We start from the raw sequence: 144,179 nt of genomic DNA on the forward strand, positions 1-144,179 counted from the left end.
ATCAAATTAGAAGCAGAAGATTTTTTTTACCCTGATACAGAATAACTACCAAAAGTTTGTATAATATATCATATTAGCCAGGCATTGTCATATGTGCTGTTGTCCCATCTACTAAGGAGGCTGAAGCAAGAGAATCTTCCTCCAGGCTTGAGCCTGGTAGTTCAAGTCCAGCCTGTGCAACATAGCAAGACCCCCATCTCTAAAAAATAAAATGAAATTACGTAATCAGGAAAAACAGGAAAACATTCACTTTTACTCAATATTTTATTAAATATCATAAGCCAGTACAAAGAGTCAAGAGAAAAACTAATAGATACAAAGATTGGAAAGGAAGGAACAAAAACTATCATTTTTCATAGATGTTATGTATACATAGAAAACCCAAAAGAATCTGTAGAAAAAATATTGGAATTATGAGTTTGGCAAAGTGGTTGGGCAAAAGATGAATTCATAAAAATCAATTCATTTATATACACCAGCCACAAAGAGCAAACGGCCTCTAAATATCCATTTGCAATTGCAACAACAAAAAAATGTACTTCAGAGCAATCTCACAAAAAATATGCAAGACCTTTATGGATAAACTATAAAACATTACTGAAAGATGTAAAAGAAGAACTTGATAGAGAAAGATTCCATGTTCATGAAAAGGAAGACTCAATGCTCTAAATATGTCAGTACTCCCCAAACTGATCCACAGTTTTAATACAGCACAATTCAAATCCCAACAGTGTTTTTGGTGGAAATTCGCAAACTAATTTTAAAAGGTGTTCAGAATAGCAATGTGCCAAGAATTACAACACTTCTGATGAAGAGGAATAAGGTAGATGTACTTGTCTACTAAATATTAAAATATTTTAAAACTCTAATAATTAAGATAGTATTGTCTTGGTGCAGGAAGACAAATTGACCAGTGGAACAGAACAGAGCTCAGGACTCAGACATCTGATGTATGGTAGAGGTTGTATTGTAGTTCTGTGGGGAAAAGAAAAGATGAGATGGTCAATAAACATGTGAAGATAACTGGCTATCTCTAAACGAAGTTGGATTCCCACTTCATTAGTCCTCTAGGGCTGTCATAACAAAATACCACAGACTGAGCAGCTTAAACAACAGATGTTTATTTTCTCACAGTTCTGGAGGCTGGAAGTCCAAGATCAAGGTGCTAGCAGGGCGGGGTTCTCGTAAAGCCTCCCTCCTTGACTCACGGATGGCTGCTTTTTTTCCTGTGTTTTCACCTGGCCTTTTCTCTATACACATGCATCCCTGGTGTGTGTGCATCTCTCTCTTCTTAAAAGGCCAAAGTCCTGTTGGATCAGGGTCCCACCCTAATAACCTCCTTTAACATTAATTACCTCCTTAAAGGCCCTATCTCCAAATATAATCACATTGAAGGTTAAAGCTTCAATATTAAAATTTTGGGGGGACATGATTCTGTCTATAAACCTACAATAGACAAGTAGAAATAAAAATCTATTCCAGATTGATCAAAGATTACATGTGAGAGACCAAACTTTAAAACTTACTACAAGTGGATGTAAGACATGAAAAAACAGTTTTTGTACATTGGACATCAGGCAGCTCAAGAAAGCAATCCCTGAGAAAATGGAAATTTACAAAGTAAGCCCTAGAATTGCTCCCAAATTAATACTTAGAGGGAGCTTCCAGTCTGCAGTGCAGGAATGAGGATCTCAAACAGCCTGCAGGCTCCCATTGTTAAGGGGACAGGGCTATGGATTCAGGGAAGCCAAGGCAGCTAGAATTTGTAGGACTGAGTAGCAGAAAAATTGTTTCACAGAGAAGAGATCTGCACAGACAGAGCTCCAGATACCTGCAGAAGGTTCCCCTTGAATCTTCAGTTAATTATTGATCAGTGAATGTATATGCTGAGAACCAGAGAAAGAATCACCAGAAAGGAGCAGGTGCAATAATCCCCAGAGATCACACAAAGGGCTATTGCAGTCAGAATGGAAAAACCTGTATTAGACAGGGCCATAGAGTACTCAGAAAGGCATTGCTTCACTAATGGGGCCAAATTAGCTCTAGACTAAACGCTGCTCTGTTCCCACCTGAATGACCTTAAAAGCAAGCATTGAAAATATCAAATTGTTTTCAAGTAGCTTAACTGCATCTCAGAACAAAGTTCAAGAATATGTAAAGCAATGAAGAAATGTCCTGCAAGGAACAATATGAAATTCACAATGTCTGACATCCAATCAAAATTGCCAGGCATGCAAAGAAGAAGAATATGATCTATAATGAGGAGAAAAATCAGTCAATAAAAACAGACCCAATGAAATGGATTACAGAATTAGTGGACAAGGATGTTAAAGCAGCTATAAAAAGTATACTTCACATGCTCTGGAAGATAGAGGGCAACATGAGCATTTTAAGAAGAGATATGAAAGAAATTTAAAAAAAAATTTAATTTTAAAAATTTGGGTCTTTTTAGACCCAAATAAAATTGCTAGAGATGAAAAATACAGTAATTAACAAGAGCTGATGCTGTGGAAGAAAAGGCTAGTAAATTTGAAGACATAGCAGTGGAAACCATTCAAAATGAAACACACAGAGAGGAAAAAAGACAAAACAAACCAAAAAGCACAGTGCATCATTGAGTATGTGACAATGTGTAACTGGAGTTTCTGAAAGAGAAAAGAGGAGGGAAGCGGGGGGCATAAAAAGAATGGAAAAAATAATGGCTGAAAATATTCTAAATTTCATGAAATTTCTTGAAATTTTATTCCAAATTTAATTAACAAAGATCTAGTGGATTATTTCTTTCTTTTTCTTTTTTTGAGACAGAGTCTCACTCTGTCATCCAGGCTGGAATGCAGTGGCACGATCTCGGCTCACTGCATCCTCCACCTCCTGGGTTCAAAAGATTTTCGTGACTCAGCCTCCCGAGTAGCAGGGATTATTGGCATGTGCCACCACGCCCAGCTAATTTTCGTATTTTTTAGTAGAGATAGGGTTTCACCATGCTGACCAATCTGGTCTTGAACTCCTGACTTCAAGGGATCCTCCCACTTCAGCCTCCAAAAGTGCTGGGATTATAGGCGTGAGCCACCGGCACCCAGCCAGATTATTTCCTGAAGCCATTCAAGACAGTCATTAGAAACTACAAAAACAAGGAATCTGATTTTTTATGTACCCACAAAAAGACAGTAGTTTGTGATTAACTCAGAAAAAGAGAGCGAGAGAGAGAGAGGTATACAAAAGATGGGAAGTGGCAGGTATCTCCTACTTCTTCAGAACAGACTTCGGGTGAGTTAATTCCAACTCACTGATGATTTTAGATCTTGAACTTCTCCGAGAGATCATCTCATCTAATTTCCTTGGCTTATACATTCAAGAACTGAGAATCAAGATATTAAATGACTTGTCCAAGGTCACATAAAATGTTAGTTACAGAATTGTCACTAGCACTTAAGTTCCTTGATTTCCAGTACTCTAGACTCTAGTACTCTAGAAGCACTATAGGGTTTCCAGCCAATCAGAGGACAAAAAAATCCCTCTCTCTCTCTCTCCTATTTTTTTTTTTTTTACCCTGGGCCAACCATAGGGTACCCCCAATATACAAGTAAAATTCTCTGATCACATTACTCATTTCAGAGAATAGCCATGAAAATGTGAATTTGCTTAGAGGATGGATAGCCTGGTTTTAACTGGCTATGAGGTTTGGTTGAGGATCAATGAGACAAAAGTACCTAGCAGTGGCTCTGGGGACCTGGGACATTATCACAGGACTGTGAGGGCAAAACTATTTTCTCAATAATGCTAAGATGCTATTTGCCTTTTAATGCTCCCTCTTTTGTAAATACACAGTGGAATGTTCCAGAGTCTACATGATGTGTGATATCATAGCAGATTGAACGTACAAGCAGCTATGAGACTATTGCCATCTTCTATTGTCAGGCATTAGAAAATTTGCAAAAATGAAAAACAATGCCATTCTTCTATTTTTTTTGTTTTGGAAAAATAATTTTTTCATAAAATATGTTAACATGTAATGGGTTTGTTATTGCTATTTTAAAATATATGAGAAATAAATATGTTAAAAGTTCCCTCAGTCTCCTAATTTAATAAATAGTGATAGGTATAGTCCATATAAATAAAAGTTTCTTGGAGTCCTTGATAATTTTTAACAGTGAAAAGGGATCCTGGCCAGTCGCGGTGGCTCACGCTTGTAATCCCAGCTCTTTGGGAGGCCAAGGCAGACGGATCACGAGGTCAGGAGTTCAAGACCAGCCTGACCAATATGGCAAAACCCCGTCTCTACTAAAAATACAAAAAACTAGTTGAGTGTGGTTGTGCGTACTTGTAGTCCCAGTTACTCGGGAGGCTGAGGCAGGAGAATCGCTTGAACCCAGGAGGCGGAGGTTCCAGTGAGCTGAGATCGTGCCACTGCACTCCAGCCTGGGCAACACAGCGAGACTCCATCTCAAAAAAAAAAAAGGATCCTAAAACAAAGAAGTTTGAGAATGGCTATTATACCGGGTTTCCAAAATCATGCTGAAGAATTTATCTTTCACTCTCAGGCTCGTTACTGAAGAGTTTTGAGCAGGGAAGTGTCATAATCAGAGTCGGGCTTTAGTGAAGACTTGCCTGGCAATTTATGGATGGATAGGCAATGAAGAAGGAAATGAAGGTAAAACAATCAGAAGGCTATAAAAGTGCAATTGAGAATTGGGGAGATAATGGACTAGATATGAGAAGGAGGCAAAACATGTAGCAGTGGAACTTATGGGAGAAACAGTGATGAGATTCAAAGGTCACTGGAGAGAAAAATGACCAATATGTTACCTAGGTGACCAAAAGAGTGGCAGTACCATTAACAAAAATAAAAAATCAAGCGGATGAGTTTTAAGTTTTGAGCTGTTAATGCTGAAGTAAAATTGTGACTATGACCTGCAGAGAGTTGGAAGTGTGGGACTAGAATTTAAGAAAGGTTAGTTTATGTTGGACAGATGGAGTTAGATGGTGTTTGAGGTTTGGGGAGCTGAAAAATTCCCCAAAGAGATGGAGGGGGTGTGGGCTGGAGAAAGAGAAGGGGAACAAGAGACCCCATAGAGGTCAGTAGGGGAGGTGCCAATCCTAAAGGTACAATTAGCACTACGATTTTGCAATGCCTCTGAAGCCAGGAAGAGTGCTTCTAGAAGGAGAAAGAAGAGTTAATGGTACCCAGAAGCCCATAGGGGTAGGAGCTAAAATAATTTCCGTGATGTCTCAGGAATCTTCAAATATAATTTTATTGGAGTAGTGTATGTGAGTCAGATTTCAGAGGGCTAAGGAATGAGTGTGGATTGGGAAACTCCAAAAAGAAGTTTGACCATAAGAAAATAGAGCAAGAGAAAATGGTAACCAACCCAGAGAATGGATAAACTCTGAGGATGAAAACATGCAGGGAAAGAAAAAAAAAATCCTAGAAAAACTTACTGTTTGGAGTCAGAAAGAGGAAGCCTGAAAAAGGGGAAGGATTGGTTTGTGCCCAGGAAAACTAGATTGGCTAGAATGGGCGTTGGGGGGGGGGGGGGGGGGGCGCGGAAATAACAGGTAATGATGTCCAAGGCAGCAGAAGGTGTCTAGGAACACCTTGGAAATATCAGGATCAGATATGCCCGGATTCCATTCCTGCCAAAAATAAAACATGAAAAGCTTATATGCATAGAAAACTCCTGGAGGTTTTATAATAGTAAACTTTCACAAGTGGTTTCCTCTGAAAAGTAGGACTCATGGAGATTTCTTTTTTGTATTTATTCTTCTGTATAATTGGAGTTTGAAATTTTTAAGATCATGAATATGTGTTTATTTATAATTTAAAATATTCAAATTTTTAACAACCTGTGTCAAGTTCAAAATTTTAAACAATTTGATCTTGATGAATTGGAAGGAAAAATTGAAGAAGGTATCTCTTACTATATATGTACACTTCAGAATTTCTTCATGTGCATAAACTTCTTTTATAATTTAAAAAATTATAAGAGAATATATTGTCATAAGGAAGAAAAATAAATAGTTGGCACTGTGTTCTATAACATTCACCTTTTAGTTCTGGGCAGGAAGATATAAAGTTCCTGCCCTCAGAGAGTAAAGAGACAGGACATGATGCAAAATAGCTTCTAAATCCCAGCCCAGTGTACAGAGTAAAAACATCGAGGGACAAATTAAAAGAATTAACTCTAAAACTACATCTAAAGCCTTTAAGGTGCCTGTCATATGGGAGGCACTCAATAAATATTAGTTATTATGATTTGTCAAGTTATATTCATATTTAGTATATTATAAAATATAAATGTAGTAGCCTTAGGCCTCTAATAATTCCATTAATATTTACAGAACACAATGCCTGCACATGTGCCAGAGATGAGAAAATGAATGAGATATTATCCTTTCCTTAAAAGCTAATTGGCAAACAAAATATAAAAAGATATATAATAATGCAGGTCAGTGTATGCTGTGTTCCAAATATGTGATCCAGACAAAAGTGGTTCTGCAATTTGAAGACGAGAAAAATCACAGAGGACAGGAGCAATTAGGAAAAGCTTGCAGAGATAAGACATGAATGGACCTTGGAGAATATGAAAGGAGAGAAAAGGGCATCCTGGGGGGAAAATGCAATGAACAGAGACTAGAAACAAAAAAGATGCGTGGTCTAAATATAATTTGTTATCCTAGATAGGATCCTGAAACAGCGAAAGGACTGTAGTATGAAAACTGATGTTTAGTCAAAAGTAATATACCGACATTGTTTTCTTAACTTTCACAAATGTAGCATGATAATGTAAGATGTTAACTTTAGGGGAAACTGGATAAAGAGTAGACATATAGGAACTCTCTGTACCAACTTCATATTTTTTTCTGTACATCTAAAAATTATTCCAAATTAAAGTTTATCTTTAAAACTGTGCATGGTAAGTTCATGAACTAGTGAGTAAACAAATACAGCCAAAGCTCAGAATTTAGTTAGAAAGATAATGATAAATTAAGACGAACAGGTGGGTAAGTCCTAGATTGCAGAAGACTTTGAATGCCTGGCTAAAGATTTCTGATTTAATTCTGCAGTTCATGTAGTGTTATTGAAAGTAGCAGAACAATGAGGTGTTTGAAGGAGAAAGGAGCCTTCAAATAGGTGGCCCAGGAAATCTTATGTCACCATCATCATTGACTTTCATTTGTCCAACATCATGTTTTCTAAAAGCCACCACAAATGGCACACTAACATATTCTCATTCATATTTTCCTCAGTTATTAAAATGCTAATGTTTAGTAAAAATACCATGTGATGGGAGAGAAGCAAACAATGTAGCCCTCCCCTCATGAATAATGAAGCCCTACGTAATGATGACTTGGTCTCACTCAACATCCATAGTGCTAGAAGCAGACCTTTCTCTATGAAAAGTTAGTGTTGTCATGAGCTTCCATTTCTTTTACTGTCAGCCAAAAACAGTTCCCTGAAGCATATTGCTTCACTGTAGGAAAATCATTTCAAAGACCCTCCAAGTTGTGAAAATGTAAGGCAAACAGACAATCTTTGCCTGTGAGAGTTTGTGTGTAGGTGTAGGTGTCCAAAATGAGCATGTGTCTGTTGCTTAACAACATCTGGCTTTCTCCTTTGCATGCAACAGGGAGATTCATTGTTGGGGTATGCCGAGGTAGTCCAGTGGCAGGAAGAGATGCTAAGACAGACCAAAGAAGGATTTATGGAGAAGACTTATGTGCTCCAGCATGACAAGAGGCTGGGATTGAGTTCTTTTCTAGCTTTGGCCCACCTGGCTTGGTGCTAAGCATTGAAGGGAAAAAATTGATGAGTGTGTGAATGTGACCTAAAATAGATGTGGTCTCAGAGCTCCAGAGGGACACTGGCAGGGTGATGGGAAGAAGAGAGCTGAATCAGTAGGAGCATCACAGCAGCCACAAACAAATGTCCTGATATCAGAATGTGCGGGACCCATCTTTAACCTCATGTGACAGAGACCAAGCCAAGGTGTTAGTGGATTGTTCATACTTCCCAGATTTCTCTCTCGTCCTGGCTTTTTGCAGGACTGATCGCCTTTGAACTGAGTAAGTTCCTAGTGTTCTTACCCAAGCAGGCTGGCTGAGGGAGGCCTTAGGAAATAAGTGGACTTCCTATCACTAAGGGCAGGTAATAAATTGAATAAATAAATATGAGGCAATTGTGTTTGTATTCCAAGCTAGCAAAGTGGATCATTCCAGATACACTATTGATGTGAATTTCTACAAAGTGAGTCATTTCCCCTATGGTCTTTTTTAACATTTCTTAAATGTATTCCCACAACACCTGCAGTTCAGTGCACTGTTTTTGAGAATGTAAGAAGCAGAGTGCACAACCTACCTATGAGAAAAATGGACCCAGAGGACAGGAATGAGAGCTTCGTGAAGAGGAAACCTGCATGTACTAGTCTGATTCTTTTTTCCGCTTGTTTAGGACACACTACCATGCTGCCTGTTTGAAGCCATCTCACAGGATATTTGCAAGAGCCACTGGGATGTTAGTTCCATGAAAGGAAGAGTTCTGTGTTGCTTATTGACCTATACCAGGGCCTGGTAGATGCTCAGTAAATATTTACTGAACAAACCGATGAATCTAGTGAACTAAGGGACATCAGAATATCTAAATACTGCAAAGTAGGATTGAAGACTGATGATGGTTAATGTCTGTCCACCAAAAACACTATTAGGGAGGGAGAAATTTTCTGGGAGAAGATTGTCAAGAGGAAAGAATACATTAATACAAATACACAGGGGAGAAAGCTTCTGTAATGGAGGGCTCCAGTCTAAGTCCCTTTAAGCTAAATTGAGCCAAGAGCATTGCCTTACTGATGAGTATTCCTTTGTAGAGGAAATAGAGATCTTTGAGAAGTGGAAGTAAATCTCAATTTTCTGGGCCTAATGCCAGATATTCTAGCACATTAAAGATGACAGACAAAGGAGATGACACCTTAAGATTTATTCCAGATTGTATATTTTCCTCCATTTGTGGGTTAGATTGTATATTTTTCTCCTTTTGTGGGTTGAGAAAGTAATAGAGAATGTGGGGAAAGAAGTTTTCTGCTGTTCTCTCTATAATTTTAGGAGCTACAGTATCTGGGAAGCTTGAGGTCTAACTAATCCTGTGATATCTAGACTAAGTGAGAAGAAATGGGTGGATCTCCAGGTAAAGGAAGATAGTAAGATGTATCTTGTCCACGAGTTCTTGTGGCTAAGTATGCACTAATAGTTGATTATCCCAAAGAGTTACTGAAAGGGCCAGGGTAGCTCTATTTACTGGGAAAGAGGGACATTTTATATTTGATTTGAAATGTTTGTTATACTGTCAGGAAACTCTATTGTTACAGATTTTCTGGGACTCTATACTACATTTCCCCCTTTATTCTAATGTTGAGAGTGACCTAGTAAGTCAACTGTATCTTGCCATTTATAATTTGGGAAGAGTTTAGAAAAGACACAGGTCTACAACGTTTTTATCTCATTCAGAAAAAATTGGAGGCACCCAGGCGCAGTGACTCACACCTGTAATCCCAGCACTTTGGGAAGTCAAAGAGGGTGAATCACCTGAGGTCAGGAGTTTGAGACCAGCCTGGCCAACATGGCGAAACTTCATCTCTACTAAAAATACAAAAATGAGCTAGGTGTGGTGGCACATGCCTGTATTCCCAGCTACTTGGGAGGCTGAGGCAGGAAAATTGCTTGAATCCAGGAGACAGAGGTTGCAGTGAGCCGAGATCGCACCACTGCACTCCAGCCTGGGCAAGAGAGTGAGACTCCATCTCAAAAAAAAAAAAAAAAAAAAAGGAGAAGAAAAGAAAAAATTCGAGGCTTTTCTGCAACAACAGGCATTTCTTTTCTCTTTTTTTCTTTTTGTTGAGACAGGGTCTTGCTCTGTCACCCAAGCTAGAGTATAGTGACGTGATCATAGCTCACTATAGTCTCAAACTCCTGGACTCAAGCAATCTTCTTGCCTCAGCCTCCCAAACTGGTGGGATTATAGGTGTCAGCCACCACTCCTGGTCAACTATAGGAATTTCAAAGCATAGGAGTTTGAAAGACTGAAATAGCTATGGGCTTCAAAAATCATATGTGGGAAAACAAACACAGTTAGAAAATTTATTTATTCAGGGCTGGGTTCTCACTACTGTAAAAAAGTAGAGGTAAAATTTAACAGGTAATAATGTTCTACAATTTCTGTGCATTTCCTTTTTAATGAAAGTACTATTTAGGTGTCTGCAAAGCAATTTTGCTAATAGAATAACAGGTAGTGAGATCATTTTATACAATTAGCATAACTGACATTAGGAAAATGTAGATGGCGCCAAGTGCAGTGGCTCACACCTGTTATCCTAGCACTTTAGGACTGTTTGAGGCCAGGAGTTTAATGCCAGCCTGGCTAACACAGTAAGACTCCGCCTCTACAAAAATAAAGTAAAAAATTAGCTGGGCATGGTGGCACACGCCTGTAGCCCTAGCTACTCAGGAGGCTGAGGCAGGAGGATCACTTAAGCCCAGGTGTTCAAGGTTACAATGAGCTGTGATCATGCCACTTCACTCTAGTCTGGGTGACAGAGTGAGACCTTAAAGAAAAGAACACAGAGAAAGAGAGAGAGAAAGAGAAAAGGAAAGAGCGGAGGAAGGAAGGAAAGGAAGAAAGGAAGGAAGGAAGGAAGCAAGGAAGGGAGGGAGGGAAAGTAAGAATGACCCATAGTCATCTTATGCATGTCTTGCTCCAGATGTAGAATCAGTCATTTCTCCAAAACGTTTTAGTTTTTTTAAATGGGGAATGCTATTTAGAGGTCACAATCTGAGTGTGAAAGATGTTCATTGCTATTGCATTGGTAATTGTTTTTAAAACTTTTTCTTCAGAAGAGCCAGGGAATATGTATTTTTAGACAAAGTACATCATGAGTTCATACTGATATTCTCAATTCAAAATTAAGGTTAAAGTAGTTTTAATTAAATTGTTTAAATTTGTATTTCTATTGCTTTTCTCTTATGTGGTAAAGCTTGGTTGATGACAATGTTAAAGTAATTACTTTTTGTTACCCGGTCATATGTTGCTAATGATATGGATACATTCTGAGAAATGCATTGTTAGGTGATTTCATTGTTGTGTGAACATCATAGACTGTACTTACACAAACCCAGATGGTATAGCCTACTACACACTTAGGCTATATGCTGTAGCCTATTGTTCCTAGGCTATAAATCTATACAGCATGTTACTGTACTGAATACTGGAAAAGGTCCAGTAAAAATACAATAGGAAAGGTGTTCACCTCACTGGCGTCCTGGACATGGGTTGTCTCCAGGAGCACTCAGGCCAGTGGACAGTGAGGGCGCAAGTTACAGTTTGGATATAAAACCATTTTTCTAGCCCACCTTAGAGAAGACTTTTGACACACTAATCGGAATGGTTCCAATAGTCTACTTTGCAAGACATTTCAGATTCAAAGAATTTCCTTTGTAAAAACAACAAGGGAGGCATCACAGTTTTCCATTTACATCAACAACTTCAAGTTCTTACTATGGAAAATTCAGAGACTGAAGTGGTTCTCCTTGCTGTAGCTCCTTCAATCCTATCACCAACAGGCACCTAAGGTTGTTTGAGCTGGCCAAGGACTATATGAATGGAACAGGAAGATATAGAGTTGTCAAACACATGATCTTTCCTGTTGGTGATGCTTATAAGAAGAAAGGACTCATTCCTGCCCATCACCAGGTCATCATAGCCGAACTTGCCACCAAGAATTCCAAGTGAGTGGAAGTTGATACATGGGAAAGTCTTCAGAAAAAGTGGAAAGAGACTATTACTTTGCTAACACACCATCAGGAGAAACTGGAGGCTACTAACTGTGATCACAAGCAGAACTCACCTACACTAGAAAGGCCTGGATGGAAGAGGAAGAGAACTGAACAAAGACAAGATTCTACTAAAAAAAAAATCCCTAGAGCCAAAACCAAAAGGTGCATCAAAGGTCAAGCTGCTGTGTGGGGCAGATTTACTGGAGTGCTTTGGTGTTCCTAATTTGTGGAAAGGTGAAAACATCACCCAAACTGTGGCTGACTATGGGCTCTTATGTATTACTTGGGCTGCAAATGATGCTCACAAATTCATCTATGACTCTAATGTGCTATGGAAACACCACAGCAACATTCATGTGGTGAATGAATGGATCACTAATGATATCTCATCCACAAAAATCCAGAGAGCCCTTAGAAGGGGCCAGAGCGTTCACTACTTGCTACCAGATCTTTTTCAAGAATACATCGAAAAGCATAATTTGTACAGCTCTGAGAGTGAAGACAGGAATGCTAGGGTCATGTTGGCCCCTTTGTAGAGAAATATTGCAGAAGCTAAGGCATAGAAATCCTACAGCATGATGTTTTGCACTTCCCTTTTGAGTATTTGAAACAATCTGGGTGTTAGTGATGGGAAATAAATTGTGATCCTGTTGCTTAAACTAAAGCTTAAAAGTTTAGTAAAAATCAGTGGTAAGGTAAAATCAGCGTCTTTTTTTAAAAATTTTTATCAGAAGGTGCTAAGATGAATGTTTTCTGTATTTTTTTTTTTTTCAGACAGAGTTTCACTCTGTTACCCAAGCTGGAGTACAGTGGCATGACCTTGTCTCACTGCAACCTCCGCCTCCCAGGTTCAAGCAATTCTCATGCCTCAGCTTCCTGAGTAGCTGGGACTACAGGCATGCACCACCATGCCTGGCTAATTTTTTGTATTTTTAGTAGAGATGGGGTTTCACCAGGTTGGCCAGGCTGGTCTTGAACTCCTGACCTCAGATGATCTGCCCACGTGAGCCTCCCAAAGTGCTGGGATTACAGGGCATGAGCCACCACACCCAACCTGTTTGGTCTTTTTTAAAAATATATGTATATATAAATCTTTTTAATCTTTCAAACAAGAGATTAGCAGCACACTAAATCCAGAAGAATTTTCTGTGAAACTAACTACAAATAAGAAGTCAAAAAGAACATCCTAGGTCTACCACATAAAAGAAGCAAAGTGTGAAGCGCAAAAGTTCATTTAAAATTCTAACTCTGGGCTTTTTGGGTTCTAAGATTGCTGAATAGGAACAGCTCCAGTCTACAGCTCCAAGCGTGAGCAATGCAGAAGATGGATGATTTCTGCATTTCCAACTGAGGTACTGGGTTCATCTCACTGGGGCTTGTTGGACAGTGGGTGCAGCCCATGAAGTGTGAGCGGAAGCAGGGCGGGGCATCGCCTCACCCGGGAAGTGCAAGGGATCTGGGAATTCCCTTTCCTAGCCAAGGGAAGTTGTGACAGACTGTACCTGGAAAATTGAGACACTCCCACCCTAATACTGTGCTTTTCCAATGGTCTTAGCAAACGGTGCACCAGGAGATTATATCCCGTACCTGGCTTGGCAGGTCCCACGCCCATGGAGCCTCGCTCACTGCTAGCACAGCAGTCTGAGATTGAACTGCAAGACAGCAGCAAGGCTAGGGGAGGGGCGTCCTCCATTGCTGAGGCTTGAGTAGGTAAACAAAGTGGCCGCCAGGAAGCTCGAACAGGACGGAGCCCACCACAGCTCAAGGAGGCCTGCCTGCCTCTGTAGATTCCACCTCTGAGGGCAGGGCATAGCTGAACAAAGGCAGCAGAAACTTTTGCAGACTTAAACATCCCTGTCTGACAGCTTTGAAGAGAGTAGTGGTTCTCCCGGCATGGAGTTTGAGATCTGAGAACGGACAGACTGCCTCCTCAAGTGGGTCCCTGACCCCCGAGTAGCCTAACTGGGAGACACCTCCAGTAGGATCCGACTGACACCTCATACAGCCGGGTGCCCCTCTGAGACGAAGCATCCAAAGGAAGGATCAGGCAGCAACATTTGCTGTTCTGCAATATTTTCTGTTCTGCAGCCTCCGCTGGTGATACTCAGGCAAACAGGGTCTAGAGTGGACCTCCAGCAAACTCCAACAGACCTGCAGCTGAGGGTCCTGACTGTTAGAAGGAAAACTAACAAACAGAAAGGACATCCACACCAAAATCCCATCTGTATGTCACAATCATCAAAGACCAAAGGTAGATAAAACCACAAAGATGGGGAGAAACCAGAGCAGAAAAGCTGAAAATTCCAAAAATCAGAGCACCTCTTCTCTTCCAAGGGAACACAGCTCCTCACCAGCAATGGAACAAAGCTGGACAGAGAATGACTTTGACGAGTTGAGAGAAGAAGGCTTCAGACGATCAGTAATAACAAACTTCTCCAAGATAAAGGAGGATGTTTGAACCCATCACAAAGAAGCTAACAACCTTGATAAAAGATTAGATGAATGGCTAACTAGAATAAACAGCATAGAGAAGACCTGAAATGACCTGATGGAGCTGAAAACCATGGCACAAGAACTACATGACACATGCACAAGCTTCAGTAGCCGATTCGATCAAGTGGAAGAAAGGGTATCAGTGATTGAAGATCAAATGAATGAAATGAAGTGAGAAGAGAAGTTTAGAGAAAAAAAAGTAAAAAGACATGGACAAAGCCTCCAAGAAATATGGGACTATGTGAAAAGACCAAATCTACGTCTGATTGGTGTACCTGAAAGTGACAGGGAGAATGGAACCAAGTTGGAAAACACTCTGCAGGATATTATCCAGGAGAACTTCCCCAACCTAGCAAGGCAGGCCAACATTCAAATTCAGGAAATACAGAGAATGCCACAAAGATACTCCCTGAGAAGAGCAACTCCAAGACACATAATTGTCAGAGTCACCAAAGATGAAATGAAGGAAAAATGTTAAGGGCAGCCAGAGAGAAAGGTTGGGTTACCCACAAAGGGAATCCCATCAGACTAACAACGGATCTCTCGGCAGAAACTCTACAAGCCAGAAGAGAGTGGGGGCCAATATTCAACAACCCAGAATTTCATATCCAGCCAAACTAAGCTTCATAAGTGAAGGAGAAATAAAATACTTTACAGACAAGCAAATGCTGACAGATTTTGTCACCACCAGGCCTGCCTTACAAGAGCTCCTGAAGGAAGCACTAAACACGGAAAGGAACAACCAGTACCAGCCACTGCAAAAACATGCCAAATTGTAAAGACCATCGATGCTAGGAAGAAACTGCACCAACTAACGGGCAAAATAACCAGCAAACATCATAATGACGGGATCAAATTCACACATAACAATATTAACCTTAAATGTAAATGGACTAAATGCTCCAATTAAAAGACACAGACTGGCAAATTGGATAAAGCGTCAAGACCCATCAGTGTATTGTATTCAGGAGACCCATCTCATGTGCAGAGACACACATAGGCTCAAAACAAAGGGATGAAGGCAGATCTACCAAGCAAATGGAAAACAAAAAAAAGCAGGGGTTGCAATCCTACTCTGTGATAAAACAGACTTTAAACCAACAAAGAGAAAAAGAGACAAAGAAGGCCATTACATAATGGTAAAGGGATCAATTCAACAAGAAGAGCTAACTATCCTAAATATATATGCACCCAATACAGGAGCACCCAGATTCACAAAGCAAGTACTGAGTGACCTACAAAGAGACTTAGACTCCCACACAATAATAATGGGAGACTTTAACACCCCACTGTCAACATTAGACAGATCAACAAGACAGAAAGTTAACAAGGATACCTAGGAATTGAACTCAGCTCTGCACCAAGTGGACCTAATAGACATCTACAGAACTCTCCACCCCAAATCAACAGAATATACATTCTTTTCAGCACCACACCACACCTATTCCAAAATTGACCACATAGATGGAAGTAAAGCACTCCTCAGCAAATGTAAAAGAACAGAAATTATAACAAACTGTCTCTCAGACCACAATGCAATCAAATTAGAACTCAGGATTAAGAAACTCACTCAAAACCGCTCAACTACATGGAAACTGAACAACCTGCTCCTGAATGACTACTGGGTAAATAATGAAATGAAGGCGGAAATAAAGATGTTCTTTGAAACCAATGAGAACAAAGACACAACATACCAGAATCTCTGGGACACATTTAAAGCAATGTGTAGAGGGAAATTTATAGCACTAAATGCCCACAAGAGAAAGCAGGAAAGATCTAAAATTGACACCCTAACATCACAATTAAGAGAACTACAGAAGCAAGAGCAAACACATTCAAAAGCTGGTAGAAGACAAGAAATAACTAAGATCAGAGCAGAACTGAAGGAGATAGAGACACAAGAAACCCTTCAAAACATCAATGAATCCAGGAACTGGATTTTTTGAAAAGATCAACAAAATTGATAGACTGCTAGCAAGACTAATAAAGAACAAAAGAGAGAAGAATCAAATAGATGCAATAAAAAATGATAAAGGGGATATCACCACCAATCCCAGAGAAATACAAACTACCATCAGAGAATACTATAAACACCTCTACGCAAATAAACTAGAAATCTAGAAGAAATAGATAAATTCCTGGACACATACGTCCTCCCAAGACTAAACCAGGAAGACATTGAATCCCTGAACAGACCAATAACAGGTTCTGAAATTGAGGCAATAATTAATAGCCTACCAACCAAAAAAAGTCCAGGACCAGATGGATTCACAGCCGATTTCTACCAGAGGTACAAACAGGAGCTAGTACCATTCCTTCTGAAACTATTCCAATCAATAGAAAAAGAGGGAATCCTCCCTAATTCATTTGATGAGGCCAGCATCATCCTGATACCAAAGCCTGGCAGAGACACAACAAAAAAAGAGAATTTTAGACCAATATCCCTGATGAACATTGATGCAAAAATTCTGGCAAACCAAATCCAGCAGCAGATCAAAAAGTTTATCCACCACGATCAAGTTGGCTTCATCCCTGGGATGCAAGGCTGGTTCAACATACACAAATCAATAAATGTAATCCAGCATATAAACAGAACCAAAGACAAAAACCACACGATTATCTCAACAGATGCAGAAAAGGCCTTCGACAAAATTCAACAGCCCTTCATGCTAAAAACTCTGAATAAACTAGGTATTGATGGGACGTATCTCAAAATAATAAGAGCTATTTATGATGAACCCACAGCCAATATCATACTGAATGGGCAAAAACTGGAAGCATTCCCTTTGAAAACTGGCACAAGACAGGGATGTCCTCTCTCACCACTCCTATTCAACATAGTATTGGAAGTTCTGGCCAGGGCAATCAAGCAGGATAAAGAAATACAGGATATTCAGTTAGGAAAAGAAGTCAAATTGTCCCTATTTGCAGATGTCATGATTGTATATTTAGAAAACTCCATCGTCTCAGTCCAAAATCTCCTTAAGCTGATAAGTAACTTCAGCGAAGTCTCAGGATACAAAATCAATGTGCAAAAATCACAAGCATTCCTCTACACCAATAAAAGACAAAGAGAGAGCCAAATCATGAGTGAACTCCCATTCACAATTGCTTCAAAGAGAATAAAATACCTAGGAATCCAACTTACAAGGGATGTGAAGGACCTCTTCAAGGAGAACTACAAACCACTGCTCAATGAAATAAAAGAGGACACAAACAAATGGAAGAACATTCCATGCTCATGGATTGGAAGAATCAATATCGTGAAAATGGCCATACTGCCCAAGATAATTTATGCAGCCAAAAAACACATGAAAAAATGCTCATCATCACTGGCCATCAGAGAAATGCAAATCAAAACCACAATGAGATACCATCTCACACCAGTTAGAATGGCGATCATTAAAAAGTCAGGAAACAACAGGTGCTGGAGAGGATGTGGAGAAATAGGAATGCTTTCACACTGTTGGTGGGACCGTAAACTAGTTCAACCATTTTGGAAGACAGTGTGGCAATTCCTCAAGGATGTAGAACTAGAAATACCATTTGACCCAGCCATCCCATTACTGGGTATACACCCAAAGGATTATAAATCATGCTGCTATAAAGACACATGTTTATTGCATGTATGTTTACTGCGGCACTATTCACAATAGCAAAGACCTGGAACCAACCCAAATGTCCATCAGTGATAGACTGGATTAAGAAAATGTGGCACATATACACCATGGAATACTATGCAGCCATAAAAAAGGATGAGCTCATGTCCTTTGTAGGGACATGGGTGAAGCTGGAAACCATCATTGTGAGCAACTATTGCAAGGACAGAAAACCAAATACCGCATGTTCTCACTCATAGGTGGGAACTGAACAATGAGAACACTTGGACACAGGGTGGGGAACATCACACACCAGGGCCTGTCGTGGGGTAGGGTTAGCAGGGAGGAATAGCATTAGGAGATATACCTAATGTAAATGATGAGTTAATGGGTGCAACACACCAACATAGCAGATATATACATACGTAACAAAACTGCACATTGTGCACATGTACCCTATAACTTAAAGTATAATAATAAAAAAAATAAAATTCTAACTTTGGTTATGAAGTGAATTGACATTTTATGTGTGCCTCTTTGTGGGTAATCTGCAGCCAGGGTAGACAAAAGAAGGATTTCTTAACGTGGTGATCTTGTAAAATGCACCATTGATAAATCATCTCCAGTTACACCAAATAAAGATTGTGCATAGGCCTGGCAGAAACATTGTACCAATAGTTAGTTCTCTGTGGCAGACATCAGAATTGCCAACTGAACTTTAGCAAGACCTATCTCCCTGGAGCTCCACCTTTGGAGGTAGGGAGTGAGGTCCAAGCCCTCATATGTTTAGAAACATACACAGGTATTTCTGATGCCCACCAGAGGTAGAGAGCTGCTGCCTTATGCTTTATACACATTCCCTTAGCTTTGTTGTGGATCATGATCTCGCTGTGTCACTCAGGCTGGAGTGCAGCGGCATGATCTTGGCTTACTGCAACCTCTGCCTCCCAGGTTCAAGCAATTCTCGTGTCTCAGCCTCCCAAGTAGTTGGGATTACAGAGGCAAGCCACCACACTGGGCTAATTTTTATATTTTTAGTAGAGATGGGGTTTCGCCATGTCGGCCAGGCTGGTCTCGAGCTCCTGACCTCAAGTGATCCACCCACTTCGGCCTCCCAAAGTGCTGGGATTACAGGCATGAGCCACCATGCCTGGCCATCATCTTCCCTCTATTTTCAGGAGCAACTTCAGAGATGACAGATTGCTACCTTGAATTGAGAGAACCACAGAGAATGAGGGGTCTCATTCAAGGAGTTAATAAGTCTGAATGTTCTTAGCCTTTATTGATAGCTTAATCAGCAGACCTGAGTGGACTTCTCTCACACTGTTATGCCTTCCTACTTAGAAGTACCCGTGGCCTGCTCAGCTGTGACTCTGCTGACCTCAGGACCTCACTGGTCAAGGTATGTAGGGACCCTTGCAGGAGACTTGGTAATGGTGAAATGATCCTATCGTTACATTATCTATGGAGCAACAACTTTGTACAGAGAACCAGCTGCTTGGCTTTTTCTCCCAGTGCCCAGGATGCTGCTGATGCGGCCGTGTAATAGCATAATTTTGGGTGTCCTCAAGGACAGAACTTCCCCTTGGAATGGAAGTTAGAACAATGTACTTCACAGGGGAATAAATATTAATGACAGCTATGATTTTCTTTAAGGAAGAAGAAAATATGCCATTGTTGGTTCCCTCTCGCATCATTTCCATAATTTGCTTTTGTACTGTGAATTTAGAGGAAATGAGTGATGCTGGTGTTTTGTTTTGCTTGTTTGTTTGATGCTGGGGTTTTATGTGTTGTACACTTTTTACCCCTTACATTGTGTCATTTAAATGCAACAAACCTGCAGTAAAAGTCCTTTATTGGCATCTTCATTCAGATGAAAAATAAAATAAAATAGGAAAGATTTTTAAATGGTACACTTGCATAGGGCATTTACCATGAATAGAGCTTGCAGGACTGGAAATTGCTCTGTGTGAGTAGATGAGTGAGTGGTGGGTGAATGGGAAGGCCTAGGACATTACTATACACTACTGTAGACTTTATAAACACTGCACACTTAGGCTACACTAAATTTATATAATAAAAGTTATCTTCAATAATAAATTAACCTTAGCTTACTGTAACTTTTCGATTTTATAAACTTTAAAATTTTTTAACTTTTGGAGTATTTTGTAATCACTTAGCTTAAAATACAAACACATTGTACAATTGTACGAAAATATTTTCTTTATATTATTATTCCATAAACTTTTTATATTTTTAAATTAAAAAAAAATTTTTTTTTTGCTTTTTAAATTTTTTTTTGTCAAAAATTAAGACACAGACACACACATTAACCTAGGCCTGCACAGGATAAGCATCAGTATCACTGCTTCCCACTGTCACATCTTGCCCCACTGGAAGATGACATGCATGGAGCTGTCACCTCCTACTATAACAATACCTTCTTCTGGAATACCTCCTGAAGGACCTGCCTGAGATTGCTTTACAGTTAACTTTTTTTTTTAATAAGTAGAACTACACCCTAAAATAATGATAAAAAATACAGTATAGCAAACACATAAACCAGTAACATAGTCATTTGTTATCAAGTATTATGTACTGTACATAATTGTATGTGCTATACTTTTATGCAACTGGCAGTACAGCCAGTTTGTTAACACCAGCATCACCGCAAACAGGAGTAATGCATCATGCTATGACATTATGATGGCAATGTCACTAGGTGACAGGAATTCCTCAGCTCCATTATAATCTTATGTGAGACCACCATCATACAGGCAGTCCATCATTGACCAAAACATCACTATGTGTTGCATCATTGTATATTTTTATGATAATTTCAAATTAAAAATGCCAAATATTATTAATAATGATATGACTACTGAAAGTTTTCTTTTCTAGTTATTTTTGCCCTTCAATTATATTCCACGAAGGATTTACAGATTGTTGCTTTTTTTTTTTTTTTTTTGAGACAGAGTCTCGCTCTGTCGCCCAGGCTGGAGTGCAGTGGCACGATCTTGGCTCACTGCAACCTCCACCTCTCCAGGTTTAAGCAATTCTCTGCCTCAGCCTCCGGAGTAGTTGGGATTACAGGTGTGTGCCACCATGCCCGGCTAATTTTTTTGTATTTTTAGTAGAGACGGGGTTTCACCATCTTGGCCAGGCTGGTCTTGAACTCCTGAGCTCATGATCTACCTGCCTCAGCCTCCCAAAGTGCTGAGATTACAGGCGTGAGCCACCACTCCCGGCATTTTTTTTTTTTTTTTTTGAGATGGAGTCTCACTCTGTCACCAGGCTGGAGTGCAGTGATGCAGTCTCAGCTCACTGCAACCTCTGCCTCCTGGGTTCAAGTGATTCTCCTGCTTCAGCCTCCCAAGTAGCTGGGACTACAGGTGTGTGCTACCACACCCAGCTAATTTTTTTGTATTTTTAGTAGAAATGAGGTTTCACCATGTTAGCCAGGATGGTCTCGATCTCCTGACCTTGTGATCTGCCTGCATTTTTTAAGTCATTTGAAATAATTCCTTTCTGTATCACAAGCTTGATTAACAGGTTGATTTGTTTTTTATTTTAGTTTCTATTGATTCTTTTACAAAATGACTTTCACTTTATAAGTAAATAGAATATTTCCAGGGTTCAAAGTCAAATCCACAAAACATGGTATATTCAGAGAAATCTAGCTTCCATCCTGTTTTTTCTACCTTTCTTTCCCTCTGCCCTCTATGTAACTTTAAAACATTTTTTGTTTATCCTTCCATTATTGTTTTTTATGATCAAACATGTATATATTCATATCCCTCACCTTTTAAAAATAAATGACAACATACAATACATATTTTTTCTCTACTCAACTTTTTTCACTTAACAATATATCCTGGCAATTACTCTCTGTAGCATATAGAAAACAGACCTAACACTTTGTTATAGCTCCAAAGTACTCCATCGTGTTAATTCAGCTAGACCTCTAGGAATGGACAGTTGTGTTGTTTCCAGTCTTTGACAAAGCCAAGGTTTTTGAGAATGGAAGAATGACTAGTAGTGTTTAATGAATCTGAGCCATGCAATAGAATAAAGACAGAAAAGTATTTATTAGATTTGGCAATACAAAGGTCAATAAAATTTTAACCAGGGATGTATATACACAACCTACCCAGCAGTATGCAGTGGCCCTGCCTCAGCAAGAACAGTTTCAATGGCATGGAGCAGACAGAAGTTGGATTTTAGTGGGTTATGGGATGAATGTGACTTATGAAAATGAAGACAGTGGGGGCCTAAACTACTTTTTCTGGAAGTGTGAATGAGAAGAGAAAAAGAACATGGCTAAAACTAGATACATATTTAGGAGCAAGAGGGGTTTTATTTTTGTGGCTCTGTTTTGTGTATTTATAAGCGTGTGCATATGTGTATATTTTTAGGATGTTTACTGTTTGGGGAAAGGAGCCAATGGAGAGAAAGAGTTGAGACTACAGGAAAAGAAAGGTTGTTGCTAGTGAAGAAATTGTGCGATTCCTCATTTTTTGAAGAGAAGACTCCTGAGGTTATTGAGAGTATGATTGAAAAATATAAAGCTGTCCACCCCCTAACATCACTCTCTGATACATTACCCTGTTTTATTGTCCTCATAGCTTAGATTTCACATCTTATATTGTGTTCCAGTGTTCACTGTTGCTCTCCTCAATTAAAATATCATTGCCAACTTAAAGTGGAAGCTTCTTGCTCACTGCAATCATCCAGTGCCTAGAACTGTGCCCAGCATGCAGCAGGTACTCATTAAACATTAGCCAACTAAGTTAATATTGTTCTTTCACTGTCACCAGGACTTTCTATAGTAACGTTCCCATGTTTTTACTTATTATTTTATCTCCTGTGATTTTACACAAAGCATTCCAACTTAGCCATGGCTTTTGGGGACAATACAATCCATTTGAAATGGATACAATTTGAGCTTAAGCACCTTAAGAAGAAAACACAAACTTGGTTGGCTGTGGTGGCTCACCTACATCTGAATCCCTCTGGGTTCTACCCAGGACTCCGGGAAGCCAAGGCTGGAGGATCATTTGAGGCCAGGAGTTCAAGACCAGGAAGATCCTATCTCCATTAAAAAAAAAAAAATAGCTGGTTGTGGTGGCATGCATCTTCAGTCCTAGAACTACTAGGGAGGCTGAGATGGGAGGATGGCTCGAACTCAGGAGTTCAAGCCTGTAGTGAGCTGTGATTGCACTACTTCACTCCAGCTTGGGAGACAGAGTAAGACCTCAAAACAAACAAACAAAAAACAACTTCAGGAAGTCTTATTTAGGCAAAATGGAGTCTCCCTTTGTTAGCTGGGGAAAAAAGAGATCACCTTGTCTCAAATGGAAAGGCACAACATTAGCCTGTCGTTTGAAAGATGAGGTAACTTAGGGTATAAACTGATACAGAGTGGAATAATCTTTCGGGAAACCAGAAGAAGGGCATTTTCTCATGAGAGAGTGAACTTTTATGATCCACAATTATTGCAAATAAATTGCAGCCTGTGGCTGTTCCACTATGGTAGTATCTGGGACTTTTTAATTTAGAGGTAAAATATTAGCAAGCAAATTTGGCCACAGATCTAAGGCCAAATCTTCCAGTCCACTTTTTAGATAATAAAGATAATATTTAGACTTTTATCTCTCTGACTTCTGATTTTTGTTTGTTTGTTTTGTTTTTTTGGGACAGAGTCTGCCACCTAGGCTGGAGTGCCCTGGTGCAATCATAGCTCACTGTGGCCTTTAACTCTCGGGCTGAAGCGATCCTCCCGCCTTAGCCTCCCAAAGCGCTGGAATTACAGGTATAAGCCACCGCGCTGGGCCTGATTTCGGTCCTTATTTGCCTTCATACTTAGGAGAGCAAGCAGGTGTCATTTATTGACCATCCTCTAAAAACCCTCAATAGACAGTGTTCAAATATGTATAATTCAGCTGCATAGCCAATCCTTTCAGACTGATCATTATGGATCTTTTTTAATTAAAAAAATTCTTCTTCATAACTACTACAGTTGGATAACATTAAAGGAAGTCATACAAGGCAAGATTTTTCAAAGAAACATCTAAGGTACATGTTGCAACTCTAACTGATACATACCTTTTTTTCCTGTGCTTCTTTCCATATATCCTAAATACTGTCTTGGAGGCAAGACCCCTTAAGTAGGTTCATGCTCACAGAACCTTGAGGCTTTCTTCTTAATTTCCAGCTCAGCTCCTAAAATCTTTCTTCTTATTGCCTTCTTTCAAGCCAAAAGGAAAGCATTTTTTGTTGTTGTCAATGCTGTGCTTTTAAGTACCTGTTTATATTCTAAAGAAAAGGGGAAAAGACCTATTTAGGAAGTCTCGGCCTTGAGAGTGAAAAGCCATTGACTCTTCCATATAACCAGGAGGAGACAACATTCCACTTTACCCTTTTCTCAGGGTTAAATTTGGGAAGAAAAATTACTGTAAGGTTTTTTTTTCTACCTCAGTAAAATTATACCTTAGAAAAGCTAATGGTCTTAGCAACAGCTTGAGATCACAATTGCTTCAGATATAAAATTAAGAAGCTATTTCTGAATATATCTGAATCTTTCTAGATCAGAATATTTTAAAATAAAACCTTTTAAATGTCTAGAACAGAAATTCACAATATTTTATGACTCTTCTAACTTATTACCAAGAAACAACTTGTACATTCTCTGCAGAAAGAATAAAACTCAATAGAATAAAGACAGGAGGATTATTAAAACAACAAGTATTTCAAAAGATTACCTACCTATGTGTTAATAAGTCTCAACCAGTAAAGTCAGAAATAAGTGACAAACATAGTAAGACAAAAAAAAAAAAAGCCTTCAGTAGCAGGGACTCCCATTTGCCTATCCAATATTCAGTGGTGTGCTGGTAAAAGTTTAACAACTGCCTCTCCACAAAAGGGGGCAGGGCCTTAATTTTCAGTGTTTGACAATTTTTGCAACGTAAATACTCCCACCATGGCCAATTTCAGGCTACCAATGTGTTTCATGATAAGCTTGCAAAGAATCTGAAAATGTCACCTTCAGCTCTCACAGCCAGTACAAGTCATTTGGAGCACACCACTGCATTCATCTTTTACTTTCTTTCTCACTTTGTCATTTTGTTGCCTGGATTAAAAATAATTTGCTTAGATTAAAAACCAAAAATGATATTTCCTAGCCATCCTTGCAAATAGGAAAAGCCACATGAGAGTTCTCACCAAGGATGCATAGGCAGATGTTGTAGTAGTGATGACAGCCTATCACCCATGGTGGTGGTAGGTGGTGTCTTCCTTAAAAGGACTTCAGGCTTGGTCCATCCCTCTTGTCCTTGCCTGTTTATTTTTCCTGTCGAGAATAAAGAGGTGACTGGAGCTGCAGTGGCCATTTTATAATCAACAATGAGGGAGAGGCAAAGGGAATCACAGAGACCTTGGCCTAACACCTCTGAGTCGATTACTTGGGGTTTTTAAAATTTACCTGACACACATTCAAACCCCTGGTTTGTGCCAGATATGGCCCTGAGCTACCCTACTGAACTATGCCTGAAATTCCTTTTTCTGGTCTCTTTCTACAAGAGATGAAGTAAATCCTATCTTGCTTAAGCCACTGTTATTTAGGTTTTGTATTAAATGTAGCCAAAGCCAATCTTTCAGCATGGAAAACCTTGCCAATGGATGAAGGCCTAGTGAAGGGAAATTACTTTTGAAAGCAAAACCGTTAAATAATTTGTTTCTGGAAATCATGTGATCATTAAAACTTTAAAAAAGGGACTAACCCACTAACTGAGTCTACCTAAAATACTTCACTTAAGTACAACACTATGAATGTCCAGTGAAAAGAATATTGGCTACATTTGCTGAACACATATATATGCCAGATACCTCATTAAGTACTTTAGAGGCATTAGCATACTCGCTGTGTGACCTTGGGAAGTCACGTAACATGTTGGTGTTTCAGTTTTCTCATCTATAAAATGGAAATAGCATAGTATCTATCTCATAGGATTGATTTGAAGAATAAAGGAGTTTATAACATATATGTAAGGTGCTCAAAACAATGTCTGGCAAATAGTAAACATAAGTGTTAGCTATTATTATCACTAGTATTATTGTTCCTCACAAACTCTATTCAATAAACACTGATACTATCCACAGATAAGGAAGATGGCATCTACCTTGTATGGAGATTTGAGACTGAAAGAGATGATGCCTCTCAGGTGTTTAGTATTGTGACAGGTAAATGCTCTGTCAACTCTAGCCATTATAAGTTTGATATTTAACAACACTTGAAAAAGGCTCTCATTTTAAATTTATTTCAATACTTTTTGGGGAACAGGTGGTTTTCATTACATGGATAAGTTCTTTAGTGGTGACTTCTGAGATTCTGGGGCACCCATCACCTGAGCAGTGTACACTGTACCCAATGTGTAGTCTTTTATCCCTTACCCCCACCTCCACCTTTCCCTGACAAGTCCCCAAAGTCCACTGTATCGTTCTTACGTCTTTGCATCCTCATAGCTTAGCTCCCACTTATAAGTGAGAGTATACAACAATTGGTTTTCCATTCCTAAGTTATTTCACTCAGAAGAATGGTCTCCAACTCCATCCAGGTTGCTGTGAATGGTGTTATTTTGTTCCTTTTTATGGCTGAGTAGTATACCATGGTATACACACACACACACACACACACACACACACACACACACACACACACACACATATATATATATATATATATATATATATATATATATATATAACTTTTTTTTTTGAGACAGAGTCTTGCTCCGTCACCCAGGCTGGAGTGCAGTGGTGCGATCTCAGCTCACTGGGCAACTTCTGCCTCTGGGTTTAAGCGATTCTTCCACCTCAGCCTCCCAAGTAGCTGGGATTACAGGTGCCCGCCACCATGCCCAGCTAATTTTAGTATTTTTAGTAGACACTTGGTTTCTCCATGTTGGGCAGGCTGATCTCAAACTCCTGACCTCAGGTAATCCACTCACCTCAGCTTCCCAAAGTGCTGGGATTACAGGGGTGAGCCACCATGCCCAGCTCACATTATCTTTATCCACTTGCTGCTTGATGGATATTTAGGCTGGTTCCATATTTTTGCAATTGCAAATTGTGCTGCTATAAACATGTATGTGCAAGTGTCTTGTTCATATAATGACTTCTTTTCCTCTGGGAAGATACCCAACAGTGGGGTTGCTGGATCAAAGGTAGTTCTACTTTTAGTTCTTTAAGGAATCTCCATACTCTTTTTCATAGTAGTTGTATTAGTTTACATTCCCAATAGCAGTGTAAAAGTGTTCCCTTTCACCACATCCATACCAACATCTATTATTTTTGATTTTTAAATTATGGCCATTCTTGCAGGAGTAAGATGGTATCTCACTGTGGTTTTAATTTGCATCTCCCTGATAATTAGTGATGTTGAGCATTTTTTTCATGTTTGTTGGTCATTTGTGTATCTTCTTTTGAGAATTGTCTGCTTATATTTATGTCCTTAACCCACTTTTTGATGGGATTATTATTATTATTATTGTTTGCTGATTTATTTGAGTTCCTCGTAGATTCTGGATATTAGTCCTTTGTCGGAGGCATAGTTTGCAAATATTTTCTCCCACTCTGTGGGTTGTCTGTTTACTCTGCTTTTGTTAGGTGAATTTAGGAGCAACATTTGAACAACATATATAAAATGATCGAATTAATAGAGATCAGATAAGTGAAGAGAATGCTGTCAGTCTATATCAGGAATCCAGTAGCATTAATATTCTCTGTGATGTTTTGGGGAATAAGGACGTTGAAGTATTGAAGTTCCACGTGGCAGGAAAGTGAGTGAGAGAATAAATCATCCTCAAAGGTCTGTGTCTAAATACTACAAATACTTACTGACTTCACCAATACTACAAATACACTGACAATATAGCACAAGACAATAATTCCATTAAGCAAAGAGTATAGAATGGCCCATGTATTAGTCTGTTCTCACACTGCTGTAAAGAACTTCTTGAGACTGGGTAATTTATGAAGAAAAGTGGTTTAATTGACTCGCAGTTCTGCAAGCTTAACAGGAAGCATGGCTAAGAGGTCTCAGGAAACTTATAATCATGGTAAAAGGTGAAGGGAAAGCAAGCCACATCTTACCATGGTAGAGCAGGAGAGAGAAAGCCTATAGGTGCTACAATTTTAAACCATCACACCTCGTGTGAACTCACTCATTATTATGAGAACAGCATGGGGGAAATCTGCCCCCATGATTCAATCACCTCCTACCTGGTCTCTCCCCTGACATGTGGGGATTACAATTCAACATGAGATTTGGGTGGGGACACAGAGCCAAACAATATCATTCTGCCCCTGGCCCCTCCCAAATCTCATGTCCTTCTCACATTGCAAAATACAATTATCCCTTCTCCATAGTCCCCCAAAGTTTTAACTTGTTCCAGCATTAACTCAAAAGCTCAAGTCCAAAGTCTCATCTGAGACAAGGCAGGTCCCTTCTGCCTATAAGCCTGTAAAGTAAAAAAAAGTTAGTTACTTCCAAGATACAATGGGGATAGAGAAATTGTATAAATGCTCCCATTCCAAATGGGAGAAATGGGCCAAAACAAAGGTGCTACAGGCCCCCATGCAAGTTCAAAACCCAGCAGGGCAGTCATTAAATCTTAAAGCTCCAAAATAATCTCCTTTGACTCCATGTCTCACATCCAGGTTACATTGATGCAAGGGGTGGGCTTCCAAGTCCTTTGGCAGCTCCTGTGGCTCTGCAACTCCAATGCCCCTGTGGCTCTGCAGTGTACAGCCCCCTTTAGCTGCATTCACAGGCTGGCATTGAGTGCCTGCAGCTTTTCCAGGTGCACAGTGCAAGCAGTTGGTGAATCTACCATTCTGGGGTCTGGAAGATGACAACCCTCTTCTCACAGCTCTACTATGCAATGCCCCAGTAGGGACTCCATTTGAGGGCTCCAATCCCACATTTCCCCTCTGTACTGCCCTAGTAGAGGCTCTCCATGAGGACTCCACCTTGGCAGCACACTTCTGCCTGGACATCCAGGCATTTCCGTACATTATCTGAAATCTAGGCAGAGGCTCCCAAAGCTCAGCTCTTGTCATCTATGCGCCTGCAGGCCCAACACCACGTGGAAGCTGCCAAAGCCTGGGCCTTGCACCCTCCGAAGCAACAGCCCAAGCTGTATCTTGGCTCCTTTTTGCCATGGCTGGAGCTGGAGGGGCTGGGTTGCAGGGCATCATGTCCCAAAGTGGCACAGAGCAGCAGGGCCCTGGGCATGGCCCACAAAACCTTTTTTCCCTCGTAGGCCTCCAGGCCTGGAATGGGAGGGGCTGCTGCAAAGGTATCTTACATGCCCTGGAGACATTTTCCCCATTGTCTTGGCTGTTAACATTTGGTTTGTCTTTACTTATGCAAATTTCTGCAGCCAGCTTGAATTTGTCCCCAGAAAATGGCTCTTTTTTTTTTTCAACCACATGGTCAGGCTGCAAATTTTCCAAACTTTTATGCTCTGTTTCCCTTTTAAACATAAGTTCCAATTTCAGACCATCTCTTTGTGAACACATACGACTGTACGCTGTGAGGAGCAGCCAGACCACATCTTGAGTGCTTTGCTGCTTAGAAATTTCTTCTGCCAGATACCTTAAATCATCTCTCTCAAGTTCAAAGTTCCATAGATCTCTACAGCAAGGGCACAATGCTATCAGTCTTTTAGCTAAAGAATAGCAAGAGTGACCTTTACTGTAGTTCCCAATAACTTTCTCATTTCTATCTGAGCTCAACTCAGCCTGGACTTCACTACCCATATCACTATTAGCATTTTGGTCAAAATCATTCAACAAGTCTCCGTGAAGTTCCAAACTTTCCCACATCTTCCTGTCTTCTGTGCGCCAAATTGTTCCAACCTCTGCCCATTAGCCAGTTCCAAAGTTGCCTCCACATTTTCAGGTATCTATATAGTAATTCCCCACTTTCCTGGTACCAATTTTCTGTATTAGTCCATTCTCACACTGCTATAAAGAACTACCTGAGACTGGATAATTTATGAAGAAAACAGGTTTAACTGACTCAGTTCTGCAGGCTAAACAGGAAGCAAGGCTAGGAGGCCTCAGAAAACTTACAATTATGGTGGAAGTTGAAGGGGAAACCAAGCACGTCTTATTATTGTGGAGCAGGAGAGAGAGCGAGGTGGGGGAAGTGCTATACTTTTAAACTATCATATCTCATGAGAACTGACTCACTATCACCAGAACAGCACGGGGGAAATCTGCCCCCATGATCCAATCACCTCCCACCAGGTCACTCCCCTGACACATGGGGATTACAGTTCAATATGAGATTTGGGTGGGGACAGAGAGCCAAACCAAATCACCCCACAAATTTAAGAAGCTGGAAATATAAGTTCTACTGCCATCATAATGTTTACCATAGAATTTTCACATGGAACTTTGTAATGTATAGACTGTTACAAAACTCTCAGGAAAAGGGCTGACAACTTTTTATTAATTCCTACAATTTATAATTAGATCTGAATTTCAGACTTGGGGGCAATAATGAGAACAATTACTAGCTGTAATTAAGAAAAAATACCAATTTGTATTTGACCGCAACAGTTGTATTAGAGATTTATTCTTTCAGCAAATATTTGAGGGTCTGCCATGACAGGTCTGTGCAAACTTTGGGCTTGGAGATGGGAACACAAACTAGATACAGCTCCCACCCACATATTACTTAGAAGAGCAGTGGGGTTTTCTCACTGGATATTCAATAATTTGACTAAATACATTCATAATTACAGACAGCTATAAGTTCTTTGGAGCAAAGGGTGTGATGAGAGAATAAAGGATTTCAACAACAACAACATTTTTTTCTGAGACAGAGTCTTGCTCTTTGGCCCAGGCTGGAGTACAGTGGCATCCTCACAGCTCACTGCAGACTTGACCTTCCAGGCTCAATCCATCCTCCCACCTTAGCCTCCTGAGTAACTAGGACTACAGGCACATACCACCACACCTGGCTAATTTTTTGTATTTTTTGTAGAGATGGGGTTTCACCATGTTGCCCAGGCTGGTCTCGAACTCCTGACCCCCACCTCGGCCTCCCAAAGTGCTGGAATTACAGGCATCAGCCACCATGCCTGGCCAGCGTTCCTTTTAATATGAAAAATAACACACCAATGATCCTTGGCAGGCTCATTCCAGGAAAACTGAGTCACTTAAATTCCCTGAGGGAGCTGAACTATAAATCATTACATTTATTTTTCTATTGAGTAGAATCATCTCTTAAAACAGGTTTTTGGATTTACATTTTGCCTATATAAAATTTGCAGCCAATTTTAAGGACTCGTCTTATTATAAGTGATTAGTAGCTGATTTTTTCCTGATAAACTGATTAGCATAATTAGTTTGCCTTCAGTTCCTTAATATCTCCTTTTCTGGAAGGATCTTGTCCTCCTCTCTACCTCAGCCATCCGCCATCTCTGGTCACACCCCTACATCTTGGCATTGCTCAAAACTGCCCCAGCATCATGATTTCAATTTCAAGTATCTCATTCCCAGACTGCTCCCCAGCTTTTGGGAAAGGCTCCCAACTCCAGTAACTCATGGACCACACTAGGAGCTTCACTCGGTGGATCCTATCATCTTTCCAACATTTCACATTACTATATGTTCTCGCCTTCCTCCTATCACAGACCCCCGACAGTCACTCTATTGCCTATAGCTTCTGCTGTCTGATCCCCTTCCCTTCCCTGACATACACCTGCAAAACCCCAGCCCTAGTTAAACTCAGCTCTGTCCCCTCAGGTTAACCGAGGCTGGAGAAAAACCCACAGCCATGCTGACTGGTCTTACTTTAAATTCATGGCCACTAGGCTGGGTGTAGTGGCTCATGCCTGTAATCCCAGCACTTTGGGAGGCTGAGGCAGGTGGATCACCTGAGGTCAGGAGTTTGAGACCAGCCTGGCCAACATGGTGATACCCCGTCTCTACTGAAAATACAAAAATTAGCCGGGCATGCTGGTGCATGCCTGTAATCCCACTTACTAGGGAGGCTGAGGCAGGAGAATCACTTGAACCTGGGAGGCAGAGGTTGCAGTGAGCTGAGATCATGACAGTGAGCCAAGATTGTGACAATGCACTCCAGCCTGGGTGACTGAGCAAGACTCCATCTCAAAAAATTAAAAAAAAAAATTAATTAATTAATGGCCGCTAACCTCAAATGGACACTTAATAGTAGCAATCTTACCACATTTCCACAGTTCATTCACTCTCAAACCCTACCAGATGACTTAGATATTACTCCTCTCTCTTCCAACCTCCAGCATCTCTTCAATCCCACCATTCTCGGGAAGCAGGTTCCCGGGCAATTTCACTAAGATGAGAGAGTGGTGAGAAGAGACCATCCCTGCGTTCTCACCTCTGCAAGCAAGCACCAGCTTGTGTGCATCTGGGTCCACACACTCTGCCTTCCCTCCAGTCACTAGCTTTTCCTACATCACTGCACTGTCCCCAACCCTGCCCCCCAGCTTTTCAGTGGATGTGTAAAGTAGACTCAGCTTCTAGGTCTTTACACTTGCTCTTCCTTTTGCTTGGGAGGTTGGGAACTCATCCCTCAGAGTGTGTACTGTGCTTCCTTCCCTTCCTTCAGGACCTCTTGCAGTGAGGTTTCCTCTGCCCCTTTAGAAATAGTCATCTCTCCCATTCTCAATCCCTCTTCCCCTGTTTTTTCCATCACTTGTACCACTACCTAGCATATTTGCGTATTTATTTATTTATTTATTTATTTTTTTTTTTGAGATGGAGTCTCGCTCTGTCGCCCAGGCTGGAGTGCAGCGGCACGATCTCGGCTCACTGCAACCTCTGCCTCCCGGGTTCAAGTGATTCTCCTGCCTCAGCCTCCCAAGTAGCGGGGACTACAGGCACATGCCACCATGCCCGGCTAATTTTTTTTTTTTTTTGTATTTTTAGTAGAGATGGAGTTTCACCATGCTGGCCAGACTGGTTTTGAACTCCTGACCTCGTGATCCATCCACCTCGGTCTCCCAAAGTGCTGGGATTACAGGTGTGAGCCACCACGTCTGGCCGTGTATTTATTTATTATCTGTCTTCCTTAATGAGGGCAGGGATTTTTTTCTGCTTGCCACCATATCCCCTGCTAGAACAGTGCTTCACTTACTCATTCATTCAACAGGTATTTAATATGCTCCTGTTAAATACCAGGCACTGCTCAGGTGCTGAGATTATAGCAATGAACACAGAAGACCAAAAATCCTGCTCTTTTGGCTAAATAATACGGAGACATTTGAGTGAAGACTTGAGGGAGATGAAGGAGTGAGCCATGTGGACATCTGTGGGAAGAGCTGTCCAGGGAGTGCTATGGTTTGAATGCATTCCCCAAAGTTTATATATTGTAAACTTAATCCCCAGCGCAACAGTGTTGAGAGGTGAGAACTTCAAGAGGTGATTATGTCATGAGGACTGTTAAATTAAGTTTAGGCTAAAGCTGCCTCCATATATATATATATACGTATATATACATATGTACATATGTATATACATATATATACACACACATATATATATATATATATATATTTTTTTTTTTTTTTTTTTGAGACGGAGTTTTGCTCTTGTTGCCCAGGCTGGAGTACAATGGCATGATATTGGCTCACCGCAACCTCCGCTTGCCGGGTTCAACTGATTCTCCTGCCTCAGTCTCCCGAGTAGCTGGGATTACAGGCGTGAGCTACCACGCCCGGCCCATACATATTTTAAGTTAGGCCTAAAGGTTTCTCTGTACACAGCAAACTGTAACCTAACTGGATATGCAAACAGACTGTAGCCAACTCTTGTACCAATCACAGAGTTTTGGTCAATCACAGGCAGCCAACTGTTCAAACTGTGTTAAAATAAAGCAAATATTTAGCTCTAACCAATCCAGTTTTTTCTGTACCTCACTCCATTTTCTGTCACTTTTCTTTCTCTGCCCATAAACATCATCTGACCCTGTGGCAGCCCCAGAGTTGCTCTGAAACTATTCTGGTTCTGGGGGCTGCTCAGTTCTCAAATTGCTCTTTGCTCAATTAAACTCTGTTAAATTTAATTTGCCTAAAGTTTTTCTTTTAACAGGGATCTGTCCTCATGAATGGATTAATGGCATTATGGGAGTGCGGTTTGGTATCTCAGGAGGGGATTGCTGATATAAGCATGAGTTTGGCCCTTTTCTACCCTTCCTCTCATGTTCTCTCTCTTGCTATGTGATGCCTTCTGCTATGTTGTGATGAAGGAAGAAGGCCCTCACCAGATGCAGCCCCTTGATTTTGGATTTCTCAGCCCCCAGAACCATGAGCTAAATTAACTTTTATTGTGTATAAACTGCCCAGCTGGTGGTTGTATTGGTCCATTTTCATACTGCTATGAAGAAATACCCAAGACTGGGTAATTTATAAAGAAAACGTGGTTTAGGGCTGGGTACGGTGGCTCACGCCTGTAATCCCAGCACTTTGAGAGGCCAAGGCAGGTGGATCACCTGAGCTCAGGAGTTTGAGACCAGCCTGGCTAACACCACAAAACCCCGTCTCTACTAAAAAATACAAAAAAAGATTAGCCAGGCGTGGTGGTGCATGCCTGTAGTCCTAGCTACTTGGGAGGCCAAGGCAGGAGAATTGCTTGAACCCTGGAGGCAGAGGTTGCAGTGAGCTGAGGTTGCATCACTGCATTCCAGCCTGGGTGACAGAGTGAGATTCTGTCTCAAAAAAAAAAGGTTTAATGGACTCACAGTTTTACACGGCTGGGGAAGCCTCACAATCATGGCAGAAGGTGAAGGAGGAGCAAAGGCACATCTTACGTGGCAGCAGGCAAGAGGGCGTGTGCAGGGAAACTGCCCTTTATAAAACCGTCAGATTCTCATGAGACTTATTCACAATCACGAGAACAGCATGGGAAGAACCCACCCCCATGATTCGATTACCTCCCACCAGGTCCCTTCTATGACACATGGAGGTTATGGGAGCTACAATTCAAGATGAGATTTGGGTGGGGATACATAGCCAAACTCTATCAGTGGTATTCTATTACAGCAACACAAAATGAACTCAGAAAGGGAGGGAACAGCTAGCACATAGATACTGAGGTGAGAATGTGCCCAGATTGTTCCAGAAGAGTGAGGATGCCAGTGTGACTTGGGGAAGTGAGCAAGAGGAAGAGTAGAAGTGCAGGTCAGAGTGCTAAAGGAGGGGAAGGAAAGATTATGTAGAGTCTTGTGCTTATTATGGGAACTTTTATTCTGAGTGAAATGAGGACCCAAGGGAGGATTTTTTAAAAATTTAATAAAATGATATTAATATACAGTCCATATTTAGGTTTTTATAATGGTCTCATCAATGTCCTTTTAAAAAGAATATCCAAATTTTTATTATCATTTAAGGAAATAATTTGCACAATGGGCAAAATCAAATTTTATTGCATACATAATAATATTAATAGTTATCATTTAAGACTACTAGGACTGCACTAAGAAAGGCCATCTAGGCTGGGCGCGGTGGGTCATGCCTGTAATCCCAGAACTTTGAGAGGCTGAGACGGGTGGATCACTTGAGGCCAGGAGTTTGAGACCAGCCTGGCCAAAATGGTGAAACCCCGTCTCTACTTAGATGGGCGTGGTGGTGTGTATCTGTAGTCCCAGCTACTCGAGAGGTTGAGGCAAGAGAATTGCTTGAACCCGGGAGGCAGAGGTTGCAGTAAGCCGAGATCGTGCCATTGCACTCCAGCCTGGGCGACCGAGCGAGACTCCGTCTCAAAATTAAATAAATGCCATTTTTGATTTTTTTAAAAATTAACGACTTTAAAATGACAGTTTATAGCTCCTCCTCCCCATTCAGGATCCAATCAAGGTCATATACTGCATTTCATTGTCATGCTTTTTTTTTAATAGCTTGAGGTAAAATTCACATACCAAATGATTGACCCATTTAAAGTGTGCAATTTAATGGCTTTTGGTATATGCACAGAGTTGTGCAACCATCACCAGAAACTAGTTTTAGAACAATTTTGTCACCCCATAACCTTTAGCTGTCACTCCCCAGGTTCCTCATTTCCCCAACCCTATGCAAACCACCAATCTACTTTCTGTCTCCATAGCCTTGCCTACTCTGAGCATTTCACATATGTGGAAGAATACAATGTGTGGTCTGTCTTCTTTCCCTTCACGTTTTGAAAGGTTATCCATGTAGCATGCATCAGTATCAGTACTTCATTCCTTTTTATGGCTGAATAATGTTCTCTTGTATGGGATACTTTATACTATTTATCAAGGGAGGGTTTTCAACAGAGGAGTGGCCTGATCCGAGTGGCATTTAACAAGGTTCACTTTCCTGTTGTTCTAAGGAGCAGAGAATGATCAACTGCGTCAAACGCTGCTTTTAGGGAAAATAAGATGAGGCCCACGAATTGACCAGTAAGTGCTCAAATAGGTTAAGGGAAAAAGGAATTTAATTAGAAGACATATTCTGATATACATTGCTGGGAGTGATTTTTTTTTTTTTTTTTTTGCTTCATGTGAAATTTATTCCTCAAAAAAAAATCATTTTTTCTAAACGTAACTCAACATTATAGTAATTATGCAAGATTTTATGCAGCTTCAAGAGTTAGCCAAGAGAAAAGTTGACTCTTGCAAGAAGATATTTTCAATGTCTATGCAGATCAGGTAGGTAAGAGTTAAGTGCGGGGGAGTTGGCATCATCTAAAAGACTGTAGAAATTGGACCAAAAATGTGGAGTTCTAAAGCAGTATCTCCTTATGGCATGCCATTATTTGGAGCAACAAGGTTACCTACTCGAATCACTGGATCCTGAGTTGACACAAAACGCATCTGTTGACTCAGGGTTTGTATAACCACGTGCAGTATTTACTAGGCTATCCAATTCTGGGTACGTACAACTTCTGGGGCCTGCAAATTATTGGAGAGTGAGTGAGGGGCAACGAAAGATAGACATAAAAGGGCGCGTCTCGAAAGGTAACTGTCAACATGCACTCCACGTTTATAGAACGATTCAGTGGGCGCGGTGGAAGCGTTAATGAACATTTCAGAAAATAAACATATGGAACATCGAAATTCACTTGCAGATAATGGACTAAGTCCGCTCCACCGGGACTAAAAAGGCAGGGTTAGGAAAGCCTGAACGCCGCCACACTGTTTTTTCTCCAGGAAGAAACGGGGCGTGGGGCTGCCGGTAGAAGGGGGTGGCTCCGGCCGCTCCCCCGCGCCGTCCTCCGGCCCCGGCCGCGCTGCGCTCACGCCGGCCGGGCCGGGAATTTGGAGAGGATCCCTGGTCGCGCGGCAGCGGCGGCGGCGCGCGGGTGAGCGGGTGAGCGTGTGAGCGGGCGGGCGGGCAGGCGAGTGCGCCGGGTATTGGCAGCTGAGGAGTGGAGGCTGGGCAGCTCCGACTCCCTGACGCCAGCGCGACCAGATCAATCCAGGCTCCAGGAGAAAGCAGGCGGGCGGGCGGAGAAAGGAGAGGCCGAGCGGCTCAACCCGGGCCGAGGCTCGGGGAGCGGAGAGTGGCGCAGCGCCCGGCCGTCCGGACCCGGGCCGCGAGACCCCGCTCGCCCGGCCACTCGTGCTCCCACACGGACGGGCGCGCCGCCAACCCGGTAAAACGAAACAGACCCGAACCGAACTTTCCCTTCATGCCGCGTCCCAGCCCTCCCCTCGGCGCCCCGGGCTTTCCAGCGCCGCCGCCGCCGTCTCTGCACGCGTGGGGCCGCCGCGGTCGTGCTGGGCTGGGGGCGCGGGCAGCGGCGGGAAGGGGGCTCTTTCTGCGCGGGGCGGGCCGCGACCCCCCCCCCCCATGATGGCGCCTCCCGTCTGCTCGGAGGAGCGAACCTGCTACCACGTCTTCTCGCGCCCAGCCCGCCGGGCTCCCCTGGTGTCTTTGTTGGGTCTTCTGCTGTGGGAAGCCCAGTTCCCGGGCCCCCGAGCCTCGGCTCCCGGGCCTGACCGCGCTGGGATCTCCCCGGCCGCGCTCCCCTTCCGCGCGCTCCTCACATCTCTCCCGTGCTGCCGCCGGGCCGAGGCCCGTTCGCGTGGCCCGCGGACCCATTGTGTCCCCCGCGCCGGCGGGGCGACCCCTGCGGGAGCTGGAGGACGACCGCTGGCGCTGCTCTCCAAGGCGCCTGGTGGAGCGGGTCTCGCGGGCGGGGGACCCCGGCGCCCCGGGCCCCTCCACATCCCGCACGGGTTTTCTTCTCGGCCCCAGCAAGCCTCTTTGGGGTCGAGGTCAAGGAAAGTTCGCACCGAGATCCCCTCTAATTTATTCAAAGGTTTGGCGGCGGCGCGTAATTTTTTCCCCCTCTTCCGCCTACACCCGCTGCGTCTCCTGGTGTCTCGTTCCTTTCCCTTTACCGGAGTCGATTGCCTCACTGCATGTGTATTCGTGAGTTCGCGGTTGAACAACTGTTCCTTTACTCTGCTCCCTGTCTTTGTTAGTGTTTCTCGGGGTTGTTTCTGTAGGAAGGTGGGGGTGGTGGGCGTGAGAGACAGATGTGGGCTTGTTTTTCTAGTTGCTGAAACTGTATGAAGGCTTTAAAGGGAGAACGTTTTCTTGATGTGCTTTAGGAGGGGAGGAGGAACAAATGCCTGCCAGATCTCACAGCTACAGTAGCTGAGCTTTTGTTTATTTTGAAGAGCATGCAATTTTTAAATACACGGTGCAAGATAACCAGTAAAGGCGCGTTCCTTCTGAAAATTGAGGCCGGTCTCAGAACCATCTCCTGAGAAAGCATCCTTTTCGTGAGTGCTGAGACAACTGTCCTTTTTCTCTGCCCTCCCCCCTCTTTTCTTTCCATTGTATCTGAAGTTTCAAAGTACGTGGAATGATACAGAAGTTGCATGATTTCTGTTATTTCTTCCTGTTGCTGAAACTCTCAGCCGCTAAATCTCAGAATGCCTCTATTTCAGAACATCTCTGGGTCTAATTGCCTGTTGTGGATAACTTGCCCACACCTCAGTAACACAATGAGAAAACTGTTCCCTGCCCATGTTGATTTTTCAAATTGTTTGTAATTACTTTAAATTGTATTGAAGGTAGGTGGACCGTGTTAAAAAAGAATCGGAACAGAAGTGTTCACTGCCCCAGCATTTTCAATTGGTATAAATATTGTTGCATCAGTGTTATTCTGATGTAGGTGCCAGATCTAAATATGCTGTACTGATTAAAGTGTTTGTTCTGCCCTCTCCCACTCTCTTTCCCATTTGCAATTATTTGCTATTTCTGTGCAGGTGGTGTATCATTGGTGTAATACTGCAGTTCTTAGGAAGGTGTAGCTAGGGTCGTGAGAGATGATTTTTCTGGAGGTGGGTGATGCCAGAGCCTCTAGAGGATCCAGGCAGGATCGAGTTTCTTCTGAGGGTAGGGATTTGTCCTTGATTTAGTTTTGACCCCTACAACCATAGGTATGTAACCAAATACATTTTACCTCTTGCAGTATCCTTTGGTTTCGTATCCTTGAAGAGCTGATGACCTTTGTGTTTTAGAGAAATGACAATTTTTAGGCAATTAAAGACATTGGCCTCTTACACTTCTTGGAATTTTATGTTATTTTTACTAAGTTCATTAAGGCATTAAGAGGAAGTTGTCACATTTTCTCAACTACGTTTATTACATTTATTAGTTAAAAACTAAATTTCACTTTGTAATTTTGATTTCTAGCAATTCTGGGTTAAATATTAAATCTAATAACCTAGTAGATTGGAAAAAGAAGTAGCTTGGGTATAGTAATTAGACTAGCATGTTTAAGCTGCAGTAGCCTACATAATCAAGGCCAAGTGTGTGTGTATAAAAGATCTCATTTGTGTAGTCTTACAAGGCTAATGGAGGCATCACTGAGGCTTTATAAATAATGTAAGTTGGGTATAATGTAGAGTCTCCAGAGACGGCAGAGAAAGCATCATTACCAGCCTTTTCAACCTGCTTGAGATCTTAAATTGATTTACAGCACTGAACTGGTGCAAAATGATACATCAGGATGACATGGGGTCAGCCTGTAAAAGTCTATGATGTCAGCCTATTAGTTCAGTCATCATAATTAAACCATATTACAGGGGTAGCTAAGCAGGAGTCTGGCGTTATACTTCAGATATGGGTGGTACATGGGTTTTGTTTATAGTGGAAAGGCTGAGATGGCCAGGGATACCAGTGTGTGTGAAAGAGGGAAAAGGCTTACAGAACTATGAATTTCTGTAGAAAAATTTAAGATAAATGCAGAGATATTCAATCTGAATTGTATAAGTAGCTTTTCATTTGGTAGAGGAGAAACAGATGCTTTAGGGATGCTGATAAGGACCTTTGCAGCTCTGATATGTGTACTGAATGCTTCATGTGAGTTTGAATTTAACTTGGCCTTAGGGACCTTATAAAATATCAGTGGACCACATACTTAACTTTGATCCTTTTATTACCCCTGAATTTTCACTGTATTGATATCTACTGACATGTTATTTCTTTAACTAGTCAAACTTACCAGGCCTATACCAGAAACAAAGATATTTGAATTGAACATATAAACAGTTCAGGAAAAGAAGATCCTTATTTTGCTTAAGTTTCTGACAATCCTTATTTAGCTTATGGATTATCTAGGGCTCTGCTATCCTAGCCATAGTCACACGTAGCTTTTTTTGAAATTTTATTATTCTATTTTTTTGAGACAGGGTCTCTCTGTGTTACCCAGGCTGGAGTGCAGTGGCACGATCATGGCTCACTGCAGCCTCGACCTCCCAGGCCCAGGCAGTCCTCCCACTTCAGCCTCCCAAGTTGCTGGGACTACAGGCACTGCCACCATGTCTGCCTGACTAATTTGTTTTTGTATTTCTTGTAGAGACAGGGTTTCGTCATGTTGCCCAGGCTGGTCTTGAACTCCTGGGCTCAAGCTGTTCTCCCGCCTCGGCCTCCCAAAGTGTTGGGGTTACAGGTGTGAGCCACTGCACTCGGCTACTTATAGCTATTTAAGTTTAAATTAAAATTAAATAAAAATTCGTTTTCTCAGCAGTAGCCGCATTTCAAGTGCTTAGTAGCTGCTTGTGGTTAGTGGCTGCCATACTGGACAGCGTGTATATAGAATAGTTCCATCATCACAGGAGGTTCTGCTAGCCATTGCTGCCCCAGGACCTTTACCTCTTCTCACTTGTTAACTCTACTAATGATTTGTGGAGTCAAAGATGGAAAGACATATATAAACTAATTTTATCACTAACTAGCTGTTCTTTTTAAAATAAAACACAATTTGGAAGGGACAGTTGAAGCTGCTGGATAAAAGGAGTTTGACTTTTCTGTAGATCTTATTTATTATTAGTGTCATCGATTCTAATTTGGTTTAGAGCCTTAGAGAGAAGAAATAATTGTAGCTAACCCTTTTTTCTGAATTTTTACTGTATGTATGCCAGGCATTGTTTATAATACCCATATCTCATTTAAGCCTCAAAACTTCCATAAGTACTATTGTTGTCACATTTTACAGGTAAAGAAACTGAGGACAGAATGATTCAGTATCTTGCTTCAGGAGGTACAGTGAATGATTATGATTTCTAATCTTACCTGGGATATGATCGAGGCAGTCCAACTCTAGAAACTCCATCTTAACTATGTTTTTTGGTCTTTCGTTCAGAAGACCCAAATCATCATTGTTCTGCTGTGCTTTACTATGCCAGTATAGACATGACTTGGCTTGTGTATTTTGTAGGTCTTTAAATAAATTTACCTTCTATTGTGCCTTTCTGGGCTATCTTCTGTCGTTCTTTTGTAAGTGTTTAAGAAAGGAAAAATAATGCTCATCTAAGCAGCACATAATTTGAAGAATAAATCTGGCATGAAAATAATGCATTTCAAAGCCAAATTAGTTTTATCTCTGCTTTTCTGCATAATTCTTGTCACTTTCCTCTTGCATTTTCTTACATAATCACAAACTGATATTAAGTTAGGAGGAAAGTTGTAGTAATTCAGTTTGTCTGTCTTACCAAAATTAGTCTATCTTCCCTGAGCTGTTAAACACTGTAAGAATAGTAATTGCAAATTCATTGGGGATTTTTAAAAAAACATTCAACATCTATTTTTGTAAATGTTTTACAAGGTCAGGGCTGTTTAAGAATCGATGAAACTATGGATCTTGTATCTTCTTATTCCCACCTTCCTATCCCAAAATGCTTATATGTCATGGTGAGTTAATGTGTACACTTAACTATCCAAATCTCATGGTCTTTCGGGTGAAATATGTCCATGGGACTGCCAAGTGCTTTCATAAACATTAAGATTTGTAATTTCCTTTACAGAGAATAGAGATACTTAGTATTAAAAGTTGCTTTAAAGATTTTCTAATCTGGTTGGTTCATATCAAGGTGAACAGTCTGAAGTCCAGAGAAGGTAACTGACATCCAAAGTTACCTGTCTAGTGATTGGAAAAGGGAAAGCCAAGATCTGGACTCCTCTTGGCATTAAGTGCCCTTTTGTTTTCAGGTTTTTTTTCTCCCTACCACGCTCACGATATTTCTGAGGCTTTGGTGTAAGCATATCCAGTGTAATTTAGGGAAGGGAGGAAAGAATTTTTTGGCCTGTTAGCAACTTTTTATACCTAACATTGTTTGAGCTAAGTAGGAATCAAATCTGACAACCAGAGAGAAATGCTTATTTTCTACATATTAAAATTGATTCTTTTTCATTCTGGAGATGGAAAAGAAAAGCCCTATATCTAATTTAATCAATGAGACCTTATTAGAAAATGGGAGATCCAAGATTGCACAAAGTTCAAATTAAAGCAGGCAACTCTGACATCTAGCAAAATATACGAATCTCCTCTTGACTCTCGAAAACAAATCACATTCCTAACCAAAAGCTAAAGTTTGGGGTATTTAGGGAGCTAGGGAGTCCTAGGGAGAGAATTGGACAGGTCTGAGGAGAAAAAGGATAATTTAAATATAAAAAAGTGGAAAAAATCGGTTTTAAGTCATAGCATGTCTTTGAGGTTGATGAAATGTTCTGCTACTTCTATATGTGGTTTTACTCTTTGGTACCAAGATTTTAGGACATACTTTGATAACAAATAGGGGCATGTCCTCTTTGCCCCAATCTGAAACCTCTTGACCCTTTATTTTCCTTTCCTGCTGTTATCTGGTAGTACAAATATTCAGTCTAATCTGTTGATCTGGCATCTGATTTGCAGCAAAAATACCTGAAGTATTTTCATCACTCTGCTGTAGCCACCTTTAAAAAGAAAAGGAAAGAGAAGAAAAAGGCAGAGCCAAATAGTATTAATGTAATTGCTTAAAATCTAAATTAAAATACTCATCTTGCTCTGCGTTATTAAGATGGTGTCAGTTTTAGAGGTGCAGGGCTAGTCCTATATGCAAAACAGTAATGTCTGTAGCTATTGCGGGCTGACTTGCAGAAATGAGCGGCTTCTCTAGAACATTCATTTGCATAAAGGAAACTATCTTTCAGAAAAGAAAAGCCAAAAGTTTCATAAGCAGTTTCACTCCAGTGACTACATCAGAGTTTTAGTAAGGTACTGGGAACTACAGTATTTGAACAGTTCAGCATCTTTATAATTTTTGTTATAAGCTAAAATCTGAACTTTAGAGAAGACTCTCTCTTGAAAATAAAGCATTAAATTCTCTAAGGTGTGAGGAAGTCCTTACCTGGTGATTTTCCCAAATCTCTTTTATGTTCTTAGTGTTTGAAAAAGGAACTTTTTTTTTTTTAATAAGAACCTAGGTTTGCAGTATAGATTGGTTTCTTAACAAATATTTTTTTTGAGACAATAAGCCTGGATCTGAAGAAAGAACATACAATTGTTAATTATGCATGTATATGCTTTTGAGTTCAGGATGTAAATGAATATTCACTAGGTCCTGTTTGGGAAGAGGAGGAGAGAGGGGTCTCTCTGTTGATTCAGAATATATTTTTATACATAAGTTTTAATGCTTTATTTGTAGTTTCCCCTTAATTGTAGGGCTGCTGTACTGTGGATATTTTGCTCTACAATCTGAGATTGTTAGGGTATAGTTACTCCAACTATTCATGTATTATCCTCTCCCTGTCTTTTTGTGTGTGTGTGTGTGTGTGTGTGTGTGGTTTCTTTGTGGTGTGCTTATGCAAAGTAGAAGTATTCCAGACCTTTATAGCTTTTTTTTCTTTTAGTTTCAAACACTTCAAGAAAAAAGGTGGGGGGGAGACTCTCTCAACGGTTATAATTAGGCATTAATTAAGCCATTATTCAGTTAACTAAATGCAAGATCTTTTGTTTGTTTAGATGGAAAAGAAACGTATCTTTTTAATGAAGGAGGGATATTAAATGGGCCCTTATTTGATCATTTTGCTGCAGTATTGTAATAAGTATATGCTTCATTTATTCCCTGAATATTTATTAGTTCTGAGGCTTAATAATTAGAGTATACACAAACATGAAAAATTAAATGCAGCAACATTATAAGAGCCGTTACAAGGTAGTATAGGAGTAAATTGTACAGACAACTCACATCAGGACCACTGTGGCCTGGAAGGACATGTGAGTTTGCATAGGCAGAAGGAAGAGGGACATTATAGACAGAGTAATGGCATGAAAAACTGGGAGATAAGCATGAGTGTTGAGTATCTGTAGAGCAGCACTGTCCAATAGAATTTCTGCAGTGATGGAAATGTTCCACATCTGTGCTAATACAGTAGCTGTAGCCACACATGGAACAGCATTTTTTAAAAAATTAATTTATGTTTCAGTAGCCACATGTGGTTATCATATCAAATAGCACAGATCCAGAGGCAGTGAGCAGCCCTGCCTGACCTCAGTGGGTGTTCCTCATGGAGCCTAGTATGGTGGTGTGGAGGAGATGCTCAGAAAGGTTGACTTCCAGTGAGAATTTTAGGGCCTTAGAGTGCCAGAATAAGGAAACATTGGGAAGTCACTGAAAGTGTTTGAACATGCAGTTTGCACTGGAGGGATAGAGCCCAGTGCCAGGAGATCAGTAAGAAAGCTATTGAGTTATGTGTGAGATGATAAATCTCTGGTAAAGGTAGACATGGAAAGAGAAGGATTTAAAAATAAATAAATAAATAAAATAAAACAAAAAACCATGAAGGCTTGGTGATTATGTGGCTATAAAGTAATGAGAAAGAGATGTCGGAGATATATCCTTAAGTTTCTAAACTTGGTGGCTGGAAAACTAATAAAGATGTTACTTAAGAATAGGGAAGAGCTGGTTGTAGAAGAAATAAAAATTGTGCAAATGATAAATTAGACTTGATGTGTTAAATTTAAGGTGCGATATCTAAGTCAAAGTATGCTACAGGCAGGTTGGAGATAAGGTTTGGGAGGACTTGAAAGCTTTACGTTAGACTCTCTGCAGTCATCTGCTGGGTATTCTGAGACAACCACAAAGAGAGAAAGAACTGGTGGATTGAATCTTCCATTGGAGCCCACGGTTAGGAATTAATAGAAGGAAGAGGCTAATTTGAAGTAGACTGCCTGAGAGGCTGTTTGACATAGACCAAAGAAGAAACTGGAAGAAAGGCATGGGGTCAGAGGAGTGGGAAAACCAGGAAGCCACTGGAAGAGAGATTCTAGAAGTAGGTTTGGAGGGGAAAATGTACAGTTCAGGGTGAAGGAGAAGAAGTCAGATAATCATGTGAATGCAATTTCAGAGAAGGCTGAATACATTAAGAAGTGAGAGAGTCTTATATTGCCTTAAGTGACTTGAATTTTAAGATAGATGAGACCTCTTCATATTTGAAGGTTGAGGGGAAGAAGTCAGTGGACAGAGAGCAATTGGAGGTGATGGAGTTAGCCATCTGGAGCACAAGTGACAAATGTTGACCGTGGTAAGGAGGGAGAGTTGTCTGAGAAAGAAACAGAATGGGGTCCGAGTGAGAAGAAAGCATGTGGCAGAGCTCCTGTGCACTTTTGCTGATTTTCCTGTATTGTTGGAGGTAAGTCCTTTCACTGGGATGGTGAGGAGGAAGATCAGCACATGGTAAGGGAAGAAGAACCACCGTAGGTAGTGTGCCAGGCAATCTATAGAGAAGTCAAATTCTAAACAATTGGGGGGAAACCTGGGGTGAAGTGTGGTGAGGCTGCTGTATAGGAGACTAGGTTAATTGTTACTTTTTGGTATCACTTTGTGGCCTGGTAGGCTTAGGGATAGCAAATGGGTTCAGAGATAAGACTCTAGAGTCAGATTGCCTGGGTGTAAGACCAAGCCCCAACACTTACTTGTTTTATAAGAAGCCTGATGAACTAAATGAATTGAGAAGCAGTAAGCAATGAGAATCTTGGTAATGAAGTAGTGAAATATCAAGTTTGGGAATTTGTAGATAGAGCATTTCCCTAACAATTCTAGATAAAGGTTTCTAAGAAAAGTATAGAAATTGAACTAACAGAAGAATCCCTGTAATGATTTTAAAGGTTAAGTTAATTAGAACTTAAAAAAATAAGTATTGTATTCTGAATTTTTCTGTGGCTTTTATTACAGCATTCATTACGGTTAAAAACATTTCTTTTTCATTAAACCAATATGTGCTTAATGCAGAAAGATTCTGCAGTGGATTCTTGTCATAGTGTTAGAAGGAAAGGGGAGTTTGATTTATGCCACTGGGGGGAGGGTTATTAATAGCCAGCCACAGAGCCCTTCAAAATGTGGCTCCAAAGGCAGAAACAATAAAGGAAACTTTTTATAGATTTGATAGCATTTATTATGTGACCAAACATACTCAAAAACAAAACCTGAAAGACAGATAAAGAGATTTGCAACAAGATATTGTTCTTTACAAGAAAGACTTATATCAATAGGAAGCACCACCCCAATAGAAAAATTGGTAGTGGACGTGAACAAGCATTTCACAAACAAATGAAATGCCAACTGCTGACGGGAAGATTCTGCGCCTGTAATCCCAGCTACTCTGGAGGCTGAGGCAAAAGGATCACTTAAACCCAGCAGTTCAAGGCTGCAGTGAGCTATGATTGTGTCACTGCACTCCAGTCTGGGCAACAGAGTGAGACTGTCTCAAGAAAAAGGAAAAAAGAAGTACAAACTACTAATGAACACACAATGTTTTGGTTATGTCCTGGATCAGACTTGATTGAAATGGGGATGATGTCTTCCTTTTTCCTGTATTTTGTTATTCTTTGTATACTAGGAAGTATCAGTCTGGGAAGACTGGGCTTTTCTCATTTAAGGAAAGGAAGCCCGAATTTCCCAGCCTCCTAGGAGAATCTGGAGTGTCAAGGAGGTACAAGATATATACAAAGTAGAGTTATAAGAGGCAGGCACCCTGCTTCCCTCCATAACATGGTTTTCGTCCAGGAGTTTCCTTATTGCAGTGTGAGGGGCTATCAGTTATACACAGTTTCTCAGTCACCTGGCGTAGATGATGAACCTTGAAGACACCAGTGCTTCCTAGAGCATATTGAAATAGGCCCCTTTCTCTCCTACCTGAATTGCAGTATTAGATTTTATAGTGGCATTTGCTCATTGATGTGAGACGCAGTGATGGTCTTGGAGTATAGTTTTGATTATTGAGATGGACGAGTTTATGAGGTATTAAATAAAGTGAGAAAAGTTCCCCTTGTAGTAAAACCTTATAATGTTTAAAAAAAATGTAAAAGTTAGGCATCAGTGTTTAATTTTACAAATTTTTTTAAAGGATAATAGGGGTCATGGGTTTTCTGTCAGTAGAAAACTCAAACTGTTTTTCCCTCTGCTCTCACACTACAACAGTCAACACAAAATACTTTTGTGACTAAATGTGTGTGGGTTTTTCGCTACACACCAAACACTGGCTGGGCTGGGTGTCTTCCAATTCAATTTTGACTCTACCTGGAGATAGCCTCAGATCCCACAGATTGAAGGTTCAGTCCCACCCACCTCCAACATAAGTCCAGGCTTCTGGAACTTCTGGCTGACCAGCTTCAAGTTGGGGCTCCTATGACTCCGCTCTTTGGATTCAATTAATTTGCTAGAATGGCTTACAGAGTTCGGGGAAACTTACATTTACTGATTTATTATAAAGGATATTAAAAAGGATACAGATGAAGAGATACATAGGGCAAGGTGTGGAGGAAGGGGCATGGAGCTTCCATGCCTAACTTGGGCGTGCCACGCTTCAGGAACCTCTGCATGTTCAGCTGTCCAGAAGCTCTCTGAACCTTGTCCTCTTGGTTTTTTATAGGGCTTCATTTTATAGGCATGATTGATTATACCATTGGCCACTGGTGATCAACTTAACCTTCAGCCCCTTGCCCCCTCCCTTGAGGTTGGAGGGTGGGGCTGAAAGTCTCAATCCTCTAATCTTGCCACCATCCTAAAGCTAGTTAGGGGCTGCCAGCCAACAGTCAATCATTAGCATACAAAAAGACATCACTTTGGAGTCTCCAAGGATTTTAGGAGCTGTATGCCAGAAACAAGGTTGAAGCCCAAATATATATTTTACAGTACCGCAGGTTTAAAAGTCTATTCATATGCTGCCCATAAGGGGATGAGTCTGCTGGTTATTGGTAGGATCCTTACCTAACTGAATTACATTCAGCCTTAAGTGAGTTCTTACCTTGCCACTAGACAGAATCAGAATTTGTCTGCGTCTTCTGTCTTACCATCTCCTTTCTTTTAAATGACCTGCAAACATTTTAAAGTTGGATAAAAAAGGCTTTTAAATCTCACCTTCAGGCTCACAACTTGGCCCACTAGCATCCCCTACCCATCCTTAAGTCCTTTCTGAGTGGGTTGTGACTGGGAGTACGGGCCCTGAAGTGATATGCATTGGTGAGACTTGTCACTCAAACTCTTTGAGCTAAGTGGTAGAGGGAAGAGAAATGCCAGGAAAATCGGTCTTAATTTTATCAGAGACAGTAGTTTTTCATGAAAGAGAGTAATGATACAGTGGATATTGCTGTAGAAATTATACAGCTGGTTGCGTATAGCTTGCCATCTCATCTATTACAGCTTCCTGTTTTGCTTTTTGCACATTGCTGGCTTTGCAGTCCAACATATTTAATAACAACCTCTTTATTTTTCATGTGTTTATGTTTGTGTGCTCAGGGCTTCTATTTAGTTTATTCAAGCTTGAGGGAATATTTGATTAGTTTTAAATGTTTTTCTGTTAACTGTGAACAAAATTAATTTGATTATCATTTAAATGTTGGCACAAAAACTGTATTTATAGCATTTATTCGCATTCATTTATAGCATATATTTGCTGAAGAGTTTTGTCAATTTGTGTGGGCTGAGATGTTCTGTATTCTAGAAAAGGCTCCTTTAAAAGGGGTGTGTCCTCACTGTGGAGTTCTCCTTTTTTGTTAAGCTGATATTAATCAATTCAGCAAGTATTTCATGCATTCCTGCTGTGCATCCAGCACTGGACTATGTTTTGGATGGGATAGAGAAAACTGTAAGTCATTTTCTGCCCTGAAGAAGCAATCTAATTGGTAAGAGGAGATTATGCATTTGAAACTTTCACTTCAAAATCAAGGGATTGGGGAAAAAAGTCTGATGCATTTGATAGAGCTTTTTGCCTCTGGCCCACTTCTACCTTACTTTATTCTGTATTTATTAATTTTTTTTGAGACAGAGTCTCACCCTGTCGCCCAGGCTGGAGTGCAGTGGCGTGATCTTGGCTCACTGCAACCTCCGCCTCCCAGGCTCTAGTGATTCTCCTGCCTCAGCATCCTGAGTAGCTGGGATTGCAGGTGCCCGCCACCATGCCCAGCTAGTTTTTGTATTTTTAGTAGAGATGGGGTTTCACCATGTTGGCCAGGCTGGTCTCGAACTCCTGACCTTGGGACCCACCTGCCTCTCCCTCCCAAAGTGCTGGGATTACAGGCGTGAGCCACCGCGCCCGGCCCCAGTTCATTCTTTCAGCAAGGTTTTGAGTGTCTGTATTTCTATTTATGCTTATGTTCATAGTGTATCTCTTAGACAGCTTGATAAAGTTGGGGGTAAGGAATTGTAAGTACAGGACCTGCACTGAGGATCTTCTAACTTTAAGGAACAATACAAACCTGCTTGTCTAGTCTAGCATCTGTTGTAATGCCTTTTATTACAATTACCTTATTAACTCTTTAGACTGAGTTCCTCGAGGGTATGGCCAGTGTCTTTATGATCTTTGTGCTCGCACAGTGCCTAGTGCAGTGGTTCTCCCTTGTCTACTCATCAAAATCGTGTGAACAGCTACCACCACAAAGATGCCTGGGCCCATCCTATTGAAGGGTTATGGTAAGGAAGCTTTTAAAAATACTGTTAATATCCAGCAACATTAAGAACGGTTGGGCTGGCACACAGTAGGTACTTGGTGAATGAATTTTTTCATTTTGTTGTTTTTAGAATTACATCAGGAAATATGGTATGTTGTGAGTTCATTGTAGTTATGAACCATGTCTTTTATACTCTGTAGCACCCAGCACTGTGTGATGTCAGTTGTGGGTGCTCAGACACACCAGTTAAGTTCTGAGGATTGACTGCTTTGCTTCCCCTTTTTTTCATTGAGGAGAGCAGAGACAGAAAGGATATGTGTGTTTGACATCTCTCCCTTTTCCCTTTGTGGAAGAATCAGCAGTTCTGTGAATCCCGGAGTCTGCAAATGAGTTATAGAAAGCTGTTGAGGCCTGAGGTGCTTAGATTGCAAAGAGAAAAGGAGAGGAAAAGTGGCAGAATAGAGCTGTGGCTTATCTGGCTATGTCAGAAAAATTTTTGGTTGTCACGAATTGGAGGGAGACGCTGGAGGGTTGCAAATAGCTTCTAGTGGGTAGAGGCCAGGGATGCAGCCAAACATCCTGTAATGCTAAAGTTGAGGAACCCTGAAATAGAGGATAAAAAAGGGGATCAGGAGACAGATGGGGTAACTGAAGTGGTAGTGTCATGACCGTTTCTGCCACACCAGCACACAGTTTGTGTGCTTTATCTTCCCACTTTCCTTACCCCTTACCACAAATCCTTCAGAGTCCAGAGTACTATTTTTGCCATTATCTATAAGTAGCATTGTGACTTACAACTGTGTATTAGGTGTTGAAATTAATATCTTAGCATCTTATCTATGTTAAAATATACCTGAAAGATTCCTTTAAATTTTCTTTATCTCTACATCTACTTGATTGGAAAACTATTAACCTCAAGATAAAAAGAGCTAGCAATTTTTGTTTTCTTTATGTTTTCAATAAAGGATCTTAAAATAATCAGTGGGAATGTAAAGAAAATTAATTTCCTTTTTTTTTTTTTTTTTTTAACTAGACAGGGTCTTGCTATGTTGCCTAGGCTGAAGGCTGGTGATCACAGCTGATTGTAACTTCGAACTCTTGGGCCTAAGTGATCCTCCTGCCTCAGCCTCCCAAGCAGCTGGGACTACAGGCATGCACCACAGTGCTTGGCTTTTTTTTTTTTTTTTTTTAAATAAAGGCTATGTTGCCCAGGCTGATCTCAAACTCACAGCCTCAAGCAATCTTTCCACCTTGGCCTTCCAAAGTGCTGGGATTACAGGTGTGAGCCATTGCACCTGGGTCAAGAAAATGAATTTCTTAAAAGGAGTTTAATTTTAGTGTTCTACAGATTCATCATGAGAAAAGGATTATTAAGATTTGAACACATACAAGAGCTAATGGTGCCAATTTTCTGATGTCTTGTTGAATGATAGCTTATAATGTCTTATTCTAAGCTCTTTAGATTAAAGTGAATTTAATTTTGTCACTGCTGCCTTGATAAAACTCTTGTTTTTTTTTTCATGTTCTGGGTAAGTGGGAAGGTATCAAGAAGGAAAGCAATAGCAAAAACAAGAATAAATTAGAAAGGGATGGAAGGAGATGGAGGGAATTTTTTAAAACTATAAGCAAATCCTTGCCTGTTACTCTGCCTTATGCATCAAACCAAGGGGGGGACTACTGTGGAGAAGCAGTAGAGAGGTTACCTTGGCAGGTTCCTTAACTTTTTTTGTGCCTCAGTTTTGTCATCTATAAAATAGTTCTTGTTCTATAGGACTCGTGTAAGGATTAAGAGACCTATTTAATTAAATTTAAAGTGCTCAAAACAGTGCGTGGTGATTCATAATGGTTGTGGTTGTGGTGATGAGGATGATATAAGGATGACTTTTGATTGTTTTTGAATATAGTTGACCCTTGACCAATAGAGGTTCGAACCGCAGGAGTCCACTTATACTCAGATTTTTTTCTCAACCAAAAGTGGATAGAAAATACAGTATTTGCAGAAGGTGAAACCTGAATATGCAGAGGGGCAGCTTTTTGTTTATGCACGAGTTCCACAGGGCCCACTGAGACCTGTATGCAAGGATTTTGGTATTGGGTGGTGGGGTCTGGGAACCAGTGCCCCAGGTATACCAAGGGATGACTATACTTCTGTTGAAATTTGATGGAGACCATGGATGCACTTTTATACAGTGTTTCCCATAAAACCACCTACCACTTTCTCCCTTTGAAGTTGGTGGTGATAGTGATAAAAGTTTCTTGAGTTTTCAAACTAGTATGTTTCAGGTGTTCTGTAAAAGTCTGTTTTTTTGCCTATACTCTGAATTCCAAGAGAAAGAGTGATTTATATGACATAAAATGTTTGTCTTTATGTTTTTATAATATACTAAAACACTATAGTTAACCGTCATCCATTTACAGATTTTCCACAGCAATTTTTGAATCTTAAATAGGCATTTCTCTAGAATTTACTATGTTCTCAGGGCATATTGTAGTTTTATTAATAGTGTAAGCAAAATATAAATGATTAAAAGCTTTGATGAATCATAATACATTGTAGAAGCAATAGTTAATTACTAGTAAGGCTGCTTTGGATTATCTGTCCCATTTTTCATACCCACTGAAACAGCTGGTTGATATTTGGACTATTTGGATTTCCACTGTAGGGTAAGTAACACCGAGCTCAGGATGCGTGGAAGATGTCGTTGTAGCACAGACTGTAGGTCGCTCTGTCTGCACGTATGTTTCTCCTTAGATGAAGAGCCTGAACAGGCGGTCCTGTGACTCTTATCATAGTGTACCATATGATATGGTTCTCCCATCTCTCCCATACACACTTCATAACCATAAGCTTGATGGTAATGGGAACTGTGTTATACTCATTTTCTTTCTACTGCACCTTTATGTTGGTGATAAGGGCTTAAAAATTTGTTCAGTTAAATACTGGATTAATGGAAACGAAAGCCTTCTTAGTAGCTGAGCGTGTAAAGGAGGAGAACTTGGGTTCTGAAGTCTTCTGAGAATATTGTCTTGGGTTTTTCCATTGTAATTGGTAAATAAATTACTTTAGGGAAGTTAGCAGATAAGACTGTACTGAACAAGTGATCAGAGGTAGAAAGGACTAGATTCATGGGCACAGGGCTCACCTAATTCTATAGGTGATGCTTGCTTATATCTAAAGCATTATTTCTCTAAAACCAGTGAAAAACTTTGCATTTGCTTCTTTTAGCTCTTAGGTGGAGGGAGCTCTCACATTCTGGAAGAGGGGGTTGCTGCTATTTGTTCAGTTTCTCCTCCAAGGTGGCCAAATGAATGTTTGCAATTCCAGTCCAGTTTTTGGCAGATTGAAAAAGTCTGTCATTGATTGTCATATGAGAGTGGAATCTGGCCGATGTCAATGTTTGTTTCAGTGGTTAGATAAACTTTGATTTTTAGAAGTTATTCTTTCAAATAACAGATTTCTGTAATGGAAAAAGGACAGGACCAAATTGCTTGTGAAGATATTTGAATAACATAGAACATTTTTATTTTAATAAGAAATTCATGCATTGAAAAATTTGATGGATATTTGAACAGTTAATAAAAAGGGGAGTAAGGGTCTAAAATGGGAGGGAAACTTACTTTTTTGCTATAATATGCCATTTTTTGAAATGGAATTTTTTGATTATGTGCCTGAATCCTTAATAAAAGAGTACATTCCATTCCTATCCATATCATATTAACCCAGAATAGGGTCATGTATTTTACCAGAATACATTTCTCTGAAAATCCTATGCAGATACACTTTCAATTATTTTTTTTCCTTTATACAAAGATATATCTTGCCACCTGTTGGTCATAATGCTGTCTTCTAGAGCCATGTAGAAATAACTCTCTTACCTACTGTCAGTTTTTATTTATTTTTGTTATTGTGGTTTTAAATTTGAAAACAGCAATTGGTTAAAACTAAAAGTAGTTGGCTCTCCTGCACTCCCTTGTACCCAGCTCACTCCTAAAGGTAACTACTTGTTCAGTTTCATTTATTTTTTTCTAGGCCTTTAAAAATGCACATGTATATACATAGACAGTTTTTGTTTCTATTTGTGTTTTTAGAAAGAGACCATACTATAGATACTTTTTACCACTTCTTACTGAACAGTTGTGGTATGGTTTTCTTTTCATGGTAGTATTGTACATGAAAGTCCATCTGTTTTTTCTTATTTTATTAACAGTTACATCATAGTCGAATGTATCATAATTTATTTAATCATTCCATTATTGTTAGGCACCTGGGTTATTTAGAACACGAATATACTTGAACATAGATCTTTGTGTGTGTTCATCTGAGGGAGCTGTTTCCCCTGTGGCTCTCTCAAGCCGTGGCTGGTTTTTCCCATAAACCTTTTACCTCTTATTGCCACCTTCAGACCATTCTTCTACCATCCTCTATAAAAAACACCCAACTTCGACTATCATGTAAAATTATACCACTCATTACTCTTCCTTGTTAGTCATTTTCTGCCCCATTGCCCATATCGTTCACTCTAATTCCTACAAGATTTAACTCCTGGTTGTTATTCCCTTTATACTATAGGTTGAGCGACCCTAATCTGAAAATTCAAAATGCTCCAAGATCCAAAACTTTTTGAGGACTGATATGGCACCACAAGTGGAAAATTCTGCACCTAACTTTATCTGACAGGTCACAGTCAAAACTTTTTTGTGCACAAAATTATTAAAATTATTTTATAAGATTGGCCAGGCATGGTGGTTCATGCCAGTAATCCCAACCCTTTGGGAGGCTGAAGCGGTGGATCACTTAGCCCAGAAGTTTGAGACCAGCTTGGGCAATGTGGCAAAACCCTGTCACTAATAAAAATCCAAAAATTAGCCAGGCGAGATGGCACTTGCCCGTAGTCCCAGCTATTCAGGAGGCTGAGGTAGGAGGATCACTTGAACCTGGGAGGTCTAGGCTGCAGTGAGCCATGCCACTGCACTCCAGCGTGGGCAACAGAGCAAGACCATGTCTCAAGAAAAAAAGAAAAATTTCAGCCTATGTGCATAAGGTGTAGATGAAACATACATTAATTTTATGTTTAGACTTGGGTCCCATCCCCAAGATATCTCATTTTATATATTCAGAATATTCCAACATCCAAAAATACCTGGAATCTGAAACACCATCTGGTCCCAAGCATTTCAGATAAGGGATACTCAACCTGTATTCCTGTACAGGAATTATGGACATTTAGTCCATAATTCTTGGACTACTTCTCCTCCAGTGGCCTTGTCTTTGGTCCTACCTCAGATATTCAATCTCTGGGTAGAAAGATTCCATAAAAAAAGAAGAAAAAAATCTCGCTCAGTCTTACAGTTCCCATAATACGGGTTTTCATACTTCTAAAAATTAAACAATTCTCCAACCTTACAGTTAATTATTTTCTTTATATAAGCAGTAAAGTATTATTTGTTCATGTCTGTACTTTGAGAATATATCCAGAATCTGACGACTTCTGCCACGCTGGTTGAAATCTTTATCATCTTGTACCTTAACAATTGCCATAGCTTCCTAACTGGTCTCCCTACCCACCACTCCCTACTTCGATCCCTGCGTCCTTCAGTATGTTCTCAACCCAGCAAGCCACAGTAATTCTATTAAACTCTAAGTTGGATGATGGCTCTCCTCTGCTCAGATCTCCCAGTGTTTCCATCTCAATTTGGGTCAAAAGCTCTGAAGTCTCTGTGGGTCCCGCACATACCTTCCCCTGTGACCTCTCTGGCCTCATCTCTCATTTCTCTCCCCTCACTCCATTCCAGCCTCAGTGAGGACTCCTTGCCATTCCTTGAACATCTCAGGATCATTCTTGCCAAATGGCTCAAATGGCTTTTGCAATTGCCCTTCTCTCTGCTTGGAATGCCCTTCCCCAGATAATTCCTTTCAGGGGGCTGTTCAGATACCACATTCACGACGAGGCTTTCCCTGACCACCAGAATGTAGGCCCCACCAAGGCACAGAAACAGACTTTGAAAAACTTTTTGTGTCTCTTTCAGTGCTGCGTTTCTAGTGCTTAGAATAGTGCCTGGCATGTGATAGCTGTTTGTTGAGTGAATTGAATAACTGTAGTGGTTACTAGTTTTTCTCTTTTTGTATGAAGTTAGAACTTCATTAAACAGACAAAAACTAGACTGTAAACCTCATTTTTTTGGATATGCAAAATATTAAAATTAGCCTTATTTGTGAACCTGCTTTGTTAATCACTTTGTTTTTCAGCATGTTATAATTTTGAAGTAAGCCTTTCATGTTTATATTTAATCTGCCTAACCCAGTGGATTGGGTGATGGTATCACAATTTTGTGGAAAAGCAAATTGAGGCTCAGAGTTGTTTTCTTCAAAGTACAGCTACTAAGTGGACAGCTGCAGTTCAAACCTATTCAAGTTAAGGACACTTGTTTTCTAATTTAGAAACCATCTTAAAATGACAAAAAAGTAGGTAGAGGTTTTATTTGAAAGCATGGAGAATGTGCCCCAATTTCTCATTCTGGGTTTTGTCTGCCTTTTGTTTCCATTTTCAAAATATGTAAAATAAATGGTTAACTTTAAAATTCCTGACAATGACAGATCAACAAGTTTTATTTCTCTCACCTGTGGAGGAAGTGGCCTCCACCCAGTTTTACTGAATTAGGAGGGAAGTGATTTTTTCAAGTGATAAAAAGAAATAAAATTCCATGCTCTTCCCAGAGGAGGAGTTCAACAATTGGGAAAGTGGCGTGAGACCATATGTTGGTTTGTAAAAGGATATAACTTGTAAAGATGTTTCCTTTGATGCCTGTGATGAATATGGATGTGTTTCCCTTCTAGAGGGTCCTGATTAAATTATGCAATTAAGAGCTGAGCTGAAGGATCTAAATATAGGAAGAGAGTTCAGGCCGTCCTGCTTTGTGTCTGTCAGTTCACCCCTACAGATGTGCATGTTTGTTGTCATAAACAGCACCTGTGAGATCAGTGGAGCGAGAGAAATATGTTCCAAAACATGAAATACAGCAGGATTTTTGTTTCTTTTTTTTTTTTTAAAGGGATAGTTTTTTCCTCCTGTAGTTGATTCCATTTTCATCTGTGAATTTGATATTTGGATTACCTTTTTTTTTTTTAAACTTGACTGAGGGACTTCAGTATTAGTCAGTACTGGTTTAAAATATAGATATACTACTTACCAGAATATGGTCTGGAGAAAGTTACTTTAACCTCTGAGCCTCAAGTTTATTACTAAAATTGAGATAATGATTTCTACCTTGAAGCATTGGTGTGAGGAGTCAATGTAATAATGTTTGTAAAAACAACCAGTATAATGCTTGTATAAGTTGGTAACTCAAACAATTTCGTTTATTAGCTACTGACGAATCATTCATAACTAGCCACTTACGGAAATCTACCACATTTAGCATTCTTTGTAGTCTAAAATTGCTATTTTAGGATAACTGACTCAAAGAGAATAGTTTTTTCTGAGACAACTACCATAGACTTTCTCCTGGGATAGTCAATAAAATTAAATCTTAAAATGTCTGTGGTCTTCAATCTTTCCTGTGTTTGAGGAGTGAGCATTTGTAGGCCAGGAGTCTTTACAGTGTTTGAGTTGACATGAATGTGAATGGCCTTTATCAGGATGAGCTTATGGGGAGCTGGACATCTTGAAAGGCTACCGTGTCCTGAAGGACAGTATGCCATTACAAGCATGAATTTGGGAATGGGGGTTCAATGGGATTAAGGAATGTTGTACAACTTTTAGAGGAAATGGCAAGAAGATATAGAAAAGCCAACTTTGTTTGTTGAAGTTGGGGACAATAAGAAAACTTTCAATTGCCTTAACTATTCAAGTAATCATCTAATCAGACAAAACAGATGTGACAGCTGCTATTTTATAGGGAATCTCTGTGATTAAGAAAAATTAACCAGGTACTCTATTAGCAGCCTAGATTTGTCAGGATGGAAGGATTTGTGTATGCAGAACAGAACCAGAAAGAACTCTTTTTAAAGAATTTTCTGATATAATGAAGATACGTTAATAGCACACTTGGCACACCTAAAATAAATAAACTACAGTTATATCCTTAGAGACTCTTGTCATTCTGACATCCATAAGTTCCTTGCTTCCTTTTCATCAAGGAGATGCTACTTTTGAAATTGTTTGGCTGAAATTTCACAGCTTCAGTGAACTTACAAGTGGTAAGTAGTAAGCTGGAATTCAGTCTACATGGTATTCCTTTTCTTTTTGATTCCTAAGATTTCTACTCACTTAACACTGTTGAGGGACCAAATTGCATCTCTTGCTGGCATGTCACTTAAGTTATACTGGAGAGACTGGAAGACTTGCTGTCAGTGTCTGCGCTTTAAACGCACAGTGTCTGCGCTTTAAAGGCAATAGTACCTGCATTATTGCATCACTATAAATAGAATTTCACGAACTGAACCTCTCTCCTATCTCCAACCCCCAATTTCTCCAGATTTAGAAAATCAGTCTCCGGCAAAAATAAATTTTCAGTGGGAAAAATGTCAAACTAGCTATTCTGCATCATCAGTCCCATGTTTGGAAGTAGCCAGATCAAGGCTGAATAGTAAGAGGCTCAGTAAGATGGAACTTTACTTGTGGTGTTTGTGATGGTAGGACTCTCCTGCTGCTGTGAACTGAGAGCAGCAGAGTTCTGTGTTCTCTGTGGGTCTCCGTATGGCTTTCTTGTGTAGGAATTTGGTTTAAATACATTTTTCCCCTAAGGACTAAAGCGAAATAGAGTTCATTATAGCCTTTTTAGCAATGAAGTTAAGCGCTGTACTTTATGAAGTACGTTAGCATCAGTAAAGAGCAAGGTTTTATCCATTTTCATTTTTCTTTCTGTTCTAGAGGTTTTTTCCTCCCTTATTTTGCTTAGTGGTGAGTTTTATTTAGCTAAATTTGACTCATTTGAGATTGAGACAAATGTTGAAAGTTGAGGGCTAACTGCTGTTTTAAAACAGGAAAAAGGAATGCAGGCACTTCACCTGTTTCCTCCTCCAATACAAATACAGCAGGTCCTCAGACAACCTCATTTCATTCAATGCCATTTCCTTATAACGTTGATGAGAAAAAACATTCCCAGCCTAGGCCACTGTCTGTGTGGAGTTTGCACATTCTCCCCATGTCTGCTTGGGTTTTCTCTGGCTACTCTAGTTTCCTCCCATATCCCAAAGGTGTGCACGTTAGGTGAATTAGTATGTCTACATTGTCCCCATTGCAGTGCATGTAGGTGTGTGTGTGAGTGCGCCCTGCCATGAAATGGTGTCCTGTCCAGGGGTGGTTCCCACCTTGTGCCCTAAGCTGCTGGGATCGGCTCGGGCCACTGCGACCCTGAATTGGAATAATTGGGTAAATAATTATCTTGTTTCTGTTCATCTTTCTTAAATGTATATATGGCTCACATTTATTTCAGTGTTAATTTTAGAAGTGTTTTGGGTCTCAGAAGTTTGGTAATGTTTTTGTGACCAGAAATGTCCTGAAGGAACTTAACTCTTGTTTATATAAATTAGCTGATGCTAAAATTAATTTTGTTTTACATCGTTTCACTTAGAGCCACAGTTTCCAAGAACCCGTAAGGACTTTACTGTATCTGAAAACCTGGTTAGCTCCTAACTGGAGTAACTGGGTTAAAGAAGCATTTGAACATTATTTGTTGAACCAGATCAAAGAACATTGCTACTTTAGGGTATTTTCTGGAACTGAAATAACTAGATCCATTTCTGTTTTTATATTCATTGTAATGGCATTGGACTTGTATAGCAAATTTTAACTTGTCTTTTGCCTGTCTGCCTTAACCTTAAGGGTAGATATTTATCATTTTCCTTAAGGAGCTGTACAATAATCTTTCATGCTTTTTGTTAGGAACCATTTACAATTCCTACTGTCTGCTACTTATCGTTGTGTTCTACTTGTTCTAGAGTTCTGTCTCCACCTGTCTTCATTTTTAGGGGTACTGTTTTTTAGGGGTACTATTTCTCTGTTTGGAAATGTGAGCGGATGGCAGTTTCTGCCTCAGCCCTCTTGCTGGGCCATTGTCTCATGTGGGTTGTCTGCTGTTCCACATTTAAGTAATAGTTATTTCAGCTTTATCAAAAGTTTGTAAGTTCCCAGTTCTTCTGGACTTCTGATTAATTCAGCCTGATTTTATTTAGGGCAAATGATTATGATCCCCTTTCCATTTTGTGAATTTTTCATATTTTACCAATAAATCTCATTGCAATTCTTTGCTTACAAGATGGCTTGAAAGATGCAAGCAATGATGGATTGCTCTTTATTGTTTTAAAATATTTATTGGCCTTAAATTGCTGAAATAATATGGTTTTTCCAACCTTTGTGTTTTTATGCATTTTTAACCCTACGTCTTTAGTGTATAATCTTCTGTGAGTCTGTGGTTTCTATAAGTGTCAGGAATTTTTCAGGTGTCTTTATTATCCTTTGAAATCATGATCTATTTGGACAATTCCATCTTTGTTTGGACTATACAGTTGACTTGAGTACCTAAGTGAAATGGAGCAGGTTAGAAAAAAGTAGTTTGTTTTATAGTAATGAGAATTACATTACAAGTCCCCTGGCATGTTCCCCTTTGACCTTTTTTGATGTTTTAATTTAAGCATCTCAAACAAGGCAAGAGTTGATCTCACCAGGCCTTGAATCCTATCCAAAATTGGATGTTAGGATAGATGACACATACATTTCTGTAATACTAATTAATATTGCCAGTTAATATTGATCACTTTCTACAACATGTCTCTGAGATATCTTGCATCTCCATGGCATCTAATGAGGTGTATTGTGAAATAGTTTCATATATTAAAAATACTGGAAAATAATATAAAAAATTAGCTGGGCGTGGTGGTGGGCACCTGTAGTCCTAGCTGCTCCGGAGGCTGAGGCAGGAGAATGGTGTGAACCCAGGAGGTGGAGGCTGCAGTGAGCCGAGATCGCGCCACTGCACTGCAGCCTGGGCGACAGAGCAAGACTCTGTCAAAAAAAAAAAAAAAAATGCTGAACTACAAAATTCATGCAGTTTGCTTATAATCACTCTGAAGCCCACCATAGGTCTACTCTGGAAGCTCAAGTCTTACTTTTTCTGTGTATTCACAAGACCAGTCTATCTGTTTAAGAATATATCTGGCGATGTAAGTCTGGAAATACGCACTTAGGTGGTTTTGTTACTTAGAAATATTTGTTTCCAAAAAGGAAAAAAAAGGTCAAACAATTTTTTTTTTTTTGAGGCGGAGTCTCAATCTGTCACCCAGGCTGGAGTGCAATGGCACAATCTTGGCTTACTGCAACCTCCACCTCCCTGTTCAAGTGATTCTCTTGCCTCAGCCTCCCAAGTAGCTGGGTCTAAAGGTGTACACCACTATGCCCGGCTTATTTTTGTATTTTTAGTAGATACAGGGTTTCACCATGTTGGCCAGGCTGATCTTGAACTCTTGACTGGTGATCCCCCCTCCTCGGTCTCCCAAAGTGCTGGGATTACAGGTGTGAGCCACCAAGCCTGGCCGATCAAACAGAATTTTTATAAAGTTGTCTTTAAAAAAAAGAAAAAAAAAGTATCCAGCTGTTAAACATTTTCAAAGTGAAGTTAATCAATACCCTGTACTTTTAGTTCCTTAATTCTTTTGATCTTTGTGCCATGATTTTTTACTATTAGTTAAGAAAGTGTAATGAACCAAAGAACAAGAAGTAGGGGGAGAAAAGAGTTGCCTGCTTCATTTGACAATAGACCATTTATCTTCTGTTATTTGCCTTTCTTAAAGTACGGAGAGTTTTTGGATTTTTTTCCCCCAGTCACTTTTTGTAGCCTGTATTTTTTGTTTATTTTATTGAATAATACAATTATTCCCTCAATATTTAATGGGAGCATTTATTTTGTCTGCTGAATTCCATACTGGTGCAAGAATTATAAAACAGCCTCTAGTCTGAAGCTGATACAGAGAGTGGTTGAACATTATTTGTCTCCTAATCTTTTTATTAAAGGGGGTTGTAACATTTGGTGGTTACTCCTTCCTTTAAAAAACAATTATATCTTCATATACAAATTAGGGTAATTAAAAAAAAACTTTCTGTGGGAATTTGGGATCTGTAACATATTAAATGGAAGAGAGTGTATTTTGTTGATATTCACAGGAGTTGGATAATTTACTTGTTGCTTTACTAGATGAGGCCAAGGTGAAGAAAATGCCCATTTGTTCTGCAATTGGCTGATTAGGCTTCCTTTAAATATAAAGCAAGTTACATAGCAGTTAAGAGTATTTTAACATTTTTTTCTTTTAATATTAAGGAATAACACATAAGTTGGAAAATTAATTAGCCGTGTCGAGTAGTATAAGAGTATTTTTCTAATTTCACTTCTGGCAGTTCTGATAGAAATCCTTCCCATGGGTGAGACTCCTTAGGAAAACGTTCTGAGTTCAGAACACTGCTTTAAACTACATTATATTTTTTTTGCTTCTCAAACCAGATCACACTATAAATCCAACCTGATTTCTAAGTAGAGTATAGATGTGGCTTGAGATAATGAATTGATTTTTGTGGGTTTTTTTTTTTTGTAATTAGCAAATATTTGCTTCGAAAACCTTTTTATAAAAAATCAGAAGTTACATTTTTTCATTAAAGAACGTTTGAAAAGTTTAGAAAAGGAGGAGAGAGACACATTACTAATCTTCCAAACCCAGTCATGGTTAATATTTTCATATATTTACATAGTTGTTCATGGTACATATAACCAACCATTTTATGTTCTGCGTACAGTTTTCCCCAAATTATTACGTAGTCTTTATGAACATAATTTTTAAGGTCTGTATAATATTCCATTGAGTGGATGTATGCAGTTTACTTAGGTATTTTTCAATTATTAGATGTTTCTCTTTTTTTCCCTATTATAAATAATGCTCTGATGAAAATCTTTGTGCAAAAACAATTTTCCCTTTCTGGTTCAGAATATTTCCTTAGAGTAAATTTCTGAAGATAAAGTTGCTGGAATAAAGATCTCAATATTTTTAAGGCTGCTGGGTTTTTTTTTTTTTACTAGATGAATACTTTTTTGTTAGTGTGAAATGTTTATATTTGGACAAGAGGGAAGGAAATCTCTGTTTGCTGACTCATGTTTTTATTTTGCACTTTAAACTGATAAGGCCACTTAGCTTTTGACATAAACTAAGGCAGGAAGTACAAAAAGGGGCAGAAAAAAAGTAGTTGTCTTGCCAAGGCCATAGTATCATGGACTCATTTGAGTTCCTTATATGAGGTAGGTTACCTGTTTGACTTGTATATTAAAAAATGCTTAACTCAGGTAAAAATTAGTCATCAGCCTGCATTTTGTTTTGTCTGGGCATGTTTATATGCAAAGTGCTGTGATCTTTCACTTTAATTTTCGTGAGTGGCCTCAAGACATTTACCACCTAACTGGCTTCTATAATGTTTGGATGCCCTTGGTTTAGATTTTTTTTTTTTTTTTTGCTCCCAGTATGAAGAAATCTTTCTGTATTGAAGATATTACCTTAGTTGTCTTTCTAAAATGTAGATCTAATAATGCTAATTCTCAGATTTAAAACCTTCCACTTGTCCATATGATAAGATTCTTCAGTCTTGCCCCTTCCTTCATATCAGCTTGTATCATCATCTCCAGCGGATTAAACCCTAGCATTTCTATCATGTGTCTGTTGGAACAAGCCATTTGGAAAAGTGGTTTAAAAATTCTGGCTCTAGAGCCAGGCAAAATGGGTTCAGATCCAGGTTCTGCCACTTATAGCTGTCTACATAACTTTGGACAAGATACTCAACTATTCTATATTTTATTTTCCTTACATGTAAAATAAAGAAAATGATAGTATTTACTTCACAGTAAATACTAAGGTATTGTTGCTAAGATTAAACTGGTTAATAGATAAACAGCAGTGAACAGTGTTTGTCAAGTAATGAACACACAAAATGTTTGCTCTATTGTTTTGCAAAATTCTACTTATCCTTTAAGTCTGATGTTTTCTCTTGGAAAAAAATGTTCTGAAATCTCTGGAATTGTTCTTTCCTTTTCCGTTTTTATATATTATTGTCTTAGTTTGTAGGCCGCTATAACAAAATACCATATAGACTGAGTGGCTTATAAACAACAGAAATTTATTTCTCAAAGTTACAGTAACTGGGAAATCCAAGATCAAGGTACCTGGATGGCCTCTTCTCTCTGTAACCTCATATGGTGGAAGGGAGGAGAGATCTCTCTGGGATCTCTTTTATGAGGGCACTAATTCCATTTATGGGAGCTCCGTCCTCATGACCTAATCACCTCCCAAAGGACTCACCTTCTAATTCTGTCACCTTTGGGGTTAGGATTTCAACATGTGAATTTAGGGAGGGGATACAAATATTCAGACCAGAGTGTTGTTGATACTTGTTTTATAGCCTTTATCACATGATATTAGAGTAAGTTAATAGTAGGTAAATGCACAGCACATGGGCCTCTTCTTCGGTTATTCTTGTGCCCATGGGCAATGGTATAATCGTATTATTTCTTCTGACTGAGTCCCTGGAAGGTCACCTAATAAAACATCTCAGCAAAGTCCTTTAGAATTAGCATGCAGGTTAGCAATTTGCTTTATGGGAGTTAGTTGTTTACACACTGGCTTTCCCAATGGATTGTGAGCTCCTCCAGTATGTTAGACATGTTTGCTTCTGTGTCTCCTGTGTCTAGCACTGTGCTAGGCATACTTAGCAGGTGCTTAATACAGCTTTGTTGAATGAATGTCGATTTGAATAGTTAAAACAAAAATCTGAAATGGTGGTTCTTATATAATACGTTGCCCAACACTTGCCTTAAATAAATACCCCCAAGTGATTTTGGGGGTATTTGTTTAAATGTATTTGTTATATATTTTAAAATAGCCCCAAGTTATTTTGATGCAAACTTAGCCATTCTGTTTAAAAATTATTGCTTAAAATGTTAAAAAGCTGTTTTTGAAGAAGAGATGGACATATAGAATATGAAGAAATACACTCCCTCTATAAATTATTCCCAGAAGCCTAGAAAAAAGTTCTTGTTCTTTTGCAAAACTAACCTTTTAGTAAAAGGAAATTATCATATCAATAGGTACACTCTGACCAAGTGTGACTTTTGATAATAGCATAGTTTTGTTTTCTCTTTCCTTTAATGTTAAATGAAAATAATACCAACTTCAAAAAAACTAGTAAATTTGGGTGAACTCTTTAAAAAGGAAAACAGCGGACACCCTGTGGCCTCCCAAATAGAGTTGACGCTCCGTATTTGGCTTTCTAAGTTCTTCAAGGAGCTAAATTATTCATCAGGCATTTAGTGAGAATCAGCTATGTGCCAGGTACTATGCCAAGTTCCAAAGGTAAGAAAATAATAAGTTGGAGTCCTACATTGTTTCCTGTAGTGAAGATGACAGATGTGTAGATTATCACAATGTAGCTATAGACATGCACCGTTTGCCATGACAGCTATTTATAATAATTATAATTTTTAATTTCTGAGGCTAACGATTTCCCCATTCTGATCCATTTATTGGTAATTTGTGCCTTCTCTTTTTTATTTATCAGTTTTGCTAGGGATTTATCCAATTTTATTAGTATTTTCAAAGAATCAACTTTGATTTTATAGGTTTTCTTTAGTATGCTTTAAATTTCTGCTTTCATTTTCTTCTACTTTCTTTGGGTTTATTTTTCCTTTTAAAAAATCTTTGGCGGGTATTAGAGTGTTAGTTTTCAGCTTTTTTCCTTTTCTAATATATGCATTTAAGACTATAAATTTCCCTCTGTGCCTTGAGCCACATCCTGCATTTTTGATGTGATATTTTTACAATCATTCAGTTAAAAATATTTTCTATTTCCTCTATAATTTCTTCTTTGACCTTTGGGTTATTTTAAAGTTTGGTTCTTTTCAATAACAATGTTTTTATTGATTTAGTTATACTAAAATCAAAGAATATGTTCTATATGATTTTAGTATTTTGATACAGATTGAGATTTGCTTTGTTATTCATTATATGGTCAATTTCAGTAAGTATTCCTTGCGTATTTGAAAGTGTTATGAATTGTACAGTTGTTGAGTGCTGTGATAATATGTATATGAATTGGATCAAGTTTTTAAACAATTTTTTTCTGTATCTATTGATTTTTGTTTGCTTGTTTTATCATTTATTATGTTAATCTCCCACTAGGATTGTGGGTTTGCCTGTCATTGTAATTGTTAGTCTTTTGCTTTATGAATTTGAGACTGTTATTATTTACATAAAATTTGGAATTTAAAAACTACATGGTGGCTCAACTCATCACTATAAAATGTCCTTTTTTTCTTTTTTGTCTTTAAAAATCTCTGGTGATACCTCTTACTTTTGAAGTCTGTTTTATCTGAATGGATAGCTATGCCAGCTTTTTGGGTGGAATATGCATAGTATATATTTTTCCACTCTCTTGCTTTCAATACTGTGTTCTTATATTTAATGTGTGTCTCTTTTAAGTACAATATGGTTAAATAATGTTCCCCACAACTCTCTTAGTTGTCATATTTTAGTCATTTATATTTAAGTAATTGCTTATACTTTGGGATTATATCTAAATCTTACTATTTTCTGTTTGTCTCATCTGTTGTCTCCTTTTCATATGTTTTGCATTAATCATTTTTAAAATTTTTATTTGATTTTTAGAGACGCTCTCACTCTGTCACTCAGGTTGGAGTGCAGTGGCACAATCATAACACCTATCATAACTCCTAGGCTCAAGCAGTCCTCCTGCCTCTGCCCCCTGAGTGGCTGAGACTGCAGGCACATGCCACCTTGCTGGACTACTTTTTTACTTTTTGTAGAGATAGGGTCTTCCTGTGCTGCCCAGGCTACTCTGGAACTCCTCAAGCTATCCTTCTACCTTGGCTTCCCAGAGTGCTGGGATTACTGGGCTAATCATATATATTTTTTTAATTCCATATTTTTAACCCATCTATTAGCTTGTTATAATTTTTAACTTATTCTCTCAGTTGTTGCTTTATTATGACATGAATTCATAACTTACTGTACTAATAGTAAATTATACTTTACCATGGCCTGGATAACACAAGGACCTTAGAATGCTAACTTCATATATCTCTTTTTGCTGTTGCCATGCATTTTAATTGTACATATATTTTAAACATCACAAGACATTCCTATTGTTGTTTTGTGAAGTCAGTATTCATTTAAACTTACCCTTATTTCCCCTTCAGGAGCTCTTCCTCATTTCCTGCAGTTCTTTGCTTATTTCTAGAGTCTTTTTCCTTCTGCCTGAAGAATTCCTGTTAGTATTTCTTTTAGTGACAATCTGCTGTAAACCAGTTCTCTCAGATTTTGATTGTTGGAAAGCATCTTTATTTCACAATCATTTTTTGAATGTGTTTTTCCTCTAAATGTAGAATTTTAAGTTACCAGCTATTTACGTTTGGCACTAATGATGTCATTTCATTGTCTTCTGGTTTCCATTGTTTATGCTGAAATGTCAGCTGTCAACCTGATTGTACTTACTTGAAGGTAATGTGCCTTTTTAAAGAGTTTCATCTTAGGTTTTCAAGAATTTTACTGTTATATGACACATTGAAATTTGTGGATTTCTCTGTATGTATCCTTGGAAGGTGTAGGGCTTCGTGAATGTATGGTTAGATGTCTGTTGACAGTTTTGGAAAAATCCTTGGCTAGTATCTAAAAATATTGCTCTGTTACAGTCTTTCTTCTTTTCCTTTAAGACTCTACTTATGCAGTGCTAGACCTTTCACTAGAGCCATTATGTCTCCTTAGTTCTTTATTTTTCATTTTTTCCCTCTCTTTGCATTAGTATGAGCATTTTTTACCAGTCTTCCTGCTCACTAATCTTTTATTCTACTGTATTTAACCTGTTGTTAAGTTCATCCTATTTAAAGTCTCATTAGTTATATTTTTCAGTTCTAGAATTTTTATTTCATTCTTCTTTATGGATTCCAGTTCTCTGTTAAAATCTTCAACCTTGTCTTCTCTTTCCTTGACATAGTAAATAGTAATCATTAATACTTTAAAGTCTGTTTCTGGTAACTCCATTACCTGGGTCACCCGTTAGGTCTGTTTCTATTCTGTTTTGTTTTGATCATTTGGTCCTGTTTCTTGGTATGCTTGATAACTTTTGGTTCATTGCATACACTGTGAATTTAAAATTGTAGTGGCTAAGGTTGATGTTGTCTTCCTCTACAGAGAATTTGTTTTTCTTCTGGCAAGCTGTTAGAGAGCAATACCCATCACCTAGACCAAGGCTAGGATTAAGATGATTCTAGATTGGTTGTAAAGACTGATCCGTTTCATTTTTGCCCTTAGACTGGGGCATATTCCTCCAGGAGCTTCCATTGAAAGCCTAGACTATTTACCAGGGTTTCTCCTCAGCAGGCCCTCAACTCCATTTGTTGCTGTGTTGTTATTTTGGGGTTCCTCAGCGCTATGAGGCTACTAGAAGCTCTGCTTAGTTTTTAGCCTCTTAGTTACCTCTTTCTGCTCGGCTCCTAGACCTTTTGCTGCTCATAGCATAGCTATTGGCAAATCCCTGGAAAGAGTGGTGACGAATATTCAGCTCACTTCATTGCATTTCCCCTCTCTCCAGGATCTTGGCCCCCTCAAGTCCTGAGTGCCTTGGTTCCTCTTTGATGCCTTTAAAAAGCTGGGCTTTTGTTTGTTTGTTTTCTGGCTTGTTTGTTTGGAAGGAGGTTGGTCTGATACGTGCTACTCCAGTTTAGCCAGGGTTTGTACAAAGTTAACCTCCTTAACCTTTTTCACATTTTATGTTTTCATGTGCTAAAGAGTAAACAGTTTAAATGAGGCAACTTGGCTAAAGAATTTGGTACAGTATGTGTCCATGTGCTTTATTCCTTTTATGTCAATAAATAGCAACATTTTTAAAGCAGGAGATGTATTTCCTATCCTATTTGTCCTGTAGCCCATAGACACAGGCTTGTTCACTGAAGAAATACCCTAAAATATTACTACATTTATATAAGAGGAATTTTCTTTTAGCCTAAGAAATATTTGTAGAACAAACCAAAAAAACAGAGATATTAGACTATTTTTTTCTCCCTGTTGCTTTCAGTTTTTGTTGATTGAGGTGTTTTGAAATATATTTTTAGAGGTTATAAATGAATCTAAATCTAAAATATTACAATATCTTTTGAGAACTTGGGCTTTTTAACTTTGTTGCTTTTATCCCAGAGCTTTTGCTAACAGTGGCTTACTTTTTAAACTGCTTCTCAGTTTACTCATCTGTAAAGTGGCAGCAATTGTATTACCTAACTCAAAGGATTGTGAAAAGCATTAAATGCTATATATTAGTCTGCTTTGGTTGCCATAATAAAATATCATAGACTGGGTGGCTTAAATAACAGAAATAGATTTTCTCTTTGTTCTGGAGTCTGGAAAGTCCAAGATCAAGGTTCTGGACAATACAGGCTCTGGTGAGGGCTCTCTTCCTGGCTTGCAGATGATCACCTTCTTGCAGTACCCTCAGTGTGTGTGCATAGAGGCTGGAGGAGGGAGATAGCAATCTTAAGACCACCAGTCCTATCAGGTTAGGGCCCCACCCTGATGACCTTACTTAACTTTAATTACTTTCTTAGAGGCTCCATCTCCAAATATAGTCATACTGAGAGTTAGGGCTTCCGCATATGAATTTTAGGGGTCACAATTCAGTCCACAGCATACTGTATTACATAAAAGCACTTAAAATAGTACCTAGCACATGGTGATTACTTAATAAATGTGGTTGTATGGTAAAGATGATTCTAACCATTCTTTTTTTGTTTTGTAGGTGCTGACTGGGTTACTTTTTTAAACACTAGGAATGGTAATTTCTACTCTTCTGGACTTCAAACTAAGAAGTTAAAGAGACTTCTCTGTAAATAAACAAATCTCTTCTGCTGTCCTTTTGCATTTGGAGACAGCTTTATTTCACCATATCCAAGGAGTATAACTAGTGCTGTCATTATGAATGTGACAAGTTTATTTTCCTTTACAAGTCCAGCTGTGAAGAGACTTCTTGGGTGGAAACAGGGCGATGAAGAAGAAAAATGGGCAGAGAAAGCTGTTGATGCTTTGGTGAAAAAACTGAAGAAAAAGAAAGGTGCCATGGAGGAACTGGAAAAGGCCTTGAGCTGCCCAGGGCAACCGAGTAACTGTGTCACCATTCCCCGCTCTCTGGATGGCAGGCTGCAAGTCTCCCACCGGAAGGGACTGCCTCATGTCATTTACTGCCGTGTGTGGCGCTGGCCCGATCTTCAGAGCCACCATGAACTAAAACCACTGGAATGCTGTGAGTTTCCTTTTGGTTCCAAGCAGAAGGAGGTCTGCATCAATCCCTACCACTATAAGAGAGTAGAAAGCCCTGGTAAGTGAGTTATTTTATGTTGATGTGCTTTGTGTGCCCAGTACCAGATTTGTGTTGTTTAGAACATGAAAATAATCCCTTTGCTTGTTTTTAGTTGTAATTTAAAAATATTTGGGGAAACTGTGTGTGTGTGTGTGTGTGTGTGTGTGTGTGTGTGTGTGTGTCTGTGTGAATGCAAGAGAGAAAGCCCCTGAGTGTTTCATACATTTTAACAGCTTAGTCATCTCTAGTTAACATTATGTCTTGGGAGCAGGCTATGACAATTGTCATTGCAGTACTAATACCTCTAATTTTTAATAAATTGTTTTCTTTCTAAATTTATTTTTTATGTCTCACATGGTTCTCTGCATTTCTCTAGATAAAATTAGCTATGAATTGTATTCTAAGGGAAGAAAATTAGGAAAGAAATGCATTATTGCTGTCTATATGCTTAAGGGAAGTACATCATGAGGGTAGTTGCCAGTGACTTAAACCATTCTGAACTTAAGAACAGCACTTTTTATCATCTCTGGCGGAATTTTGCTGTGGCATATTTCCTATGGTGAATATGAAGGAATTATATCCTTCTATGGAATCATTTGATGCTATTACTTTATAAAATATACCCAGTTTTTACATGTATAGTCTTTTGGGAGGGTATGGTAAAGGATATATTTTAAAATTTATACGGTTTTGCCCTCAAGTTAGAATCTACATTCTAGAGAGTTGGATCATTGGAAAGTGATTAGATATTCAAGCACTTAAATGTCTCATTGTCGATTGGGACCAATTTTGTTGATGGATTGGCTGTTAATAGTTCCTGGGTTACTAAGGCTGTATATTAGAATCACATGGCTCTCCTCCCAGAAATCCTGATCCTGGGATAGCCTGGTAATCTTTGTTTCTAACAAGTACTTCAGGTGTTACTGATGTAGCTATTGGATTGGTGTTTAGGAATTACTAAACTAGATCATGTAATAACATGGTTTTCAAATAAAAGGCATTCTGTATTTTTGTGGAATATTTAAGACATATTTTAAAAAAAGATTTTAAAGACCAGTAGTATAACAAACATCTCTGTATCCCCTACTCATTTTAAGAAATAAAAGATTACGTGTAAACTGGAACCCCTGTTTTTGCTCCTCTGATTCTGCTCCCTTTGGTAACCACTGTTCTGAATCTGACGCTTATCATTCTCATGCATGTTTTTATACTGTTATTACATATGTATGAGTCCATGACAATATGTAATATTTTATATATTTAAAAATGTTACATAATATTGGAGTTTCTTTGTACAACTTATGTTCATCCAACATTACGTTTTTGTGATTTCTAGATTATATACTTTAGGATTACCTTGTTAAGTCCTATGAAAAACACTTTGGGAATTTATTGGAATTTCGTTGATTTCATTTGGGGAAGATTGGCCTACTGTGCTCTTGAGCATAATATTATTTAGTGCACTTTTAAGTTTCTCCATACAGCTCCTGCACTTACTAGATTTATTTCTAGATAACTGGTTTTTATTGTATCCTTTTAAAAGTTACATTTTGTTACAGTTGCTCTTGGTTAAGAGAGCATTGCCTTTTTTCTAACAACTGTGCTGAATTCTCCTTACCAGTTTGGATATAGACGTTCTTTACTGCTTGTTATATCAGCTGTGATGCAGTGTTCTTTTTTCTAAACTCAGCACAGAGGTACATGTCCCTCTTCTAGCCAGAAATGGAAATGGAGCTAAGAGTTTTGGAGAGTAAAATGTAGTAGATAAGTAATATGTACCAGCAATATTATTTAGGCACATGATTTTTTTGATCCTCGTAGTAACCTTAAAATGTATTAATACATAGGTAAGATTTTAATTCTACTCCATATGCGATGAAACTGAGGCCCCTACAAGTTAAGTGCCTTGTGTTAGAACTAGAAAATAGAGGCATTTGACATGAAAGGCAAAATTCACTATTTAAAAGACACTATGAATATGTCTTCTCCATCCATACTCCCCCTCACCCTGCGCTAACCTTCCAGCATTTCATCTTGCAATGCAGCAACTGCCTCCTGACTGGTCACCCCCTTCAGTCCATTGTCTACAGAAAGGGATCTTTTAAGATGCAGACATGATCCTCTTGTTGTCCTACTTTTCCCTACTCTTGAGAAGTCCTCTAGAGAGGTCTGCACATTCTGGTCCTTTCCTCCCTTTCCAACTTCCTTTGTACTCTTGCATGCTTTGTGTGCTTGAGTTCTCTGGAAACATTCCATGCACGTTTCCTCTATCTGTACCTGTTTCTCCTCCCTCTTTGTCTAGCCCACTCTTATTTATCGTTTGTGTCTAGCACATGGTCATTACTTAATAAACTAAGTAATTGTGTGATGGAGGTCAGTTTCATTGGGAAACCTTTCTTGATACCTCCTACTTCACACATATCTCCCTACTCTGCTTGGGGAGGTTAGGTCTCATTTCCCATAGCAACCTGAATTTCTTTAGAATGTTCTTCACACTTATAATGATTGTTCTGTTGGTCTTCTCTGCAAGATAGTAAATAAAGCTCCATGAGGGCAGGGACTATGTGTATAATTAACATCTCTATTTTTAGCAACAAGCATAATTTGATAAATTTTTGCTGTTAAATGGTGATGCTGATTTTTAATTTAATATCGTCATTTGGCCATTTTTTTAGTGCTGAATTTTCAGTTTATCTATACCTTTTGACCATCTTCTTCCCTTCTTTGGTCATTTTATGGCTATTACACCTCTGATACAAGGTGAAAAGTTAAAACCAATACTGAGATGAATTTGTTACTCTTAATAACATATGTGCTAATAAAATAATGGGGAAGAGGTGGAAAACTGGCTTACATAGGCATTTTGAGACTCCACAAATGCCATTTCAGCCTCTCCTTTACCCAGGAATCTTGTGAGTCATGGATAGAATAGAACAGTTCTGGAAAACATGGAGGCTGAGGCTAAGATCTATTTAATTTGAACATATCAAGATTTTATGTATATTTTTCACATTATGAAGTGACTGATGTGGGAATTGGAACAAAGGACTTTTTCCAGAGACCACTATGAAGCAGTCCCTGTACCTTCTGAAGAGAAACTCTACTAAATCAAAGTGCAAGAGGCAGCCAGATGTGGTGGTACATGCCTGTAGTCTCAGCTACTCAGGAGGCTGAGGTGGGAGGATCACTTGAGCCCCAGAGTTGAAGGCTGCAGCACACTATGATCATGCCTGTAAATAGCCATTACGTTCTAGCCTGGGCAGTGTAGTGAGACTCTGTCTCAGAAAAATAAAGTTAAAAAAATGCAGCATAGTAAAACCCCATCTCTACTAAAAATACAAAAATAAGCCTGGCGAGGTGGGGGGCGCCTGTAATCCCAGCTACTCGGGAGGCTGAGGCAGAAAAATCACTTGAACCTGAGAGGCGCAGGTTGTAGTGAGCCAAGATCATGCCATTGCACTCCAGCCTGGGGGACAAGAGTGAAACTCCATCTCAAAAAAAAAAAATAAAAATGTGCAAGGTGACTTAGCCCCTCACACTGCCAGAATTGAAGCCCTCTATAAAGCCGTACAGAGTACACCTGGGTATTGTTTTTGTGAAATCAGAAAAAGGGGGTCTGGAATTCTAAGCTGCACATATACACAGCTCAACACTGAATTATTTTGAACTTTGTCACTATTTTACTTCTGATGAAGTATCTCAAAGAACAGTTTAGCAGTTTAACATATTTAAGTCTCCCAAACTTGGTGACTTCTGCTGAGGTCTCAATGACTCTTGAAAAAAACTCAAAAATTGAGAATATTTAGGTTTAGAGTAGTGGTTTTCAAAGTGTCGTCCACAGAGTAGTAGCATCAGTACCACCTTGGAACTTGTTAGAAAAGCTAATTATTATTTTTAAATTGACAAATAATTGTATATATTTGTGGAATACAGTGTTATGTTTTGGTACATGTATACATTGTGGAATGATCAAATGAGGCTAATTAACATATCTGTCACCTCCCATGTGTATTTGCTTATTTCTTTCTTTTTCTTTTTTTCTCTTTTTTTTACTGCCTATTCTCTGAACCATTTTTTTGTTTGTTTGGTTGGCTTTTTTTTTTTTTTTTTTTTTTTTTGAGGTAGAGTCTCGCTCTGTTGACCAGGCTGGAGTGCAGTGGCATGATCTCGGCTCACTGCAACCTCTGCCTCCCAGGATCAAGAGATTCTCCTGCCTCAGCCTCCCGAGTAGCTAGGATTACAGACGTGCATCACCACGCCCAGCTAATTTTTGTATTTTTAGTAAAGATGGGGTTTTACCATGTTGGCCACGCTGGTCTCGAAGTCCTGACCTCAGTTGATCCACCTGCCTTGGCCTCCCAAAGTGCTGGGATTATAGGCGTGAGCCACTGAGCCCAGCTGAACCTTTTTTTTTTTCACCATACTAATTTCTTTTTGGTGAGTACATTTAAAATCCACCCCTAGCCTAAGCAACATAGCAAGACCCCGTCTTAATTTTTTTTTTTTTTAATTAGCGAGGCATGGTGGCATGTGCCTATAGTCCTACCTATTCAGAAGCTAAATCAGGAGGATCACTTGAGCCTAGGAGGTCAAACCTGTAGTGAGCTATCATCATGTCGCTGCACTCCAGCCTGGGTAAGAGAGAGACTCTGTATCAAAAAAAAAAAAAAACCCACTTTTTTAGCAATTTTGAAATATACAATGTATTATTAACTATAGTCACCATGCTGTGCAATAGATCACCAAAACTTACTACTTCTAGCTTAAGGTTTGTACCCTTTGACCAGCATTTCCTCTGTCCATGTTCACCCCTCCCTGCAGCCCCTGATAACCACCATTCTAATTCTACACTCTACTTTTATGAGTCTATTTTAGATTCCACATGTAGTGAGATTGTGCAGTATTCGTCTTTCTGTGCCTGGCTTATTTCACTTAACAATAATGTCCGCCAGGTGTCACAAGTGACAATTTCCTTTTTTAAGGCTGAATAGTATTTAATTTGAAAAAAATGTTCAACATAAGTAATCATCAGGGAAATGCAAAAACTGCAGTAAGATATACCTTTCACCTGTTAGAATGGCTGTTATCAAAAAGATGAAAGATATCAAGTGTTGGCAAGGATGTAGAGATAGGGGACAGCCATTTTGGAAGACAGTATGGAGGTTCCTCAAAAAATTAAAAATAGAACTACCATATGATCCAGCAGTCTCACAACTGGGTATATGTCCAAAGGAGGTCAAATCAGTGTGTCAAGGAGATGTCTGCACTACTAAGTTCACTGTGGCATTATTTACAATAGCCAAGGTATGAAGTTAACCTGAGTGCTCTTCAGTGGATGAATGTGTAGAAATGCAAATTCTTAAACCCTTCCACAGACCTACAATACTGAATCAGACTCTGGAGATGGGGACAGACATCTGTGTTGTAACAAGTTCTCCAAGTGAAACTGATACTGCAAAAGTTTGAGAACCACTGGTTTAAGGTATCCAGGCAAGTCATCAAGTCCGATTGTCTGGATGAAGTTGTCTTGAATTCAGAAGAGATGCTAATGAGCTAGTCTTTTAAATCCTCCAGCATTTTTAATTTTGCATGTTTGGATACAGATAGAAAATTGCTCTTTCCAGAGTTTTCCTTCTGATATTCATTAAGATGAGCCCTCTAACAAGATGGGATAAGTTGTCTTTAAGTGGGCGGGGAAGTTGGGGAGAAGTCTATGCTTTTGTTATTCGGCTCAGTGCAAGTTTTGGAATTGTTCTTTAGAGTGTACTATCTCTATCTCTTTGACAAAAGTAATATTACGGACGGGAATAATTGTTGCTTTTCCTTAACCTATGCCATTTATTTTCTTATAAATAAAACAGTGTAAAAAAATGGTAGTGGGGAAAAACAAATTTATGAAAACACTTTGCTACAACTTGTGTTTATTATAGTTAACAATGACAAATGTGCAAGGAGAAAAACCTTCCTTTTGTTGAAATTTGCCACTTTGACCATTGCTGAAAAATAGATCTTTGGGAAAGTAGAAAATGTTAGGAATTTCTTTTTCTGCAAATGTGTGAATACTTACAGGAAAGAGAAAGTTCGTGGAGCTTCTGAAGACTATGTCCCTGCTGATGATTTAACAGGTGGACTGTTTACTTGGACTTTTACTAGCCTTCAGAATCAGGGCTACTTATTAGTGGTTGAATTAAATGTAGGGTTTATTCTTTCTTACCAGAGTAAATGCTGACAGTGGTTAAGCAAGCAATCTAACTGTGGTATTGAGAAGACCATTCAGTTGCTATCTTCTGCTATTAAAAATGCCTTAATGGAGATTACCTGCCATTGGCCATTTTTTTTTTAATGTTTTTCACATGGTTCTTGAAAATTATCTTCTGCACTTTGAACTTAATCAGCTTGAAAGGGCATATTAAATCTGAGCTTGAAATTCTGAGATTTCAGTTTTGATCTTTAAGGCATTAGCTTCCAGGTGCTTTCATTTTCAGCATGATGGCTGCCAGCTGTTTAAAATTCACGTAAAATCCTCTTCACCTGTTGACTGAATGCATGTTTTCACTCTTTGGCTGCCTCAGTCACTGTGTAATTCGTGTCTTGGTAAATTTTACCTTGAAGAGAAAGTCTTAAAATTATAGAAATAGAGGACAGATTAGTTCTCACCAGGGGCCAAGAAGAGGAAAGAGGGGAAGGGGAGTGGGTGTAGCCATAAAAGGGCAAAGTGAGAGATCCTTGGGGTGACGGAAATTTTCTGTATCTTGACTGTATCAATGTCAATATTTTGATTGTGATAATTTTGTAATATTCTGTGATAGTCTGTAATATTCTGATTCTGTAAGTAGGATTTCTCTGTTATCCTTAAAACTGCATGTGAATCTACAATTACCTTGATTTAACAAATGGTTTTCTGTAAAAAAAAAAAAAAAAAAGCAGCTAGTTCAGCTCACACTGGTGCTCTTTGTGCACTTTTCATTTTGTCACACAGAATATTAAAAAGACGAGAGGAAATGTAATAAAATTAATATTTTATAAAACAGGCTGGGCGTGGTGGCTCATGCCTGTAATCCCAACACTTTGGGAGGCCAAGGCGGGCGGATCACGAGGTGACCATCCTGGCTAACACGGTGAAACCCCGTCTCTGCTAAAAATACAAAAAAAAAATTAGCCGGGCGAGGTGGCGGGCGCCTGTAGTCCCAGCTACTCGGGAGGCTGAGGCAGGAGAACGGGTGAACCCAGGAGGTGGAGCTTGCAGTGAGCCGGGATCGCGCCACTGCACTCCAGCCAGGGCGACAGAGCAAGACTCTGTCTCAAAAAAACAAACAAAAAAATGGTCTGGGTGCAGTGGCTCACGCCTGTAATCCCAGCACTGTGGGAGGCCAAGGCGGGTGGATCACCTTAGGTCGGGAGTTCGAGACCAGCCTGACCAACATGGAGAAACCCCATCTCTACTAAAAATACAAAATTAGCCCACGTGGTGGTGCACGGCCTGTAATCCCAGCTCTCAGAGGCTGAGGCAGGAGAATCGCTTGAACCTGGGAGGTGGAGGTTGTGGTGAGCCAAGATTGTGTCATTGCACTTCAGCCTGGGCAACAAAAGCAAAACTCTGTCTCCAAAAAAACAAATGGAAATCTTTAAAAAATGTCTTGCTTCACCACATTGTGAATGTGTTTTGTTTTGTTTTGTTTTGTTTTTTTGTTTTTTTTAATTTGAGATGGAGTCTCGCCCTGTCGCCCAGGCTGGAGTGCAATGGCATGATCTCAGCTCACTGCAACCTCTGCCTCCCGGGTTCAAACAATTCTCCTGCCTCAGCCTCCTCAGTAGCTGGGATTACAGACACCCGCCACCATGCCCAACTAATTTTTGTATTTTTAGTAGAGACGGGGTTTCTCCATATGGCCAGGCTGGTCTCGAACTCCTGACCTTGTGATCTGCCCGCCTCAGCCTCCCAAAGTGCTGGGATTACAGGCGTGAGCCACCGTGCCTGGCTGTGAATGTGTTTTTATATGACATGTGTGTGGTAACAAAAAACTTCAGTCTAGTTCAAGTTTTTTTTAAGTTTTTAAATATTTGGGATTAATTAGCAATAATATTAACTATAAAAATTAAAATAAGGCATTATGCCGTGTGTTCCTGCGTGTCTAAATTTCTTTTTATTCAGACATTTAAAGCACATGATAAACTAACTCCTCAGGAACTGTGCCTGCCCCAGAAGGTTAGCATGTAATTACAGCACTGTATTCTAAATTGAATAGAGGTGTGGACAGAGACTGCGACTAACTCTTACACACTGGATAGAGGCTGCAGCTAACTCTTACACACCCAGGAGTCACCACAGAAAAGCTTGCTCACTCTGACACATATAACACATGGTGTTGCAATCTGTGTGGTGATGGGATATATGTGTATGTTTCAGTGCAGAAAGGACTTAAATCAGTTTACAGGTTTTGGACATACAATAAAATAGAAAAGAATTACTAATAAAATAGACCAGGGAAAATACAATGAAAGATCAAGACTGAGAAAAACTAGCACAAAGGTGTTCCATAGGAGTTACTATAATACAAATATACTATGTATATTTGTATAACTATAAACAAAAATAACTATCGTTATTATATGTTTGTAATCCTAGTTTGCATGTTTCTCGTAATAGTTTTGGTGTAGGGGAGAGGTGTATGTATTAATAGCTTGGAGATGAAGGAAGAAAGTTTTAAGAGTTAGGAGATACAAATCAGCTTTTGCGCTTGAAGGTTGGGTTCCGGGCAGAGCCACTGAGGCGGTTGCAGAGGCTTCTGGCAGGAGGGGTGCCTTAGGGTGGGGTGGGTGCCCTCTGGCTTTTGCAGTTGCTCTTCCACAGTCCTCTCAGGGCTTCATTCTTCAGTCTACATGGAAGTTCTTTTTTGGCTTTTTGTTTTGGTTTGTTTTTTTGAGACGAGATCTGGCCCTGTTGCTCAGGCTGGAGTGCAGTGGCGCAGTCATAGCTCACTGCAGCCTCAAACTCCTGACTTCAAGGCATCCTCCCACCTCAGCTTCTCAAAGTTCTGGGATTACAGGCATGAGCTACCATGCTCAGTCTGGAAGTTCTTTTTTGAAAAAGCACAAGGTCACTACTTAGATTTCTATCCACACAGCCTAGTGGACATGGAGATAAGACAGTGAACGCTTTCCAGGATTTTATCATTGGCATTGGCTTATGGTTGATAATTTTATTATTTTCATCTATAATATTACTAGAAACATGAAATAATATAGTCATGAGTAGGATTTTATACCCAGATCTTTTAGTGGATTCCAGTGTTAAATCCTAGGCAAATGTGAAGCTTGTTATTTTAATTTTTTTTTTCTTTTCTGAGCAACTGTTCTTAAATGCATTTGTGGCATTTGTTTTGGGTTATTAATTGATGAATAGATACTGTTTCAGCCATTACTGTATGTTACTTTTACATAAACTGTAAAAGTACATAAGTTGTTATACATCGATGGAAGCAGACATCTAGACAACTACAATGTGATTTGTTTCTGGGCAGAATTTTTCTATTGCCAAATCTACTTTAATTTGAAATTTTAAGACAGTAGTCTATAGATCATACAAAGTACCTTTCTCATACTTTTGCTTTCCTGACGTTTGTCTTCTGCTTTATTATTTTTCTTCTTATTCTATTTCTGCAGTATTAGGTGGGCAAGAGAAGATATTTTCAGATCTTTCAGATTCATTTAAAGTGCAGCTGTCTTCCACCCTCCATTGCTGGTTCATAGAGCAGAAAGAACACCAGCCAGCCAGCAGCTGTTAAAAAGAAAACGAAAAAAAAAAAAAGTGACTGAAGAAAAACAGCAGTTTTGAAAACCATAGAAAAACATTTGTCATAATATTTTAAATTAAAAGAAAAAAACCAGGCCAATGTTTCCAAGACTAGCTTAGGGTGAAATAATAATTAAGACCTTCTGAATTGTGCTTTTTGGCTTATTATTCCCACATGTGGATCATCCTGAAACAATGATTTCTTGGAGGTTTGAGTAAGTTTTATATGTGGTTGAGTTTAGGAGGAGTCACAGGTGATTTGCCCCATGTGGGAGTGCCCGGTGGCCTTGCTGGATACTTGGAAAAAGGAGAGAAATAGAAGAGGATGGTCGGCTTATGTAATGATCTCAGGCTGATTAATTTGGTTTTACTTTCAGCCTCTTTGGTGCTAGATATCAAAAGGCCAGAGAACAGACCAGAGATTGCTTTCTCTCAAATATATGTTCTATCCCCTTGCCATTTTCCCCTTAAAATGAAAATGTTCTCCGGAAAGACTAAGCATCATGACTAATAAGCATGAATTAGCCAGATCATCAAACCTCTGCCCTGATATTTGGAAAAATGAGATTTGTTTGGGGAGGAGATGGGGAAGCAACAAGGGTTTATTTGTTTTTGAAGAAGCAGAGCTGGAGGATTTGGAGCAGCTGTAGGGTGGATACCATGAGCACTGTGGTAAAAATCTAAGAGGGCTTGCAGAATAGTAGAGCTAAAACCCCCACATTTTGTTAATTTGCCAGTTTGGCTGGGGATTGGTGTAGTTGTTTGATACTGGTGCTGAATCTAGTTTGAATGTCTGCATGCAGACTCGTTTCCTCTGGGTTTGGGCTGGGGTGGGTTGGGCTGAGCTGGGCTGAGCTGGGCCAGGCCTCCTGGTGTATGGGAGATGGAGAGATAATCACTTGCTGCTTACCCACTCCACTTTTCTAATTATCATTGCCCTCAGTCCTCAACAGGATTTCTCTAGCACTGAAGCCTGACCATAATACTCAATTGCAGGTCTGCTCCACATAAAACTATGTAACTAGAGGTAAGTGTAATTTCCTTGATAAAAGATCTAGGGTGTTGGAAACACATTCTGTGGCTTAAATCAAGATTTAGGTCAACAAAGGAGTGTTTGGCAATTTTCCTCCAGTTCTCTAAATTGTAATGTTCATGCTCTGGAATCTTAGCAGGTTTTAAAAATGGAAGATCAGGTTTATATTCTGCTATATCACTACCCTGGTTCTAAAACAGCTCTCCAAGAGATGCTGCTTTTCTTAGTTCTTTATTCTTTCGCATGAGAAAAGACATTTTTTTATCTAAATTGTGGCCTGGCGTGGTCTGGCTTATGTGGTCGCACATCACCTTCACTTGACTAATTGCCCAGTGGCCTGTCTGGGATGTTCAGTGAGAATAAAGTAAAAGAAGAGTGATTTTATAAGGAGCATTTGGACAGCTTATTGTAAACTAAAAATAAACATATAAATAACAGAGTGAAATTGCCTTATATGTTTTTGCCTTTGTTTCCCTGTAGTTTCCCTATCAGTTCTAGCTAGCTAGCTTTGTAGCAGATTTTGCAGTATTTTTTGTGTGTGACAATACCTTTCTTTGAGCACCTGAAAAGTTTACCCAGGGTATGGTGGTGTGCTTGACAGATATTTAAGTAAGATGATCAACTTGGGAGAAAAGTTGTGGATAAATGTCTATTCACATATAACTTACAGCTTTTAAATAGGAAAAATAATAGCTAATCTTAAAATGTTATTTAAGAGAAAACTGATGGGAGCATGTCACAAGGACCCAGAGGCCAGCTTGTGACAAATCTGAGACAATTTGATCAACGGAATAATTAAGGACAGAAGTGAATTATAAACCACTGGGAGAAAAACAGGAATCCATGCTGAAGATGAATGGGGGAGAAGGAAAAGGCTCTTGCTCACAGTAGAATGCCATTGCCAACCAGTAAATGTGGAGTTCTTTAGGATATTCTGGACAATAAGGCCATTTAAAGGAGATATTTATTTCTCTTTAGTAGTTAAAATATGATGGGAAGAATCTAGGGTTAGAAGGGCTGGATTGAATTTTGGCACTTGATAACTTTGACCTTGGGTTAGTCATTTGTCCTCTTTGAGCTTGTGTTTGCTAACCCATAAAATGGGGGAGTGGTTACATCTACTTTTCAGGTTGAGGATAAAGTTAATGCATGTGAAAAGGCTTTATGTACTAATGCATTCTTGAAACAATATGACTGAAATAGTGATACAAGGAACATCACTTCTGTGTATCTTTCTTAGAATAGAAACAAAATTTGTAATGTAAGCAACTTTTCATTAAACAGATATTCAGAAAAGGAATGATATTATTAGAATAAAATATTAATAAAGTTAAAATAGTGACTTTTTATGCTTTCTGTGTGCTGGACACTGTGCTTATCACTTACCATCTATTCTCATTTAATTCTTTTTTTTTTTTTTGAGACGGAGTCTTGCTCTGTCGCCCAGGCTGGAGTGCAGTGGCGGGATCTCGGCTCACTGCGAGCTCCGCCTCCCGGGTTCACGCCATTCTCCTGCCTCAGCCTCCCAAGTAGCTGGGACTACAGGCGCCCGCCACTACGCCCAGCCAATTTTTTGTATTTTTAGTAGAGACGGGGTTTCACCGTTTTAGCCGGGATGGTCTCGATCTCCTGACCTCGTGATCCGCCCGCCTCGGCCTCCCAAAGTGCTGGGATTACAGGCGTGAGCCACCGCGCCCGGCCCTATTCTCATTTAATTCTAACAACGACTGCCGGAAGATGGTACCAATGTGGCTACTGATATGTAGAATTTGAGTAAATTTTTCACACAACTTGTATCTGGAAAGCCAGGATTCAAATTAAAGCCTAACTGCAAAATCCATGCTGCTAACCACTGTGCTATACTGCTTCCCAAAAGAAGTCTTTAATCAGTTTTCTCTCAACAAAAAGGAGGGGCATCCAGAGTTTTTGGTAGTAGAGAATGTGATCATATGTGCACCAGCTGCATGAGTTTTGGATTGCGAGTCCACATCTGCCCTTGAAGTGTTTATGGAGGCTTCTGTTTATTTCCCATTGATCAGTAATTTTTTTTTTTTTTCGAGACAGAATCCCACCCTGTCACCCTGGCTGTAGTGCAGTGGCGCAACCTTGGCTCACTGCAACTTCCACCGCTCCCCGCCCCGGCCCCGGCCCTGGGTTCAAGTTATTCTCCTGCCTCAGCCTCCCGAGTGTCTGGGACTACAGGCATGCACTACCACTCTCGGCTAATTTTTTTGTTTGTACACACACACACACACACACACACACACACACATACACACACATATATTTTTTTTTTTTTTGAAATTGAGTCTCACTCTGTCACCAGGGCTGGAGTGCAGTGGCACGATCTTGGCCCACTGCAACCTCCACCTCCTGGGTTTAAGTGATTCTCCTGCCTCAGCCTCTTGAGTAGCTGGGATTACAGGCGCCCGCCACTACACCCAGCTAAATTTTTGTATTTTTAATAGAGTCAGGGATTCACTATGTTGGCCAGGCTGGTCTCGAACTCCTAATCTTGTGATTTGCCCTCCTCAGCCTCCCAAAGTGCTGGGATTACAGGCGTAAGCCACTGCACCCGGCCTAACTTTTGTATTTTTTAGTAGAGACGGGGGGTTTCACTATGTTGCCCAGGCTGGTCTCGAACTCCTGACCTCAAGTGATTCACCCACCTTGGCCTCCCGGAGTGCCAGGATTACAGGCGTGAGCTACCGCGCCTGACCATAATGTTCTTTATTAGATACCAAGTATCTCATTTTCGTGGAATATATTTAATTGCATCAAATATAAACTCAGAATGAGCTGAATATAATTAATTCAGCTGCAGTTACAAATTAAAGATGCCTGGGTGACACCTAGGTTAATCATTTACATATCAATCGTGCAATAGATGAATAGACACCATAGGCTAACTGCTCTTTGTGTAATGACTACCTCTTACTGTGTGCTTATGGAACTTTGTTAAAACTAACTTGTGCAACGTTGAGAGACACCATAGCACGGTGGCTAAGAACTTGGACTGCAGTGCCAGGCTGCCTAGGTTTGAATCCTGTCTTCCCTGGTTATTGGTGATACATTCTCTATCTCATTCTCTATATCTCATTTTCCACTTTTATAAAGTAGAGGTAATGTAGTACCTAGGATCAGAGTTGTTCAGAGGATTCAATGAGTTAATATCTGGTACAGCTTGGTATGTGGCACTTGGTACACACATGTATAAGCACCATATTAAAAGAAAATCTGAGAAGTACTATTATTCCTATTTTATTATTAAAAGTGAGGTTTAAATAGTAAATTGCCCTAGTTAATCGGCTAGTAAATAAGCAGAATTTCCAATTTTGGAACTGAGAAACTAAAACCTGCTTCTGACTGTTACTATACTTCATGTGTGGCTTTTGAAGGTATTTTTTTTTCTCCTGATGTTTTTAGGTTATACCCTGAAGTTTTTTTCTACCTCTAACAACTCTCGAAGTCTCTAATAACAGAGCACCTTCCTTCTGTGGAAGTAAAGCAGATAAATACTTGGCAAAAGAAAGGAAACTACCAGGGTGAAAGTAGGAAGAGAAAAGACAGAGAGGGAACTAGGTTTGACAAACTGCTGTGTGCCACCATTCTTGATTCTCAGAGTGCTGTTAAGGGCTTGCTATCCCTTTGGGGAAACTGAGGTGGGAATTTATGCCACCTAAATTCATACAGCTAAGACCGTGGGCTATCTTGATCCCAAGCCAGTGCTTTTTCCATGACAACATGCCTCTTGACCAAAAAAACTGGGCCCTGTAAATTTTCTGTAAGCTTACTATAAGGCCATGCCAGCCTTTTCCATGTCATTTGGATTTATATCTGTATACTGTCAAAGAATCAGGACCAATACTGTGTAGAGTTTTTTGTAAGTGAAAGGGATGATCTCTAGAAATTTGACTTAAGATGAGAAAAATTGAAGTTCAAGTTCCACAGCTACTTAGAGACATAGATAGGGCCAGACACCTAGCTCTCTTGCCAGTGCATGTAGTAACCATTTGTCTTCCTGTACCTAGGCTGTATTCACCCAGAATTGCTGAAGGTTTTGACTTGTTATATCTGGGATGAGGTATAAGAATCTGCCTTTTTAAATAAGTATCTAATTCAGGTGCAAAGAGTCTGAGGGCTGAACTTTGAGAAAGACTGGTTTATATGAACCCACTTATAGTAGACAGGTCAGGAATAGCAATACAATTTACAAACATATTGAAAAAACATTCATTCTGGACCTATTAGGTGCCAGACACTGGCACCTATTTCCTTTCAAAAGAAAGAAAATCAGTTCTACCCACAAAGGCATTACAGTCCAGGTGAAGTAAAGTCAACTTAGCAATAAAATGTTGCAGATGCTACAATGAAAGTCTGTGTAGGGCACACTGAGGCATAGGGAGGAATTCTTTTCTACCAGGGGTGGATAGAAAGACCGGGAAAGGCACCATGGGAGTGCTGTTAGAACTGAGACTTGGAAATATGGCCAAGTGAGCAAAGGTGCAGAAGTATGAAACTAGCAGATGAAAACTGCAAAAAGCCACAAAGATAGGTTGAAGCAGGAATCTGAACTAGGTTATGGAGTCATAGCAGACGTTCTGTGGGTGCCCAGAGAAGGTATTTTTCAAGAAAATAATCTGTGGTATACAAAAAGAATCATTGGCCTGGCATTATCTAGGAAGTTGGATTCTCAGAAGTTGAGTTAGATTTAGGTGATTTTTAGGTAAATTTAGTGGCTTTTGTTTAATGCTTTATGATATTGTTGAATGAAATTCATTTATCTATGTCAAATTATGTTCACATCTTTGTCTTTTAATATATTTGTACTTGAGTAACTATACTCCCAGAAAGTAAATACTACCGTGTTGCTACCTTTAGGCAAAACTATCATACCTTTTAAAAAGATCTTGCCCCCAAAAAAACAAACAGAAGGATGGAAAAAGAATTTAAAAAACAACTTCCACAGTCTCTTTCCAGTTTTATAGTACTGAGTGATTGTCTAGTGGTTATGAGCAGACCTTGATTCACATCCTGGCCCTCAATTAGCAGCTGTGTGACCTTGCATGGGTTACTTAGCTAGGCTGAGCCTGATCCTTCACCTGTAAAACAGAGATAACTGCTGTGAGGATTTAGTGATAGACACTTTTCCCAATGGGCAAGGACAGTGTCTGTCCTGTTGACTCATACCTGCAGTGCCCTGCATGATGGAGGCATATATGGTACCCAGTGAACCTTATATTATAGACCCTCCGTACTATCACCTCATCACCAATAAGCAGACAAAAAAGTGCCACCACTCAGGGGTTTAGGCTGTTATATATTTTCATTAAAATTTAACCTCTATTGAGGTTCCAAGAATCATTTCTTCAGCGTAAAGTTTCCCTGACATATGCTGAGGTAAGGAATTTTATTTCATAAATGTGTATACTATTAATTTTAAGTGTTCTTACTCTTACCCTTTCCGGCACTTCCTACTTGAAGTGTCTCTGTTTAGAAGGTCACTGAACACACTCTACTGGGGACATCTGTCTCGTGTAGGCATCATATTGGGCACAGCTGCTCTGGCAGCTTGCCCTCCCTTTCTCACAAGAATTGCTGCAGCTGACTGGCTCTGGGGCCATTCTGTCCCTAGCCCTGGGCCTCCTTTCTGCTTGTAGGTGGCCTCACTGAAATGTCCTGAGATTCAACTTAGATGCCATCTGGGGCTGAGCTTTGGACATTACAAAACTCCAGGTGTACATGAGCAGCATTCTCATCCATCAGAAGACTTGCAGAATTTAGAGCAGGAAGACCCTGTGGAGAGCAAGTTTCTTGCTCTTTTGTGTGAGGAAACTGAGTCCCTGAGACATTAAGTGATTGGCTCAAAGTCACAAAGGTGGTTACGGGAGTCAGGACTAGAACTAAGGTGTCTTGACTCTAACCTAAATGCCTTTACCACCTTCTCAGAACTAGAAAGCATTTCTGTACTGCCAGGTAACAGGTAGCTTGTGTCCGTTACTTCTTTTTTTTTTTTCTGTTACTTCTATATGGGCAAACATATATCAGAACTCTCTTGCGTGTTTAAAAAAGAAAAAAGCTGCTTTCTCACGAACATTTGGTGGGTCACAGCCCACGTGGGGATTTGTCAGACTTTGTCTCATTACTAGACTACTTTACCACTGACAACTTGGTGATAGAATTTCAAGCAGTACTTCAAAATCTTAAAAAAGCTCTCACATCTAGAGTTTACAGGAATCCTTTCCAGAGCTCAGCCCCTCTCTACAATTTTAACTGTTCTTTTTCATGCTTTTCCGTGTACCTTAGCAACGCTGAAAAGCTGAGTATAATAGCAGAATCACAAATATCTCTGAAACTTTTGCTTCCTGAAACATTCTTAGTTGGGTTTCCCTGTTGACTGGAAAAGGGATTTTATTTTTAACAGAGATGCACAGTTTGAAAAGCAGAGTTAACGTCACTGAGAAAAGGCAGAAATCTGAAGATTTTTTTCTCCTGAGAGAAAAGGAAAAGAGATCAGGAAAAGAAGATAGCTTCAGCCTTTTAAAGACATAACACAATTAGACATTTTCAAATGGGTGGAGAGGATTGGTGAAATCACCTAGGGGCGTTTTTTCAGAATATATTTGAGGGGTTAGGGTGGGAGAAAAGATTTGGGTTTTTACCAGAGTTAGAGCTCCTAGGATACAAGAAGGACATACATGGTCTGATTTTTAAATAACTCGGAAGAAATTCATGTGTACAAAGAAAGATGTTTTAACATTGGGCTCTTCTTTGAAAGCAGATTCTTATTCAAATTAACCAATAGGAGCAGCCCTTAAAGAGGGAAGTCCCACACTTTAGCCATATTTTGAAGTTACCAAACAAGGGTCACCTTAGTGCACTAAGAAAGTGGTTCCCCAGAAAAGTCTACGTTCCCATATTTGTTTTCCATAAAATAGGAACAGCCCGAGACATAGAACAAGTCAGAGGGAAACACTGCTCACCCTCTCTCCCTTCCTATTGGTGATCTGAGTTGGGCCTGCAGTTTGCAAATCCTCATTCTTTAGGCTGGTAAATCTCTCACCCAAGAAATGAGAATTGCACAAAGAAAGTGTGCTTAAACATGAATAATTATCTGAATGTTTCTTCTTTCCTTTTTGCCTAATAGAAAACATATTTTAATTATTCTTTACTGAAATCTTGCTGAAATGAAAGGAGCATGAAGTGGGGGTAGAGCGAGAGACATCTGGGAGAGAACCACGCATTGTCCTTCAGGATTCCACACAGGGAGAGAGGCCTGGGCCTTGTTATTTTAGAGCAGCACGTGTGTGTAGGCTTAACCCAGCCTGACTAACTTCTATGTGTCTCCTCTCTGCCACATTAATACTTCTTTCTAGGGCTGGCAGCTGTTCCAGACCTGTCTCTTTACTTTCCTGAATTTAATTAGTCATCGCTTATAGTTAGTGTGAACATTTATTGTCCAAGCCAGGAGGCTTGAAATTGACAAGAGTCACCTATTACTAATTACATTGGACAACAGGTACAAATTGGGACTATCCCAGGCAAGCTAGAACTTACAGACACCCTACTTATACAGTCTCCAGGGTGGGTGTGGTGGCTCATGCCTGTAATCCCAGTGCTTTGAGAGGCTGAGGCAGGAGGATAGCTTGAGACTAGGAGTTTGAGACCAGCCTGGGCAACATAGCGAGACCCTGTCTCTACAAAAAATAAAAATTAACTGCGCATGGTGGCAGGCATCTGTAGTCCTAGCTGCTCAGGAGGCTGAGGCAGGAGGATCGCTTAAGCCCAGGAGTTTGAGGCTGAATTGCTCTGTGATCATGCCTGTGAATAGCCACAGCACTCCAGCCTGGGCAACATAGCAAGACCCCAGCTCTAAAAATAATAATAAAATTTGTTTTTAAAAAAGCAAATAAGGAAGTTTTTGTAAGTGCTGCTGTGGACCATGTGGTAGTAATTACCAGTTAGAAGATACATTGGAGAAGAAGCCTCATTTAATCTCATTGAAAATAGCAACAACTTGATAAATTTAACAAGAAATGTGCAAATCCTATATGTGGTGTTAGGAACTGAGTTGCATGCCCCAAAATTGATATATTGAAGCCCTAACCCCAAGCACCATAGAATATGACTGTTTTTGGAGATAGGGCCTTTAAAAGAGGTAATTAAATTAAATGAGACCATGAGCATGGGCCCTAATGCAGTCTGACTGGGGTCTTTATAAGAAGAGGGATGAAACATGCAGAGACCTCAGGAGAAAAGGCCATGTGAGTACACCCTGAGGAGGCAGCTGCCTGCAAGCCAAGAAGAGAAGCCTCAGGGAAACCAACCTGCCAACACTTTGACTTTGGATTTCCAGCCTTCACAGCAACAGTGAGAAAATAAATTTCTGTTGTTTAAGCCGCCAGTCTATGGTATTGTGTTACAGCAGTGCTAGCAACTAATGCAGACAATACTTGTAGAACACAAAAGTAGGCTTGAACAGACCTTCCTACATCTTCAGAAGGGCATTTCAGCATCATCAAGATATTAATCTTTACTTAATTTATGTATATAATGTGACCTCAATAAAAGTATTAATAACTTTTTTTACCGGAGGTAAACAAGGTGATAACTGAAGTCATATGGAAAGCTTAAGCATGCAAACAAAACACTGAAAAGGAAGAACTGTGAGAGGGGCTGGCCCCTATCGGATATTAAAATCTCTATAAAGCCTTTATAATTAAAACAGAGTGGTACTGGGGCACAGACTAGAACAGGATGAAATGTAGTGGAATTAAATGTCTAAAAGACTCGAACATTTATGGAACTTTTTTAAAGCGGCAACTCCAATCACTGGGTCAAAGATGGGCTTTTAATGAATGGTGTTGGGGTTAACTGGCTAACCATTTAGAGAAAGATAAAATTAGATCCATTCCTCATACCACAAATAAAACTAAACTCCAAAGGGATCACAGAGCTAAATAAATTATGAAACTTTATATGCACTAGAAGTATGCATGGATGAATTCCTCCTTATAATCTGGGTATAGGAGAAGGCTTTCTAGGACTCAAAAATAAATATGCAATAAAATAATATGTTGATAAATGTGCCTACCAAAAAATATACATAAGTGAAAAGACAAATGATAGTCATGGTAAAATATCCACAACATATATCACAGGCTAGTATCTCTAGTATGTTGTTTTTTTTAATGAAGGATGAAAATACCAAAAATAGGCAAAAGGCATAAGCCAACAGTTCAAAGAAAAAGATAGAAAAGCGCTGTCTGAAATACATGAAAAGATGATCAACTTTCACTATAAGAGAAATGTAAATTAAAATTGCACCAAAATGTCATTTGTCACCCATCAGGTTGTCAGGATTCAGAAGCTTGACAGACTCTATTCTGGAAGGTATGGGAAAAAGGCACTCCTATGTGACAGTGCAAAATGGTGCAACCATTGGAAAGGGGTACTTGACAATAACAAAGTTATATATACATTTACCCATTCACCCAGCATTTCCACATCTAGGAATTTGCCCTGAAGATACACCTTTGACAGTGCTACCATATATATGCACAGTCATTGCAGTATTACATTTTCTGGTAAAATATTGTGAAATACCTGAATGGCCAGATATGGGAGATTGTTAAATCACCTTTGGTGTTGTTATCTGTCAAACCACATGAGGAAGACCTCTGTGCACTAATATGAAGTTTTTCTCATATATAGGTGAAAAAAGCAAAGTGCAAAAGAGCCTATATAGTAGGCTATCTTTCTTTTTAGCAGTAAAGACGAAATAAGAAAGCATCCATTTATCTGCTTGCTTTTTTCAAGAAGAAACACAGGATAAGCCAGAAAAAAATGAAATTGGTGACCCTAGGAGGATGTTAAAATTGGAGGACTAAGTTAGAAGGGATGTGGTAGGGAGTATATTGTTTTGACTTTAAAATCATGTTAATGTTGATTTAATTTTGCTTTTTAAATACACACAATAAGAATGAGAGAGGGGAACTCCTAAAACTAAGCGCAAATAGCAACAGATATATTCAAATAAACTAACTGTGAAAGGGAGAAATTGAATAAAATTTCAAAGTAATAAAATAACACTGAAGAGAAGAGAGGGATGAATCCAAGTAGATTTTGAATGAATTTGAATGAATCCAAGTTCTTAGTATACCAAAAAAAAAAAAAAAATTAAAGAGAATAAACCCAAAACTTGTCTTAGTAGGTTTATTTTATAATTTCTGAAATTTTTTCAGTGTATCGTAGAATTAAGCACATTCATAAATATTTTGATGTTGGTAGCCAAGGTTCTCACTGTTGAAATAAGGAGATACAGATAGGAAATAGAGAAAGGCAAATGAAAACCCTGTGGAGTTGGCTTAACACTTGGATGTAACAGCATAACCCAATTTCCAGTACACACACGCACACACACAGGGCTTAGAATCAATGTGGCTCCAGTAGACATACAGAAGACAGCCAAATCCCAGATTTTGGTTTCTAAATACTATTCCTCACTAAAGGGAACCAGAGATTGCTGGAGTGGTGGAAAGGGAAGGTAAGAGATAAGCCTGGAATGTCTTGTTCCAGAAATTAAGAAATACTCAAATAATTGGAACATGTTACAAAGGCACAGGGACTAGCTTGAACAGGCACCCAATGGCCAAATCTAAGACAATATGACCATCAAAATAGATAAAGATATTTATAGATTATAGCTCATTGATTAAGAATCCATGAAGCCATACTGATGACTGTTATATATAGGCATATAGACACAAGAGATGGAAAAGCACGTCTTCATATTAGAATTCTGACTAATAATGAAGGAATAATGGAGTTAAAGAAAATTCAGTTCACAACCATTATAGCAAAAATTTATTCAAGCAAAATGGATGCTAAATATAGGGGATAAAGCTTGATAAGGAACAGGATATTTACACAGTCTCGTGGTATCTCTCACTACTTATTAATTACAAAAGGAAAGATAGAGACTGTCTACGGTGGAAGAAATGCACAATACCTTAACCAAGTGATCAGGATTAAACCTCAAACAGGCAGACACATCGTGTGCTTCTGTGCATGTGAACTGAGAAGGGAATGATACCACTTATCTAGTAGTCCAACCAAAAATCTCAGAGTTTAATCACGGGGAAGCATTAGAGGGACCCAAATTGATAAACAGTCTGTAAAATAACTGCCTGTATTCAAAAATGTCAGTAGCATGAAAGCAAGAAGGAAAAAAGACGCTGAAGAACTATTCCAGATTACAGGACACTAAAGAAATATGACAACGAAGTACAATATGTGATTCTACCTTAGGTCCTGTATCAGGAAATTGCTACATAGGACATGGTTGAGACAGTTGACAGAGTTGGAATATGATTTTATATTAGATAAAATCATCAATGTTAAATTTCCCAAGTTTGATAACAAATGTGTATATGTAAGTTAATGTTCCTTTTGGGAGTTACTCTGAAATGCTATAGGGTAAAGGGACATGTATGTTACCTGCTCTCAGATAATTCAGAAGAAGTGTATTTGTGTTCTAGGGCTGGGGAATGGAGGAGAGAGAATGAGTAAGTTAATGTGGCAAGATGTTAAAAATTGGTGAATCTGGGTAAAGGGTATTTGAGTGTTCTTTGTAGTATTGCAGTTTTTCTGTAAGTTTGAAATTATTTCAAAATAAGTTAAATTTTTTAAAGTTCATAGAAGTTTTTATAACTGCCTCAAACTGGAAATAACCCAAGCATTGAGTTGGTTTTTTTTCCCCCAACCCAAGTATTTAGCAGCAGAAGATAAAATTGTATCATCAGATAAATTGTAGTTTATATATATAACAAGATGCTACACACACACAGCATTGGATGAGTCTCACATTTTGAGGAATACATATGCAGATTTTCAACTTGGGAAGCAGAAATACATTGCCCTTTGCTGTGGCTATTGCAAAGGCTAGTTCTTCCTCCCTCACTGCCCCCATCTGCAAGTAGTAGGAACAAGTAAGTCCCCAGTTCTAAAACTGTTAGGAAACAAGAGCTGCTAAAACAGATGCTCCACTAAGTGTTAGGCTGGTGCAAAGTTGCTGCAGTTTTTGCCATTAAATGCAAAAACTGAAATTATTTTTGCACCAACCTTAATGGACTCTGTGCGTGTGTGTTGTGAGAGGGAGGGGTCCTCTGAAGGATAGAGGACATGAAGGATTGCTGTCTGGTGCTGCATTTGTGGGGAGTGGTTTAGGGGCCAATGTTTCCCCCTTTTAAGGGTAAAAATCATAATTGAGACCATAGCTAGATGCCTGTAAAAGGCAAGTTGGGAAATGGTAATTCAAGTCACAGCAGCTAAAAGAAAAGGGAATGTTTGTCATTGCAAAGGTAATTGAAAGGTATTGGACTGTTTTGGAATATAAATTTTTATTGGCATTGGGGATCCCTTATCAGGAATGTTTCTTCAACAAAACAAAAGCATTTTATAGTTCAGATGACTATTGAAAGGTAGAAGAAGAATTTATGCTTTTAATGGTTTGGTTTGGGAAGATTCCATCACTGTACTAAAAAGAAAATACATTTATTATATACTCAAAAGATTTGTTCCTGAAGGATCAAATAGGGAAATAACAAATCTGATGCTATGGGATTATGTAGGAGTATAAAATATAGCACATGAGAAATTTTAATACTTTTTTAAAAACCTGTTTTTATCTAAAAAGCAATTTTCAGCTCATAAAAAAGTGATAATCCAAGTGTTAAGAGCACTTTTTACTGTAGAAATGATATAAATTATGCATAGATTCCCTGGAAAGCCCTCAAAAGTCTGCTAAATTCCTGTTGCCACCAAATATTGTTTCTTTGGGGAAATATATTCTGATTCCTAACAACCAACAATAATCATAAGTTTTAAATCTCTCCTCTCTCCTCTCATGCAGTTTATGAAACGGGCTGCTTTTCTGTTTGTAGCTGAGGCCACAGGAGCTGGAGGGATTGCAAAGACCTTTATTAGAGCATCCATCTGGTGACCCTGGCAGGGAAACTTAGGATCTAACCCTAGGATCTGGCTAGGGCTCTGTAACTGACTGTTAGCCAGCCCTGCCTCTCCAGGATAATTATATTTATAGTGGCTTTGCCTCAGGAGGTTTCTGGAGGTTGATGACCATGCCAATTATTAACTCCTTAGCTTCCTAATGTAGAACATTTAGGAGTGACAGGAGTTGTTTTCTTTGCTTCTCAACAGGTGCCTACCTATTGGGCCGCCTTTGTACCTTGAGTTTTCAGTTAGCAAAATGTGAATTGTATGAACTAATTCTTCCTTGACCTCACAGGTGGTGGTAAGGATTCTTGAAAAGTGGGTAAGATCCTTAGAAAAAAGATGTTCATAAAGTGTGACTCCTAGGACAGGATACAAGATAAATTCTGTCCCACAAAGCACCTCATATTTTGTATAATTAACTATCTTCATGGCATTTGCATTTTCTACAGTTCACTGATTTTACCTCTTCAGCTTTATTTACTATGCTGCTTTTTTGTGTTAAAGTGAATTAGTGTGTCAGCTTAAAACACTTGTGGTGAATAATTCATATCATTCAATAAGCATTAACTCTTAAATGTGAAGTCTTATCAGCCAGGGCTGTGAAATATAATTGTCAATGGTGATAAACAATTATGCTTTGGTTTTTAGTGAATGAAAAAATTAAGAATGAGGGAACCTTAACATTTTTAACCTAAAAGATTGTATTTTGCCAACTTTCCTTGGGCAATTTGTGAATACTGCAAATCTCAGGCATATGTCATCAGTGATTCTAAAGGGATTGTATTTGTTCCTGCATTTGTTCTTGAGGGTAAAATAGCTTTTCATTTGAATGATGCTTTTGAGTTGGCAGCAGGACAGGGATCAGATAATTTGTTGTTGTTTACAGATTATGTTTTACTTTATTGTGATGTAATTATAGATCATAATTCTCATGTTTGTCCTTCTCTTTTTTCCCTTCCTTTTTCTAGTACTTCCTCCTGTGCTGGTTCCAAGACACAGCGAATATAATCCTCAGCACAGCCTCTTAGCTCAGTTCCGTAACTTAGGACAAAATGAGCCTCACATGCCACTCAACGCCACTTTTCCAGATTCTTTCCAGCAACCCAACAGCCACCCGTTTCCTCACTCTCCCAATAGCAGTTACCCAAACTCTCCTGGGAGCAGCAGCAGCACCTACCCTCACTCTCCCACCAGCTCAGACCCAGGAAGCCCTTTCCAGATGCCAGGTAGGTTGGAATGTTCAGTGATGTTCTGTAGTCATATCAGACAGTGTTATCACAGTGTCACGGAAAAGCTGGGTCAACCTGCAGTGGAGGGAGGTTTTCAGCCCTGGTATATGACATAGTGCTCTCGCACTTTTAGGATACAACTTTTGGTGAAAGGAGACCTCATAGTCAAGTAAGCAAATGTCTTATTTTATTTGTCAGGCACAGATGCTTGAATAAGCTATATTTTCCCCTTGTTTTTAAAAGGTTTTGAAACAGCTGCATCCTTCTGGGAGTGGCATAATTGTTACAGTCTTTACTCTTGATAAAAAGAAAAATACCGTGTTACACACATTTGCTCTTATGAGAACACAACCTCAATCAGCATCGTTTTCATACATGGAAAAAACTCCTGTTGCAAGTGCAACCTCAGAAAAAATATTTCCTGAGGGATCCCACCCCCTACTTAATTAAATTCATTCAAATGATGATGTAATCCCAAGAAACGTATACTTTAACAACAAAGGAATTACAACAGAAGTACTGGAAACCATCTGCTTGTTCAACTTAGCAAAGACAAAAAACAATTATCCTCTTTTTCTAGACATAACTGTTGGTGTAATGGTTATCAAAATAAATGATTAATAAGGACATTATATATTTTTAAGTTACAGGTTAATGAGCAAGCATCTCCAAAAAAAAAAAAAAAAAGAGTGCCAAATTTCTTGCCAGTAGACTTTAAGAAAGATACCCTAAACAAAAATATACTTAACATCTATTAATGTTTTCGGAAGGGAAAATGACTGGGCAAGTGTGTTTATTGGGCTGCTTGAAATGTTTTTAAGTAAATTTGAATTCAACATCAGTGCTAGGCCTTCAAAAATTGAAAAGTGGTCCACATTTATATTGCTTTCTTTTATTTATGTATTTATTACCTTCTTTTATTTAAATCTTGTTTATTTCACATTGTTTTGTCCGGTTTTCAGTCCAAAGCTGTTTGGGATGAGGGTTGGGAGACAGACTAGTTTAAAAATCAAAGTAACTGGTGACTTCCTGTCTACCTCTCTCCCTTCCTCCTCACCACTAACCTGTATGATGGGCAGGTTAGTGGTGAGGAGATACATTTCAGAAGACTTTTGAGCAGTGGCAGCCCAGAGTGGCCCCAAGATTGAATTAAAGGTTATTGCTTGAATTTACACTTTGTCCCTAAATGTCAGGGATTAAGGCAAAGGCCAAGTAATGGAAATATGGAAAACAGTTGCAAGGGATGGGAGGAGGTGCCTGTAGGAATAGTAGAATAGTATCAAGAATTATCGGGTTCCTCTTGGTTGTGCTGATGCCATAGGTTGCCAATGAAATTTTCACCAGCTTCTTGGCAGAAATTCATTGACTTGGGCTCAGAGGAGGCTCTTTGTCTTTGTTCCTGGCTTGAGATAAAGCCGAGTCAGCCTTACAGCTGCAGAGAAGAGGCTGAATTAAAAGAAGCTGAAAAGGGGCAAAAGAGGCATCCAGAGAAGGTCCCAGTAGTCCCATCTCAGTACTATGAGTTGTTGCTTGTTAGCAGCTGGATGTGAAGTTACCAGGTTGTGATTCAGCTGGAGAGTGAGTCTTGGAAATCACTGGGGCTCTCTGAAGGAACAACATGAGTTGTTTGTATTTGACAGTTGCTCTGAGTGGTCTCGATTACTTATCCAAACATTCACGATTCCCTCAGGTAAAATTTTGTCTCCAAGGCTCTGACACATATGCTAGATGGGCTCATGATAGCTAGTGAGGAGCTTGCTTTTGGATGGAAAAGGATTATTTGTGAGAAACCTATACCCTTTGTTTTATATTAAGAAAATGCAAGACTTGTGTTAGTGTTCTTTGTTTAAAAAATCATGTTTGCCTCTTATTTGCCAGAAGAAACATATATGTAAATTCTGAAATAGGAGATAGCTGTGATAAACTGATTCATTTTCTGTTATTCTGTTACTAGAGATTTTAAAGCTAGTGATTATTTAAATGAGTAGGGAGAGTGTGGTCCTAACAGATTCCCTAAAGTCATGGAAAATTAACAGTTCAAATCAGTAGGCTATAATGAAACTTGGTGAATTTTCTAAAAGCCCATAGATTTAATGCAAAAGACCCTGAAGCTCCTTTTCTTAAGAAGTCCAGTGAAGCTTTCAGAGGTTTTCCATCTATCAGTGAAACTGAAATGCAGAGGTCCTCTCAAAGCAGATTATATTAAAGTGTGCTTAAAATACTCTTCTGATTGCTTTTAAACAGCATGATCCTGCATAGGCAAACAGCTTCTGGAACTGGCATATAGTATAATTCTTTTCCTCCCACTGAATTTTCACAAAAATGTATATGATTGTGGCATGGTTAATACTTTTCAGAAATTGTACATCAAGGCAGTGCCTGTAGCCTTTAGTCTTTTAATGGGGAGATTGAAATGACAACTTGATCTCTTGAGAATTTCAGTACAGAAGAGGATACGTGTTTTGAGCATGTATGTTTACTAAGGGTTAAGAAATAACTTCTTTAAAAACTTTGTAGCTGATACGCCCCCACCTGCTTACCTGCCTCCTGAAGACCCCATGACCCAGGATGGCTCTCAGCCGATGGACACAAACATGATGGCGCCTCCCCTGCCCTCAGAAATCAACAGAGGAGGTAAAACTAATTGCTGCCTGTTCCCTTTTTTAGAGTCTAAAGTTTGTCCAGATGTTACTTTCTCTCACAAATTTTTATTAGTCTTTAAAAAGAGAGCTACTTGAGAAAAATAGAGTCCAATGTTAAGAGAAGCTCACTACAATTGCTGGATAACAAGTAAGTCTTTAATTTAAAGAACAAATACACTGACTTAACTAATGAAGATCTGAGAATAATTTTGCAGTTATCTGTTTAGATCTTTAATACTTAATAATTTTTAACTGATGATGAAAATTTTTTTTTTGTTTTTTTTTGAGACGGAGTTTTGCTCTGGTCACCCAGGCTGGAGCACGATCTTGGTTCACTGCAACCTCCACCTCCCAGGTTCAAGTGATTCTCCTGCCTCAGCCTCCTGAGTAGCTGGGATTACAGGTGCACACCATCACGCCCGACTAATTTTTGTATTTTTAGTAGAGACAGGGTTTCACCATGTTGGCCAGGCTGGTCACGAATTCCTGACCTCAGGTGATCCGCCCACCTTGGCCTCCCAAAGTGCTGGGATTACAGGCGTGAGCCACTGTACCCAGCCAAAAAGAGTATTTTTAAATGAACAAAATGGTATTTAGAAACAATAAGTATAACAGTACTGAAGTAGAGTTTTCACTGGTGATTTCCAAAGTTGGAAGTTGGTATAACTGGGCTGTCCAAAGGCTTTCTTCTGTAATTAGGATAGATACACATAAACCCCGTCTGTTTTTCAGCTCTTATGTATGTGCAACTACAACTGGAACAAACTAATAGAATTTCTTGCTATTTGTTTCTAACTTTGTTACTAAAAGGAATTGAGGCACAAGTTTTTCCCCTTCTCAGCCTGAAGAACTTGCAAGCAGAAATGAAAAATTTCTTTCCCCCTTTAGTAAAGGGTGGGTCTTTGATTCCAGCGCTGTATATATCCTTAGCAGTGACCGAGTGGAGGATGCCATCATTCTTCCAGCTCTACATAGGCAAGTAGGATAGACTTAAGTGAGCAGAGAACTCAGGTAAATAAGTTCGGTAGACTCTCTGAGAAATCTGTTAGAATCCACAGCCACCCTGGCAAATAAAACTGCTCCTAAATAACCTCTCATGAAAGAAAGTGCTTTGCTGCTGCACTCAACACATGGCATGGGTCATGCAATTTATATAATGTTTATGCAAATTGAAGTTAAAGTACAGTTTGGTTACTAGGTATGTCTTGTTTCATTTTAGTGCTTTTTTATTAAAATAGGAGATACTTATTAAAATAGGAGTTGCTTATATTTTTAAGTACTTAAAATTGATTTTGTCTCTATGACACATTATACAGTGGTAACTGCATGTCATTATACATTTATCCAAACCCATAGGATGTACACCATAAGTGAACCCTGACGCAAACCGTAGACTTTGGTTGTAGGTCTGTAGGATGAATGTCGGTTCATCAGTTAAAACAAATGTGCCACTCTGGTGGGGGATATTAATAATGAGGGAGGCTAGGAAGGTGTGGGGGTGGGGGGCATATGGAAAATCACTCTGTCTTATACTCAGTTTTGCTGTGAACCTAAAACTGCTTTAAACATCGATTTAAAAACTGGTGATGAAGGCTGGGCGCGGTGGCTCACGCCTGTAATCCCTAGCACTTTGGGAGGCCGAGGCAGGTGGATCACCTGAGGTCAGGAGTTCAAGACCAGCCTGCCTAACATGGTGAAACCCTGTCTCTACTGCAGATGCAAAAATTAGCTGGGTGTGGTGGCGGGCCCCTGTTGTCCGAGCTACTTGGGAGGCTGAGGCAGGAGAATCACTTGAACCCAGGAGGCAGAGGTTGCAGTGAACTGAGATCACACCATTGCACTCCAGCCTGGGCAACAAGAGCAAAACTCAGTCTCAAAAAAAAAAAAGAAAAAAAAAATTGGTGATAAACTCAAAGGACCTTTCTTGGATGTGCAGTGTCATAAATTGGAATGTACACCACTTTAATCATTATGATTTTTTAAATCTTTTTTATTGCCTCTGTATTTTATGGTTCCTGATTATCTCTTGAACATCTTATCAAACATAATTCTGAGTCAATGAACACTCTGGTTGGGGGAAATAACCCCTATCTCACACATCTGTGGAATTTATATTTGGGGACCAGGATACCAGGAGAGAATAGGCACAGTACCACACTATTAGGAGCATGTGGACCCAGTAACTATTATTACTAAACCCAAAATGTCTGATTTCAGGAAACAGATCTTTAAATTGCTTTAAGATTTTTTTCATTTAAATAGCTTTAATTTTTTTTTCCTTTATAGTTTATAGTCAGTTAATATTTTCACGAGGAAGGAATGTTGGCCATTTTTTTTCTTCCCCCCGCTTTTTTTTTAACTTGTTTTTAACCTTTGGTGATTTTCCTAGAGCAGGGGTGAACAAACTACAGCCCACAGGCCAATTCAGCCTGCTATCTGTTTTTGTAAATAAAGCATTATTGGACCACAGCTGTATTCATTCATTACATATTGTCTATGACTGCTTCTGTGTTACAAGGGCAGAATTGGATAGTTGTGATAAAGATTATACAGCCCATAAAATCTTGCTGGCCTTTCACAGAAAAAATTCATCAACCTCTGACCTAGATGAATAGTATTTTGAAGTATCCTGATAGCTGATAAAAGCCTTCTGCTAATAATGTTGCAGTCTGCTTTAAGATTTGGCACTTGTAAATCACTAAAGTTTTGCTCTTTGAATTATAGCAAATTGATGTGGTAGAGTTGCTTAGCAAGCAGGGAAGATAGTGTATGTTTTTAGCTAACTACTTACATATGTAAAGCGACTAACTTATGTGTGGGTTTTTTCATGAGTATTTTCCTTGTTTTTTTTTTGTGTGTGTGTGTGTGTGTGTTTGTTATTGTTGTTTTGTTTTTTACCAAATTCTAAAGTAAAGTGCATTTTAGTATTTGTGGAATTTGATGTTAAGAACACAGAGGTGCTTCTCCCTTAGCAGTTGTAGTCTGGGCTTCTGATGTGGACTTTCTTTCTTTTCCTCCTTTTATTATTGTACACCCAAGACTTCATAAACCTCAGATCATTATATATTGGTATGCTGGAAATATATGGTTTGTATTCCTGGAATCTCTAAAGGAGTGGTACAAGAGGTTTTACTACAGAAGGAATTCATCTTTAAAACCTTTTAGTTGCAAATGTTTAGAACCATGTTCTGTTTGGAGATTTGTTAGTCTTAAGAGATTTGACTTAACAAGCTGCATCCTGTCAGTAAAGTTGGGTAATTTCCATTGTTGGCCCATTCTGGGAATGGAGAGACAAAACACACCTGCTCTGCATGACTTAAAGCAAATATAAGGAAGTTAGCATGAAATCTGGATGAGAAAGATATGATTCATTCTGTAAGAATGGCCAGCTGGCAAGATTTCTTCCTGAGTTTGAGAACTGGAGCAACACTGTAGCTGTGATAGTTATTGGCAACTTAATATGAGGTAAAGTAACTTCTTATCAATAATTAGAAACTGATTTTCATGGCTTTGAATAAGCATAGGCATACTTAGTCTTTGCCAAAAGTAATTCATTTTTATGCCAGTACCTTTGGCATATTTTCAGTCTTCTATTGTTCTCTTCCCACTTATTTTTTCACTTGTCACTTGTGTTTCTTTAGATGGTGAGCCAAAGTCTGTGGTAGGGGTGATTTCCATTTCTGCATATTACAGAGCAATTAGCATATTGTTAATATTCAGCAAAAGTTTTTGCTGTGCTTCCTTAGCTGGTGTTTTGGTTATCTGATAGTAATTGGAGAAAATTGTTCTCCAATTTTCTCCAATTAGGAGAATAAGGAGAGTGTCATATTAAGAAGTACCTGCTTTAAACATCATAGAAAAACTGTATACATTATAATAGCAATTGCTTTTCCAGTGTCTTCATTCCATGATCCTGAGCCAATTCAACAACACGGTTTCAGTTTTTGAGAGCCTGAGGCACTAACCTTGGTTGATATAACATTTTCTTTCCTCTAGATGTTCAGGCGGTTGCTTATGAGGAACCAAAACACTGGTGCTCTATTGTCTACTATGAGCTCAACAATCGTGTGGGTGAAGCGTTCCATGCCTCCTCCACAAGTGTGTTGGTGGATGGTTTCACTGATCCTTCCAACAATAAGAACCGTTTCTGCCTTGGGCTGCTCTCCAATGTTAACCGGAATTCCACTATTGAAAACACCAGGCGGCATATTGGAAAAGGTGAGTTTTTGCTTTAACCTCTTTCAGATGTTTATCTGTTGTGTCCCTGTTCCTCCAGAGCTGACTTAAAATCATTCCTGTAACAAACTGTTGTAGCAAAGACCAGGTAATGTTCACTTGCTGCAGTTTGTAAATATTTTTCCAGTTTCTGCTATCTGGAAGCTCTTGCAGTCAGTGATTTTTGTGGTCGATCAACTCATAATATTGAAATTAATTAGTTGAAATTATGATTTGCCATTTTAAGACACTATTCTGTATGATATTTTGCTGCAGAATAAATTGGCTGTTATAAAATGAATCACAACCTAAAATTAAAAGCAAATTACAGTTAATTGCTTAATTGTATTTCAAATGAATACCATAACTCAGTAAATAGAAAAGAAAGAACTAGATTTTAGCACAAACATCGTGCAAGGTGGCACGATAGAACCCTGCAGTGATTGTACCCCCACAGGGACACCAAATTGAACAACTGTCCATATAAGACAGCACCTTCAAAAGAACAAAAAATCAGGCATGGATATATTTATAATAAGAAAAAATAAAGACCAAAAAACAAGCCTAGTAAGTTATGAATATAGTAAGTGACTATATATCCTCAGCCTAGGCTGAGTGGAGTAGATAGAGTAGGGGTAGGATTTCAAATAAATCCCGAACTCTTTTTAGTAAACTTGATTATTTCATAGCAGTATGAGTGAAACCATTCTGAAACTTTCATATGTAAAGATGAAGCAAATGACTAAATGTGTGGATATTGTTGGGAGCTTGGGTTTCCACTGTGGAAAACAGACATATAAATGCGGAGGGGAGCAAAAAGTAAACCCTGTGAAGGAGAATAGAAGTATCAGTGCAAAATTCTGATTTTAGTAATACATATGTGTATGTATGTATGCATGTTTATGTTCTCATGTATTACGTATGTGTGTATGCATGGGTATGTATATGCGTTTTTACTTGCGTATAGTTTCTGATCTGCCTGCTGAAAGGGCCCAGAAGCATACATACCCAGTAGCAATAAGCACATCTAGTGTTCAGATCATCATCGCTAATACCATGTCCCACTAAAAGGAACTAGGGCTCCTTGAAGAAATGGCTTACCCCTAGGCTGGGATAGGTAGGCATAGGAGGACCCTGGAGCATCTTGTTGTGGCAGAAAGTAAAGAAGTGCTTATGGAACTCATGGGGCATGCCTCAGGAGCCAACTTAGAGGGCCTTCCACTGGCCAACTCTCAGACAATTTGAGCTCCAAAATAATTACAGTGATGAATTTTACTTCATTTTATTTATTTATTTATTTATTTATTTATATTTTATTTTTTTTTGAGACGGAGTCTCCCTGTGTCACCCAGGCTGGAGTCCAGTGGTGTAATCTTGGCTCACTGCAACCTCCACCTCCCAGGTTCAAGTGATTCTTGTGCCTCAGCCTCCTCAGTAGCTGGGAGGTTACAGGTGTGCACCACCACACTCGGCTAATTTTTGTATATTTAGTACAGTCTGAGTTTTACCTTGTTGGCTAGGCTGGTCTCGAACTAACCTCAAACGATCAGCCTGCCTTGGCCTCCCAAAATTCTGGAATTACAGGTGTGTGAGCCACTGTGCCTGGCCTCAGTACGGTATTGAATTTTACACCATTGAAAAACAATACAAATTTATAAGTCCATACTCATAATAAATAGATAGATAAGTGAATGGGGAAGGCTGGTTGATAAATGTAGAGTCAGTGCTAAAGTTTGAATATCATTTTGCAACCATCATAGTAAGGATCAGGCAAGAATCATCAATGGATGCTAAATATAAAGAAAATGTTTATGAGAATCAGTTTATTTGCATGGTCTTAAGAGTGTTTACCCTCAAACTGCCTGTTAGTACAAGGGAGAATAAAAAGCATTAACTAAACAGTGGAGAAACCGTATCATTTGTATTTTAATTGTAATTGTATAATTGATGCCCTGTTTTGACTGGGAGATCAAAATTATCATCACCAATGAGAGACAGATGGGTATCATATACCTCCAGATGTCATACCCTGAGAAGGCCATAACATCACCTACGCAGGATTCCAGCTGAGAATGCAAATCCGAATCTAATCCTGAGGAAATATCAGACAGACTCAAAGCAAGAAACATTCTATTAAAAAGGGTGAAGAAGGGGGAGTAATTCTTTCAAAATATCAATGTGAAAAGACAAAGGTATGGAAATGTTCCAGATTAAAAGCAGTTAAAGAGATATGACACCTGCATGCAATATCTGACCCTGGACATGATCCTGTGCTGAACAGGAGAAAAAATATTAATACTGTAAGGGACATTATTGAGATCAGCAGGCAAAACTGGAATATGAATGGTAGATTAGACCAATGTTAAATGTATTAGCATTGCCAACTATACTATGGCTATATAAGAGACTATCCCTATTCTTAGGAAATACTTAAGTATTTAAGGAAGTGGTTCAGGAAGAAATTAGTGTATAAAGATACCTGTCTACTCACCATCTGTCTATCCAAAACCTGTGTTACAATACATACATACAGACAGACACACACATGCACGGTGCGTGTGCAGCAGCAGTGGGGAAGGAGAGCCCAAGTGATCAAGCAAATGGAGTAAATTGTCACAATAGATGCATCTGGATAATGGTTATATGGGTGTTCTTTGTTCTGTTTTTCTTTGTTCCCTTTCAAACTTTTCTACAAATTTGAAATTATTTCCAGAGTAAAAGTATGAAACAGTGACCTACTATGAAATTTAGAACAGTGGACCAGATTAAAAGGTTATTTATTAGATGCTTTAAAAGCACTCAAGATAAAGTGTAACATTTAATCCTGAGGGGAAGAAAACTCCAACTCTTAAATTAGGAATTGATAGATATTCTCTTATATAATTAAAGGAAAAAACTCTTGACTGTAAATTTAATAATGAAATGCTAGAACCTAGGTTCATAACATACATAGATATCTTTCTGTGGTCTGTAAACCTCTGAAATTGTATGTAAACACAATTTTGCATACATTTGGGAGGGAAAGACATACTTTTCGTTAAACTCTAAAGATGACTCTTATCCCAAAGTAGCAAAGAAAAATTGTGCTATGGGACATTTCCTCCTAAAACATTATTAAGAAAATAAAGAATCTTGGAATGCTGTTATTTAAAATTGTTCCAGATGCCCTTAGTAGTGTACTCAAATATACAATTATAGATAATGGAAATAAGGCAAGATGATCATTATGTGTAGATGATATGTTTGATTGACAGTATTCTCGGGATAGATTCTTGAAGTGAAATTAGTATATCAAAATCCATTGATATATTTCACCAAATTACTTTCCAAAAAGTAATTCCAGTGCTTTGGGAGGCTAAGGCAGGTGGATCAGTTGAGGTCAGGAGTTCGAGACCAGCCTGGGCAACATGGTGGAACCCGGGTCTCTACTAAAAATTAGAAATTAGCCAGGTGTGGTGGCACACGCCTGTAATCCCAGCTACTCGGGAGACAGAGGCAAAGTTATCACTTGAATTTGAGAGGCGGAGGTTGCAATGAGCTGAGATCAAGCCACTGCTCTCCAGCCTGGGTGACAGAGAGAGACTCTGTCTTGAAATAAATTAATTAATTAATTAAAACAAAAGAGATAAATAAATACAGACATACATAAAATGAATTTGCACTCCTACCAGAAATATATGAGTGCCTTTCTCCCTTCATCCATGCCAGTATTATAGTTGGGCATTGTGCCTATTCAAATGATATGATTATTTATCTAGAAACCTCCAAAGAATCTATCTTTTAAAAATTATGTAAGTCAGTTTCCTTTAATCTGGTAATAACCAGTTAGAAATATAATGAAAGGGGAAATATCCCCTTCCCAATAGCCACAGAAAACATCAGTTTCTTGGAAATAATCTGAACCTGCAATATGTGAGAATTACATGAAGAAACCAAATTTTACTGAGAGAAAGAAAATTTGAATAAATAGGCAGTCTGTGTTCCTTAAAGGGAAGGCTTAATATTGTGAGAACATTTTAAGCATATTAATTCCATCTAATTTAATTTATAATTTAAAACAACTCTTTTCAGAATCACAATGTGATTTTTTTGAAAATTGGAAAATGTATTCTGAATATTCTGAATATTACCTGGAAGGATAAACAAGTGAGGCTAGCTAACTTTGTAAATGGAAAAGTAAAGAAAAAATTATCGGCATTAGGGTTAATAAAACATTGTAAAACTACAAGTAAACCAGTGTGTAGACAAAACAGAATGAGTTAAACTCAGACTATACTGTTATAAAAATATAATGTATGTTAAATGAAGCATAGCAAATCAGTAGAGTCTTCTAATGGTTCTACAATAACCAAGTTAGCGTTTGGGTGAGGCTGGGAAAGAGAAACCCTGACCTCATACCATATATGCAAACAGATTAATGAGTTGAATGTTTTTCAAGAGTCAAACAATTAAAAAGCTAGAAGAAAATATGCTTGATCAGAGAGGTGGAAATTTTTTAAGCATAAAAAGCAACAAAAGACCATAAGAGGTTTAACTAAGAGATTGCAAACTTCTGTAGGTTAAAAATATGTCACAAATAAAATTAAAAGACAAAGGACTAACAGGGAAGCAAATAAGAAAGTATATCCTTCTTACATGAACAGTTCATTAAAAAATAAAACAAATAGGACCCCAGTGAGATAAATAGGTAAGAAATGTGAACAGTGAATTCACAAGAGAAACGCAGATGGCTAATAAACTACGAGAGCATATCCAGCCTCACAGGCAAATTAAACAATTATTTGTCAACTATAAATTAGGGACGTTTTGTTTTTGCTCTACACTCAAATTCAGTACTGGCATGGGTGAAATGAGAAAAGCATTCCTACACTGCTGGTGACAGTGTAAATTGATGCATTCTGGAAAGTCATTTGGCAGAGTTAATCAGCAGCCTTCGATCCAGTAATTTAACTTCCAGGAATCTCTCCTAAGGATATTATCAAAAATTGTCCAGAGACATTTATCATGGCATTAACTATAAAAGCAGAACATTGCTGTCATCCCAGTGGTCCACTAATGGGAAAATCATTTAAAAAACATTCATACAATCATGGAGATATTTTAAATGTTTGCAAAGACATTTTAATGATACCCAAAACTGAATACAGTGTATCAAACTATTAATAATTATTGCCTCTGAGTCACTAAAAGAGTGATAATATTTTCTGCTTCTTTATATTTTGATTTACTTTCTGATTTTTCAGGATGAAAATTTGTCATTTTTATCATCAGGAAAAATTAGTAGCACACACACTCTTAAATTGTTTTCTCTATATCAGGCCAAAAAAATGGCCTTCTGCTCTAGCAGCTATTTAATTATTACAGAAATCCTAACCGCTGTGTATACATATAAACAAAACTTGTAATGTTTTCTGTGAGACACAATATAGCCTTGACTAAGCCATACCAGAGTTACCTACAAGGTGGATCATTTAAACCCACATGGGATCTAACGCTGCTGGGTGACCTGTATAAAGTCATCTTCCATAATGGTGTGGGGCTTTGTGAGAATGGGTTTTTTTACCCCTACTTTCCTTTTTTTAAAGGCAGGGTAGGCCCAATTTCCTACACTTTAAGCACTCTGGGTCTCACAGGAAGAAGTTTGGAGCAGGTGATAGTTCAGTGAGATCTAATTTTACACACACAGTATGACTTTTCTAGTTTCATTTTCATGTTTTTTTACTGGATCTTATATCTTACAGCTTTCGGCAATACTTCTTCCACCTGTGGCTTTCCAGTTCCTCTCTTCTCTTTCTCCTTTCTTCCCTTTCTAAAATTTTCCAAACATCTTAGCTGTACAATAAATGCAAGAGCGCTTTATAGTAAATACATAGCATCCAGGTTTTATTATGCTATCTTTTTAGAGTGAAAATATACTTTCAATGTGTGGCCAAATAGGACATTAATCACTTACCAAAATGAAATTGCTACATGTTGTTGTTGTTGTTGTTGTTGTTGTTATTTGAGATGGTCTCACTCTGTCACCCAGTCTGGAGTGCAGTGGCTCAATCACAGCTCACTGCAGCCTCAACCTCCTTGCCTCAAGCAATCCTGCCACCTCAGCCTCTGTGTAACTGGGACTACAGGTGTGCACCCCTATGCCTGGCTAATTTTTTGTATTTTTTTTTTTTTTTGTGGAGATGGGGTTTCACCGTGCTGCCCAGGCTGGTCTTGAACTGAGCTCAAGCAACCTGTCCACCATGGCTTCCCAAAGTGCTGAGATTACAGGCGTGAACAACTGTGCCTGGCCTATTACTATTTTTAAAACATTTTGTTATGTTATTTTCTAGAAACCTCCTAGATACTGTATTAAGTAATGCGGTTAACTAAGATTTTTATCAGTCATACATCAGCCATCCCCAGTCTTTTTGGCACCAGGGACCAGTTTCATGGAAGACAATTTTTCCACAGGGGATGGGAAAGGGATAGTTTCAGGATGAAACTGTTCCACTTCAGATCATCAGGCATTAGATTCTCATAAGGAGCACGCAACCTTGATCCCTCCCATGCACAGTTCACCATAGGGTTCATGCTTCTATGAGAATCTAATGCTGCCGCTGATCTAACAGGAGGTGGAGCTCAGGCTGTAATGCTTGCTCACTCACCTCCTGCTATGTGGCCTGGTTTCTAACAGGCCACGGACTGATACTGGTCCATGGCCCCGGGGGTTGGGAACTCCTGTTGTACAGGACCTAGAGAATAGCTAGCTAACTAGCCAAAGTTTAAATCCATGTATATTTAAGTTTCTGTGTTGAAGCTGCACAGGTGCCTTTGAGCTGTAAAAATTAATAATAACTAAATGGTATGCTTTGTCTTCCTATAGGAGTTCATCTTTATTATGTTGGAGGGGAGGTGTATGCCGAATGCCTTAGTGACAGTAGCATCTTTGTGCAAAGTCGGAACTGCAACTACCATCATGGATTTCATCCTACTACTGTTTGCAAGATCCCTAGTGGGTGTAGTCTGAAAATTTTTAACAACCAAGAATTTGCTCAGTTATTGGCACAGTCTGTGAACCATGGATTTGAGACAGTCTATGAGCTTACAAAAATGTGTACTATACGTATGAGCTTTGTGAAGGTAAGTGAGCTCCGACTCCTCCATTTAGGGCCTAACATACTTTTGCTGTGCTTTTTTTTTTTTTTTTTGGCGATATATGAATCTATATCCTCTTGATAACATATTATCATATTAGCTGACTTATTATCTAGGCATTTTTAAACTTTAACAAAAATTTCAATTATTAGGAAAATATCATTGGAACATAGGAGTACTTGTATTAAATATCAATAGCAGTAGGTTTTACTAGCCTTTTCCTTATTCAGATAGCACCGCTTTAGCTATTGTATTACCAGTAGAATATGTTATGTTATATATTTAACATATAATTTAAATACATGGTTGTTTTACGAGATCAGTTGAGTAAGCATATCTTCCTTCCTTTTCATTCTTTGTTTTTTGTACTTTTATGATGGTAATGCTTGTTTTTGTTTCAACAGTAAGCAAGTGATCTTTTTGTAAAAATTAAAGTTCATCACATTGGAAATTGTGTTTGGTCAGGTTTTTTTTAGTGGTTTCAGTAAGCTTCATGATTTTCTTACAATTCAGAAGTTAATAAGGCCCTTGCCCAAGATAAATAGATGCCTTAGCTCAAAGATTGCATTGTAAGGTTTGATGAGGGAAGAGGTTAAAGACATTGCTCATAATAATTGATCTTTTTGCTGTCTCATGTTCTGCCTCTGAGAAATAAAAATTTTTAAGATGCCATTGAAATCTTAAAAACCTTAAATGTCTGATTAGATTTCTGAGTCAGTGACTTTTCTAGTAACTGACCTGTCTCTGAATTCTCAAAAATAAATTTCATTCTCTCGTACTTTGAGAAACAGAACTAATTATATGTTTGAGTGAGGCAATTATCTTTTATGTCTTCTCTTCAGAAGCTCACCAAACTTGTTGTTAAACCTGTTTTGTAATGTATTTATTACTGAGGATAATTTTGGAGCCTTACTTGTTAATCATCCCTTAGATCAAAGATATCTTTTCCTGAATATAGTTACTTTTCCTACTTATTTAAAGCATCTTAGATTTTCAGTGTGTTCCCTTAGTGTTTGTTTTTGTGTGTTTGTTTGTTTGTTTGCTTGTTTGCTTTTTGCAGTATACTTCAACAGTTATTTGTAGTTGAGTCTGGTACCTTGTTAGTATTAAGAAAATTTTTTTACCCTTTAAAGAGGTTAACCTATATGTTATGTACATATGGGACTACAAAGAACTATCTTATTCATTGTTAACATGTGCTGTTTAATTTTTGACTTAGCATTTGGCTCAAATGATTTTTAAAATAAGAACAGTGACCTGCCAGAAGTGTTTTTGTTTATTGTTTTAATTGGTATGGAGGAAAGAACAGCTCTTGAGAGTCGAGATGCGGTTTCCAGTTTTTTCTGCCATTTTAACTGTGTGATTAAGGCACAGATTTCTTCTCTGGTTCTCAGGTTTATCGTCTTTGAAATGGGGGTGGATGGAGTTGAGAACTGTGGTAATTATTACTGAGGTCCCTCAGTGAGTCTGTTATTGAAGGACCACTCTAAGAGAATTTATTACTTTAATGTTCCAATTAGCTTTCTGCTCAAACTCATTTCTTATTGTTTACCCAATCAATTTTAATTATTTTACTTTTGTAGAGTTTTAATAATTTACTTTTACACAAGTAAAAACAACCTTTACACTAATAAAAGGTATTTATAATGCAAAGTTATGCATTCAAAATTTATTAGATTTCATTCATTCAGCAGATATTTTAGCACTATTTCAGAGAAGTAATACAAAGATGAAAAAGCACCTAAAGTCTCTTATCATCAAGATCCTTATGCCCTAGTATATCTTTAATTATAATCTGATAAGCACTAGAATGGAGAGTTATACAAGATATAATGAACTTAGCCTGGAAGTTGGATTTGGAGAGCTGAAGGTAAATATTATTTAAAAATCCTGCTGAATGTTAAAGAAAAGTTGTTTATCATATGTTAGCAACAAAAAATTTGCACACTGTTTTTACAAAACTGTTCTTTATTATAAGGACTGCATACTTTGTCCTCTCCCATTCAACATTTTAAAGAAATTAGAACATTTTACTAACAATAGCCAATCTTGTGCTGTTTTTAAAATGATCATTTTTGGATATTAACATAAAACACATTTTATAAATTATTTGTACTTTAAATTCTATGTCTGAAAATTCCAAGTCAGCTCAGCTGAACACATATTTATAGAGCTTCTGCTTTCTGTCATTATGCTGTATATTGGAGGTAAAGATAAATTCCTGCCTTCAAAGATCTTGCTATCTGATGGAGGAAACCTGCACATAAGCCTGTAAATTAATTTTAGGAGTTTGTTTATATTTACAAATGCATGAGTGTACATACATCTATGTAGATATATATATATCTACATAGATGTAGTTCATACAAGTTCTGATGTTCAGATATATTTTCTTTTTTCTTCTTTTTTTTCTTTTTTCTTAAGACAGTCTCGCTCTGTCGCCCAGGCTGGAGTGCAATGGTGTGATCTCGGCTCACTGCAACCTCTGCCTCCCAGCTTCAAGCAATTCTCCTGCCTCAGCCTCCCAAGCATGCTGGGATTACAGGCGTGTGGCCACCGCACCCAGCTAATTTCTATATTTTTAGTAGAGACAGAGTTTTGCCATGTTGTCCAGGCTGATCTCAAACTCCTGACCCCAAGTGATCACCTGCCTGAGACAGAGTCTCTCTCTGTCACCGACGCCAGAGTGCAGTGGCGTGATCTTGACTCACAACAACTTCCGCCTCCTGGATTCAAGTGATTCTCATGCCTGAGCCTCCCAAGTAGCAGGGATTACAGGGATACACCACCACACCTCGTTTTAGTAGAGACGGGGTTTCACCATTTTGGCCAGGCTGGTTTCGAACTCCCGACCTCAGGTGATCTGTCCATCTCGGCCTCCCAAAGTGCTGGGATTACAGGTGTGAGCCACCGCGCCTGGCCCCAGATGTATTTCTTAAAACTACGGGAGTAGATAGATAGCAGAAATAAATAGAACCCAACCTTCTCTGATATTCCTCATGAAACAGTGATTAAAGGATTAATCAGAACTTCACATTCATTGTCCACCCTCACCAATGAGTTTTTGATCTTTGCAGTAGCAGTTACTTTTCTCTTTTTCATAGTGACTTTATTCTATGGAACTGTATTGTCTTAATGCACTAATTCTGCCAAGCTACCTTCTTGTACAAATGAATGATAGAATGTATTGATTCATGGCAATGGCTAGGTGTCAATAATAGCTTTTTGGATACTTGAATGTACTCCTGCCCGTTTTGCTCAGAGATTGAAAGATCAAGAGCTGTGTGTTGATAGGGGGACCTTCAGTGGCTGAATAGGGAAGAAATTGAATGTCATTCTGTCTAGCATAGCTTTTTTGTTTTATTTTCTTGATGATAAAATGAGAATTTAATAATAGCTATTACATTACTATCAGTAATGGGCAATTAAAAGTTTTAAAGTGTCTTTATTAAGATAACTTTATAATGTATTTTAAAACCTTCATTCCTCAAGACCAGCAATTCTTATTGGAATCCATGGATGGACCCTGGGGAGCTAACATCCATCCCTTGAAATTGCCTGCGAAATTATGCGTGCGTTTGTGCATGTGTGTTTTTTTCTCCCCAGGGGCGGGGGGGTCAGGGAGGAAAGATGCATAGCTTTAATCAGAGTCTTTGGTTATGTGAACTCTTCTTACTTAATAAGTTTAACCACTGAGTTAAACAAGTTAAATGACCTCCAGTATGTTTTTCCTAGGGCTGGGGAGCAGAATACCACCGCCAGGATGTTACTAGCACCCCCTGCTGGATTGAGATACATCTGCACGGCCCCCTCCAGTGGCTGGATAAAGTTCTTACTCAAATGGGTTCACCTCATAATCCTATTTCATCTGTATCTTAAATGGCCCCAGGCATCTGCCTCTGGAAAACTATTGAGCCTTGCATGTACTTGAAGGATGGATGAGTCAGACACGATTGAGAACTGACAAAGGAGCCTTGATAATACTTGACCTCTGTGACCAACTGTTGGATTCAGAAATTTAAACAAAAAAAAAAAAAAACACACACACCTTGGTAACATACTGTTGATATCAAGAACCTGTTTAGTTTACATTGTAACATTCTATTGTAAAATCAACTAAAATTCAGACTTTTAGCAGGACTTTGTGTACAGTTAAAGGAGAGATGGCCAAGCCAGGGACAAATTGTCTATTAGAAAACGGTCCTAAGAGATTCTTTGGTGTTTGGCACTTTAAGGTCATCGTTGGGCAGAAGTTTAGCATTAATAGTTGTTCTGAAACGTGTTTTATCAGGTTTAGAGCCCATGTTGAGTCTTCTTTTCATGGGTTTTCATAATATTTTAAAACTATTTGTTTAGCGATGGTTTTGTTCGTTTAAGTAAAGGTTAATCTTGATGATATACATAATAATCTTTCTAAAATTGTATGCTGACCATACTTGCTGTCAGAATAATGCTAGGCATATGCTTTTTGCTAAATATGTATGTACAGAGTATTTGGAAGTTAAGAATTGATTAGACTAGTGAATTTAGGAGTATTTGAGGTGGGTGGGGGGAAGAGGGAAATGACAACTGCAAATGTAGACTATACTGTAAAAATTCAGTTTGTTGCTTTAAAGAAACAAACTGATACCTGAATTTTGCTGTGTTTCCATTTTTTAGAGATTTTTATCATTTTTTTCTCTCTCGGCATTCTTTTTTCTCATACTCTTCAAAAAGCAGTTCTGCAGCTGGTTAATTCATGTAACTGTGAGAGCAAATGAATAATTCCTGCTATTCTGAAATTGCCTACATGTTTCAATACCAGTTATATGGAGTGCTTGAATTTAATAAGCAGTTTTTACGGAGTTTACAGTACAGAAATAGGCTTTAATTTTCAAGTGAATTTTTTGCCAAACTTAGTAACTCTGTTAAATATTTGGAGGATTTAAAGAACATCCCAGTTTGAATTCATTTCAAACTTTTTAAATTTTTTTGTACTATGTTTGGTTTTATTTTCCTTCTGTTAATCTTTTGTATTCACTTATGCTCTCGTACATTGAGTACTTTTATTCCAAAACTAGTGGGTTTTCTCTACTGGAAATTTTCAATAAACCTGTCATTATTGCTTACTTTGATTAAAAATTTGTCATTTCCTTTATTCACCTACTAGATTTTAGGATCAGTAAAGTTTGCTACTCTTCTGAGAATTTTTTTCTCAAATATCCTCCACCAAACATGAATGAAATTACTAATACAGAGACTCGAACACAGCAGCATGAAGAGACCGGAGCCAATTTAAATCAAAACAAAGGACATGTACACCTTGAAAAATTGAGAAAAACTACCAAAATCTAAGTGTATAAACTTTTTAATTTTAGAAATTACAGCAGCAGCACTTTTTGGTTAGTACCATGCAGTCAACCAAAGCAGCAATTTCTAAACTTCAGATGAAGATACAAGCGTGACTGTGGGAGGAGGTAATAAAGGGGGAGGGATGAGAACTCACACTGCAGCAGGAGAAGATGACTACCTTTGCAGTCTACTTAAGGCTGGGATGATCCCAACACTACCCATTCCCCCACAAAAAAGTTTACCAATGAGGGACACAGATTGAAGGACACTTAGATTATTTCTTGGCCCAATAGATGCTATTCTTTCTCCTTTACATTTTTATGTGTCTTTCCTGGAGTGTGTTTATGAGACCTGAAATTTAAGGACCATCCCTTTTTAAACCTAGTTTTAAAGAAAAGAATGCCTTGCTTTTTCACCCCCAAAATACATTTATTCCCTAAACTATGACCAAGGAAAAATTTCTACTGCTGCTTTTTGTGTCCAAAAAACATCATGATATAATTAGAGAACGCCCCAGACAGAGGTCCTACATTATAACACAAATTCATGCACATCTTTGCTGGGTCACTTAACTTCTGTGAATCTCTGTTTCTTCATTTGTCAAGTGGAAATAATATAGTTGTGCCTTGTCACAAAATTGAGGTGAAGATGCCTTAAAAATGCATCTGCCATGCAAGTATGGGGATCACTTGAACTCTCCCATACGCTCTATTTTCCACTTACCTAAGTCATTTCAAGCTCAGTCAATCTAGATAATAGTGACTGGTGAGATATAATAAAAGTTGATATTAAAATTATTAAGCTTAACAGTGAAGTAAAGAGATAATGCAGGCTAGGATTCCTCATCCTTTTCCTAGTGAAAAGCCAATTTTGAGTTCCCATGGTTGCCTGGTGGGACAGTTAGGCAAGTTGTTAGTTGGGTGTAGCAATGCTGGTAGCCAGCTTGAAGTTCTATCAGATAAAACACCAGGATCATCCAGTAAATTGAAATCTCCTGGTTGGGGACCTGTGGAGTTTGCAACATGGTGCATAAGTAGGTCCCTCATGGTTAAGTGCAACTCTATGTATTTTTGGTGAAATCTTAGGAAGACCATTGTCATCAGCCATAGGAGGCTATTAAGTCTCTTGGAAAGGTTTAATTAAAGGAATGGAAAAAATCAACTATTAGAAGTGGAGGGCCCTAGAGCTCTTGCCTCATTCTTGATTTAATAGTATTTGACTTCCATCAAGTTTTTTAGTTTTTCTGCACCTGTTTCCTTATCTGTAAAATGGAGACAATAAAGCCTACCTCCTGGGGTTATCATGAAGTTTAAGCCGATACATGCAAAGCAATTAGAACCTCTTAATAAGTGTTAATACAGCCAGCTAAATCTGGCTGGGAAGACACCTGAAAGGAATTTCATTCAAGAGATGTTTGATGAAGACCTACTTACCTTTGAAGTATTTAATAAACACAGTGGAAGATTTTATCTTTGAGGAACTCAGAGTCTAGAGAGAGAAACCTGGAGAAAGAAAACTAGCAATGCTTGAGTGCCTAGCCTATTGTGTTCCAGGACTCTGCAAGGGATTCCCAAACATTGTCTGTCATCCTCCCAAGGACATATGAGATACTACTCTGTCCCCAACTCCTTATACCATTTTTCTTGCTTTTTTTTTTTTTTTTTTTTTTTCTTTTTTTTTGAGAAGGAGTTTCGCTCTTGTTGCCCTGGCTGGGGTACAATGGCGCAACCTCGGCTCACCACAACTTCCGCCTCCCGGGTTCAAGTGATTCTCCTGCCTCAGCCTCCCGTGTAGCTGGGATTACAGGCATGCACCACCATGCCTGGCTAATTTTGTATTTTTAGTAGAGACGGGATTTCTCCATGTTAGTCAGGCTGGTCTTGAACTCCCGACCTCAGGTGATCCGCCCGCCTCAGCCTCCCAAAGTGCTGGGATTACAGGCATGAACCACTGCACTTGGCAGTCATTTTTCTTATAAATGAGGAAATTTAACTCAGAAGCTAAATAAGTTGCCCAAAGTCACCTAGCTAGTTAGTGTGGAAGAGTTTCAATTCAGATCTGACTTTAAAATCTAGAGTTAATTCTATTAAATACTATATTCTTCTTTCTCGTGAGTTTACAGTCACATGTACTTACTATAAAATAAAGTAGAATGAAGAGCACAGAGGGAAGAAGAAGTAGTTCAGACTTGGTTGGATGGAGATCAGTGGAGTTTTTACAGAGGAAGTGGCATTTAAGATTGAGCTTGAATGATGGGAAGCATTTTGATAATTGGAGGAACTTGTGGGCAGGAGAAGACTCCAAGACAGATACCTGTTGTTTGCCATGCCCCAGCATCTACCCCCCAATTTTTAAAGATGTGCCTCCCGGCCTCAGGGTGACTGGGATTTATCATACTGCATGACATATCCCCTCTGGCTACTGTTGGGAATCTGCTCTTTGGGAATTCTGGAGCTAGAAGTAAAGTCTCTGCATGGCTGAAGATACAGTAAACCTTAGGCATTGTCCCCTGTCATCTCACCTGCTACATGGGCTGGAGACAAGAAAGAAGAGACAGAAATCTCAGGGCATCCAGTGTCCTGGGCCTAGGATTTACCAAGACCTGCCACATTTCTGTTCTTTGCTGTCCTTGGATACACCAGAATCTGTACAGATGCCCCCCTCCCCTCGCCTTTTGCTTAGTGTAGTTTCAGTTGGGTTTTTGTTCCTTAGAAGCAAATGAGGATTAAGTAATACAGTATGAAAATGTTTGACTTTTTAAAAAAAGATCTTTTTTAAATAGATCATTTTCTTTTAACCAAAATAATACTTGTTCATGAAAGATTTTTAAAGTATGGAATAAACAAGCAGAGTCACGCAGCGGAAGCGTACCAGGCCCATAAAGTACGGGATGAACAAAAAGAAGAAACCTAAAATTACCTGTATTAACCCATGATAATTGAATTAGTTTATCCTTGCACTAGGTGATGATAACCTGGCATAGAGATAGCATGCTATAGGAAATGCAAGTCTAGAGGTTAGTTGGATTACTTGCTTAGTAAAAAGATGATGATTGACTCCATTTTTAAAGCAGTTATTGAGTACTAATCCTGTGTTAGCCACTGTATTAGGTGAAAAAAGTGAATAAATCTCAGCCCAGCCCTCAAGGGGCCTGAACTCTAATGGGAAAGACAGACAAGTAAATAGACTGATGGCACAGTGCCATGATAGCAAGGGGCACAGAACAGTACATAACCCAGACAGGAGTAAGGGGAGACTTCTCAGAGGAGTAATGCCTCAGAACTGAGTCTTGCTGTGATAATAGGTATTACACAGCAAGGAATGGGGAGGAGGAAATGTGTACCAGGCAGAAAATAAGGCAAGACTGTTGGGAACAACCAGTAATTCTGCGTAGCTGGGGTGTAGGACAATTATATGCAATGGTAAGTAAGAGAATGGAGAGGTAGGAAGGGGCCAAGCCATTAAGAATCTTGTGTATGTTCTGCTAAGAAATGGGATGTTTCCCAAGGATTTTAGCTCCTAGGGATCTCAACCCAAGGATCAAACAGAACAGGAGCCAGGAGAAAACCAACAGCCAAGCATACACATAAGGGGGAGAAAGGAGCTAACAGAGTGAGAAATAATCATAGAAGCCAAGGAAAGCATTTCAACAAGCAGGGCTTGATTTACAAGATAGAGAAGGATGGAATTTAGAAGAACTTTACACTTAGTAACTAGGAAGTCTTTGATAACCTTAAAGTTTTGTAGGAGTGCGGCATAAAGCCAGATTACAAGGGACTAAAAAAAGTGGAGGAAAGAGTTTCTTCTTTTGTAAAGATGAGGTCTCACTATGTTGCCCAGGCTGGTCTCAAATTCCTAGGCTCAAGTGATCCTCCCACCTTGGCCTCCCAAAGTGGTGAGATTACAGGTGTGATCCACTGTGCCCAGCTCAAAAGCATTTTGATTCTAGAAAAGTTTATTGATGAGAAGGACACAAAGAGGATAGAATGAGTTGGCTGGAGAGATGAGTAGCTATGGAGAGAGGCTCTGTTAGAACAAGGAGCTATGGACATGCCTGTTCAATGATGTCTGCCTCTTGGTGAGGTCATCCACTCAAAGGGGATTAAGACCGGGCTGAAGAACAGAAAGGTCGGAGCAGCCAACTGTGATGAGAGGAGTCCACTAGTAATAAAGCAAAGCACTGCCAAGAAGTATCAATATGCACTGCAGAGGTTGGGTGATATGACCTTGATGTGGATTCAGTCCACATAATCATACAAAGTCTCTGGAATTTGGGGACCAAATCAGAGAAAAAGAATGGTAAAGTGCTTAGAGTTGAGGATCGGCAAAGCAGTCCTGGGGAAATTCTGTCAGACTAATGACCATGATTGGAATGATGGCCTATGTGGAGCAGGCTAAGAATCAAACTAGGAACAAGAAGCCAAAGGGAGTTGCTGGGAAGCTGAGATGACAGCAAAGCGTGCATTCAGTTTGAGTGTCCGCAGTCTTCAATCATTACTTCCCCCTAGAGAAATTTGAGAAGACAAGCATCTTGAAATTCTCGGAGATAATAAATCCTGAACCAAGGCCATTTCACGAGGGTTGCTAATATGAAACAGAGTTGCAAAAGTCATTGGAGGAGAGGAAAATCAAGGAACCAAGAAGTAGGCTGAGAGGAGCGAAGTGTTTTTGCTCCTCCTTGCATCACCAGGTAGTGCCTAACTCACAGTAGGCTTTCAGTAAAGAATGAATGAATGATATTGTCTAGTCTCATAGACATTTGAGTTATCTATGGTGATACAGGAGACACTGTGAATGTTACAGTGGAATTAGGGAAAGGGAGGGGCAGAGCCACCGTAGTGAAGAAACAAAAGTTAAACCATCAACAATCCAGAACAAGGGTCTGAAAAGGAAGATAAATGAGAAAGAAAACCAGGGCAAATCAGCAACATCTGTCATCCTGGGATCAGAATGATCTTCCACATGCTTGGCAGAGGCAGGTATTATACCAGAGCTCAGTAGACATTCATCTTCTGTCTTGTGTATCTTTTAAAGATTCCCTATACCTGAGGTTTTAGAAGGATTTCTGAAGAATTTCTAGCTGAGTTCACAGAGGTTGTGGTACTGTTAAATAAAGTAGGAACTCAAGAAAAACGAAAGAAGTGTGGGGTGAAGAAAATTAGGTTGGTGAAGCATACTGGCTGAGAATTCCCAGGCTCCTGAGAGTCTCCTTCTTTCTCATATTTCAGGTATGAACTAGTTGCTTCCCCATATGTTACTATGTCAGTAATATGCAGAATAAGAGCACATCCAGCAAGTGGAATGAATGGAATGTAGCGAGAAGGTCATAGAGAGAATAGCAGGAAAGGAATATGGCGATGGGGATACAAGATCTTTTCATCTCAGCCAGACCTCTCTTCTTCCCAAAGCACACTGTATTTCTAGCCACAAGTGAAACAATAGTGAATCTCTGAAAAGCTCATTGTCTATTGCCAACTCTAGGGACCATAAGCATAGGACATTTGGTATTTCCTGGGCTGATATAATATAATCATTTAGAACAGTAGGTATTTCTTAAAAGAATGTTTCATTTTATGCCTGCATTTTTGTGTACTACCAGGACTTATTAAAAAGAAATAATCTGCTGAGTGTCTTAAAAGTGTGCCAAATTTGGCCAGGCATAGTGGCTCATGCCTATAATCCCAGTACCTGTAACCCAGGGCAGGTGGATCATTTGAGGCCAGGAGTTCAAGACCAGCTTGGCCAACATGGTGAGACCCTGTCTCTACTAAAAAAAAAATTAGCTGAGCGTGGTGGTGCATGCCTGCAATCCCAGCTACTTGGGAGGCTGAAGCAGGAGAATTGCTTGAACCCAGGAGGCAGAGGTTGCAGTGAGCTGAGATTGCGCCACTGCACTCCAGCCTGGGTGACACAGCAAGACTCAGTCCAAAAAAAAGAAAAGAAAAGAAAAGAGCCAGATTCAGGTTTCACCCAACATAAAAGATGAGCTGTAGGCCACAATATTAATTGTTACATATACAAGTGTTTGTTTTTACTTTTTCTGGGATAATTGGGATTGCACAAATTGTAGGCAATTTACTGAAAAGTCTACTTTTTATTGTGTCTGGTAACCGTGTACCATGTGTAGTTTCATAATTCTTAAGTGGTTTCAAAAGCAATGGCTCCCCAGAGAGTGCTGTAGGGAAACCTCAGGCCTGCAGTTTTCAAGCACTGGAACTGTAAAACCACCTCAACAGATCTGGAAGCTCAGTGTTTGCAACTGAAAGGCCATGATCTATTCAGACTAAATGTTGGCTGATAATTAAAAGGCAGGGAATTTCCATATTTAAAACTTGAGGAGAGATGGCGAGATGGCTGACTAGACACAGCCAGGAGGAATATCTGCCACCGAGAAACCAGGACATTGGGAAGACTGGCATATTTCTAACAGATCTTCAGAAGGAAGGCATTGAGAGTGGATGTTGAGAAGACACAGATGCTGGGCTAAAGGGGGAGGAAGCTGGGAACCCTGCACGGGGCCACCGCACACTGGGACTTGGTCCTAGCCCCCAGTGACTCCTGGGGAAAGGGTGAGTTGAACAGGCAAGGAGCAACCCACTCTCACCATAGACCTCCAGAATCCTGACAGCAGGAGACTCCATGACCACCATGGCCACTTGAATTGACAAGGAGAGCTGCTCAGAGAAGTGGTGGGGGCAGAACTCCAGCTGGTGCAGAGCCCAGAGGGTTTTGTGCAGAAGTACATATAGTGGAGCATAGCCAGGGATGCCCATGACCATAGGCTCTGCTCACTCCCACAGGGGACTTTAGCTCCAATAGAACTGTCAGGCCTGAACTCTGCAGGGTGATCCTGCCCATAAGATGGGGCCAGCCTGACCTGAGCACCTCTCAGTCTAGTGGCCTCTCCTGGTACCCCAGCCTGGCCATGCCCACTTGCAGTGCAGCCTCAGGTGCCCAGGGAGGATACCTCCTGGGGGCCCACATCATGGTTCCTGTGCTGGCAGACCATGCCTGACTGGAAGACAGCTCCAGTGGGAGCAGAGCAGCTCCAGCCCATTCACACCCTTTCCTCACTGCAGCCTCCCCTGCGCTGATTTGCCTGCACGCATTCACACACAGCCACCCCCAACATCACTACGCCAGTGCATGTGTGCATCAGCAGACCTTGCTTCCTTTTCCCCACCAGCAGGCATGTGCGTGTGCACCCTGTCATGCCACTGCTGCTGGCATGAGTGCACGCTGCCCCTTTCCCCCACCACACTGCCACTGCTGTCAAGTGTTGGCAGACACAGAGTCTGCCAGCCATGACCCCACCAGTGCCTCATCCCTGCACTGTCATTGCCACTGGTGCAAAACTAGGCACAGAAAACAGTGGATGTGCCCCCACCCTAAGTAGCCACCACTGCTGGTGTGAATGTGCGCAGAAGGCACATAGTCTTGTGCCCAACAGTGCCCTGCCCCCATGCTAACACCACCACTGGCAGGAATGTATGCACAGTCACCGGCAGAATCCCTCACGTCCCCCACACCAGCACCTCTCAGCCATGCTGCCACCACTGCTGTTGCAAATGCCCACACAGAGACAGACACCTTGGTATCCATTAGCAACCTTCTGCAGCCAATGAGTGTGCACCCCGCCATGCTGCTGCTGCTGCTGCTGCTGCTGCTGCTGGCTTGTGCAAACAAGGATAGATCCCACTGCTAGTGCCCTACAAAGTGCTTTGGCTGGCACTACCCATTGGAGTGTTGTGACTAGCTTGTGACTAGCAGCCGAAGAATACATCAGCCACTCCAGTGCAGCAGGTTTCCAACCTCAAGGAGCCAGAGAACAAAGCCAGGACCCAATACCAGTCCCCCAGAGTTACAGCATGCAGTCTAGGAGTCCTGAGCTGAGGCCTGGCTCCCTAAAATCTTCCAGAAATGAAGCCAGTCAAATGAATCCACCTTATACCACAATCAAACCCCCAAGGTCATTAAATAGGATAAATAAAATAAAATAAAAACCATAAAATAAATAATAAAATAATAAATAAAAAAATAAAATAAAGACCATCCAAAGGACAGCAACTTTAAATACTGAAGGACTATCATCCCACAAAGATGAGAAAGAAACAGCACAAGAACTCTGACAATTCAAAAAGCCAGAGTGCCTTTTTTCCTCAAATGATTGCGCTAGTTCTCTAGCAAGGGTTCTCAACTTGGCTGAGATGGCTGAAATGACAGAGATAGAATTCAGATGATGGATAGGAACAAAGATGATTGAGATTCAGGAAAACATTGAAACCCAATTGAAGGATGCCAAGAATCACAACAAAATGATACAGGAGCTGACAGACAAAATGGCCTGTACAGAAAAGAATGTAACCAACCCAAGAGAGCTGGAAAAACACACTACAAGAATTTCATAACGCAATCTCAAGTATTCACAGCAGAATAGATCAAGATGAAAGATGAAAGAATCTCAGAGCTTGAAGACTGGCTTTCTGAAATAAGACAGACAAGAATAAAGAAAGAATGAAAATAAACAAAATCTCCGAGAAACATGGAATTATGCAAAAAGACAAAATCTATGATTCATTGGCATCACTGAAAGAGATGCAGAGAATGGAAGCAACTTAGAAAACATATTTCAGGATATCATCTATGAGAAATTCCTCAACCTAGCTAGAGAGGCCAACATTCAAATACAAGAAATGCAGAGAACCCCCTCATGATACTTCACAAGAAGATCATCCCCAAACACATAATCATCAGATTCCCCAAGGTCAAAATGAAAGAAAAATGTTAAAGGCAGTTAGAGAGAAAGGTCAGGTCACATACAAAGGGAAGCCCATCAGACTAACAGTGGACTTCTCAGCAGAAACCCTACAAGCCAGAAGAGATTGGGGGCCTATATTCAACGTTATTAAAGACAAGAAATTCCATACCTGGCCAAAATAAGCTTCATAAGTGAAGGAGAAATACGAGCCTTTTCAGACAAGCAAATGCTGAGGGAATTCGTTACCACCAGATGTGTCCTACAAGAGCTCCTGAAAGAAGCACTAAATATGGAAAGGAAAGACTATTACCAACCACTACAAAGACATACTGGAAGTACACAGACCAGTGACACTATAAAGCAACCAGACAAACAAGTCTGCATAATAACCAGCTGCCAACACAATGACAGGATCAAATCCAGATGTATCAATGCTAACCTTGAATATAAATGGATTAAATATCCCAATTAAAAGGCACAGAGTGACAAGCTGGATAAAGAAACAAGACCCAATGATATGCTGTCTTCAGGAGAAGATATGCAATGACATCCATATGTTCAAAACAAAGGGATGGAGAAAAATCTACCAAGTAAACAGAAAAAAAGTGGGGCTTGTGATCCTAATTTCAAACAAAACATTTAAAACCAACAACAATTTAAAAAGACAAAGAATGGCATTACATAATAGTAAAGGGTTCAATTCAACAAGACCTAACTATGCTAAATGTATATGCATCCAACACAGGAGCACCCAGATTCATAAAGCAAGTTCTTAGAGATCTTCAAAGAGACTTAGACTCCCACACAAAAACAGAGGGAGACTTCTACACCTCACTAACAGTATTAGACAGATAATCAAGACAGAAATTTAACAAAGATATTCAGGACATGAACTCAGCACTGGAACAAATGGACGTGATGGACACCTACAGAACTCTTTACCCCAAAACAACAGAGTATACATTCTTCTCATTGCTGCATGGTACATACTCTAAAATCAATCACACAATTGGACGTAAAACACTCCTCAGCAAATGCAAAAGCACTGATATTATACCAACCACTATTTTGGACCACAGTGCAATAAAAATAGAAGTCAAGACTAAGAAAATCATTCAAAACTATACTACTACCTAGAAATTAAACAACCTGTTCCTGAATGACTTGGGTAAATAATGAAATTAAGGCAGAAATCAAGAAGTTCTTTCAAACTAATGAGAGCAAACATACAATATATCAGACTCTGGGACATAGCTAAGACAGTGTTAAGAGGAAAATCTGTAGCACTAAATGCCCACATAAAAAAGTTAGAAATATCTCAAGTTAACGACCTAACATTACAATGAAAAGAATTAGAGAAGCAAGAGCAAACCAACCCCAAAGCTAGCAGAAGACAAGAAACAACCAAAATCAGAGCTGAACTGAAGGAGATTGAGACAAGAAAAATCATTCAAAAGATCAATACATCCAGGAGTTGTTTTTTTGGAAAAAAAAAATAAGATAGACAAACTGCTAGCTAGACTAATAAAAAAGAAAAAAGAGATGATCCAAATAAATAGAATAAGAAATGGCAAAGGGGATGTTACCATTGACCCCACAAAAATACAAATAACCTTGCAGACAAACCAGAAAATCTAGAAGAAATTGATAAATTCCTGGACACATAAACCCTCCCAAGACTGAAATAGGAAGAAATTGAATCTTGAAAAGACCATAATGGGCTCCAAAATTGAATCAGTAATGAATAGCCTACCAACCAAAAAAAGCCCAGGACCACATGGATTCACAGCCAAATTCTACCAGCTGTATAAAGAAGAGCTGGTACTATTCCTACTGAAACTACTCCAAAAAATTGAGGAGGAGGGACTCTTCCCCAACTCATTTTATGAGTTGGTATCATCGTCACACCAAAACCTGACAGAGACACAAGAAAAGAAAATTTCAGGCCAATATTCTTGAAAATAGATGCAAAATTCCTCAACAAAATACTAACAAACCAAATCTAACAGCACATCAAAAAAGCTTAACCACCACAATAAAGTAGACTTTATCCCTAAGATGCAAGGTTGGTTCAACATATGCAAATCAATAAATATGATTGATCATTTAAACAGAACTAATGACAAAAACCACATGATTATCTTAATAAACTAGGTATTGAAGGAACATACCTTAATATAATAAAAGCCATCAATGACAAACCCACAACCAACATTATACTGAACTGGGAAAAAACGGAAAAATTCACCTTGAAAATTGGCACATGACAATGATGCCCATAGCCACTCTCACCACTCCTATTCAGCATAGTATTGGAAGTCCTGGCCAGAACAGTCAAGCAAGAAAAGAAATAAAGTGCATCTAAACAGGAAGAAGGAAAGTCAAACTATCCCTGTTTGCAGGCAACATGATTCTATCTAGAACACCACATATTCTTGGCCCAAAAGCTCCTTAAGCTGATAAACAACTTCAGCAAAGTTTCCGTAGACAAAATCAATGTACAAAAAATCATTAGCATTCCTATACACCAACAATAGCCAAGCTGAGAGCCAAATCAGGAACCGATCCCATTTACAATTACAACAAAAAGAATAAAATACCTAGGAATACAGCCAGCCAGGGAGGTGAAAGATCTCTACAGTGAGGATTACAAAACACTGCTCAAGGAAATCAGAGAAGACACAAACAAATGGAAAAACATTCTATGCACATGGGTGAGAAGAATCAATATTGTTAAAATGGCCATACTGCCCAAAGCAATTTACAGATTCAATATTATTCCTATCAAACTACCAATGACATTCTTCACAGAACTAGAAAAACCTATTTTAAAATTCGTATGGAATCAAAAAAGAGCCTGAATAACCAAGGCAATACTAAGCAAAAGGACAAAGCTGGAGGCATCACATTACCCAACTTCAAACTATACTGCAGGACCACAGTAACCAAAACAGCATGCTACTTGTCCTAAAGCACATAGACCAATGGAACAGAATGAAGAGCCTGGAAATAAGGCCACACACCTACAACCATCTGATCTTTGACAAAGCTGATGAAAACAAGCAATGGGGAAAGGATTTCTGATTCAATAAGTGGTGCTGGGATAACTGGCTAGCCATATGCCGAAGACTGAAACTGGAGCTCTTTCTCATACCATACAAAAATCAACTCAAGATGGATTAAAAACTTAAATGTAAAACCTACAACTATAAAAACCTTGGAAGACAATCTAGGCAATACCAACCTGGACAGAGGAACTGGCAAAGATTTCATGATGAAGGTGCCAAAAGCAATTGCAACAACAGCAAAAAATTGACAATTGGGATCTAATTAAATGAAAATGCTTCTGCGTAGCAAAAGAAACTATCAACAGAGTAAATAGACATCTACAAAATGGGAGAAAATATTTGCAAACTATGCACCTGACAAAGGTCTAACATCCAGCACCTATGTGGAACTTTACAAGCAAATTTACAAGGGAAAATACCAAACAACCCCATTAAAAAGTGGGGGCAAAGGACATGAACAGACACTTCTCAAAAAGAAGACATACATGGAGCCAACAAGCATATTTTAAAAAGCTCAATACCACTGATTATTAGAGAAATGCAAATCATAACCATAATGAGATACCATCTCACACCAGTCACAATGGCTATTATTAGAAAATCAAAAAAATAACATACTGGTGAGGTTGCAGAGAAGAGGAAATGCTTATATACTATTGGTGGGAGTATAAATTAGCTTCAACCACTGTGGAAAGTAGTGTGGCAATTCCTCAAAGAGCTAAAAACAGAGCTCTCATTTAACCCAGCAATCCTACTGCAGGGTATATACCCAAAAGAATATAAACTATTCTACCATAAAGACATATGCATGTATATGTTCACTGCAGCACTATTCACAATAGCAAAGACACAGAATCAACTTACATGTACATCAATGATAGACTGGATGTATTAGTCTGTTTTCACACTGCTGATAAAGACATGCCCAATACTGGGTAATTTATGAAGAAAAAGAGGTGAACAGACTCATAGTTCCATGCAGCTGGGGAAGCCTCACAATCATGGCAGAAGGCAAAAGGCACATCTTACATGGTGGCAGGCAGGAGAGAATGAAAGCCAAGAAAAAGGGGTTTCCCCTTATAAAACCATCAGATCTTGTGAAACTTATTCACCACCATGAGAACAGTATGGGGGAAACTGCCCTCATGATTCAATTATCTCCTACCAGGTCCCTCCCACAACACGTGCAAATTATGGAAGCTACAAGTCAAGATAAGATTTGGGTGGGGACACAGCCAAATCATATCACTGGATAAAGAAAATGTGGTACATAACCCATGGAATACTATGCAGCCATAAAAAAGAACAAGATCACAACCTCTTCAGGAACATGGATGAAGCTGGAGGACATTATCCTTAGCAAAATAACTCAGGAACAGAAAACCAAAGACCACATGTCCTCACTTATAAGTGGAAGCTAAATGATAAGAACACATGGATATAAAGAGGGGAACAATAGACACTGGGGCCTACCTGAGGGTGGGGGGGGGGAATGAGGAAGAGGATCAGAAAAAATAATTATTGGGTATTAGGCTTAGTACTTGGGTGATGAAATAATCTGTACAACAAACCCCTATGACATGAGTTTACCTATATAACAAACCTGGACATGTACCCTGAACCTAAAATAAAAGTTTTTAAAAAACAGTAAGAGAGGCCAGGCGCAGTGGCTCACACCTGTAATCCCAGCACTTTGGGAGGCCAAGGCAAGCAGATCACAAGGTCAGGAGATTGAGACCATCCTGGCTAACACGGTGGAACCCTGTCTTTACTAAAAATACAAAAACAAAATTTGGTGGGTGTGGTGGCGGGCACCTATAGTCCCAGCTACTCGGGAGGCTGAGGTGGGAGAATGGCATGAACCCAGGAGGTGGAGCTTGCGGTGAGCTGAGATCACACCACTGCACTCCAGCCTGGGTGACAGAGCGAGACTCCATCTCAAAAAAAAAAAAAAAAAACAGAAAAAAAAAACCAGCAAGAGAAAATAATAAAAATAAAATAATAAAATTAAAGCTTGGGAGCATGGTCTCTAAGAAATACTTTGTGAAAAACTGACAATTTGTAAGTTTCCCCTTGATCCAAAAAACAAATATATCAAAGGAACATGGCTCTCTTTATCTCTAAACATAGACAATTTTTAAAATGGAGTGGAAAGAAAGAAAGAAAGAAAGAAAAGAAATTGCAACAGTGCTCCTTGTTACTCTAGGATTACAAACCCTGTGAGAACATGAGAGAGAATATTTTCTTTTTAAAAACAAACAAACAAAAAACACCTCTTATTTATTTATTTATTTTTGAGATGGATTCTCATTGTCACTGAGGCTGCAGTGCAGTGGCATGATCTCAGCTCACTGCTACCTCCACCTTCTGGGTTCAGGCGGTTCTCCTGCCTCAGCCTCCCGAGTAGCTGGGATTACAGGCATGCACCACTATGCTTGGCTAATGTCTGTATTATTATTATTATTATTATTATTATCTTTTTTTTTTTTTTTTTTTTTTTTTAGTAGAGACGGGGTTTCGCCATGTTGGCCAGGCTGGTCTCAAACTCCTGACCTCAAGTGACCCGCCCACCTTGGCCTCCCAAAGTGCTGGGATTACAGGCGTGAGTTACCACACCTAGCTGGAGAGAGAACATTTTCATCTTTGCTTTGGTCTTGTGTCTGACAGAGACTAGACAAGAGTCACCTACACCTAATTTCCATCCCATGGATTTTTAATTATACTGCAGATGTAATGGCTAGGAGTGGATACTGACTTATATAGACTTGCCAGCTCTACCATTTTCTAGCTGTATCATCTCAGGCAAGTGAATTAATGCCTGAGCTTTAGTTTCATTATCTGTAAAATGGAAAAATAACAGTCACTCTCTCATAGGTGAGGTCGTAATGGTGTGATGCACATTAAATACTTGCACAGAGCCACACAGTAAGTGCTTAATAGTGGCTTGGCTGCAATAGTCATGGTGACCTAGACAGGTTCATTAATACAGGTCTAGTGTATACAAAATAAGTGGAAGTGGTAGGGTTTTCAGTATCCCTGGGATATGAGAGATGACTTGAAACCCAGTAAGAATTTTTTAAATCCCTGTAACAATAATAAGCATTATGGTAAAGAAAAGAAGAAAAAAAGAGATCCATTCCAAAATGGCCAAATAAGAACTGCTCTGGTCTGCAGCTGCCAGCATGATCGACTCAGAAGATGGGTGATTTCTGCATTTCCAACTGAGGTACCTGGTTCATCTCTTTGGGACTGGTTGGACAGTGGATACAGCCCATGGAGGGTGAGCCAAAGCAAGGCAGGGCATTGCTTCACCCAGGAAGTGCAAGAGGTTGGGGGATATCCCTTTCCTAGCCAAGGGAAGCCATGACAGACCGTACCCGGAAAAATGGGACACTTTGGCCCAAATACTGCACATTTTCCAAGGTCTTACAACTGGCAGACAAGGAGATTCTCTCCCATGCCTGGCTTGGCAGGTCCCACGCCCACGGAGCCTTTCTCACTGCTAGCGCAGCAATCTGAGATGGAGCTTCAAGGCAGCAGCCCAGCTGGGGGAGGTGCATCTGCCATTGCTGAGGCTTGAGTAGGTAAACAAAGTGGCCGGGAAACTCGAACTGGGTGGAGCCCACTGCAGCTCAGCCAGGCCTACTGCCTCTATAGACTCCACTTCTGTGGGCAGGGCATAGCTGAACAAAAGGCAGCAGACAACTTCTGCAGAGTTAAACATCCCTGTCTGACAGCTCTGAAGAGAGCAATGGTTCTCCCAGCACGGCATTTGAACTCTGAGAATGGGCAGACTGCCTCTTCAAGTGGGTCCCTGACCCCCGTGTAGCCTAACTGGGAGATACTACACACTCGGGGCTGACAGAAACCTCATATAGGTGGGTGCCCCTCTGGGACGGAACTTCCAGAGGAAGGATCAGGGAGCAATACTTGCTGTTCTGCAATATTTGCTGTTCTGCAGCCTACACTGGTGATACCCAGGCAGACAGGGTCTGGAGTGGACCTCTAGCAAACTCCAACGGATCTGCAGTTGAGGGACCTGACTGTTAGAAGGAAAACAGAAACGAATAGCATCAACATCAACAAAAAAGGACATATACACCAAAACCCCATCTGTAGGTCACCAACATCAAAGACCAACGGTAGATAAAACCACAAAGATGGGGAGAAACCAGAGCAGAAAAGCTGAAAATACTAAAAACCAGAGCGCTTCTTGTCCTCCAAAGGATCACAGCTCCTCGCCAGCAACAAAAAAAAGCGGACGGAGAATGACTTTGACGAGTTGACAGAAGGAGGCTTCAGAAGGTTGGTAATAACAAACTTCTCCAAGCTAAAGGAGCATGTTCTAAACCATTGCAAGGAAGCTAAAAACCTTGAAAAAAGGTTAGACAAATGGCTAACTAGAATAAACAGTGTAGAGAAGACCTTAAATGACCTGATGGAGCTGAAAACCAGGCACGAGAACTTCAAGACGCATGCACAAGCTTCAATAGCTGATTCGATCGGGTGCAAGAAAGGATATCAGTGATTGAAGATCAAATTCATGAAATAAAGCAAGAAGACAAATTTAGAGAAAAAAGAGTAAAAAGAAATGAACAAAGCCTCCAGGAAATATGGGACTATATGAAAAGACCAAATCTACGTCTGACTGGTGTACTTGAAAGTGATGGGGAGAATGGAACCAAGTTGGAAAACACTCTTCAGGATATTATCCAGGAGAACTTCCCCAACCTAGCAAGGCAGGCCAACATTCAAATTCAGGAAATACAGAGAACACCACAAAGATACTCCTTGAGAAAAGCAACCCCAAGACACATAATTGTCAGATTCACCAAGGTTGAAATGAAGGAAAAAATGTTAAGGGTAGCCAGAGAGAAAAGTCAGGTTACCCACAAAGGGAAGCCCATCAGACTTACAGCTGATCTCTCGGGAGACACCCTACAAGCCAGAGGAGAGTGGGGGCCTATATGCAACATTCTTAAAGAAAAGAATTTTCAACCCAGAATTTCATAACCAGCCAAACTAAGCTTCATAAGTGAAGGAGAAATAAAATCCTTTACAGACAAGCAAATGCTGAGAGATTTTGTCACCACCAGGCCTGCTTTACAAGAGCTCCTGAAGAAAGCACTAAACATGGAAAGGAAAAACCAGTACCAGCCACTGTAAAAACATGCCAAATTGTAAAGCCCATTGATGCTAGGAAGAAACTGCATCAACTAATGAGCAAAATAACCAGCTAACATCATAATGACAGGATCAAATTCACACATAACAATATTAACCTTAAATGTAAATGGGCTAAATGTTCCAATTAAAAGACACAGACTGGCAAATTGAATCAAAAGTCAAGATCCATCAGTGTGCTGTATTCAGGCGATGCATCTCAAGTGCAGAGACACACATAGGCTAAAAATAAAGGGTTGGAGGAAGATCTACCAAGAAAATGGAAAGCAAAAAAAGCAGGGTTTGCAATCCTAGTCTCTGGTAAAACAGACTTTAAACCAACGAAGATCAAAAGAGACAAAGAAGACCATTACATGATGGTAAAGGGATCAATTCAACAAGAAGAGCTAACCATCCTAAATATACATGCACCCAATACAGGAGCACCCAGATCCATCAAGCAAGTCCTTAGAGACCTACAAAGAGACTTAGACTCCCACACAATAATAATGGGAGACTTTAAAACCCCACTGTCAATATTAGACAGATCAACAAGACAGAAGGTTAACAAGGATATCCAGGAATTGAACTCAGCTCTGCACCAAGCAGACCTAATAAACGTCTACAGAACTCTCCACCCCAAATCAACAGAATATACATTCCTCTCAGCCCACATCACACTTATTCTAAAATTGACCACATAATTGGAAGTAAAGCACTCCTCAGCAAATGTAAAAGAACAGAAATCACAACAAACTGTCTGTCAGACCAGAGTGCAATCAAATTAGAACTCAGGTTTAAGAAACTCACTCAAAACCGCTCAACTACATGGAAACTGAACAACTTGCTCCTGAATGACTACTGGATAAATAATGGAATGAAGGCAGAAATAAGATGTTCTTTGAAACCAATGAGAAGAAAGACACAAAGTACCAGAACATCTGGGACACATTTAAAGCAGTGTGTAGAGGGAAGTTTAGAGCACTAAATGCCCACAAGAGAAAGCAGCAAAGATCTAAAATTGACACCCTAACATTACAAATAAAATACCTAGAGAAGCAAGAGCAAACAAATTCAAAAGCTAGCAGAAGGCAAAAAATAACTAAGATCAGAGCAGAACTGAAGGAGATAGAGACACAAAAACCCTTCAAAAAAATCAATGAATCCAGGAGCTGATTTTTTGAAAAGATCAACAAAATTGATAGACTGCTAGCAAGACTAATAAAGAAGAGAGAAGAATCAAATAGACGCAATAAAAAATGATAAAAGGGGTATCACCACCGATCCCACAGAAATACAAACTACCATCACAGAATACTATAAACACCTCTCTGCAAATAAACTAGAAAATCTGGAATAAATGGATAAATTTCTGGACACATACACCCTCCCAAGACTAAACTAGGAAGAAGTTGAATCTCTAAATAGATCAATAACAGGCTCTGAAATTGAGGCAATAATTAATAGCCTAGCAACCAAAAGAAGTCCAGGACCAGAGAGATTCACAGCCGAATTCTACCAGAGGTACAAACAGAAGCTGGTACTATTCCTTCTGAAACTATTCCAATCAATAGAAAAAAAGGGAATCCTCCCTAACTCATTTTATGAGGCCAGCATCATCCTGATACCAAAGCCTGGCAGAGGCACAACAACAAAAAAGAGAATTTTAGACCAATATCCCTGATGAAGATTGATGTGAAAATCCTCAATAGCATACTGGCAAACCAAATCCAGCAGCACATCAAAAAGCTTATCCACCATGATCAAGTAGGCTTCATCCCTGGGATGCAAGGCTGGTTCAACATACGCAAATCAATCAACGTAATCCATCAAATAAACAGAAACAATGACAAAAACCACATGATTATCTCAATAGATGCAGAGAAGGCCTTCGACAAAATTCAACAGCCCTTCATGCTAAAAATTCTCAATAAACTAGATATTGATGGAATGTATCTCAAAATAATAAGAGCTATTTATAACAAACCCACAGCCAGTATCATACTGAATGGGCAAAAACTGGAAGCATTCCCTTTGAAAACTGGCACAAGACAAGGATGCTCTCTCTCACCACTCCTATTCAACACAGCGTTGAAAGGTCTGGCCAGGGCAATCAGGCAAGAGAAAGAAATAACGGGTAATCAATTAGGAAAAGAGGAAGCCAAATTGTCCCTGTTTGCAGATGACATGATTGTATATTTAGAAAACCCCATCGTTTCAGCCCCAAATCTCCTTAAGCTAATAAGTAACTTCAGCAAAGTCTCAGGATACAAAATCAATGTGCAAAGATCACAAGCATTCCTATACACCAATAACAGACAAACAGAGCCAAATCATGAGTGAACTCCCATTCACAATTGCTACAAAGAGAATAAAATACCTAGGAATCCAGCCTACAAGGGATATGAAGGACCTCTTCAAGGAGAACTACAAACCATTGCTCAATGAAATAAAAGAGGACACAAACAAATGGAGGAACATTCCATGCTCATGGATAGGAAGAATCAGTATCGTGAAAATGGCCGTAATGCCTAAGGTAATTTATAGATTCACTGCCATCCCCATCAAGCTACCAATGACTTTCTTCACAGAATTGGAAAAAACTACTTTAAAGTTCATATGGAACCAAAGAAGAGCCCACATTGCCAGGACAATCCCAAGCAAAAATAACAAAGCATCACACCACCTGACTTCAAACTATACTACAAGCCTACAGTAACCAAAACAGCATGGTACTGGTACCAAAACAGAGATATAGACAAATGGAACAGAACAGAGGCCTCAGAAATAATACCACACATCTACAACCATCTGATTTTTGACAAACCTGACAAAAACAAGAAATGGAGAAAGGATTCCCTGTTTAATAAATGGTGCTGGGAAAACTGGCTAGCCATATGTAGAAAGCTGAAACTGGATCCCTTCCTTACGCCTTATACAAAAATTAATTCAATATGGATTAAAGACTTAAATGTTAGACCTAAAACCATAAAAACGTTGGAAGAAAACATAGGCAACACCATTCAGGACATAGGCATGGGCAAGGACTTCTTGACTAAAACACTGAAAGCAATGGCAACAAAAGCCAAAAGAGACAAATGGGATCTAATTAAACTAAACAGCTGCTGCATGGCACAAGAAGTGAACAGGCAACCTACAGAATGGGAGAAAATTTTTTCAATCTACCCTTCTGACAAGAGGCTAATATCCACAATCTACAAAGTACGTAAACAAATTTACAAGAAAAAAACAACCCCATCAAAAAGTGGGCAAAGGATATCAACAGACACTTCTCAAAAGAAGACATTTATGCAGCCAACAGACACAGGAAAAAATGCTCATCATCACTGGTCATCAGAGAAATGCAAATCAAAACCACAATGAGATACCATCTCATGCCAGTTAGAATGGCGATCATTAGAAAGTGGGGAAACAACAGATGCTGGAGAGGATGTGGAGAAATAGGAACACTTTTACACTGCTGATGGGAGTGTAAATTAGTTCAACCATTGTGGAAGACAGTGTGGTGATTCCTCAAGGATCTAGAGCTAGAAATACTATTTGACCCAGCAATCCCATTACTGGGTATATACCCAAAGGATTATAAATCATGCTACTATAAAGACACATGTACATGTGTGTTTACTGCAGCACTATTCACAATAGCAAAGACTTGGAACCAACCCAAATGTCCATCAATGATAGACTGGATTAAGAAAATGTAGCACATGCACACCATGGAATAGTATGCAGCCATAAAAAAGGATGAGTTCATGTCCTTTGCAGGGACATGGATGAAGCTGGAAACCATCATTCTCAGCAAACTATCACAAGGACAGAAAACCAAACACTGCATGTTCTCACTCATAGGTGGGAATTGAACAATGAGAACACCTGGACACAGGGCAGGGAACATCACACAATGGGGCCTGTGGTGGGGTGGAGGGCTGGGGGAGGGATAGCATTAGGAGAAATACCTAATGTATTTCTAATGACCAGTTGATGGGTGCAGCAAACCAACATGGCACATGTATACCTATGTAACAAACCTGCACTTTGTGCACACGTACCCTAGAACTTAAAGTATAAAGAAAAAAAAATTTAGATTAAAAAAAAGAAAAAAAAGCAGTGCTCGGTATGAATATAGCTGATGTTAATAAAATAGACCCTGCCAATTTTCCCCTAATGCTTCCAACAGGAATCTCATCCATAGATTCCTGACTTGAAGATAATGATGTGACTATTTTGCAAGTTTTATCCTATTTGCTAATAATTTTACTCTCAGGGTACTTCCAAATGTAAATTTTCATTTATACCATTCCCTACCCCACCTTTAATTTACAGACTAGTCAGCTGCTTTTTAGGGCATCCCTTACCCTTGTCATTCCCAATATTAAAATAATTTATTTATTCTTGGTTCCATCCACAGTTATACTACCTTGAATTATTTCTACATCTGATCTCAGACCCATGACTCCCATCCTCGGCCTCAGAGCACTGCTAACCTCAAAAGATTCTAGCTGTTCTTCAGTTCTTACTGTCACCCACATCCCACGGTTGCTGCTGAAATCACATGCTAGTCATCCTTTCACCCCACCAGGAATTCACAGTCAGTATGTGGCTTCACCGTGACTTTGGACATTCTTTTTCTGTAGAGTTCCACATCCCATAGGCTTCTTTAGTCCTTCGCAGGCAAGGATTTATTTTGGTAGTGTAATTTTGTCTCCTTTGGTCAGGACATCAAAGTCTCCTCTTCTACTTCTGGAAGTGTATGATTCATAACTAGGTGAACTGGCAGCCACTTTGCCCTGGGTGTCTGCCTAAGTACACAGCAGATTCTACCCTTTCCAGTCAGCATATATTAACTCACTTGTACCTAGTAAAATCCATTAACTCATGTCCCTACTAATTTTCCTACCCACCCTCCAACACTTGCCTAAATATATTTAGAATCTTAAATTGGCATAGGTCCTTTTGAGAGGGAGGAGACAAGATAAGCCAAACTAACATTTATAGGATATGTAATTCTACATAAACACAAGGCATTAAACGTAACACCACTAAAACATTTCTTTGAAGCCAGTCCCCATATGGCAGTAAAATGTTTTAAAGTTCAAACTAGTAAGATTACAATATCAATGAGTTTTGATCTTGATGTATCCTTAAAATGGGTGGAGGGTTTTCTGTGTGTATTCCAGGATCCGGCTTCTAATTTTCAGGAGATGAGGGGGAGGATGAAGTAAGGGAAAGAGAAAAGGATTTGAGTCAGAGAGACCTGCGTCCAAATCCTGGCTCCTGTACTCTCTTCTGGGGTGATCTCTGGCCAGTTCTCCAGATCCTTTGAGGTGGGATTTTCTCTCTGTAAAATGGAAGATATACTCTTCAGGGATGCTGGGAGGATTGGGATCAATTAAATGCTGCTTATCGTACCTGTCACCTAAGTTGATGCCTAATAAACAGTAATTGCTGTTTTATGTTTTGTTAAGCTGGCAGGGTAATTTAGTTTCTAACTTACATATGTCTATTTGAAAATGCACTGTAACCACTTCAAATTAAAGATTAAAATTGTATGGTATGAGAGTTATACCTCAATAAGGCTGTTAATTTTTTTTAATTTAGAAAATTGAATCTATCAAGTTCCCTTAGAAAATGTGAAAGTAATTTTTAAACTGAAAAATTTCACAGCCTGTTCTGTGGGTGACCAATAAATACTGATTAATGGACTTTATCTGTAATTTTTCATGAGACCGTAAGTCCAAGACCTCCCTTATGTAGCCTGCTCTTAATCCAAACATTAATTACTACTTTGGTATCATAAGATTATTATGATATCCATACTCTATGCATTGGGAAATAATTTGAAATTCATGAAGAAGTCCATCCTCATGCTTTGATAAATGAGTATAATTAGTTCCAAAATTTCTGTTCATAAGCCAAAACTGGTGTCATCAATCATTGAGTATTCCCATTAAAATTAATGTTAAAAACCTCAGTCTTTCTCTTAATGGAGTAATTAATAGAAGAGTGTGCCTCATTTAGTAGTGTTGAAGGTCCCCGAGGCTCTGTCCTGGCTGCCTTTCTCTCCTCCATCCACCCACCCTCCCAAGGTGACCTCACGTCTCCAATCCCGTGGTTTTGGATGCCTTCTGTGTACCATTGACTCCCAGATGTGTCTCCAGCCAGAGCATCTCACAGGAACTCATATATCTAACTTGACATCTCCACATGGCTGTCATCTCAAACTTGGGAGTGGCATGGGGATCATGAGTTCAGTGTGGGCCATGTTAAATTTAAAAACATTAAGAAGACAAAAGCCATGGATTTCTTCTAGGTTCCATAAAGGTATGTATCATTCTCTCCGTTGCTAAAGCCAAAAATCTTTTCTCATCTCACATCAACACCATCAGTAAAACCTGTTGCCTCCACCCTGAAAACATCCTTAATCTATGAATTTCTTTCCATCTCTGCTCCTTGCCTGCTGCCTTGCCTGAGGCTAGTTATCTGTTGCCAAAGTCTCCCTGCCACCACTCTTGCCCCTGCTACCATCACTTCTCACACGACATCCAGAGCACTCTGAAAAATGCAAATCAGTTTATGTTACTTCCCAGAATAAAATCTTCCAGTGGATTCCCATAGTACTTTGAATAAATCCAAACTCCTTCCAGTGGTTCAGTGGTTCTCATTCCTGAGGAGTGCTTGGAATTTCATGGGAGCAATTTTTATTGTTGAAATGATTGGAAAGGGGGGCTGCAACTGGCATTTAGCAGGCAGGGTCAGGAATGCTAGATATCCCACTATAGTGAGAAGGTCCTTCATTTTGCCTGCCAATCATTATCTGAGCCTGGATCATTATGCAATATTATATATTAAATACAAAGTACTTACATGGAATTTTCCAGGAATGCAATGACTGTGTCAATGTAGAAAAGGATGTACTTCGTTTTGTTTCAAAATTTGTCTAGAAATGTTTACTATTTCAGAAAATCACCTCACCCTTAGAGGAGCTACTGGCTGTATCTGAGCCACTATTGCAACATTCCTGCACATGCACAGCGATTCCACCTAAACGGGCAATCATTTGATGGCTTCTCATTCTTTCTAGTGAAGACATGCCTGAGTATTGACATGTGGCAATACGAAGCACTTTATTATAAATTTCTTTATGAAATTACTCCTTTAACAATAACTAATGGTTGATTGACAATACCAGTCCAGGATTATGAGCAAAAATTTTGGACTAGTTATACTCATCCATTGAGGGATGAGTGCATTTCTGTATGAAGCCACAGATTATTTCCCAATGCATAGAGTATGGTTGTCATAACAATCTTAAGGCAAAATCAACAGAAATGAATGCAAACCACAAGGGAGCAGTCTAAATCTTTGCGCAAGCTATTTATTCCCTCTTCCTACAGTGCTCCTCCCGACAGTTTGCATGGATGGCTCCTTCATGAGTATCACCCTGAGGCACTCTCCATCCCATCACCTACTTGAATTCTCTTTGGCACTTGTCACCTGATAAAGGACCTTTTTTGTCTTACACAACAGTGTGTCCACTGTGCCTTGAACATTGCCTGGAATATAGTAGGGGCCCAGTGCATATTTGTGGAATGAAAGAATGAATAAGATGAGGCAATGTAGTGAGCATCCTCTTGGTAATATATAAATAGCATTCCTAATTCTATAAGATAGAAAACTGTCAAGTTTTGCCCAGTGAAATAAAGTGTTTAAAGTGTTAAAACATTTGAGCCAACCTATAGCATCTGTGGTACCCAGGCCACCATTTCAGAGGTGGCAAATTAAGGCTAACTGAAGCTGACATTCACAATATATTTGCAAGCTCTTTTATACCAATTAGTTAAAACATATTTGTGGGCACAAATGTGAGGTATAAAAGCTTATGTGATATCTTATCAAGACTGGGGATAAAAACCAACCAATCATAGTGGATGGATATGAGGTCAGATTCCTCCCAGCAAACCCTGGTTACCAATTAGCACAAAAAGGCTTGTCAGCATCAAAAATTGAAGTATAAGCATAGTGCTCAGGCAAGTGGATATTTTCCTCAAGGGGATCTACAAAGAGATGTGAGTAAAGTGTGTTAACCTGCTCCAGCCTCCCCATCTCCAGTCCATCCTTCACACCATCTTTCCAAAATGCCAATTGTATCACTCTACTGTGGTGAAAATCCTTCAGTAAGGTCTTGTCCCTCTATATGTCATGTGCAATGAGATTTTAAAAATGCCATTTACTTGCAAAATGTGTAGGGACCCTTTATAGTCCTCCCATCCTCCTAGCATGACCGCACACATGGCTAAGCTCTAGCCACACCTCACCCAGGCTGTACTAACAACCGCTGGCTCTTACACAGCCGAGAGGTTCTTCTCCTGCTGCCTGGAAAATTCTAACTCATCCTTTAAAAAATGTTTGAGGCCTCCCTGATGCCTGTCTCAGGCAGTGGTGGGTGCTCTCCGTTTCACATGCACCATTCCAAGCAATAAACAGTCCTTGTGTAATTTTCTAATCATATTCTCCCACTCTGCTAGCTGCTGTTTGAATCCAGGGCCATATCTCATTTATCTTAGGATTCCCAGTGCTACTCCAGGGCTCAGAATATGATAAGCACTCAATAAATGTTTGTTTGAATGAAAAAGTGGACTCACCTGAAGCTATATAAACTCTTTGTGCAGGAGTAGACAGACCTCTCAGAAAAGGCTATTATAAATATGATTTTTGGCTGGGCACAGTGGCTCATTCCTGTAATCCCAGCACTTTGGGAGGCTGATGCAGGTGGATCACTTGAGGTTAGGAGTTTGATACCAGCCTGGCCAACATGGTGAAATCCCATCTCTACTAAAAATACAAAAATTAGCCAGGAATGTTGGCACACACCTGTAATCCCAGCTACTTGGGAGGCTGAGGCACGAGAATTGCTTGAACCCAGGAGGCGGTGAATGCAGTGAGCCGAAATTGCACCACTGCACTCCAGCCTGGGAGACAGAGCGAGACTCCACCTCAGAAAATATATATATGATTTCCATTTTTTTAGGGTTGAACATGACTCAATTTGTCTGCAAGGAAGGCTCACTCAGTCTGAATGTGAGATCTGAACTTTCCTTCCTTGGGATTCTTAGATTCTATCTCTTTAGAATACAGTTCAGCAAAAACAGGAGATACATGAATTCAGGTGAATATTTACATGCATTAAATTCAACAAGATTTTTGTTTGTTTTTTTGGAGACAAGGTCTTTCTATGTTGCCCAGGCTGGTCTCAAACTTCTGCCTCAAGTGATCCTCCTGCATTGGCCTCACAAAAGTGTGAGCCACCACTCCCGGTCCTTAAACTTGATAAGATTTTACCAAGGATATTTTCAACCTTAACACTATCATGGAGTTCTCAAAAGAGTGAAAGATGTGGCCCAGCCTCGGTCACAGTTAAACCGAGGAGGCCCAGTATACAGGCATAGGAGAGAGAACAAGGGACCAGAGAGATGATGCAGCTCTACAATCCCTTGATGGTCCCTGGGAGGCATTAATGGCCAGAAAATGAGACCCTGAAATTGCATGTAAAATATTCTGTGTATATATCAAGGTGTCTTTTCCCTAAAAGGGTGGGGGTGGATAGGCCCATAGCTTTCATTAAATTCCCAAAGCCATCTGTGACGATAAAACATTAAGATCTGGCCCAATATCCACTCCTCCCACCTCTATGGAGGAAACTGAGGCCTGAGCAATTAGGTGATTTCTCCCAGGCCTCACGGCACTTTAGTGTCACATCTGTGTCTAGATCCCAATGTCCAGGGATCTTTCCACTTCTTGGCCACGTCGTTGTCCCACCAAAGAAGCCTGAAGGCTCTGGCAGTTCTGTTGGAAAGGCTTCTGAAATTGATGGCAGTGTTTCCATTTGTCCTAAGTTAAATATAATATCAAAGGGTAGCACTTTAAAATTAGGGGTAAATACTAGGCTTATTATATTTGATCTCCGTTTGACACCAGATTATATAACTATACTATGATACCTATATCTCCCTGGCTCTCTACAATTTGAAGATGCTTTTAAATTCCTTTTACATTTGTACCAGGTCAGAATGCAAATTTTATAATAAAATTACTGAGTTGCGTTTGAGCTTTTAAAATGGTAGTTTCATAGGCTCTTTCTAAAATAGTGATGATTTGCTTTATTTATACACGAGCTAAGCTATTTAACTCTTTAAAAGGAACTATGCATTTCAATATTTGGTTTTCTCTGTAGGAAATGACAGTCAGAAGTTCCCCAGGGAAATTCCTGTTTCAATTCCATTTTTATGCTTTTGGAAAGAAAAACATCATTGCTTTTTGATTTAGAATAGCAAAAAGAGGTTATGTGTTTCTGTTTATCATGGAATATGCCCCCCTTTTAGAGTTACAGCCTTGATGCAATTGCTGATGTATCAATGAAAACAGCCTATCGTCCTGTAACCATTTTATTTGCTGTAACCATTTTCTTGGCTTTTAAATACAGTGTTTCTCCGTATCTGAGGCATATAGCAGAAGGATTGGTTTCAGGACACCTTCAGATATCAAAATCCCCAGATGTTCAAGTCCCTTATATAAAATGGATAGTATTTGTGTATAACCTATGCACATCCTCCTATGTACTTTAAATCATCTCTAGATTAATTATATACCTACTACAATGTAAATGCTATGTAAATAGTTGTTATGCTGTATTTTTTAATTTATAAAATAAATGTACTACATTGTTTTCTTATTTGTAAGATTTTAAAGAAGAGGTTCAACTATATACAGTTCAGAGGTTCAACTACAATACTAAAGGAGAACAGGAAGTTCTTCCCAGGTTGCACACTGCCTACAGTGATTCTGCTTAAAGTATGGCATTATTGCAGAACTAATCTCACTCAGAGTGCTCAAATGCGGTAAGGGAAGGTGAAAAAGCTTCCAGTTGCAGAAGAGCTAATTGACATATGCTACTATCACTATGAAACATCTAACCTTGGGGAGTGGTGGGGAGGAGCTAGTGGGGAGAAGGGAGGATGGAACCAGTCCTCCCTCCATGGGAATTCTTAGAAGAAAAGGAAAAAAAAAAAAAAAGATAGTCTGGAGGGGAAACGATCAGAAGGAAAGTCTAGGAGCATTATGCAAATATAGTAAAGCATTAGCATTATGTACACAGGAGGGGCAAATGCATGTAAATTGCAAACACAGAGGAAAACTAGTGGAGCAGGAGGGGTGATCTTCGAGGAGGCTTCACAGCCCAGGCCAGGGGCAAAGGAAGACAAGAAAGGAGGGAAAAATGAAGAGGGGTAAGGAATGACAACAAGAACAAAAAAAAGAAAAAGGAGAAGAAGGAGAAGGGGATGGGGAGAAGGGGAAGTAGGGAAGCAGGAGTAGGGAGTGGAGGAGGAGGAGAAGGAAGGAAAACACTGGGAGAATGCAGTTGTTATCTGTACCTCCCTATTTCCCCAAGGTACCCACCTCAATTTCCCAGCCTTCCCCCAACCTCCAATTGCTGACCTGCTTGTTCCTAAGCTCCTTTTGAAAGCTGATTTTTCCGGCTTCTGATCATTCATTCAGGTAGCAAGCATTTCTTCAGCAAATGTTTATTGAGAATGGCTCTGGCAAGAGTGAAGATTTCATCTAGCCTTGGAGCAGGGCTGCCAGGAAATTGCAATGAGGAAATAAAACCTAGGACATTTCCAACAACAGCCTCAATCCCCAGCAGTGGGTGGTTACACTCAAATAGAATTGGGGTCACTGGCAAAATGGTCCTTTTTCCCGGGTTCCCTTACACAGCAGTCAAGTTGATGCTCCATTTGCACTGACTGTGGGTGAAGTGGGCAAGAGGTAGGCGCCTGAGATGTCAGGCAGTGGGAAATACGCCCTCTGACATTAATTAGGGATTGGTTGTTATGTTACTATCTTATTATACTGTACTTGTTCTCTAGTATTCTGCCCCAGTCTCCTGGCCAGCCTAAAGAATGAGGGATAGAAAGGCTGATTAGAAGCTCTGAATATGGGCAAAGGGACTTTCTGACCATCAAGTTTCCCTTCACAGCCATTGTTAGGGGATCCCTAAGGCCAAAATTATCAGGGTTTTGCTCTAGGGTTCTAAGCTCCGTGGTGGCTGCCCTAGTTCTTCCCAGAGAGTTTGTTGGGGAAGAATCTTTGTCTTGGAGTAATTGCTGGGTTGTCACAGTTCTGCAAGCAATTCTGATGGAATTGGGAGGGAGGTGGGAGAATTGTACTCTATATTAATCCTTCTGTT

General features: G+C 39.4%; 1 protein-coding gene, 3 long non-coding RNA genes and 1 pseudogene across 17 annotated transcripts, besides 6 other annotated features; 2 read left to right on the forward strand and 3 right to left on the reverse strand.

Annotated features, from left to right (window-relative positions):
- On the forward strand, positions 11,488-11,987 carry NMNAT1P4 (NMNAT1 pseudogene 4; annotated as a pseudogene).
- Positions 36,309-114,715, forward strand: SMAD1 (SMAD family member 1). Of its 14 annotated transcripts, XM_047415688.1 has the most exons (8): positions 45,816-49,382; positions 50,020-50,169; positions 69,977-70,552; positions 95,343-95,600; positions 98,121-98,237; positions 102,242-102,463; positions 109,323-109,579; positions 113,330-114,715. In XM_047415688.1, exons 3-8 carry the CDS (start codon positions 70,153-70,155, stop codon positions 113,471-113,473), a joined length of 1,398 nt encoding a protein of 465 aa, XP_047271644.1. In that variant the 5' UTR covers positions 45,816-49,382; positions 50,020-50,169; positions 69,977-70,152; the 3' UTR covers positions 113,474-114,715. The 14 variants fall into 14 exon arrangements, with proteins under 14 accessions (XP_047271646.1, NP_001341741.1, NP_001341742.1 ...); XM_047415690.1 differs by lacking the exons at positions 45,816-49,382; positions 50,020-50,169 and adding an exon at positions 36,309-36,381; NM_001354812.1 differs by lacking the exons at positions 45,816-49,382; positions 50,020-50,169 and adding an exon at positions 36,845-36,939.
- Positions 37,161-37,290: a silencer, noted in NCBI's record as "silent region_15727". NCBI's record gives its function as "represses an Ori minimal core promoter by ATAC-STARR-seq in GM12878 lymphoblastoid cells {active_cell/tissue: GM12878}" and the evidence as "EXISTENCE:reporter gene assay evidence [ECO:0000049][PMID:35858748]".
- Positions 37,461-37,620: a silencer, noted in NCBI's record as "silent region_15728". NCBI's record gives its function as "represses an Ori minimal core promoter by ATAC-STARR-seq in GM12878 lymphoblastoid cells {active_cell/tissue: GM12878}" and the evidence as "EXISTENCE:reporter gene assay evidence [ECO:0000049][PMID:35858748]".
- Positions 37,961-38,020: a silencer, noted in NCBI's record as "silent region_15729". NCBI's record gives its function as "represses an Ori minimal core promoter by ATAC-STARR-seq in GM12878 lymphoblastoid cells {active_cell/tissue: GM12878}" and the evidence as "EXISTENCE:reporter gene assay evidence [ECO:0000049][PMID:35858748]".
- Positions 38,111-38,210: a silencer, noted in NCBI's record as "silent region_15730". NCBI's record gives its function as "represses an Ori minimal core promoter by ATAC-STARR-seq in GM12878 lymphoblastoid cells {active_cell/tissue: GM12878}" and the evidence as "EXISTENCE:reporter gene assay evidence [ECO:0000049][PMID:35858748]".
- On the reverse strand, positions 52,588-58,519 carry SMAD1-AS2 (SMAD1 antisense RNA 2). Its single transcript, NR_108077.1, has 2 exons — positions 58,415-58,519; positions 52,588-53,605 (listed from the first exon to the last, which is right to left on the reverse strand). It is a non-coding gene; the product is annotated as an SMAD1 antisense RNA 2 (long non-coding RNA).
- Positions 63,213-63,413: a silencer, noted in NCBI's record as "peak5131 fragment used in MPRA reporter construct". NCBI's record gives its function as "represses an SCP1 promoter by STARR-seq MPRAs in K562 erythroleukemia cells {active_cell/tissue: K562}" and the evidence as "EXISTENCE:reporter gene assay evidence [ECO:0000049][PMID:32103011]".
- On the reverse strand, positions 70,117-72,733 carry SMAD1-AS1 (SMAD1 antisense RNA 1). Its single transcript, NR_126371.1, has 2 exons — positions 72,553-72,733; positions 70,117-70,529 (listed from the first exon to the last, which is right to left on the reverse strand). It is a non-coding gene; the product is annotated as an SMAD1 antisense RNA 1 (long non-coding RNA).
- Positions 121,770-122,271: an enhancer, noted in NCBI's record as "H3K4me1 hESC enhancer chr4:146487383-146487884 (GRCh37/hg19 assembly coordinates)". NCBI's record gives its function as "activates a minimal SCP1, AML or CMV promoter by ChIP-STARR-seq in naive H9 embryonic stem cells {active_cell/tissue: H9 hESC(naive)}" and the evidence as "EXISTENCE:reporter gene assay evidence [ECO:0000049][PMID:30033119]".
- LOC285422 (uncharacterized) lies at positions 136,985-143,569 on the reverse strand. Its single transcript, XR_939280.2, has 3 exons — positions 143,429-143,569; positions 141,620-141,823; positions 136,985-137,273 (listed from the first exon to the last, which is right to left on the reverse strand). It is a non-coding gene; the product is annotated as an uncharacterized LOC285422 (long non-coding RNA).
- Between the last annotated feature and the right edge of the window lie 610 nt (positions 143,570-144,179).

This window comes from Homo sapiens, chromosome 4, assembly GCF_000001405.40.
Source record: "Homo sapiens chromosome 4, GRCh38.p14 Primary Assembly".
Taxonomy (NCBI): domain Eukaryota; kingdom Metazoa; phylum Chordata; class Mammalia; order Primates; family Hominidae; genus Homo; species Homo sapiens.

Bases quoted from the DNA above. Each gene is read 5' to 3' on its own strand.
- SMAD1 (XM_047415690.1), top strand. From the start codon at position 70,153: ATGAATGTGACAAGTTTATTTTCCTTTACAAGTCCAGCTGTGAAGAGA. The intron at 70,553-95,342 runs GTAAGTGAGTTA...TCCTTTTTCTAG, and splicing joins TAAGAGAGTAGAAAGCCCTG to TACTTCCTCCTGTGCTGGTT. The intron at 95,601-98,120 runs GTAGGTTGGAAT...AAAACTTTGTAG, and splicing joins AAGCCCTTTCCAGATGCCAG to CTGATACGCCCCCACCTGCT.